The sequence below is a fragment of the Ictalurus furcatus genome, chromosome 2, assembly GCF_023375685.1.
Source record: "Ictalurus furcatus strain D&B chromosome 2, Billie_1.0, whole genome shotgun sequence".
Classification (NCBI taxonomy): Eukaryota; Metazoa; Chordata; class Actinopteri; order Siluriformes; family Ictaluridae; genus Ictalurus; species Ictalurus furcatus.
In genome coordinates, this window is record NC_071256.1 from 33923230 (window position 1) to 34030729 (window position 107500).

Sequence of the window (107500 nt, forward strand, 5' to 3'; positions counted from 1 at the left end):
ATAGTGAATTGTGCACCCTTAGAGACACAGCTATAGTGTATAATATATAGCCTAATGAGTAGTACACCATTTTGTTCACAGCTATAGTGTATAGTATTTGAGTCACAGCTGTAGTGTATAGTATATCTTGAACCATTTGAGACACAGCTATAGTGTATAGTATTTGAGACACAGCTATAGTGTATAGTATATCGTGAACCATTTGAGACACAGCTATAGTGTATAGTATTTGAGTCACAGCTATAGTGTATAGTATATCGTGAACCATTTGAGACACAGCTATAGTGTATAGTATTTGAGTCATAGCTATAGTGTATAGTATTTGAGACACAGCTATAATGTATAGTATATCGTGAACCATGTGAGACACAGCTATAGTGTATAGTATTTGAGACACAGCTATAGCGTATAGTATATCGTGAACCATTTGAGACACAGCTATAGTGTATAGTATTTGAGTCACAGCTATAGTGTATAGTATTTGAGTCACAGCTATAGTGTATAGTATTTGAGTCACAGCTATAGTGTATAGTATTTGAGACACAGCTATAGTGTATAGTATTTGAGACACAGCTATAGTGTATAGTATTTGAGTCACAGCTATAGTGTATAGTATATCTTGAACCATTTGAGACACAGCTATAGTGTATCGTATTTGAGACACAGCTATAGTGTATAGTATTTGAGACACAGCTATAATGTATAGTATATCGTGAACCATTTGAGACACAGCTATAGTGTATAGTATTTGAGTCACAGCTATAGTGTATAGTATATCTTGAACCATTTGAGACACAGCTATAGTGTATAGTATTTGAGTCACAGCTATAGTGTATAGTATTTGAGTCACAGCTATAGCGTATAGTATATAGTGAATAGTGCACCATTAGAAATGCAGCTGTGGTATTTTATTTCACTTCTACTATTTCACCTCTATTCATTATTAAACCTCTTGTTTCCCTGAAGGTGATTATGAAGTATTTTGTGTAAATCTCTGATTCTAAGCTGTTGTACTTTAATTGCTTATTCATTCCTACTCACTGCTTATGTTCAGGTTCTGACCCCTGGCTGCATGTCTGATTATAAATGATATCAGTGATAACCCAGTCAACATGTTCTCTGCACCTGGTCAGTAATTTTGACTTTGCTTCTGAAGTTAACCTCCAAATATGGAGGCACATTTGTCCTGCTTCCTCCCTGTTGTTTCACCTCTTCTCAGTCTTTATGGATTTTTGTTTTATTAAACTGAAGTTATACCTGCCAACTGGTAAACATATCTGACTGCTTTCATTTCCGTTCGTGCCCTCGGAGGCTTTTCTGAATTATGGGCAAATCACATAAATAAAATGAAGTATCTTTATGGTTGAAGGAGCTTTCTGTATAGTCGGGAGCCGTTTTAAGTTAAATTGCATGCATCCATCAGCACAATCGGCCGTTAGCGATTATTGAAATGATAAAATGTTGAGCAGTGAGGGATTCTTGTAGTTGCTTTATATGTGTGTGTAATGAAACTGAGATGAAAACCAATAGAGGGACTTTAAAGAAATTAAAGCCTTATGTGATGTTTGATTATCATCCTTTATTTTGCATATGTGAAGATTTGCAGGTGGTTGAATAATTATTAAGGTATGGAAAATGGAAAATCTTAACCGTTTTCCTTGGCTTTTTTAATTAATTCTGGGTCATTTTGCTTCCTGCTTTAAGTTCTTATAAGTGGTGTGTCTATAACTGGCGTGATGAAATTCTCCACTTAACACGGCTATGCAGTTCAAATTAAAGCAGTATGTGATGACAGTGAGGGAGGGGGATATCACTCTGACCAGAAAGGATGTACAAAGTTTTGTTGCTACGTTATTTAAAAAATAGTTCAGCATCTGCCTTGCTACTAGGGAATTGTAATTAAAGGGATAGTTCACCCAAAAATGAAAATTCTGTCATTAATTACTCACCCTAATGTCGTTCCAAACCCATAAGACTTTTGTTGATCTTCGGAATACAAATACAAACTTCGGAAGACATTTTTAATGAAACCTGGGAGATTTCTGTCACTCCGTTTATAGTCCATTAACGAGAATTTTCAAGCTCCAAAAAGTTAATAAAGGCATTGTAAAAGTACTCCATTTGACTTCAGTGGTTTAAGCCCAATTTTATGAAGCCATACGAATGCTTTGTGTGTAAGTTTGCGGCTTCAGTCCTGTATGCTTGGCTATGTTCAGAATAACACTCAACAGAATTATTGGCACATTTGCATAATTTGCATAAAATAAATGTTACACACACAAAAATATCACTGCCACAAGAACCTGTTTAAAATGATTGACTGTATTATTAATCACTGATTTAAAATAAATGAAAACAAATGGCGGAGGCATGGTAGCTTAGTGGTTAGCACATTTGCCTCACACCTCCAGGATCGAGGGTTCGATTCCCACCGTAGCCCTGTGTGTGTGGAGTTTGCATGTTCTCCCCGTGCTGCGGTTTCCTCCCTCAGTCCAAAGACATGCATGGTAGGCTGATTGGCATGTCCAAAGTGTCCATAGTGTGTATGAATGGGTGTGTGAATGTGTATGTGATTGTGCCCTGCGATGGATTGGCACCCTGTCCAGGGTGTACCCTGCCTTGTGCCCCATGCTCCCTGGGATAGGCTCCAGGTTCCCTGTGACCCTGAAGGAAGGATAAGCGGTATAGAAGATGGATGGAAAACAAATGGCGGAGGCACGGTAGCTTATTGGTTAGCACATTTGCCTCACACCTCCAGAGTTGAGGGATCCTGTGTGTGCGGAGTTTGCCTGTTCTCCCCATGCTTTGGGGATTTCTTCTGGATACTCCGGTTTCCTCTCCCAGTCCAAAGACATGCATTGTAGGCTGATTGGCATGTCCAAAAGTGTCCATAGTGTATGAATGGATGTGTGAATGTGTGTGTCATTGTGCCCTATGATGGATTGGCACCCGTCCAGGGTGTCCCCCGCCTTGTGCCCCATGCCCCCTGGCACAGGCTCCAGGTTCCCCATGACCCAGTAAGGATAAGTGGTGCAGAAAATGAATGGATGGATGGATGCATGGAAAACAAATGGGCATCCATATAAAACGATTGCTAATTTTTCAATATCGTTTTATTTTATTCATTCGAATGTAAGTTTTTTATTAAATGTTTTCAGCCTTAGTGAGACAAAAAAGGATAATCTGTCTTAAGGTGACAAACTTAGTCTCATTTAGAAAAGAAAAATGGCAGTGAGCCATTTTTAGAGCTGAAGTAGTCAGCTCTTATTGCCTCTATTGCTTCCTTTGACCAAATTATATGTGAAAAATAAGTGCAAATTCCTTCTGTCGACTTTCATCATAGAGAAAAACTAAACCACAAAAATGTTACCACAGAACAGATAGGAGATCTTGACCTGTCCAAGTCTAGCCATAAGCAAAAATAACTAGTAAACACAGTCTGGGTTCATAAAAAATATTTCAGTGGCAAGGACACAGGAAGTGGTGGTGCTGAGGGAAATAATAATAAATGATAGATAAACAAATAAAGAAAGAAACAGACTAAACAGACGGTATGATGGAGATTTTCACAAAATCACAAGTTCTCTACCTTCACGGCACAACACTATAAACATTAGTGTTTCGTGAATTAAGCTACAATACTAACAGAGCTCCTGTCATAGTCGTATTAGTTTATTATAAACTGATACACAAAATGAGCAGTGTATTTCTTACTCTGAATTTTCACCAAGCTGTTAATCTTTTTCTCACAGTGGAGGGATAAAAAAAATGACGGCATGATAGACCCCCCAGATTGACTCATCCATAAAAGAATCTAAATTTAAAGTATCATTCGGTCATTCTCTTTCTCTGTTTTCTCACAGCATGAACACCAGCATCCACAAATACACACCATGGGTCCTGATAATCACTGAAATTTGTTCACGACAGCCTCGGCAACCGTTGTCAGGGCGGTGGATTTGATGAAGATGATCCTAATCCATATTAAAGCACTCCGTCTGTGGGAGCGATTGGAAGGACGTGACTGTTGGGTGTGTGTGAACGTGTTCTTCCTGCTGCTGGGGGAAAAAAAAGGGGAGACTGGTGCTCGCAAAAAAAAAAAAAAAAAAATCAACACAGAAAGGAGAGCAGTGAAGATCAAAACCCAATTCACCCTGCATGCCCAACAGGCATCCCATGATTAAAACCTGCTTCTACAAGTCTTTTCACATCCTCTTTAGCCTGAATTAATTGGGTCATTAGTCGGGCAATTAAGAAAAGCCAACCACATCTGAAAAACTGGCGTGTATCTTTTTAGAGTAGATCTACAAAGGAAGCCTGAAATTCACAATGTATCCATAACAGACATTTGAAACTGCTGGAATCCAAATGCTCCCAGCACTTTACTGTCATATTCCTGGTTTTCAGGGGTCGCTATTAATGAAAAAATTTACACAAGTTTTGCTCTCCGATATATTCTAGGGAATAGTGTGTATATACGGTTTGTGAAAAGTTTTTCTAATGGGGTTCTACTTCCATATTTTCCAGACTTGTAGGCGATTTCCTCTGGAACTTCTGGAGTATTACCATGCTTGCTATGTCACACTTGTTCAAATTTTGCTTTTATTGCATTTACACCTCCAAATGCATGTGCACTGATACGACTTATTACTACTCTTGCTCTACTATGGCTAATCATGTCCTTTGAATAGAATGTTGGTCATTGCTTTGCCTTGCCAGAGATTGAACTGGTGTCCCATTCATGGTGACTCACACCTCACGCCCATTGTTCCTGAGACATATTCTGCAATTACCACATGCAGTTTTGCACTCAGGTCTCCTTTAGTGAACAGTGGACTAGTTCAACAAATAGACTTCATGTAAAAAACCATAATGAACTTTCTTTTACTTTCACACTATCTGTTGTTACTCAGATGAGGACGGGTTCCTTTCTGAGTCTGGTTCCTCTCAAGGTTTCTCTCTCATATCATCTTAAGGAGTTTTTCCTCACCACCGTCACCACCGGCTCGCTCAGTAGGCATAAATTCACACGCTTAAAATCTGGATCCTGTGTTTATACGTTTCTGTAAAGCTGCTTTGAGAAAACGTCCATTGTTAAAAGCGCTATACAAATCAAATTGAATTGAATTGAACTGAATATTCCAGACCCACCACAACACTGTATAGGATAGTGTGGTTACTGAAGACAAATTAATGCTGGTGAAATCTGAAATGTTAGCAAAGTTAATTTTTGTGTAGCTTGGCTTGCTTGCCATGGAGCTTGCTAGATTCTGACTTTAATGGATTATTTCCAGTCTAGTTTATGATTATTTGTCTAGGTAAGAGTCTAAGCTAAAGCTAATTTGTTAGCTAAAGTGCTATCCAGAAGTATCCTGCTCTGTTTTCACAAATACTTCCAAGTGGCTACCAAGATAGCAGACCAACAATGAATCAGTGTTAATGCATCCACCAAGCTATCATTAAATCCATGTTGAAGTTTAAAATTTAACCCTGAAATAATGTTATTTCAATGATGAAAAATAGATCAAAATGGACATGAAATCAATATTTGTTCAACTAGAGGGAAGGGTCATGAGGTCACAAAATTAACGAGATTCATCCTCTGAGAAGCATGAAAAGGCTCAGTAAATTTCACGGAAATTCACTCAATTGATTTGCGTTGTGTTGAATGAGGGGACGGATGGATGGACATGAAATCTAAGCCCCACCAGTGGGGAAATGACGTTGACCAAAAATCATCATTGATTCACTGTTTGTCTTTTCAACACTGAAAAGCAATGAATTATCAACAGTGATTCAATATCATTTAGCATTGAACATTCAACCTCAACCAAAATGATGATTCTGATGACACCTTGCTATCTGGGTAATCCACAACAAACCGTATATCCTCATGTATCAGACTCATGTATCAGACTCATGTATCAGACTCATGTATCAGACTCATTCAACCTCAACCAAAATGATGATTCTGATGTCACCTTGCTGTCTGAGTAATCCACAACAAACCGTATATCCTCATGTATCAGACTTATAGCTTGAATCTGGTGCTTTTGGTATGGGAAGAAAACTAGACACCGATGTCTCTGGTATGAGAAATCTCACGATGTTAGTCAAAAACTTGTCAATACTGTCAAAAAGAGAGAGGAAAAAAAACCCATATACTTAATACAACTGATGTCATTTGCTACTGTTCATGCAACCTGGAGGTGTGAGGTGAACGTGCTAGCCACTAAGCCACCATGCGCCGACCCACCCACCCACCCACACACACACACACACACACACACACAAACACACACACACACACAAAACACTAACTAGGGGCAATTTAGTGAAGCTTATCTACCTAGTGACAGGTTTTTGGGAGATTGGAGGAAACCAGAGAATGTGGAGGAAACGTATAAGGACACAGAGAGAATATTCAAAACTCCACCTTTAGTTTTAACATAATGGCAATGAACAATGGTAAGGGGAAAATCTATCTATCTATCTATCTATCTAAATACATACATACAAACACACACACACACACACACACACTCAAGAATTGTGTCTGGATGTGAATGAACAATTAATTGTAAGTTTCTGAGAGACTCCAATAAAAAAATACACTTTTTAAATTTTAATTAATGTGTAATTACAGCACATTAGGTTGATCAAGTACGCTTTACAATCACAACAACAGGACGGTACCCGCCGTGCCTCAGCTCTCACTATGGCAACGCGCGTGCCTGCCGTGCGCGTGTCTGTCTCCTCGCGGGACCCGTCCAACCTTTTTTTTTTTTTTTTTACCCACAGTGCTCCGCGCCGAGTCAAGATGGAGGAGCGCAGCGGCCGCGGGAGAACAATGTTTAGACGCTGAAGACAGAAACAAACGACGGAGCTGGGAGGTGAAACAGGCACGGCCAGAGCGAGCGGTGGTCATGAACTGGTAAGCGAAAGGAAAGAAAAGCGAGCCTCGTGTGGGAGTTGTTTTTATTTATTTAATACAATACAATACAAAATAAATAAATAATAAAAAAAAGAAAAGGCAGGAGGAGCGAAGAAGCGGTCCGGGGGTCAGACAACAAAGCGCAAGCGGGTCTGGCTACGCTAGGTTAGCATTAGCAGCTTAGCATGCGCGCGGAGCATCAATTGTTCGTCGTGAGAGAGAGAAAGAGAGAGAGAGAAAGAAAGGAAAAAAAGAGAAAAGGGCAGAGAGAGGCAGGCGCGCGCGTGGGCCGGTTTATTATGAGCAGCTTAAATAATACAAGGTTTGGATTATTTAAAAACTGTTTTTTTTTTGGTACGTGAACGCGCATTGTTTACGTGTGTGTTGTTTACAGACAGTGAGATCTGTTTGTTTATTTCGGCGTGAGAGTTGAACTCACATTACGCCGTTATGGTGAGATATTAATATCAAGCAGAGGCTCTATTAGGGCCTATTAAAGGCCTTTGCTTTTTTTAGCTTCGTTCGTAATGCTTTTGGAGTTAAACTGACTTTGCTGTGTGACTTTGTCTGTGATTGATGTTCGCCATGTTCCCATCCACATTACCGTTTCCCATCCTCATCATCCTCATGCTACTGACGTTAGTATAAGCTTCCATGAAGACCTTCATCACCTTTAAATCCTCTAAAATTCTGTGTGGTTTTAAATAGCTTTCTTTTAGAGCTATACATTCGTTTCTAGCTCTCTGAAAAATCTACCTTTCCTTGTTGTTATCCTTTGTAGCATTTTTCCAAAGTGTACCCTTTTTTATTAAAAAAAAAAAAAAGGTACATAATTGGACTGTGATTCTTTATTAGGGACACTACATGCACCTGAGTTAAAGGATGCACACTTTTATGAGCATTACACCAATAACAAAGATAAGTACAGTTTATACCTCACAGGGGTGCCAAAAGATATATCACGGCCGTGATATAATGCATGATGACGTTCGGGAAGTTCAGATGGTCGATATGTACCCACAGAGGACCTGTAAGGCTGTTAAAAGTCTACAGAAATAAGTTTCGGGGAGAAGATGAACTATAGAATGAAAACAAAACAAAGAATCCTGGTATTGTGTATCGAGTTAAAAATGTCAGTGTTGTGTATTATTAAGTTAATATCATTTTGGTGTAGTTATCCTGTCTACTATTAATAGTTGTTTTTTATTAATTGCTCGTTAGTAATATGTTCATCTTGTAGCACTTTCCTTTCTTCACACGTCGTCGTTATTAGTCACTTGGCATCACAAAGCACAAGCGAATGATTGAGGTTATTACGTGTGGCTTATTGAACGAGGAACATGTGGCAGATTGTGGTCATTAATGCAGATCCTTTCAGTCCACTTTTATGCTGCTTTGAATCTTATTTGTACCGTATTTCTTGACCCTGCGCCTGTGGTTCAGTCCGAGTCTGGGTTATTTTTTTAAGAGGCCGTTAAGACGAAGTGTTTTTAAAAAAAAAAAAAAAAAATGTGAAATGCGTGGGATATGTCTTTGTAAACTCCTTTTGAGTTTGCTGTTAATAAAAGACCCGATTCCCAGACGGACTGTAGGTCAGATCAGACAGCTGAGCTCCCAGACGTGCGCCTGGTTAAATTTGCATAGGTGAAAGTACCGTGCCCAGCCGCTGTAGTAAACAAAGCATGCCGAGCCTGCGTGCAGCCGCATGAATAATTAAAGCAGCGTTGAGAAAAGCCCAATCCTGCGCACATTAAGCCACCATTCATCTCACTGATGCATGTGAATCCGTTTCTCACACGTCACGTTGGCTCGTACTGTCAGTTTGCCAGAGCAGTAGCTTTTTACGTAGCCCAGGCTGGATAGTAGCATATTCGAAGCGGGATAAACTTTTTGTCTTTGTTTGTTTGTTCAATCGTTTTCGCTCAAATATAGAGTCTGTGAGAGGAAATAACGAACAATTTTTCCATCACACTTTAGTCCGTGGGATTTCTGCGTTCAGTTTTTTGACGTGACCACGTGTGACGTTTAAACCAGTTCGGCTTAAGCGATTTGGAATTGCCAATTGTGATCGCTCAGATGGTGTTGATTAATTTTCTATAACAGCGGCTCTGACGGTATCGCCGGTGTTAATTAATGCACTCGCTCTTATACATTATCGTTTTGGTAGTAATACAGTTGAGGTCATAAGTTACCTTCATACACATTGCAGTGTCTTGCACAATGCTTTGTGATACTGTTTCACAAGTTGTCCCTTGTTTGTCCTGAGCAGTTAAACTGCCCACTGTTCTTCAGAAAAATCCTCCAGGTACTGCACATTATTTGCTTTTCCAGCATCTTCTGCATATTTGACTCTTTCCAACAGTGGCTATATGATGTCGAGATTCATCTTTTCACACCGAGGACGACTGAGGGACTCGTACACGACTATTACAAAAGGTGCAAGCATTCACTGATGCTCAAAAAGGCAACACGATATGTTTAGAGCCAGGGTGGGTGTAAACTTTTGAACAGGATTATCAGTGTAAATTGTTAGGGTGAATCTTTTCTGTAGTTCTTTGTAACAGTGAGTATGTTTTCCTCCGTGGGGAATTCTTCAGTGTGCAGGACTTTGTGCTTTCCAGTTGCTGATTTTTGTATCATTAACTTCTGAACACTGGAGCAACGAGCTTTGGACGAGCAGATGTAGTCACTGGATGGGGAAAAGTTCATGGTATCACTTCTTTAAAAGTTATTCGAGAGTTTTAACAGATGCAGTGTTGGTGAAATGGAAATAATTGGTTCAGTGACGGTGCAAGAGAAGTCTGGCTCCTGAGATCGTTGGTTTTTCTTCAGTAACTGCTTTATTCTGAGGTAGGTACTGGGTTCTTGCAGTAGTAAGATGTGAGCTGATGGCTGGTCGTTGCTTGTTTGGACGATGAAAGGTCACTCTCCACAAAGTGTGCGTGCACACAATGTAGTTTTGGGTTCAGACGCTATTACATTGCATCGGGTCGATCTATAAGCATCCAGAATTATTGTTAAAGATGGCCGACCTCTCGTTTGTCAGCATCGCAGCACCGAGTCTTCTCCTGTACAGGAGTTTTAAGACGTCTCCTCAATACAGGAGCTCTCCAGGCTCCTATGTCCTCTCTTATTGACCCTCTTCATGTCAGACCAGGTCAGGTCACAGGACTTGGATGACCATGTCAGAAACTTCGTTTTGTGTTTTTTTTTTTTTTTTTGGATCGTCGTCCTGCTGGAAGATCTGACCACGATCCGGTTGTAACCTCTTGGCAGAGGCAGACAGGTTTTCATTTAAAATCCATGATGCCGTGTATCACAACTATGTTCCCAGGGCTTTAGGAGGCCAAACAGCTGCACAACATCACAGATCTTACACCATCCTTGCATAATAATGGGAATTTTCTCATTTTTACAGAAAAACCCATCTTTCCTGTTTGTTTCTGAAAAAGTCCTGGAGCGTCTTGCATATTCAAGGCGCTGACATGTGGTTGGATGAAAGAAACACCTTTCCGCCAGTCTTCCCGATAGTTTGTTGGCATGGACGTGGCGTGTAGTTGTAGATTTACTTGAGAGAGACTTGGGACCCACAAAGTGCTTCAATGTTCTGCAGATTTCAGCGATCTTTAGATAAGTGTTTGCCTCTTTAACCACCTCTTCACTGTACGTAGGGGCAAAATATGCCAAATGGTAAATGGGCTGCACTTATTTAGCGCTTTTTAACTTTAGCGCTTAACGCTGTTTCTCATTCACCCGTTCACACGCACCAGTGACAGCAGAGATACCATGCAAGGTGCTAACTTGCCATCTGGGGCAACTTGGGGTTCAGCGTCTTGCCCAAAGATACTTCGCCATGTGGAGTCATGTGGTCTGGGAATCGAACCTCCAACCCTACGATTAGTGTGGATCGACAACACTGGATATAGACATTTTCAGTTGTGGGTGTGTTTGTTTTTATAGCCTCGTTTATGAAAGTCAAAATACAGTTTCACATTTTATTTTAGTATTCATTAATCTTCCCCATGTTGGTGAATGACACAGGGAGTTTGGCCTCGGTCGTGTCGTATTTATACACCACTCAGATGAACTTGCATTAGGTGAGATTAGTTTTTTTTTTTTTTTTATGTGATCAAGATTACATCTCTAATAGTTATGTAGATAGGTTTGAATGCCTGAATGTTTTTTGTTTTTTATGTCTGTCTTTCTTAAGCCTACCCCTCTATTCCTGCTCATGTTCACAGATCTCCACCAGGATCTACGCTGGCTTGTAGAGCATCTCTAAAATGACTGACAGGAGGCCCACAAATTTCAAATGTGTTTTTTCAGCCAATTAGTACACTTATTATACACCAATAACTTGTTCTATCATGTTCTAAATATCTTTCAGGTTATTATTATTTTTTACAAATAAGACATTGAAAAAAATTGATGTTTCAGTGGCATTTTGATTGTTTTCTATATCTGTGACGTAATTCTGTTCAAATATCTGCTATGATTGAAGTTTTCATTTGTTTTTTCATTTTTAGTATTAAAATGCTTCCGATTTGATCTTTTTATAAAAAATTCAGTATGAGATTAAGCAAATCAACCATAACGGAATTCTTCCATAACGTTTTCTTTACCCGTAAGGGTGCTAATAATTCTGGCGCTGGCTGTATCATTCAGCTTTTTGCTCCGAATACATTTAAATGCAATTAAAGGCTAGATTTCACTTGTATTTTCCTAATTAATGACAGAGTTTTCTCATAAATTCTCTACCTGTTATTTTTGACCCAGGGCACCAATAATAATTCTGTAGCTGACAATATATTCAGTGAGCCAATGCTGGACTAACCGGTTTGTGCACTTCCGAGAGCAAGACATTAGCATATTTCCCTTAAAGACTTGCTTGCAAAGTAAGGTTCTGCTTGTTTTCTAATCTCTGCTGTGTTGCATTAATGATCTGAATGCTTTTGTATATTTACTTTAATTGTATATCAGTTAGTTCAGGCTGTAAGTGTGTGTTATTGTGTTTCTCCCAAGTTCACACGATAGCGTTGTAAAGCAGAAGTGCAGATGTAGAGCGCGAGAGCTTGTGAACAGACTCCCTCTTTCTCTGGCCGACCCATCAGATGGTCTGATTAATGCAGCTAAGTACTTAATAGCTGGATCAAAGAGTTCACGCCTGTCGTTTCTAAGGAGCAGCACGGCCCTGTGTCACGCAATCTGTTCTCAAACGCGGACACACACTCACACCACTTCTAATATTCATTATAATTATTCAGGTCCATTATTAAAAGTTCATGGGTCCTGAAACCTTTAAAAGCCCAATTACAGTAGCGAGTACTTCAATTGATGAATGTTTGCCATATTATTATTTTTTTTTAAAAATATTATATATTAACGTATCGTCATGTTAAATAGGGATAGGAGTTTGCAAATGCTTTCTGGTTCGATATAAAGTATATATGATTCAATTTTATTTTATATCACAATAATATAAAATGCTGCACTGCATTTCAATAGAATCCAAATTGCTGTGATTTTATTAAAGGTGCAATAATCATAATTTTAAAAAAATAAAAAAAATTCTTAATTGTCCAAATAACCTGGAAGATATTGTCTAATAGAAAGGGTTTGATCCTTTACCTCAGCACATGTGCATTAAGTATCAGAAAACCCTGTTCGGAAAACTGGCTTCTGGTTTGGAGCGCTTGTTTTTGTTTACAGACTGGTGTAGATAATGGGGGCGGAGTTCTGTTGACGCTCAAATAAAAGATCACAAACAAGGTGAAAACATTTTATCGACATGTGTGTTCTTGAATTCGGGCAAAAAATGGGGTGAGACTTAAAGCGCAGGTGTTTATTATGGTATTGAAACGTGCCTCATACGATAAATTTACATGCATCCGAGGTAAAATAAAAACAAAACAAAACACTTTAACGTGCTCATAATTTAAACTGCAGCATAACCTTTTTTCACCCCCAGTGTCACAAACGACTCGTTCAATGATCCGTTCTAAAGGATTCATTCTAAACTCCTCCTTTCAGAGAGCATACTCTGCTCTGATTGGTCAGATGTCCCGGTCTGTTGTGATTGGTCTATCGTGGTCAGCATGTGTCAAAGGAAAGGCCCACTACCATAACGAGAGAGGTGGGACTTTTTGTTGTAAACCAACGTAGGTTTGTACAGGAAGTAAGTCTGGAATTACTAATGATTCGTTTCAGCTGTTCTGAAGCGGTTCCTTCTTTCGGGAGTCAATTACCCCGTTTGTTGTGCGCTTTGATTTTTGAAACTTTGCAGACTTTTTACCTTCACAAACAGTTCTATAACTACACTATATGAAAGGTAATATTTGAACAACCATAATGGATGCACTTTAATGACCTACAACTACTATGCATGGTGTATATTTTGACCAGGGTTGTAACAATACATAAACTTTCGATACAGTGGTGTCTTGGTACAATAAATGGAGAGGGAAAAAAAAAAACCACTGAATGAATATATCCCTCAGTATTCCATTTTAAACTAGTTAAAACATTCATCGTTATTATAAAAGTTCAATCATTTTTGAATAACTTAATAATGATAGTGTTTGTGATCCATTCCCTCCAATCATTATGAAAATGTAATGAAACAACAGTTAGTTGCATTTGAACATGTGAAATGATGCGTCTAAACAAGGCATGTGACTCATTAGGGGGCGTGTCTTATTCAGCTATTGGCTAGTTGTTCTGTTTGTTTTTCAGCTCCGTTACAGGGATAATCTTATCCTGAGTGCAGATAATGGTCAGGTGTTCAGCACCCACGTCAGCAGTCTGTTATAAAATAGGAGAACATTTTAGAAAACATTTTCCCAGCATTTAGTGTTGCTGGAAAAATCAATGCGAATTAGCTGTAATATCATGATGTGACCATCATATTTTTCCAGGCTTTTCTTTTAGTTCCTTCTTGTGCTGGGTTTCTATGCACTTCATTCTAGAAGTGTCTCGACGCCAATAAATGACCGTTAAACCAATCTTATAATATTATGGGATCTTATTACATATTTATAAATTGTATAGCAGTGGTCACTATTCATAGATTATGAGGAGCTCGTGTACGTCTGGCATAAAAGGAGAAGAGCATTTTCTGACATTCTTTTTCTTTTAAAAAAAACAAAAAACTTTTTATTCTTTTAGGATGAGAGCGGTGGCCCTCTTTTGAAGACCCCATTGTTTCAGCGTCACTCCGCTCTATCCAAGCGCCTCCACCATGAGCCTCATCCAGGACAAGCTGGGAAGCGAGTTCCTGCGGCCGGGCGGGGGCATGGAGGCCGGCTTCGGTTCGAGCATGCTGATGTTCAGCCACCTGCCACCTGTCACCAGCTTCACCCGCCTCACCGGACAGAGCGTCATGGCCGAGCTGCAGCCACACCCACACGAGCTCGTCCTGAAAAAGGAGCGCCACTCGCCCGACTGCAACGCCTCTGGAGGAGGACTGGTGTCGGGGGTAGGGATGATGCCAGGGATGGGCGACCACATGCCTGCTATGGGGATTAAGCAAGAGAAGGTGTCGGAGCTGGACTACAGGCAAGCTATGTATCCGAGCGACGGGGGTCGTGGTGGCACCGAGATGCTCGAGATGACCCTCAGTAACCATCAGAACCTGCCTGTACACGACCTCAGCGTGGGGAACGTAAGTGTGTACACCTACATGCATCATGGCTCGTAGAGGGCTAAATGATTATCTGTCTTGCGACGCTTTATTTTTTTTTGTTGTGATTTTTAGAAAACGTCAGGAAAAGAAACAAAACAACAGGAAGTGTGTGAGTTGAAGCTGTCAGCGATTAGCTGTGTAACACTCATCAGGGTGCACAAACATAAGTGTTAACACCATGTCAGCTCTATTGGGTAAATAGATGGCACTCCTTCCTGTTAATCAGGCAAGAGATGGCCCTAATCAGCCTGATGGTGGCGCTATAGCACAACATTGTATGTTTTATCCCACATCTCGAGTCACGGTGCTTGGAGACGATAGTTTTTTTCCCTCCTCCGATTCCCTGGCTAGTTTCAAACCGTTCTGCAATTTGGTGCGTTAAGCTCCACCTACTTATTTGCATAAGTTGAAATGATGGCATACTTTTTATAACTAGTCCGAGGATATTTGCCGACTTTTCACAAAGATGTGTCAAACGACTCTGAAAACGATTGCGGTTCGGACGCTGCAAACATGTTTTGACCTTTCGTGAAGAATACGGCTGCAACATGCCAATCGATTCTAGTGGGGCGGAGCCTAATTTACTCAGACAGCTGTAACTCATGATTGATTTGCTTGAGCCTTCAGGAGCAGATACAGGACAAGAACATCTGCAAAGTTTTAGGCGTGGTCATATGTGGGGGTGGAGCTAACTGGTACTCACGAACCCTATGTCCAATAAGGCTGAAGTTAGGTATAGCACACAGAACAAGTAATCTGTAAATGGATTTTTGGTGATAACCCAACTACTCAAGAATCAACCGGCCAATCAGCTTTCACTTCACAGGGTTAACAAGGTGTACAGTGAGGTTTGTTTTGTGCCTGTGGGAAGGTGGGGTGATATTGCTGTTTGGACCCCTCAGATTGTTTTACCGAGTTATTTGCTCGTTTCATTTCATATTTCCTTTTTAAATAGTGTGTATGTTGTATTTTGGGGCTGGAGATGCTAATCTGATACACGTGGCAGGTGGACGGTGCTAACAGGAACACACCTTGAAAACAGGAGCCTCGGTTATTAAAGAGAAATGAATAACCAGTGTACGCTAGGCTTTAGCGCTCCATTGTCTTTCATTCAAACACACGCTCATGCGTAGAATTTTCCTACTATGCTGCGTGATGAAAGTTCAAATATGTTGAACTCTGACCTGAAGACACGTGACCAATAGATGACCGCGACGTCACTGCGTGACCTTTTTCGTTAAAAAGAAATTCGAAAACGGAAGAGCTCATTTTTAGCTGTGTCGCTGTCGTGTATGTTTATGTACATCATGGCTTTATAAGATTATAAAAGCAACGTATGTGTGAAGCAGCGAAAGTTTTGATGGATGAAGTCGTGTCCTGTTCCCGCCCATACTCGTAGCGGCGTTCGAGAAGAATACGCACGCGTAAAGCCTAGTGTGACCGCGGGCTGAAACTGTAATAAACTGACGAGTTTTCATGTTCCCTCTGATTCCCTTCATTACTCAGAAGGTGATGATGAGTTTTCTTGAACAGCAGCTCTTGACTAAATGTAGTGCAAACTACAACTCTGTATTAATGCACTCTTTCTAACGCCTTACTGTTTCCATAGTAACAGCTCATTCACAGAAGGCACACCCTACATTACTGTCTTGCGCTTTCTTTCTTTTGCTGTTTTGCTCTGTCTTTCATTTTTTTCTTTCTTTCATTACCTCTTATTTCTTTTGCAGCTTTTCCATACCTCTTTCTTTTTTCACCTTTCTTTCTTTTCACCTCTTTTTTTCTTTCTTTCTTTTTCACCTTTCTTTCTTCGTCACCTTTCTTTCTTTTTTCACCTTTTTCTTTTTCCACCTTTCTTTTTCACCTCTTTTTTCTTTTTCTTTTTCACCTTTCTTTCTTTTTTCACCTTTCTTTCTTTTTCACCTTTCTTTCTTTTCACCTCTTTTTTTCTTTTTCTTTTTCACCTTTCTTTCTTTTTTCACCTTTCTTTCTTTTCACCTCTTTTTTCTTTTTCACCTTTCTTTCTTTTTTCACCTTTCTTTTCACCTCTTTTTTCTTTTTCTTTTTCACCTTTCTTTCTTTTTTTACCTTTCTTTCTTTTTTCACCTTTCTTTCTTTTTCATCTTTCTTTCTTTTCACCTCTTTTTTCTTTCTTTCTTTGCCACCTTTCTTTCTTTCTTTCTTTCTTTCTTTCTTTCTTTCTTTCTTTGTCACCTTTCTTTCATTCTTTGCCACCTTTCATTCTTTGCCACCCTTCTTTCTTTCGTTCTTTCTTTCTTTATCACCTTTCTTTCTTTCACACTTTCAGTCGCTCTTTTGCACTTTTCATTTCTTTCTTTATTTTTCCTTTCACCTTTTTCTTTCTTTTGCTATTCACTCTTTTGCTCTTTCACACTTGCTTTCTTTTTCTTTCTTTTGCTCTTTCTTTTCCTTTTGCTCTCTTTTTACATGTGCTCTTCACTTTATCGTTTTCATTTATTTATTGTTTATTCTGTTGTATTTCTTTCACACTTTTCTTTCACGCTCTTTTGCGTTTTTGTTTTGTTGACTCTTTCAGCCTTTTGTTCCGTCGCTCTTTTGCTCTTTTATTTGCTGCTTCTTTTGCGCTTTTGCCTTTTCTTTCTTTTGCAATGCAACCTTTTTGTGTGTTCCCTGCAACATGGAAAGCTGCGTTATCGTGGTGTTAAGTTTGAGAGGGATGAAGGCTGCAGACACGACACCTGTTTACAGCTGTTCCACAACACTGCCTGCTCTCACAACGTCCCGCCGTTGATTATTTTCCTCTAACGGCATGGCAGAGAGATGTTCTTACTTTTCTACACCTCCGTCTACAGTGTGTAAGAGCTTGCAGTTGCAGGCAGTAGTTCATATTTCTAACTCGAGTAATATCTCCGTAGGTGAAAAATGCGATTATATTTCTGAGCCGTGGTTGGGGTGTTGTGATGTCACAGAGCTCCAACGCTCACATGGAGAAAAGGGAAGAGCTGGAAGCAAAAGAAAAAGGAAGAGCTGAATTAGCTCCACAGCTCAGCGCTTAACAAAGCAATAAATCCATAGAGAGTATCCGGAGCTGTTAAATATAAACCTCTTTCTCCGGGAATAGTGATGTCACCCAGCTTCCGTTAGCATCAATGAGGAGGTTTGGCCAAACCGGCAGTGACATGTAGAGGCATGCACACACACACACACACACACACACACACACACACACACAGGGGGAGATTAAAGCTCTTGGCAAGCTCATGAGAGAACAAATTGGCCGGTTACGTGTTGAGTGCTGAGAGACGCGAGTCGTCTGCAGACGGCTGTGGGAGAACGAGTGTGAGGCGTCGAGTCTCAGCATCTGCTGCTTTGTTCTGCAGCCGCTGGCAGCTGACTAATTTCATGTTCACCAAAAAATCCCCGAATAAAAAAGCTAGACGTTTGTGCTGCACACTCATCGTTCAGTCCCGCTGCACAGATCTACAGCGAGAGGAGGAGGACGAGCTGCTGTCTGCGGCAAAAACCCTAATCATCCTCAAGGTTCTCATCTGGTTTAGGAGTGAGAGTGTGCGAGTGAGAGTGTGCGAGTGAGAGTGTGCGAGTGAGAGTGTGCGAGTGAGAGTGTGCGAGTGAGAGTGTGCGAGTGAGAGGTTATTTTTCCTCGTGGTGTTCAGGCTGTAGTTGAGGAGGATGAAATGTATGAATCTGGGATTGTTTCTGTTGCTCTGTACTTAATTTAATCCAGAAATCTTCTGCAGTTTCCTCCAACTTCCTCTCGCTCCTCCCCTTTCTCTTTGTTTTCTTTCTCTCACACTCTTCCTTTACTTCTTTCTTTCGCTCTTTCCCTCTCATTTTTCACTCGTCCTTTTGCTCTTTTCTTTCGTGTTATTTTTTCAGTTTTTCTGTCGGTCTCGCTTTCTTTTGCTCTGTTACGCCGGATCTTTCCCCTTTTTTCTTTTTTTTTCTTTTCCTTTTTCTTTTTTGCTCTCTTGCTCATTTGTGTATTCTTCTTACTTTACCTCTTTCATTTATTTTCAGTCTCACTCACTTTTTTTTTCCATTCTCACACTCTTCACTGTTGAGCTTTTTCTCTGTTTTACTTTTCTCCCTCCCTCTTTTTTTTTTTTTTTTTACTCATAGCTGTTTTCTTTCTTTCTGCCTAATTTCTTTTTCTCTGATGCTCTTTCTCAGTCTCACTCACTCCTCATTCCCTTGCTCTCTAGTTCCGGTTTCCTGTTTCTCAGTTTCTTTTCTCTTGTTGTTTCTTTTTTTCACTTTTTAGCTTGCTTTTAATTTTATGTACGTATTTTCCCCCCATGCTGTCCCTCCTTGTCGTGTGTGTGTGTTGCCCGAGGCGTAGGTTAAGCCTGTGAGTGAGAGTATATTACAGACGAGTGTTGTGAAACACAGACTGAGATGAGCATCATTAAGTTGTGCGGCTCTTTGTTATCGGTGACGAGCGGTTTGATTATTCAGGGCTGGAGATGGAAACCTGCTCCGTCTGCTCGCAGCTGCTGAATAATCCAAACGCTCTTTTCCATACACGGTAGCCCGGCTCAGGGAAGTCGCATGTGTTCTCAGGGGAAAGATTCAGGGGCTGTAAATAAAAGTTTATTACCCTGCCTTCTGCCACACACACGCACACAGAGTAATAATCTTGATGCCAATTAGGTCCTCGGCTAATCTTTATGTGGTGTGACGAACAGAAGCAATATTTCCGATTGAGTTGAGTGTGCGGATTTCCTTTTTTTCTTTCTTTCTTATTATTTTTATATATATATATATATATATATATATATATATATATATATATATATATATATATAAACGAACTGCTCCACTTCACATGTTGTACGGCTGTAAACAGACGTCCCTCCATCATGATGTATGTTAATCTTTTCTGTCAGGGAGCTGTCAGGGAGCTGTCAGGGAGGCTGGGAAAGGACTCCTCCGGGAGGAAAGGTCGAAGGTCAAATGGTGACGGACAGGAAGGCAAGACGCGGCGGAAACGAGGAGAATCGAAGGTTCATGTGCACTAGAGCCGCCAACGCATTTCACTCCATACCGTCTGTTTTGCCTTAATATTTAGAAATCCCAAGGAAAACTATTCATGTTGGAATGATCTCATTTTCTGCTTTTTAAATTCTTTTTATAGTATTTGGTTTTACTTTGATTTTATACATATTATTCAAACAGTTAATCTGTTAAATAGGCCCTGCGAATAACAAAGGCGAGGAATATTTAATGAAGTGTCTCATCTCGACTGTTACCCCACCCCAAACACATACACACACACACACCCTCTCTCACGCATCTGTCAGTCCACCTGTCTCACTGGCCACACAAGTTTATTTGCATTTCTTCTCAGTATTGATTGCAGTTGAAGTTTCACCTTAGATTAACATTTAAATAATACAGCTTGGGGTTTCTATTCGAGATTGCGCAATATCACTTTTTCCGTTTTCTGTTATATACTGATTCTTTATCATTGATGCTGATACTGAAACACTGAATATCAGCCAGTATCGATACACGTCCGGTATTTTTATTTTCTTTGAAAACTGAATCTACATTGTAAATATAAACATTTATAGCTCCAAAAACATCTTTTCACAAATCACGAGCTAGCTTATAGAATATTAACGTATATCTAGTGCAAGTAAAATTCTAAATGTGTGTGGTTTTCTCATGCCCCATGGAAGAAATCCTGAGTCTAGTGCACGAGGAACACTGATGGAATCAAAACTGCACATTTATCAGGGTTTTCAGCTCAGAGTTCTGTGCCATAGTCGCATTACATTTTAATGCGACAAATTGGAATGGTTTTGGGGAAAAAAAAAACAATTCTGCAGGTGGCTTTTTTTTTGGGGTATACACTAGTATATGGAGGCCAAGTTCTTGATTAGAAGCAAATAATCAGAATGAAATCCAGTCGGTTTCCACAAACTTGGGCGATGGTAAACAGAGGGAGAGTGTAAATGCAGGCAGGGTATCTATGATGTACAGAAGCGAGTTGGGCGGTACCTGCTGATAACCGATAGTTTTTGAAATGGATTCTGTGTGAAAACATAACACTCAAAGTAAAATATTGCTGGACTTAATTACAGAAATGAAGTGTTTACTGTACCATGGAAATATACTGTACTATTTTGAATGAAATATACATTTCAATATTTATCACCTTTTAATCAGTCTATGCAGGATTTCGCAGATTGATTGATTTATTTATTTTTTGTGATTGTTGTGGCCCAAAATGCTTGATTTTTGCTGCGGCTTTTTTCAAAATTTGCACTGCAACTTGCAGTTTTTTGTAAGCGATATTTTTTTATTTCGCCTCTAGAGGCCGCTCTCGTACTGTATAATGACAGCGGATCCTTCTCAGCCACCTCCCGCAAGATTTTTTGCCAATAACCACTAGTTCCAGTTATTGGTAATCCGTGCTGATTATTCGGCAAAACCAATCAGTCGGTCGACCTCTAGTACAGGATAATTTCTGGTGTAAGATGTGCTGCAAAAATTGGAAGGGGATTCTGGAATGCACGATGTAGGTGCTAAAATGGTATTATGCTGTTCCTTTATATATAATGGACAGGGAGCCATTTAGGATTCCAATATAAATGGAGTTTTCTAAATGAAATTAGAGCTGCAACTAACAATTATTTTGATAATCGATTAGTTGGCCGATTATTGTTCTGATTAATCTGGGGGGGCAAACTTTCAGTACCACTTTCTCTTTTTTTATTTATTTAAAATAAAATCCACAAACTGAATGTTACAAATATAAACTTCAGACTAAAACTTTACACAACTGTTTGTACAATTATGTAAGAACTCAATACACACACACCAGAATATATATTATTCATTTAGACTGTAGTTTAATTCAGTGGTTTTTTTTTTTTGTGCATCCATAAAAATAATGCAAAATACATGTGTGTGTGTATATATAATATAAACTAATATAGAAGTTTATATTATATAACCATATTTATGCATTACTTTTTCTAAAAGATAACGTTGATATAAACAGTAAAGTGAAGAAAGACGTTGTCGGTGACTCTGGGTATCTGCTAAAGCTAGCGGCGTCACATTAAATGCGTATGACGTCACGTGCCTTCGACTAGGAAACGGCTTATACTTCCGGGTAGTAAAAAATACGCTTGTGTTCCTTATGAGACAATACTACCTTTCTAAAATTTATACACTAGACGGTAGAGTACACAGTGCATAGCGTAAGTGTATAGTAGGTCAATTGGGACACAACTTTAGTATTTACTCTCCAATGTGTGTGTTCGAAACAGAAGTAACGTAGTGAGTAAACATGCCCCGTGCCGCTCTCAGACCAACTAATCGATAATGAGATTCGTTGACGACGATTTTCATCATTGATTATTATCAATTTTATCGATTAGTTTGTTGCAGCTCTAAATTAAATAAAGCCTTAATAAGGGTCTTCCTCCAATAACCGGTATCTCTTTGTACCACAGGTTTTTTGTTTGCTGTGTGTGCTATGAGCTATGTTGCTGATTAACCCTCTCTTACCATCTCTAGTCTATGATGCTGGATCCTGATGGAGGGATGGTGTCTCCCAGCTCCAAACCACACATCTGCGAGCACTGCAGCGCAGCCTTTCGCAGCTCCTACCATCTCCGCAGACATGTTCTCATACACACGGGTTAGTGCGCCCTGCGTTAGTTACTGTTCAACTTGACGGTAGTGACCTGGTGTGTTGTGTGTTCTTGAAATAGCCTGTTATAGTGAAGAGTCTCCGTTTTAAGATTTGTCCCTAATTAAAATAACGAGGAAATACGTAAGTAAGAAGGAAAAAAAACTCAAGCGGGGTGTGCTGTTGTAGGAAATGTATCACGTGAAGGTGGTGTGATGCTCTGAGGTTTATGTCTTTTTATTGTTTTCCTGTAACAGCATGTCCCATAGTGTTTTATTCCTCTTATACAACAGCATTTTGCCAATGGCAGCATTTTTTTTATATATTAAAGAATGACAAAGTGCATGTTATTGCTTATGTTCTAGCAGCTATATGGTCCCTCACCAGCTTCTTTTCTCACTCTCTTGAAGTATAACTCAGGAAAACTTAAGCAACTATGAGTAATAAAAAAACCCCTAATATTTCATACATAAAATCTGCTTGTTCCCAGCCCCTGAGCTGCTGATTTGTCCGTGAATGTTTGAACTCTCAACCTGAATACTAGCCAGAACTATAACCACTGATTCTTCAGACATTGTTTTTTTTTTTTTTTTTTTTTTTAATTCCCAGTATGATTTTTAAAAAAATGCTGTAATTGTATGTGATGTTCCCTGACACATTTTCTTATTTTTATGCAAAGTAGCTTAGTTAAGATCATTATTTACACTCATAAACGCTTCATTAGCTGGAAGAAAATAACCGCAAATGGGCCGTCCTCATGGCCTCCCCCCTCCCCCATCTTAATTTCATTTAAGAAATTAGCTGGAAATCTCATTAGAAAATTATTAAACATGCGGTGAGCGACCGTGAGTGAGTGAGTCATATCCTTAGAGACTGTTATGTTGTGCAAGCCATTGGTTTAACAGGAGATAAGAGTTTTAGAGACATTTCCAATTTGCATATTCAAAAAAATTGTTTTTTTTAAAAATTTTTTTTAATGTATGTATTTATTTATTTATTTTTAAGTGTAAAGGTGTAGGTGCTTCTGTGCCTTTTCGCTGTCTGATGACCCTGGGCCTCATTTATCAAGCTGGATACATAAATCATTTTTGGTTCATTTACGCAAGAAATTTAGTATTCTTGAAAATAAGTCACTTTAGAAGGGGAAAAAAACTAAACTTTATCTTACTCGTGCTCCTAACTGTGTGGTGATATTTACACATAAGAAGACTAACAAATACAAATGATTGATTTTGCTTCAAGTTGGGGTTACGGGTTGTGTCGTCACGTTCAAAACGTTCAAATAGCTTAGAGTCCGCTCTAACTGACTGCAGCTCGAGACGTACCAGATCGGTCACTCCTCAGTGTGCTGCATACTCGCCAGTCGTTTGCTTCCCACCTACACGTGCCCTTCTGCTTTTCTAACATGGCTTCAGGGAGTCGCTGAGACACTATGCTTCAAATAAATAAATAATAAACACTTAAACATGGTCATTTCTGATTGGTGGTCAATGATACAGTAGATATGTGTTTTCTCAATTTTCATACCATTTTCTTTTCACCTCACTAAATTCACTCTGGATTCCCATTTTTCTGTAATCTGACTTCAGATTTTGTCTTTTCAGGTGTAGGTATGCTGTCAATGTGTATTTTATTGTTTTATTAGCGAATATGTGCGTGAAAATAACTTGTACTTCCACCTCTTTTGTTGTCATTTGCTGGTCATTTCAGCCGTGTGGGCGTTGCCTTTTGTGGAGTTTACGTACCGGTAATTTACAGGCGAAATTTACAAAACAAATTGATAAATGAGACCCTTTTGTGTTTTCTTTTCTTTTCATTTTTTTTTGTGTAACTGCCATATCAAGCAATTTATAATTAGACCATCTATAATGCGTTATTTTTTAAAAAAATTTTTATGGAGCGCCATTCTCAAACACAAGGTCACGTCTAGTGTTACCTTTCAGTGATACTTGATGATCGATACTGTACATTTAATGAATGATATACGTTTATGATTGATTAGTGGGTGTTGGTTTGGAGCTTGACTCGTTTTTAGTAGTATATAAGAAGACACGATTAACACTGACTAAGTCTGTGCTGTTCGCTCCAGGTGAAAGGCCATTCCGGTGTAATCAGTGTAACATGAGCTTCATTCAGAAATACCTCCTGCAGAGACACGAGAAAATACACAGCGGTAAATACTTTACATTCTCTCTCACTCTTACTTCCAACTGACTACAGCTCTCCCGTTTAAAAAAAACAAAAAAAAACAAACAAAAACAATCTGGTCCTAATCATCTCCTTTCTGATTTTATGTGCAGGAGAGAAGCCTTTTAGCTGTGACCAGTGCAACATGCGCTTCATTCAGAAATACCACATGGAGAGACATAAACGAACACACAGTGGAGAAAAGCCATACAAGTGTGACACCTGCCAACAGGTAACCCACAGTTCCAGCCAGCCATGCTCCGACTGATAAAGAGCCAAACACACATCTCTTTCCATTTCAAACCACACTACATGAGTTAAGTGTGCACAAACTTTTAAGCTTTGTTATAGCACAACATTGTTGAGTTCTTGATCCTGACTGGTCAGAAGGTGGCAGACATGCACAAAATGTGTAGTTGTTGATATGGCAAAGTTTTCTTCATTTTTTTTTTTCTTTTTTCTTTTCTTCTCTACAAGGAGACCTTTATGTAGCATTTCCAGAATTATGTGATGGTGTCAGTGCTTTGTATCAGACAGAGGTCATGGGAAAGTCGTTCCCACTGTGCAGTTTCTCGAACAGAACAGAACAGAACAAGAAAGTAAAAAAGTGAGGCTTGTGAGGGCACGACTGCTTATAGCTTCTATAATGTAAGTGACAACAGGAACTCCCGGGTTTTTGTGGATGTTCCATGACACAAACGTAACTATAAATGGATAAGTGTTCGTGTGACTTGTCATTTTATAATTGATAAAGAAGTGTTAGGTTTGAGAAATTTCTGTGGCATAATAAAAAATTTTCAGGATGTGATCTTGTAGGAAAATAATTAACAATTGCCATTTGTTGCCATCTGTTAGTGATTAATACCTGATTTTTATATATTTATATATGTGTGTTTTATATATAAAATATATATACTGTATCTCACAAAAGTGAGTACACCCCTCACATTTTTGTAAATATTTGATTATATATATATGTATATGAAAGAATAACTACACTTGATATATTAAAAGTCTTTGTCCCCCCCCCCAGTATTTTTCAAGGACTGACCGGTTGTTGAAGCACAAGCGGACATGTGGAGACGGCATTAAGAAGGATTTGGATGGGGTAGAGATTGAGCTGGGCAGGGAGGCCCACGGCGGGCATGGCAGCTACGCAATCACTCAGGGAAACGTGACCACACCAGGCCGCAAACGAGGCAAGTCCAAAACTGGTGGCGAGGGTGGCAAACGCAAGAGGACGTCAGCGCCCACACATAGTCAAGGGACAGAACAGTATGGCCTGCACGATTTTAACACTGTGGACAACCATGGACTCTCACTATCATCATCAGCAGCAGCATCCCATCCAGGGCCCAGCATGCACGCAGAACCTGTTCCAGCACCTAAAATGGCATTTAAAAAGGGCCACAGGAGAGGCCTTGAGAAAAATGCCCAATCCAAGCCTGGCAGCATGGAGCTGACTGGCGATGCTGGCATGGATGACATGGGCCTTCTCCAGAGCCACAAAGCATGCCAAAGTAGCAGCAACAACAGCGCCAATTATGACGATGCCATGCAGTTCCTGAAGAAGCGCCGCTATCTGCATGCAGCCATCAACGGCGGGGTAGGGGGTGGAGCTTCTAGCTATGACGTAGGTGTCGGTCACTTGCAGCCCCAGCCAGTGGTTGTTCAGGGCATCGTGTCTGGAGTAATGGATGGAGACCCCTCGTTGGGACTCCTTGACTCGTCGCCTCTGGCTGACATCAAACCGGACAAGTCGGTAATCCCAGATGAAGTGCTACAAAGCCTGCTGGAGCACTATGGCCACAAGCCCGATGTGACCTTTGACTTATCCGACCCACATCCTGTGGAACTGGAGCAAGGCACGATCGAGGGTGTTGACCCAATGGGTGCCGAGAGCAACCCAGGGGGTGGGGACAAGACGTCCTTAATGCACGAGTACTCTCGCTTCCTCCTGCAGGCTCTCGAGAGGACGAGTCACAGTGGTAGCTTTGTACTCGGGCCAACACCTTCCTCCTCTTCCTCATCCAGTGCTGTTGCTTCTTTCCCCACGTACACTACCTCCCCTCTGGAGTTCTCCTTCGGCCTCCCAGCCTCCTCCTCCTCCTCCTCCTCTCCAACACTCAATTCCTCTGTGCCAAAGCCACACTTTGGCTTGTTGGGGAGCTCGTCGCCTTCGCAGGGCTTCCATCTGAGTGGCCTGGAGCCCACGGCACACTCCCAGCATTCCCAGCAGCCTCAACCTCAGCAGCAGCTCACCCCATCCCAGGAGCTGACAGAACAGCTGGAGAAACAACACACCAACTCTCCTCCTGCCCCTCCACACACCCCCAACTCAAGCGCCTACCAGCTCCCGGCTCCAACCACTGACCTCACCGGCCAGAAAGATGGCCAAGGCCCCAAAAATGGCGCCACTGGCTTCTCGATGGTCCCGGCCAAAGGCTTGTATCAGATTGAGAACTTTGCTCAGGCGTTTGGGCAGTTTAAAAGCGGGCGTAGACCTTTGGTGTTCGGTACAGACTCGGGCGCAGATGTGGAGCAATTCTCAGGGTACAGCAGCCTTCTGGCCAGCGTGAGCGACACCAAAAGCCCACAAAGCCAAAGCTACAACTGATCTGGCTGTAGAGCTTCTGCTTATTCATTTGGTCTTTTGTATCGTTGTTGTTGTTATTATTGTTATTATTATTATTATTATTATTATTATTATTAATTATTATTATTTCTATTTTATTATTATTTTTGTAATGCTTTTTTTTTTGGGTGTGTTTTCTGTAATTATCTTGTTGCCATTTATGAAAATATGAAATTTCATCCCAGCTGGCATGCAAAGCCAAAATGAAATGCAAATTTTTTAAAGTATTTTCGTTTCATTTCCTTTTTTGGAAGGAAAGACGTATTTAGTTATTATATTTCCTCTTTTTCGTAGTGTCCTAGAGACTGCTCTGTTCATCGATAGAACATCATCATGAAAAATAGAGTAGCGGTGAACTTTCTGAAGTTTTTTTTTTCTTTGTTTTTGTTTTTGTTTTCCCCTCTCTCTACCCAACGATGCTCATGTTTTAACAATGTAAGATAACTTTGATGTAGAAATGGCAGGGAGTAGCCTGGGGAAAAAAGAGAAGAGGGGTGGGAAACCCCCCCAAAAACATTGTCTGTTACAAGATTTTAAGTATTACTCAGGTAAAATGTGTAAAGGTGTACAGGAGAATTTTATCAGAGGGGCAGCAATAATGCATTGAAGAGGTGGACACTTTGCAAATACAGAGAAGCTTTCTTTTATTCTCCTTTTTTTTTTTTTTTGCGCCTTTTTTTTTTTTTTTTTTTTTTTTAGTGCGATTCAAAAAGAGACTAAACTGCTGCCCGCTCTGTTTCACTGACAACACTTTCCACTTGGCTGTATAGAGATTATGGTACTTTTATGTCAATGTGAAATGCTCACATTCTCTTTCAATAAGGGCCATATATATTTATAAGAATATCTATATATACAATACCGTATATAACCTTTCTGGGAAATGGCGGGTGACATCGGGGTAAGCAGTAGGGTGGAAAAGGGGATGTGTCCGAGCATGCTCTTTCCTCTTTTTCCTACGCCAAATCCCCCACCCCAGTTTTTCCTCTCTTTTTTTTTTTTTTTTTTTTTTTTTTTTTTTTTTTTCTTCTTTTTTTTTTATTTCTTTTTTTTTCACCCTTGGAGAGCAGAGCCAAGGGTTGCTCGGAAGAGGGCGCCATGTGTACATGCGCGAGTGCCTCTTAGCACACACCAGCTCATAGGACTATGCTGTGCCTCTTTCACCTCTGTCTTTTCCCCCCTCTTCTTCATCTCGAAAAAGAGACCAGTCGAGCACTTTTGAACCTGTTCCTTTTTCATACAGGATGAAACGACCCAGTCTGATCAAGCAGGATGTCCATTCTGTTACAGTGGACATGCTATTAATTTAAAAAAATATAATTTTTTTTAAAAATCTAAAGTTTGAAAGACAGGCAAGGGAAAAAAGATCAGGAAGGGGTTTTTTTTTTTTTAGTCACTTGGGGTGGGTGGGGTAGTTTAGTTGGGGCTTGCGGGTGGGGAGGGGTATATGGATATGACGAGGTCTTACGTTTCTAGCATGGTTTAGCGGGTAAAATGGAGGGTGGGGTTATTTTGTGTGTTCATGTTTGGAAGGTTTTTTTTTTTTTTTGGACTTCTGGATGTATGTAGGACAGGCCTACAGAGTAGAGTCGGAGGGAATTTAAAATTTCTTTGGTAGTATTGAATCTGTGGAAACTGTCGAGTCTAAACGGCCCCTCTTAAAGATGCTGTGATTTTATTTTTTTCACTGGGCAGGCGATCCAAAAAAAAAAACCAACAGTGCAAAACGTAAGCGTTTCACAGTGCTGAAACTGTGTGAGCATGCAGGGTGAAGTGTTATCTTCAACTACATTTCTACTTTTTGCTTTGTACTGAATAATTTAAGTTTTTTTTTCTTTTAAGTCATCGTCTTCCGCCACCGCAGATGGCTGCTCTGTCTGTTCTTCAATCTGTTCCTTTTTGCTTTTTTTTTTCTCTTCCCCCTTCTTTCAGTATAGCTCTTTCATACTCACCTACTGACTTCTTCAGTCGGAACCTTCTGGAGGCAGATATCACGGGGAACAAAAAGTGACCACTAGAACCAAGTACTGTGTTTGTAGCAACCTAGTGTACTCGTATGGCTGTTATCAGTAATGATCCTCAGAGCTGATCACTTTATACCTCATATCACTGATGACACAAGCAGGGATACAGGACAGAATGAGGCGTGCATGTAGCAGGGACGATTTGGCTTTACTAGAGAAAATCCTCATGGTTTTTTTTCCTTCCTTCCCTTCTATTTTTTCTGTTTGTTAGGGTTTACTCAGTCTGTCTAGAGATGGCCTTCTAGAGAGCATGACCTCTCGAGTCTTGAAGTGGATTTGGACTTCTAGGGAAAAAAAAAAATCCATCCTGAACAACTTGCATATCAATAGTCTCGAAGATTATTTTATAATGAAATTCAAAGTTTTTTTCTTTTTTGGTTTGTTTAAACTTTGTAACCGTTTCCTACATTACCCACAATGCTGTTCGACTACGTGCTGATAGTGGTGCAGTGGGATTTAGCTCTCGCTTTATGTCTACTTAAAGAGAGTGATGCAGCAGAGCTTCAGTCCACTCTGCCTACACCGTCAGCAATGCCGTAGCGCTGGTCATCTTGTTGGTCACTCACTAACCGTATCTCCTTCGTCACATATCGCTGCATTGCATTCTGGGGCCAGCATTTGCTTCTGCGCTGGATTTCTTCATTAATACGACACTGAAAGTTGCTGGAAAATGGTGAATGAGAAAAGAAGCTGTTGCTCTTTTTTAAAAATTTTTTACGAGCGAACATCAAATCCTGACCGTTATCCATTATGTTTGCGATCTGTGAATTTTTTTATTTTTTTATTTCCCTGCTCATATTTAAACCCTGTTGTAACTGCGCTAGAAACGCCTACGTGTGACGACTGCGCTCCACGCACCTGCTAACTTCTCACAGAAATACCGAAAATACAGCACCAGCCAACAGATTAGCACCAGAAGCATTAAAGTAATGCTAAACATTAAATAAACATATTTAATCTGTTTCATGGTGGATTTTTCCTTGAACTATGGCACTGAAAGTAGAGCAGCTTTGCAAAACTCTGCTCTTTTAACAATAGTGGAGATTTGATCCACTTATTTTTATTTTTATTATTTTAATTTTTTTTTTTACACTAATCTTAAAAAATTGTATTTTGTGGATTTCCAAAAATTTTCCCCAGTTTTATGTTTCTCAGGTGGAAATGTGGTGCATCAATAAAGAGAGGAAATGATGTGTAAATGATGCATCAAGTGAAAATCTGTTCACCTTTAAATATATGATGGTAAACCAAATCTGTAGTCTTTTTGGTGAAGTTTTCTTAAACTGTTTCTGAAAATTTGGGTACAAACTTGCCTTATAACAAGTCATTTGTAATGATTTTAAAGGCATGTACACGCACTGATAGTTGAGAGTCTCTCTCTCGTAGCAGTGAGTTTTACTGACTGGACTTGTACTTTAATCTTCACGACATTTTGCCAGTTATCTTTTGGAAATCTATCAGTTCTGGTGTTGAAATTGAAAAGTCCACTCACCTATGTCGTGGATGACCTGAAAACATTCACAGGTACTTCAGTTTGTCCACATTTTAGCCAAAAGCCTTTATTATAAATACAGGGAAAGTGTTGGCCTCTCATTCAGACTGATAAACACCCGTAGTGTTCATTTTTATGCTAAAACGAATCGCACGTTCTCCTCAATGTGACTTCTATCTCATCACCAAACCAAAATGATGTATTCTTATTGTTTACATACAACGTACAAGAACACTAAGATGTTTCTCTCTTTTGTCATGTGGTTTTTTTTTTTTTATTTGTTTTTTTTTAATTCCCCCTTTCTGCCCATTTTGTCCCCACACAAATTTGTAGCTAACCTTCCTTCTGTCTTATTTTCTTACAGATTCTTGTGATCTGACTCACAGGGCTATACCTGTCCCTTTGAATTTATTATCGATTAGGGGTTACAAAATAAAATGCTGTTATCAGTCAGTGTGTTTCTGTGCTTCTGTTCATTATTGTTTTATGGCAATGGGAAGTGGTCACTTGAGCTCCGTTGTTGAGATACGATCTGAAATATGCGAGGCACTCCCCGCGTTCAATGCCATTTATTGCTTTTTATCACGCTTTGAGTAATTTATTGCACTTGAGAAACCACCTTTTGGAAATTGTGGAATTTTTTTTTTGTACATCTTGGTCGATTTTATTTCTTGCTTGTAAAATGACTAACAGGATCCACCGTGACATTGGAGATGGTGGCTTTGTTTGTTTTGTTTTGTTGTTTTTTAATCAGAGTATAACGAAAGGTAGGTGAGTATATGCACTGTTCAAGCCGATTCTCTTGGGTTTAACTCACCGTATCGCTCTCCAGTGCTTACCACAAAGCTCAGAGTCCTGCCCAGCCCTTTACACCTAGGTGTTTCATGGTGAAGGGCCTCTCCCATGGTTTCACAGTGCTTTCACGTCTGCTACTATATTCAGTTGAAGCTTTGCTATTCTTACTGTATGTTTTGTGTTTCAGTCTTAAAAAAAAAAAAAAAAAGTGTTTAGATTCCCATCCATCCTCCTGAAGCTGCAGTGATGACTACAACGTTAATCAGACTGTGAGAGTTTGTAATCTGACAGGTAAACCTGCCATTTTGGTCTTTTTTTTTTTTTTTTTTTTTTTATAGTATACAACTACTCCCTAAAGTTCATCTATTGCTATGCACAACCCCCATATAGAGATTAAGCGACAATAATTATAACAGTGTTTGCAGGATCTTGGAATACTTGGTGTGTGGTGGGACTCTGTTCTGAATGGGACAATGAGTCCAGTTCAGGCCACCATGTACACGTACACACAATCGCATACGTTCACATCAAGTTATTAGGAGGTGGGAGGAAATCACGGAACCTTGAGGAACCCACATTCATGCTTATAATCTCCTACCACATCCCAAAGGTGCTCCATTGGGTCCAGGTCTGGTGAGTTCATGTTCATGAAACCGGTTTTGGTTTGGAACGTGGTGCATTATCATGCTGATCGTAGCCGTTATACAGTAAGATGGGTAATCTGTGGCCAAGGGATGAACATGATCAGCATCAATGATAAGATTGCTAATAAGTTTGCGTTCAACATTGCTTGATTTGGTATTAAAGGCCCAATGTGTGCCAAGAAAACATTCCCCACACCATTCCACCACCAGCAGCCAGAACTGTTGACACAAGGCAGATTGGGATCCATGGATTCCTGCTCTTCATACCAAATGCTGACCCTGCCATTTGCAATTCATAGCAGAAATCTAAATTCATCCGACCAATTAAATTCAGTTTTATTTGTGTAGCGCTTTTAACATTGGACATTGTCCCAAAGCTTTTCAGAAATATATAAATTCAGGAAGTTAATTGTATGAATTTATCTCTAATGAGCAAACCAGACGCTGCGGACGGTAGCAAGGAAGAACTCTCTTAGACGATGTGAGGAAGAAACGTTTAGAGGAAACCGAAAGCGAACCCATCCTAATCTGGGTGACACCGGACCATGCAATTATAAATAATTACCTTATATATATATATATATATATATGTATGTGTGTGCTAATACTACATGGTCAAATTACATGGTGCAATTGTGTAACTAGGAAACTCATTGCCGTGAAACTGCAAAAAATGAAAACGGTAGCGCAAAATTATTTCTGGGAAAAAGAAAGTAACGGTATAGTTGAAAGTCCGACACAAGCAAGAAGCTCCCAGCAAACGATTCGAAAACGAGGCCAGGCAATGCTTTTCTAGACTGAGTGAGCTGACAGGAGTAGAGCTCAATGTGCTCTTTTATTGTTGTAGCCTCAGTGTTCTACATGGCATGCTTTCTGAGCTGCTTTTCTGCTCGCTACGTTTCTAAACAGTGGTTATTTCAGTTAAAGTTGCTTTCCAGCGAGTGTATATATAATTAAAAATGAGCTTTTATCCAACACCATCACCAGGCAGGTCACAATTCTAGCATTAGAAGCTCCGGGTTAAGGATTAAGGACTTTGCTCAGGGTTTAATTGCAACAGCAGTGTTCTGGGATTTGAACCAGCAACATTTTAGTGGCCCACACAGAACTTTTCCACTGATACACCACTGCTCAAACTATCCAGCATATTTCTGTAACCTGGTGGCAAGTGCTAGAATACTTAATACTTTTAAAAAAATAAAAAAAATAAAATAAAAAATAAAAGAAAATAGTAGCAGGCATCTTTATCTTTTATTTGAGATTTAAACTTAAAACTGAAAGTGTCACTTATGCTTCTCTGGTTCCTTTGGCATGCCACTTTGAAAAGCAAATACAAGACATGTGCTGAGACACATTTTAACTTTTGGATATGAGTCAGATTTCTTCTGAATGATGTGTGGAGTGATGCATGAGATGGTTTTGGCCTTATTCAGTGCCTACCAAGCCCCACGCACCTTTTGAGTAACCCTGCTAAACCGTTTTTTTTTTTTTTTTTTTTTTTCTGAAGCCAGTTAATGTGGCAAATGACGAACAATTTCTAGCGCGTATTAGTTATTCTACTCGATCATTTCTCATGACATTTTTGTCCCATTTGGAGTCAGTTATTTCAAATGTGATGATTATTATTGTTGGAGAACTCATTTCACTTCCCCACTATTACCCACATAGTACGGAACAGGACGGTTCCCCCGTGCATGTGTGTATGAGGAAGGGAGATGTATTTAATCAGTGAGCTGTTAAATATCAGTTTGTTTGAAGCTGTGTGTGTGTGCAGTCTCTTTCAGCACTCCTGCAGATAAATATTTGAAAGTGGTTTTGTTGTTTGCTTGACCTGGTTCATTTGCTGTTTTCCGGAAAAAGAAGTGGAACAAAACGTAGACTGAGGAAGTTTGATGACGATTATCAGCTTGTTGGCTCAACGCTTTATTCTCTGTATTTGAGAAGTGAAATGAAACTGCGCATTTAAAAAAAAAAAAAAGAAAGAAAAGAAAAGGTCATTGCTTCCATTGTGTTTGCTTTTGTTGCATGCTTTTTGTGGAAGATGAATTGCGACATGTGGTTCCTTAAGGATAAGTTCCTGCTCCATGCCTTGCTGTAATGTGGTACGCGTCAGCTGATGTTCTGTTTTTATTCAGTGCAAAGGTTTGTACACGTTTTAGTGTGTTGGGTTTCACAGACCTTTTATTCCCCATCATCAGTAAAAAGGAAAAAAAAGGGAAAGATGTTTGCATCTACCTTCCCAACTTTTTGCTGTTACAAGAACCTCCACTCTTCAGGGAAGGCTTTCCACTAGATTTTGGAGTGTGGCTGTGGGGATTTGTGCTCATCCAACCATAAGGACATTAGTGAGGTCAGGCACTGATGTTGGGCGAGGAGTCCTGGGGGTGCGGTCAGCGTTCCAGTTCATCTCAAAATTGTTCAGTGGGGTTGAGGTCAGGGTTCTGTGCAGGCCACTCGAGTTCTTCCACTCCAAACTTGGCAAATCATGTCTTCATGGAGCTCGCTGGTTTGTTTTTTTTTGTTTTTTTTTTTTTGTTTTTTTTTTTGTTTTTTTTGCCAGGGGCATTGTCATGCTGGAACAGGTTAGTTCCAGTGAAGAGATCTTACTACGTGCTACAGCATGCAGAAACAGTTGTGTGCTTCAAAATTTGTGGAACAGCTTGGGGAAGAGAGACGCAGGTGGGAACGTCAGGTGTCCACAAACTTTTAGCCATATAGTGTGAGTAAGGAATAAAACAGCTGTTCTAGGAAAATAGCCAATGAGTTAGTTACCACTCTACATTTACCTTTTACATTTACATACCACTCTACATCGAATTTTTTTTTTGTTGTTGTAAAACAACCCCCCCCCCCCCCCCCCAACTTCCTCACTAAAATGCTGCTTGACGTGTTCCTGGGAATCCGCAAAGGCATCAGTTCTGAAGATTTTCCCATATCTTAAAAACTTACTTCCAGCCTTTTTGTGACCAATCAGGTTCAAGAATTTTGTGTCCATTCCCACATGTTGGCTTCATATCTAATGATGTGTACATCTGGTCCAGGAGCTATTTTTGGTTGTCTTCTTGCCAGATTAATTTTTACCATTCCAGAATCTTTATTCATACATAAATGTTCATTTTTGCTTTTAAACGTTTACTTCAATGTTGTCGCAAAACAACAGGTTTCCAACTCATGATCATTTATGCGTTATTTGGCACCTCACGTACATTCATGTTCTTCCGTTACCACGAAGGTTGAAGTTCACATGCTCTGTTGACTGAACATAAGTATTTGTTTGTTTAGACTCGCCCATGCGTCCCATCAACTTCAAATGGCGTCATAAACCACTTGAAAATCATCTCACCTTCACCCAGCTTAATAATTATTTGACCACCACATTGTGCAGGAGTGTAGTTAACGTTCACCGGTTGTAGATTAGTAAAGAGGTTTTTACACTCGAGATTGACCTTTAGAGTTTTTCCTCTTTCCTTCTTTAGAGAGAATTGGAAAGTCATCAATATTAGTTAAAGCATATGAACACCTGGTCAGACACAGGCAGCTTTCATCACAGAATGGTGATGTGTAATGACCATGAAGGTATTTTCATGATTGGCTTTGTGGGTTTGGTCATAGCGTAGTTTCGCTTGTGAAACGGTTGGACTTTTGTCTGGGAATTTTCTCAGTTTGGGGTTGAAGTCAGGGAATTTTGTTTGTAAATTTTTCCAAATGTATTAGTTAAAATGTGATCTATTATTGTTTGCATTAGATGTGGTATAACGGAATAATTAAATGCAGAGTGGTAACTAACTCATTGGCTATTTTCCTAGAACAGCTGCTTTATTCCTTACTCACACTATATGGCCAAAGGTTTGTGGACACCTGACCTTCCCATCTGTGTCTCTCTTCCCCAAGCTGTTCCACAAAGTGTTTATATATGAAACCTGTGAAGCTCTGGTGAACTCCATGCCCAAGAGGGTTAAGGCAGTGCTGGAAAATAATGGTGGCCACACAAAATATTGATACTTTGGGCCCAATTTGGACATTTTCACTTAGGGGTGTACTCACTTTTGTTGCCAGCGGTTTAGACATTAATGGCTGTGTGTTGAGTTATTTTGAGCGGACAGCAAATTTACACTGTTCCACAAGCTGTACACTCACTACTTTACATTGTAGCAACGTGTCATTTCTTCAGTGTTGTCACATGAAAAGATGTAATCAAATATTTACAAAAATGTGAGGGGTGTACTCACTTTTGAGCTACTGTGTATATATAATATTAATGAGAGAGAGATAGATATGAGAGCGATTATAATCAGTCTCTTTTTTTACAGTGTGCTCATTTGCTGAATGTGAGGGTGTTTTGTAAAGGAATTGCTTTTATTTCCATTGAAGAAATAGATTTTGTTTTATTAGCTCCATTTTGTTTGAGCTGTGAAGACGAGTCATGAGAGAAGTGTGTGTTCTTTTTAAGCAATGAAAACTTAAAGTTTTGCGCTGAAAATGTCTGTTAACCAGGAAGTCGATCTTACAGATTTAATTGGTTAAAATATTTAGTTTTTTTTCTGCTCAGTACCCAGGCAATACATTGTACCATTCTTCATACAGTAGGTCATGGAAATTCAAGATTTTGGTCAGGGAATTTTACATTTGACTTGGAGTGTCAACCCTGATATTTGAAAACATCCAGCGGTAATGCTTGTTTGGAATCTCCATTACATATAGGAGATTTTTTATTTTTTTTTATTTTATCAGACATTCTTGATTTCTTTATTGTAATGTTTCTTTTTGTGTTCAGGAAATGCTACACATTTTGCTATGGAAAATGTGTATAGTACATTGTGTGGGGTTGAAAAGATTGTTTCCACTAATTTATTAACAGATGATCTTAAATCAGTGGAACTGTAGACAGTAACATCAGATGTTCTAATGTGTATTTACAATATCTTCGCTTTTGAATAAACCTCCATATCTGGAGTAAGTTAGTTAAGTAAGTAATAAAACATAATGGAACATGCTGTTATAGAACAATGATCAACAATGGGGATTTTTTTGTCCACTAACAACACATCCCATGTTGTTTTCATCCTCTTGTACCACAGCAGATTTCCAATGTTTTCAGCTATTTCTTAATTAAAGAGTGACTTGTTTCACAGGTCTGTGAAGCAAGTTAGTAACAGTTAGAACTCGCATTATAGTATAGCAGCAATGAACGGTGGTTCCGTCACCCGCCTGTTAAGAATATAAAACTGTTATGTCATTGTTAATGTCCTTATTACTAAATTCTAAAATAGTATAAATGAAAACCCTTCTATGAGCATGTGTCCCAACCTTTTACTTTGGCTAACATGTATATGTAATGCTTCAGTAACATATACATAGCATAATTTGGCCATAATAATAATAAATTCTGATTCTAGCCACCAATTTTAAGGTAGCTCACATTTTTTGAACCTTGTTCTAAATATATTTGCTTCCAGTGACCTTTTAATATGGCAACATTTCTTTACTGAACAGTGACTACGTTGACATGGACAGCAGTAGTCTAATTATTGACCTTACTCTGATTAAGATAGTAATGTGATTAAGGTGTTTACATGAGTCGCTTTTAGAATACTCCTGTCATGCTCCCGTTTTACATGTTATAGATCATAATTAGATTAACAGCCCGCGTCATTACGTCACCGCGCCACGCCGTCCGACGTCCCTCCAGAATTTCACGTATCGACATACAGTTGGTCTTCGTTATGGTACCGTATATACAGTTTTGCGTGTTTTTATTTATTTTTTTTGACGAACGCTTTAAGTGCAGTTAATTATTTGTCATGCTGTACGTGCTAATAGACAACTGCTTGAAGCGGTGGGTGTGTCCCAAATCACGTAGTTACCGTCTATATAGTAGCCGAGATGCATGTATTTTTCCCCACTACAGGCCTATAGTAGGAAAGTATGCGATTTGGGACACAGCCGAACTCTCTTGTTCACCGTAAAACGTAAAACTGCCGCGTGTGATCGTGTCCTGTCGCAAAATGCGGTGAAAACTCCCACACGACGTTCATAATGTGATTAAGGTGTTTACATGTCACTACTACACGTCCATAATGCGACTAAAACAGGAGTACTCCACCTGTCTTAATTAGATTATTGCTTACTTCGATTATGACCTTAATTAGATTAAGGTAAGTAAAAATTGCTGTTTACATGCTAGTTTCTTAATTAGAGTATGGTCTTAATCGGATTAAGAGTGGATTATTGTTGTCCATGTAAACGCAGCTAGTTTTACATAACGTTTAGAAACATTCCTGCAGCATTTTAATTTTAGAAACATTAGTTAGAAAACTTCATGGTTTGAATGTTTTCCGTTCGCTGGAATAGAACTTTTATAATTCATTCAAGGTCATCATTTTCTCCGTGGGTTGTATTTTCAGATCACTTCATCAAATCAACAACCTCTGCAGCTAAAAATGGTTTATCCCTGAAAATCCTGTCAATTTGGTCAAACATTTGTTTATCCGGTTCTTGTAATGCAATGTTGAGGTCTTTTTAACAGTTAGTGTGAATTTGATTGTGTTGAATGACTATAGAACTTGCTAGACTTCCCCTCTATTGCTCATGACATGACTGGACACTTCCCCAGTGTGCCTTTGCACAAACTGTATTGTGAAAGTCTCTGGTACTGTACTGGATGGGTGAATACTGCCAAAAGATATTCCCTCAGTTCGTGTTTTGGTGCTGATGGAGAGCGCTGTCTAACGTAACATCTGCAGAGTCTCCCACAGGTGTTCAACTGGGTTTAGATCAGGTGACTATCAAAGCTATAGCATATGATTTACATCATTTTCATCCTCTTAAATTCAGTGAGACCCTGTGCCATGTGGATGGGAGCAGGGTCATCCTGGAAGAGACCACTCCCATCAGGCTAGAAAGGTTTCATTATCGGATAAACGTGATCAGGCAGAGGAACTTTGGGCACTACAGGACCTTGACCATGCCAGCAACAATAAATGCCATCCTCTGCATTTCATCATTGAACCTCTCACTGTAGGGGTGCAGTCATTCCATTTTCCTGGAGTATGTCACACATGCATTCGCAAACTTGTCAAGAATATGATGAAGGTTGAAGATCACCCCCCCCCCCCCCCCATGCATTTTTTTAACCATTCAACTCTCAAAATTTGTCTTTGTAATGAGGGGGCCCATTCACTGCAACCCTACTATCACCTCTCTCTTCTCTCTCTCTCTCTCTCTCTCTCTCTCTCTCTCTCTCTCTCTCTCTCTATATCTATATATTATCTATCTCTCTCGCTCTCCATCTCGATAGATAGATATGAGCGAGAGCGACAAATATAGTCTTTGAATGCTTGCTTTCAAATGCGACTCCCGAGTTTATTTACTCGTGACTTTCCTACAGCTCTACATGCAGACACCATTTTATTCACTGTTCATATTGCGACATGAGACAGCTGAGCAGTCTTTGTCATGAGCTTCATGCGCAATAATGAACAGCGTGTCTCTTCTTGTTGAGTCACTTGGATCTTTTCCTCTTGCCGTTTTGATCAGGTCGACTGGTCCTGCTGGGCATTTTGACACATGCCACAAAACATGGTAGGATGCATATTGTATCATGCAGTACACTTCATTATGTGTCTCCACCCAGTTAATTAAGTTTTTTTTTTTTTTTTCTCCTTTAACTTGTCAACCATCTGTAGTTTTCTTCAAGCAATTTTACTGTATGTCCACAAGTTTGCCAAGCTGCTTCTTTTGCCATGTTTTGACTGAGACACCAGCTGGGTTAAACATTTGTGAACATTTTCTCTTTATGCCCTCACTAAACACTTTATTAAGAACACTGTGCGAATACTAGGTCGAGCCTCACTTTGCTCTCAAAACAGCCTCAATTGAGCATGGCATGAATTCCACAAGATGCTGGAAACATTCCTTTGAGATTCTGGTCCATGTTGACATGATTGCGTTGCTCGATTCCTGCAGATGTTTCAGGTGGACAGTCATGCTGCGAATCCCCCGTTCTACCACATCCCAAAGGTGTTCTATTGGATTCAGATCTGGTGACTGGGAAGGCCACTGAAGAACACTGATCTCATTGTCATGTTCCATGAAACCAGTTTGAGATGGCTTTTGCTTTGTGACATGGTGCATTATCATGCTGGAAGTAACTGTTAGAAGATGGATAAAGTGTGGCCATGAAGAGATGCACACGGTCAGCAACAGTACTCAAATAGGCCGTGGCATTCAAGTGATGATTGGTATTAACAGGCCTAAAGTGTGCCAAGAATTTACACCTCCACCAGCCTGCAAGTTGTTGCTATGGATTCATGATTTTAGCAACAAATCCTCTCCCTACCATTTGTGTGTCTCAGCTGAAATGGAGATTAATCAGACCAGGCTACATTTTTCCATCTTCAGCTGTCCAGTTTTAGTGAGCCTATACCCACTGCAGCCTCACCTTTCTGTCTTGACATCTGATGTACATTCGGAGATGCTTTTCTGCTCACCACAATGGTACAGAGTGTTTATCTGAGATATTGTAAGCTTTTTCAGCTCGAACCAGTCTGACCATTCTCTGTTGACCACTCTCATCAACAAGGTGTTTCCACCAGCTGAACTGGACGTTTGTTTACTCAGTATAGTGCAATAAAGAAAAAAAGTTCTGTGTGAAAATCCCAGGAGATCAGCAGTTTAGAAATACTCAAACCAGATCACATCCCCCCCCCCCCCCCTTTCTCGTGGTTAACGTGAACATTACCGGAAGCTGCTGTCCCTGTATCTGCATGTTTTATGCATTGCACTGCTGCCACTCGATTGGCTAATTTTAGATAATTCCATGAATGGGTAGGTGTATACACATTCCTAAAAAAGTGCATATACAAAACAAGCTGATATTTAAATGTTGGGTTGCTCGATTTAAAAAAAAAAAAAAAAAAAAAAACAAACAAATTAAAAAAACCCAGCTAGTTATGTTAACATAATTGAACACCATTGTTCGTTGACGTCTGGTATGTTTTCTTAATTAAGAGCTAGTTAAAATTTAAAAGATTAACTTTCCTTCATGGATTGTTATGAGTTGCTTATTCAGTCTTATCTTTTAATAGTAGTTTGAATTGCTACACGTCTACCACATATTTGGCATGTCTGTTTAAATTACGTGCAGTTCCAGTGATACTTTTTTATTTTTTTTATAAACATTTTTGGTTAAACAAGCAATGGGTTTATGTCCATACATATATTTTCTGTACCGCTTAACCTACACAGGTTCATGGGCAGCTTGGAGTCTATCCCAATGGTCTCTGTGCACAAGGCGGGGACACCCTGGACAGGGTGCCAATCCATCGCAGGGCACAATAGCATACATTCACACACCCAAGGCATATTAACATACTTAATTTGGGGGGTAGTTTGTGGCTTTTTACATTTTTACCTGCACGTATGGGCAACCATGTTTTTTGTTGTTGTTTCCTAATTTTAAACGACACTTGTTCGCATGTGTAGGTCAACTGGAATGTTTGCTTCTGGTTTTAATGCAACATAATGACTTGGGAAGTCATTGTTCCCATTTGCCCTGAAATGTGATGCTCACATGCTTCTGTGGTGAACATAATTTGGTCACACTCATTATCAGGTACACTTATTGTACAGGTTAAAACAAGTCTCCCTTTATCTTTATCTTCATTTTGGTTGTTTGGTCTATTCTTAATAGAGTTGTGCTTAAAACCCCAGCAACACTTCTGGACTAGATGCATGCACGCCAGTGCAACACTAGTGTACTGAGTAATATTAATGTAGCGATGCTAAATACCAGCATAAACCGATTTCTTTACCAAATTGATGTGTACTCATGCTAAAAGGTTGTTGTCTGATAAAATGAACTGCACCCGGACATGATGTATGGGTGTTGTACTTGGCTCTAGTTTTTAATAATAAAAACATCCTGGAACATCATGCCAATCCCAGTGGCAAATATACAAATTGCCTTTCATTCACGTTTATTCAGTACATACTGACTCACCGTGCTGGGAAAATCCACTAAGAATGCGAAACGATAAAATAGTCATCTAACACCCTTCAAGAAAGCACAATAAAAACTGAATCAATCTTAGGAATTTCTTACTTCATAGTCGGTTATTGATTAACATATAACTAGGGATCACATCTTTGAATAGTGCATGTGATGCTTTGCAGGAAGTCAGTTTATGGCCCATTATACAGTTATTGCTGAACATTCCTGCACATCTCGTCTACAATGCAGAATATTGTCGAGGTGCCTCAGCAGTCCTTAAAATGGACATCTACCTAAACATGGTGCCTCCGAATCCTGTCAGAAATATCATAACATGAACGGGACCAGAATGTCGTAATTTAATAAAAGCAGTTTTATTTTATTGTATTATTATTTTTTTTAAGTGAGCCCGGACGTTGTACTCTGGAACTTGTCAATAGTCAAGTCAAGTCAGGTGGTTTTGTTGTCATTTCAACCATATACAGCTGGTACAGTACATAGTGCTCAATAAAAAATTCCAATATATTTACCTATAGGGATGTATGTTGCATCCACAGAGATTTTATAATGTTGTTGTGTTACATGAACACTTGCAGGCTAAAATCTCTGGGCCAGTGCCATTTTTGCCCTTCATACCATGGGAAAAGCCAAGCAACTTAGCCAAGACCTCATGGAAAAAAAACAAAAACTGTGGACTCCCACAAGTCTGGTTTCTCCAAGCAGTTATTTCTATTTTTGTACTTGTATGCAAATCTAAAAATCTTGGGAGTACACAGACACTGCATTGTTCAGGAAACTGGCACAAATGTACTCCCAGGGATGAACTTAATTTGATCCGAAAGGTTCGCCAACAACCTAAGCCAGCGACAAAGGAATTGGTAATGGTGTTTGAGGCATCAAGTACCAATACACTATTAAATTTGCAGATGATCACCAGCCTTCTGAAGTAGTGTTCTCTGGTCACATGAAACAAAAAGTGATCTGGTTGGCGATTATCTTCAGTGCTACAGGTGGAGAGAAGAAAATTGTGAGGCTGTTAATCTGAAGAACACAGTCCTGATTGTGAAGCATGGGAGTGGCAGGATCATTTTATGGGGATGTTTTGCTGGGAAAGTGACTGGTGCACTTCAGAAAATGTTCCATGAGGAAGAAAGATTAACAAACTTTGCTAATCTTAAAACGGAACAAAACAAAAAAGGAACTACTACGGAAATTCTCACATGTAGGTGAGCTATTCGCTGAGTTACAGCTTTTTTTGTGGAACACATACTACATGGGTAATCTGAATATAGGAATGCACCCCAGTTTCAGCCTTGAAGGTGACCGTCACTGAGAAATGAAATGGTCAGTAAGAAGTGTAGGAGGTCAGAAAAGATTGTATATGAGAGAGTTTTTGTTTTTTTGCTTACCAGAAAGCTAGCTTTTCATTAGAGATCCAATAACTAGGATTGTTATCAGAGTGATACCAGAACAAAATAGTGGATCGAATAACAAAGAAAAGAAAAAAACCTGTAACAAATATAGCCTGAAATATCTGAGCAGTGCTTGTAGCGGAACAATGTGAAGCAGGTTCAAATACATCACACGATAAGAGCTGTAGCCACGTGCCCTAACATTAACATACACTATATGGATAAAGGTTTCTGTACACCTGACCATCACATCTGTATGTGCTTTTTGAACATCCGGTTCCAGATTTAGTCGCCTTTTGCTGTCATAATAACCTCCACGCTCTCTGGGAAGGCTTTTCGATAGATTTTGGAGCGTGGCTGTGGGGATTTTATTCACTCAGCCGCAAGAGCATCAGTGAGGTCTGGTACTGATGTTGGGTGAGGAGGTCTGGGGTACAGTCTCAAAGGTGTTCAGTGGGGTTGAGGTCAGGGCTCTGTGCAGGATACTTGAGTTCTTGCACTCCGACCTTGGGGAACCATGTTTTCATGAGTTCTCTTTGCACACAGGGGCATTGTCATGCTGGATGTTTGGATCTCTTAGTTTCTGTGAAGGGAAATTGTAATGCTATAGCATACAAAGACAATTGTGTGCTTGCAACAGTTTGAGGAAGATCCACATATGGATGTGATGGTCATAGCATATTGTTCGCTGAGTATTGTTTTCATATCATATAGTTGTGTGCTAACGAGTGCTATTCGGAGCCAAGGCGGATTTGAACAACTTACCCTCTCAGTCAGTCTGATCTATAACACTCAAATCGTCACATGGCTCATCATTTACTAAAGCCTTCTTTGGATAATCCAAGTTTTTTTTTCCAAAGTTTGCTTGGATTGCAGAGCACGGTTGTGTAATATTCTTATAACATCAGTAAAGCACATTCTCCAAACGAAAGTCTACTTTTTTTTTTATTTTATCCAAAGTAAAAAAAAAAAAAAAAAAATTAGCAAAATCCATTCTAAGCCTAGAGTGATGGTGTGTAATTCTAAATGCTTTATGTAATGTTTTATTTTATTACATTTTATTAACTTCCTTTGCTAGGAGTTTTCCAAAAATGTTTTGTTTTGTTTGTTTTCAAAATTCAAACAGCTTGGGGGGGAAAAAAAAAAAAAAAAAAAAAAAATCATGGCTTTGCTCAAAGGCTTAACAGTTGTTTTCGGGTACAAATGAGATTTGACCCCACAACGTTCCTGTCAAACTGCTAAAAATGAATCACTGACCTACTACTGCCCAATGAGCTTAACTGATGTAGCATTTTCTCAAACCTTAAAACCACAGACTAGTTACTAAGTACGCTCCATTCCAAGGATCTAAATGGTAAATGGTCTGCACTTATATAGCGCTTTTATCCAAAGTGCTTTATACAGTGTCTCATTCACCCACACACTCACACACACACACACTCACCAATGGTAGCAGAGCTGCCATGCAAGGCGCTAACTTGACATCAGGAGCAACTTGGGGTTCAGTGTCTCGCCCAAGGACACTTCAGCATGTGGAGTCACGTGGGTCGGGAATCAAACCGCCAACCCTACGGTAAGTGGAGAACCCGCTCTACCACCTGATCCACAGCCGCCCCATTCCAAGGGTCTGCTCTATCGAAGACTGTCCATCACATTCCTGCCAGACTCGCATTGCACCTGACCTTTTATCTTGCAGATGGTGGACCCACAAAATGATGAAATTTTTCAGCTCTGGCCAAGCTTTTTCATAAAGTAATGTACTTTCTGGAATTCATGATTGTGTTATTACTGTTATGCAATGAAAGTGGACTCACAGGTCTCGAGTCATTGCAAAAGGGAACTGAATGCCTCCTCCTACCTCAGCTTGAATTCGGCCATAACCTCAATACCGTGTCAGTCCCTGAGCAGAGTCTGTAAGCCGGAGCTGCTTTACATACTTTTGCAGATATGGAATAACTCGTATGGCATAACAATCCTCCACTATTTGCATCTAGCGAGCCGCTAATTACCACCGGTACGGTTCAGCGGACACGGGTGTAGCCGCAGGGCAGTGGCAGTCTGAATGCCAGTTTGTACTGCTTATGGAACGTATGCTAGTATGTGAATGGAGTGTAGAAAGGCTTAGCTTTATCAGATGTGAACAGAATCAAACAAGAGTGTAGTATCAAATGCATGGCGTGCCTGGAATAGCAGTATGTCTTTGATGTCTTCCTGATCAGTGATATTTATTAACGTATTGCGCATGCTATACATTCTGTAAAAGATGGTGTTAAAAAAAAAATGAACATAGAATCAGATGCAGCAAGGTAAAACAAGCACAGATTCAAATGTGGCACTAGAAAACCAACATGGAACTAGACCAGGCACTGCTAAACAAACCCAATAAGGAATCAGATCCAGCACTACATGAACATGCAATCAGATCACTGCAAACCACAGACCGTCTCAGCTCTAGTGCTACAAAACCAACATGGAATCCGATCTGGAGCTATCAGACAACTGCTTCAGACTCGGCACTACAAAGAGATCACAGAATCAAATCCAATGCTACGACATGAACAGGAAATCAGACCAAACGGACATGGAGCCAGATCTGGGGCTTCAAAACGAACACCGAATCAGATTCATTGGTACACAATGACACACAGATTCATATCCACACTACAAAATAAACACAGAATCAGATCTGGTACTACCACAACGAACTCTGATTCAGATCCAGACAAACAAAGATAGAATCAGATCGTGTGCTACAATCTTAAAAGGGGTTCCTCAAGGGTTCTTTCCTAAACGTATTCTTTATGCAACCCTCTCTGAAAAAGAAACTTTCTGATGTAGGTGGAAGAACAAACCAAAGAAGCCTTTACGCCAGTGGTCACCAACACTTCCTGGATATCGACTTTCCTGAAGACTTTAGCTCCAACCATAATCGTGCCCACTTGACCATCTGTTCATTACTTTAAGAAGTTCTTGATCATCTAAAACAGGCAGGAAGGTAAATCTCAAGGAAGAGGGTTGGTGACGACTGCTTTAGGTTGTAGAGGACTACCCACCGCTTGCAACATGAAGGTGGACCAAATCTTAAAACTGCAGAAGCTGGAGGAGAAGGAAGAGGGACTGGATGGATGGTTTATCCCTGGTGTGACGCCATATTTATTTAAGATAATGGACTTCGTGTTCATGTTATTTGCTAGGCTAGTTTGTGTGGATGTGAGTGTAAACCAACCAATGGAAACCAATGTACCTTTGGGAATTTTTGCCTCACTTGATGTGTTCATTTTCCCAGCCTGACAGTTTTGATATAGATATACTCAGGCACAAGCAATTGTCCATCATATGTCCGTGAGCTCAGCATTTCTGCCGGATGATGGGTGGATTTGAGGGCAGGTGAAAAATTAAAACAGATATGCATGATGACCAAAATGAGATTTAAAAGCAGGCAAAAGTATTTGGTCTTTTAGGTGATTGATCAGACCAGGCACGTGAACCAACAAGGTTAAAAGGTCCATTTCTTTCCTATCTAGTATTTATCTAATAGAAGAATTTATAATTCCTGATAAATGAGTGCTCAAAGAAAAGCATTCCAGTCATGAGAAACTCATGGGTTCACAACTGTAACCCGAAATCTCACAGACACCAAACATCTTAAGCAATGAGTCCAACTCTCTGAACATGATCTACTCATGTTTACTGTCCTCTTATCAGTCATGTTGAAACAAGAGGCTTGTTTTGCCCAGCCGTCCTTGGAAATCCACACATTTCTCCCCGGCGATATGGAAGAATAAAAGGGCTTAGAGCGGTTGGCTGATACAATGAGGAACTTTCTGGAATGCAAACCATTTCATACAGAAATGAGGTCCGAACTGCTGAAGTGAACCTTGACAATATGAACAACTTTGCACCATCTTGCACTTGTTGCTAAACCAGGCACAGGCAGTCTTATCCAGTCTGATTAGTTCTATCAGTTGTTTGAAGACTGACACATTCTGATTGATTGTACAGGTGACATTGGGTGTGACCGAAAATCTGCAGCCCTGCCAGGCTTTTGAGGATAAGATCGTCTAATTCCAAGTTCAGCATCAACAACTCACAGATCATGTGTGTACTTGCTACATCACTGTAGATCCAACTGCCACAAAAACAAGCATGCCATTTTATTTTATTTTTTATTATGGTGCTTGTTTTTATGTTTTTCAAGTCACTGTTATTTAAACAGAAAAAGAAATGATAGATTGATAAAAGGCTAATGCTGCCATATTTTTTTTTTTTTAGCAGGTAAAATTATTAATATATTTTATATTTAAAAAACAAACAAACTTGGGCATGCTTTTGTAGTAAATCAACTAATGAAGGGGTGGTGTGATATGGCACAACACAAAGCAGTGTTACTGGGACCACTTCGAAGTTGATAAATGACCAATAACAGCATGTCCCAAAGTAGCCGGAATGAATGTCAGAGCTGCTGTTAGAATATTAATCAACACCTTCTGACCAATCAGGTTTGAGAATTCAACAGTGCTAAGCTAAAAGTTTTGAATTTTCTTTTTAGCACAGACCTCCTGATCTGAAAGGAACATGATCAAAATAAGTTTGATCATGAGGCAAGTTTCTTCTGGGTTTCTCGAAACGTCACATAAATTCACCTCCCGTCATTACTGGAAACCTACAGCGAAGACGATGCATCTCTATTGTGTCGAATGGGCTTTTGATCACCAGCCGCTGACGCTGTTGGAATCATGTTGGAAGCGATGTCGTGGGACAGATCACGTTACTGATCACGTTTCCAAAAGATTGGAAAGCATTTACTTAGGATAGGCCCACCCCATGCAAATAAGCACACTGTTTAATATGTCTACTGACTTTTACTAGCATTCATAAGCTATCCACTCTTAATTATAGTAAGGGTTAAAGCTTTAAAGCCACAATTTGTCATTTTAGAGGCGAGTTGTTTTAAGCATAGTTATTCTTGAAAACAAGTTTTAAAAATGCTTCTAATTTAAAAAAACAAAAACAAACTAACAAAAAAAACTCAACAGCCAATATGTCTTAAATTTTGTAATATATCCCAACAGCCAATGTTTTAATAATAATAAGTTGTTATTGGTCACATATACAGTAGAGCACAGTGAAATTCTTTTCTTCACATACCCCAGCCTGTCTGGAAGCTGGGGTCAGAGCACAGGGTCAGCCATGATACAGCACCCCTGGAGCAGAGAAGGTTAAGGGCCTTGCTCAAGGCAGCAACAGTGGCAGCTTGGCAGTGCTGGGGCTTGAACCCCCAACCTTCCAATCAGTAACCCAGAGCCATAACCGCTAAGCCACCACTGTCCCCATGTTCCCAAACATTTGGGGACCCATAGAAAAGTTATAGCATTGATTGTGAATACCTAACATTATTGTGTGTGTGTGTGTGTGCATGTGTACTATAGTTATATACTGAAGTTAGTTGTGTGTTGGGGTCAGAAAGTCTTCAAAACTACAATGAAGACTAAATGAAAACCTGACTGCGTCTGCCAGAAAACTTAAAATGGGCCGTGGTTGGATCTTCCAGCAGGACAATGATCTCATCAGGTATTATAGGAGAAGACTCAGAGCTGTTATGTTTGCAAAGGGAGGTGGCACAAAGTATTGACCAAAAGCGTGCCCACCTATATTTAACAAAGTTATGTTTAGATAAACCTGTGTTGTGTTTGCAATTGTTTGATATCCAATTGTTTGAGCAGAGTATTTTTGCAAACATTTTTTAAACAAAAGATCAAAAGGTTAAACAATAAAGACAATTCTTCACAGCCTCCTTTGGTATTATTTACCAAGGGTGCCAATATTAGTATAGGGCACTGTATGACAGGAGTATTAATAAGACAGGTTCTACCTGCACTCCCCAAGCAAGTCCTAATCTCTGGCATCAAGTCTTGAACACCTGATTCTAATTTAAGTTTATGGTGTGATAAAAACGTACTTCCTTTTTTCCATGTGACTGATCTGTTTTCTGTTCATTTAAATTGTGATAATGTGTGTATATATATACACGTGTGTGTGTGTGTATATATATATATATGTATATGTATATATATATGTATATGTTTGTGTGTCTGTTTGTGTATGTATATATATATCTTCAGGGTCCTTGCTGTTAAATCTTATAATTAAAAAGTATATTCATTTCCAGTAGCAACATGTCCTCTATGTTTTTTTCCTCTTCTACCCCAGAAGTTTAAAGGTACAGCTTTACCGCTGACTTCTAGAAAGTGCTGACACCGGAGACGCCTTCTAATAATGCTAAACTTCTAATAATGCTAAACAAATAGCTCCCTATAGAAACCATCACCTTATCAACAATTACAGATTTATAAAATCCATTTATGCGGAGCGTCCACAATATACGTCCCCGTGTAAGTCATTGATATAGAAACAATAATGTATTAGAAGATATACACTAATATAAACCTGTCAGAGCTACTTTTCTAGAAAATGAATAAAAAATCTTAGAATTAATCAGATTTATGACTTCAGTAGTGGTGTGGTATGAGCAACAACTCATCGGAACATGTCAAAATGTGTGTGACTGTGTGACTTAATCATGCCATTAAATAACTTCTTTTATTCGCCGACTGAAACTTGAGCACTTGATTAACGGGTTTATTGTTATGAAAGTGATGGACTTTGCAGTTTTTAGAGCTGGGCAGGTGGGAACTTGCTGAGTTTGAGCTCAAGTCTATTTACTGCAGCCTCTTCAACTTTACGTTAGGCTGTAATTATTCTGCAATTAGGCTAAAAGATTAAATCAGTAATTTTATCCTATGCTGGGAAATTTGAAGGCCCAGACCAGAAATATAATGCATATGGTAGCAGTAGTGTACTGGAAGCCATGCGACACTGCCTTTCCCATGAGTATGAGCAGCACACAGGAGCTTTGTAAAGGGTGGATATGACACAAACAAGTAGGAGAACGGACTTCGCACCGGCTGGCTCATTAAATGGAATCAATACAAAACGTTTTCAAATTAGAAGATGCCGTTATTTGTCACATATACTTCACAGCACAGGGAAATTTTTCATTTTTTCCACATACAGTGTCCCAGCTTATTTAGAAGTTAGAGTCACAGTACAGGGTCAGCCATGACACTCATTGAAATGCAGTCAGTTAGCAGTTAGCATGCTATCATTTACATCAGTTCTTTGTTTTTATTTATTGTAAGCAACACTGTCATTCTTGACTGAATGCTAACTACCAGCAGAAATGAGCAAACTAATATATGAGCCTTGTACTTTACTTTACTTGTGTACTTTTTTGGCAGGTGTTTCCAAAGGGCTGGAAAATATTATCTAGCTGCATACACAAAAGAGTCGAGATGATTTGTTTCAATGTTTTCAACAATGCTAATTAATTTTAGGAACAGAAATCCAGAGACACACAGGGGGTTGTTTACTTGTCTGGATGGAATTTCCATGTGGATTACGTGTGAGAGGGAGGAGACGGATTCAGACAGTGTTGACACCATGGCACAGTGACTGGTTGAAAAGAATCCTGTATTTGGATAAACAGAAAGAATTTTATCTAGGAACATGCCCAACATGAAGAAACCACCTTCTACAAAGGTGGTTTATAAACAAATGACTATAAACAAATAGTCTATAAACAAATGACCAAACACCACAGGCGAAACTGGGAATGTCAACTCCTTGCTGTTTTTACACTTCACCTGACTGAACTCCTTTTGTACACAAATCATTCAGGCATCCATATTTACTCTGGACACGAGATGTTTGTTTATTTAATAATCAAAAAAACAAACCTACACAATATTTCCATCACCTCAAATGTAGTCCACGAGACATTGTTTAGTGTGGCACATTTCCTTCCTTAGACCTATGAGGCTAATGTAGCTAACAAACAGCGGAACTATGTGGCACTGAAAATCAAAATGGCCGCCGCACAACATTAGGCTTTTTTTTTTTCAGAGTTAACTGAAATCATACAGTAAGCTTAATTTCCTCAATCAAATCATCAGGGCTGTGTGATATCCCTGAAGAAAATGATGATGTCCATTACAAATAATTAGCAACTCTAGGCAAAGCAGATTTTATGTGAGATTGACCCCCCATTACGTGTTAGCCTTATCCATTAGCATTGTAGCACCAGTGCAAAACTAAAGAATCAAAACATCAGACACTGATCATACATCAGATTATTGACTACATGTTCTGTTTATGTAAAAGTATGAATTGTAGATTACATTTTTTCTCCCAACTGGAGGTGTTTTTAGTTCTTATGATAGGTCTGTCATTGTTTATTGGTGCCCATGGATTTGGGTTGAACATTTGAAAAAAAATACTGAACATTTCTATATACTGTACTATGGAAGGGATCTTCATATAGATAAGTTATATTAAGATAATAATAATTCAAAATTTATTCACTACATACACAACCATACACAGTATGTGTTCAGTGAAACGCTTTTTTTTGACTGTCTGTGACATAAGAATTGATTTACATTAACCAGAATTTACTTCTATACAGGCAGGAAAGGAAAACCATAGAAATAGGATGTAAGTGAGACAAAGATCGGAGGCTGAAACAGTACGACTGTATTTTGAATAAGGTGCAGATATGTGCAGTTGTTTGTGCAATATATGCAGTGCAAAATCAGGTAGAGGTTGCACTGCTGATTGTTGTGCATGGTTGTGTGTTGTGCAAACAAGTGCAAGCTCTAATCCCATTTGTTGTCCTGGTTGAGGGCCAGAATGGCCTGTGGGAAGAAGCTCCTCATTCTCTGTGCTGGCCTTCAGGGAGTGGAAGCACTTTCCTGACTTCCACAGAGAGAAGAGGCCATTGTTCTGATGGCTGATGTCCGTCACTATCTTCCTGGCTTTAGTGCAGCATTGCTTGCTGTAGATAGACTGCAGGTCAGGGAGCTCAGTGCGAATGATTCGCTCAGCTGATTGCACTACTTTACCACCCTATCCTGTGGTCAAGACGCTGACAGGCCTTCTTCACCAGAGCATTGAGGGGACAGGATCATGACAGGTCCTGCGTGATGTGAACCCCAAGGTATCAGAAACTGTCCACTCTCTCCACTAGAGCCCTGTTGATTTCAAGGGGGTGGTAGCTCCTCTCCTGCTTTGTGCTGAAGTCCACTATCAACTCCTTTGTCTTGCTGACATTCAGGAGGAGGTTGTTCTCCTGGCACCAATTCTCCCAGTTTTTATCTCCTCCATGTAGGCCTTCTCATTATTATCAGAGATCAGGCTCACCACAACAGTGTCATCAGCAAACTTGACAATGGTGGTAGAGTTGGGATTGGCCACAGTCATAAGTGTACAATGAGTACAGCGGGGGCTCAGGACACAACCCTGGAGGGCTCCAGTGCTGGGGGGGGGGGGGGGGTTGGGCAGTGACACAGGGGCAGGCTAAGTCCCAGGTCCTCCAAATTGGTGGGGAGTTTGGAAGGAATTATACTGTTAAATGCTTAACTGTAGTCAACAAACAGCATCGACATAATTTCCCTTCCTGATGTCCATATGGTTCAGGGCTGTGTGTAGGAGGTGTGCGATTGCGTCCTCATTAGAGCGATTGGGACGGTATGCGAATTGTAATATGTCCATGGTGTTAGGTAATGAAGTGGTGATGAAGTCTCTGACCAGCCTTTCAAAGCACTTAATCACAACTGAGGTCAGGGTTACTGGGTGATAGTCACTGAAGCAGGCAGGCTGGGGTTTCTTTGGGATAGGAATAATAATGGACCGTTTAAAGCATGTGGGGATTGCTGACTGTTCCAGGGAGAGGTTGAATACCTCAGTGAATACAGGTGCTAGCTGATCAGGCTCTAAGGACCCGACCTGAGATACTGTCTCGTCCTGCTGCCTTCCTGGTGTTCCCTCTCTTCAAAGCCTTCCTCACGTCATGCTCTGAGATGAGGAAAAATAAAAAGTGACTGGCAGAGGAGCGTCCACGTTCACCATTCTGAAGGATGGAGTTTTATAGCCTGTGTTTGTTCTCAGTCCCTGCCAGAAGCTGCCAGAAGCTGCCAGATCCACCCTGTCGGAACTGTGACTCTGTGACTCTTGTCGTCATCCATGTTCCAGGTCACAAGCCACACCTTTATAGGCAGTGGTGTGAGATCTCCCATGGCCTCTGGTTAGGAACGTTCTAATGATGGTTTTGTGGACTATATTTTCATCCACCGTATCCCTGATAAATCCCACAAACATTTCTGTAAACACACTGATGTCAACAGAGCTGTTCCTGAACACGTCCCAGTCTAATCACTAAATCTACATACAGTGCTGTTAAACAGTATTTGCTTGACTTCTTCTTTTTTGTGTATATATCGTAGTAAATTGTTTCAGAAATATTCCATTCAATTCAATTCAATTTTATTTGTATAGTGCTTTTTACAATGGAGATTGCCTCAAAACAGCTTTACAGAAACATGTAAACACAGGATACAGATTGTAAGTGTGTGAATTTTCCCTATTGAGCAAGTCGGTGGTAACGGTGGTGAGGAAAAACTCCCTCAGATGATATGAGGGAGAAACCTTGAGAGGAACCAGACTCAGAAGGGAACCCATCGTCATCTGGGTAACAACGGATAGTGTGAAAGTAAAGGAAGGTTCAGTATGGATTTAATATGAAGTCTGTTTGTTGAACTAGTCCACTGTTCACTAAAGGAGACCTGAGTGCAAAACTGCATGTGGTAATTGCAGTCCCAAGGCCATCGCAGCAACCGTAGTCCCAGCAGCACAGTGAGAATGTCCATGTGGAATTGAGGTCCAAAACTATTTCATGGTACTTCAAGCGGTACCATCCTAATCAATCTCCAGGCTGTAGCCTCCAGTTGATGAGAGCTCCATCCAGAGATAGATCAGGCAAGTCCGGAGTGCAGAAAGGGTCAGGATCACTGGCATCTCCATAAAATCATGTGTGTCTCGACAGAAGGAGCGAGGGAGAGGAAGGTAAAGAGAGGGAGAGATTGTTAGATAAGACGGTGTACTTTGCATAAAAGAAAGTCTACTCATGATAAGCTTGAGTAAGCCTTTTCAGCCTAGACTTAAACACTGAGACTGTGTCTGAGTCCCGAACACTAATCGGAAGACTGTTCCATAACTGTGGGGCTCTGTAAGAGAAATCTCTCCCTTCACTATTCGAGGTACCGACGAATAGCCTGCATCTTTTGATCTAAGTAGGCGTGGCGGATCATAGAAAACCAAAAGTTCGCTTAGGTACTGTGGCGCGAGACCGTTTAGTGCTTTATAGGTCAATAGTAGTATTTTATATTCAATACGAAATTTCACTGGGAGCCAATGCAGTGTGGATAAGATCGGGGTGATGTGGTCATACTTTCTGGTTCTAGTTAGGACTCTAGCAGCTGCATTCTGGACTAACTGGAACATCCAGACATCCAGGCATTACAATAATCCAACCTAGAGGTGAAAAAGCATGAACTAATTTTTCTGCATTATGTAGTGACATCATATTTCTTATCTTAGCAATATTTCTGAGATGAAAGAAGGCTATCCTAGTAATATTATCTACATAAGTGTCAAATAAAAAACTGGAGACAATAATCACACCAAGGTCTTTTACTGCTGCACATGATGAAATGGAAAGTCCATCCAGAGTTACTGTTAGCTTACTTCTAGCTACATGTGGTCCTAGTACAAATACTTCTGTCTTATCAGAATTAAGTGAGAGGAAGTTAATAATCATCCAACATCTAATGTCTTTTACACAATCCTCAACTTTATTAAGCTGCTGTCTGTCCTCTGGCTTCGCTGAAACATACAGTTGTGTATCATCAGCATAACAGCGGAAGATAATTCCATGTTTACGAATAATTTGACCTAGAAATATCATATATAAAGTAAAAAGCAGTGGGCCTAAAACAGAACCTTGTGGAACTCCAAATTTAACCTCGGTATGCATGGAGAAGTCACCATTTACATCTACAAACTGATAACGATCGGTCAAATAAGACCTGAGCCAGGAGAGGACCGTTCCCTTAACGCCAACAACGTTTTCTAGTCTATCAAGGAGAATAGCATGATCTCTACATAGGAGATCATGGGAGTAAGTCTTAGTTCTAAAAGTAAGTGAAAGACTGAACTCCAGTTATCAGAAGCGTTTGGTTTCAGTTATTGCTGCTAAAGGTGGCACAACCAGATTTTAAGTTTAAGGGGGCAATTAGTTTTTCATATGGGTTCTGTTTGAACCTTTTCTGAAAGGGAAACACTGTTGTAGGGTAAGAAAGAAAGATATTTTATATCATTGTGAGTGTAGGAGTGGTACTGTGATAAAGGTTACCACTGAATAAAAATTGTGCAGATAATAATGAACTTTCCAATAGTTCTTTATTTTATAATTAATCGTAAATTTATCAGAGAATGTATTCATACTAGTAAGAAACTCACTCACTCTGCTTTATCCTGGTCAGGGTGGAGCCAGAGACTTTTCTCGGAACACTGGGCGTGAGTTGGGAATACACCGGGATGTGACACCAGGGTGACATACACGTACACATTCACACAGTTTCACACCTAGGGGCAATTTATCTAACCTAATCCACCTACTGTGTGTTTGCCGGGAGGTGGCAGGAAACCGAAGAAGAAACACTCAAGGACACGGGCAGAACATTTGAAACCACACACAGTAACCAGAGCTCAGGACTGAACCGGGGACCCTGGAGCTGTGAGGTGGCAATGTTACCCAGTGTGCCGCCACACTGTAAAACCGAATAAGTTCATTTAACTCAAAAAATTTGAAGAAACTAATTACCTCAAAATTTTTAAGTTGATAAATCAATTTCTTTAAGTCAAATACACTTAAATATAAATAAGATTTTATTTTAAATTACAAAGTTTGAGTTACAATTTTGTTGTATTTAAGTGTATTTGGCTTAAAGAAATTGATTTATCAACTTAAAAATTTTGAGGTAATTAGTTTCTTCAAATTTTTTGAGTTAAATGAACTTATTCGGTTTTACAGTGCATATAAGAAGCTAATTAGTAAAATAAGTAAAGTTGGGCTTTAATAAATTAAGCTTAGAACACAAAAAATATGCTTTTAAAAGGGAAAAGAAGTAACTCCGGGGTGCACAGTGGCTTAGTGGTTAGCACATTTGCTTCACACCTCCAGGGTTGGGGGTTTGATTCCCACTGTAGCCGTGTGTGCGGAGTTTGCATGTTCTCCCTGTGCTGTGGGGGTTTCCTCCCCCAGTCCAAAGACATGCATGGTAGGCTAATTGGCATGTCCAAAGTGTCTGTAGTGTATGAATGGGTGTGTGAGTGTGTGTGTGATTGTGCCCTGCAATAGATTGGCACCCTGTCCAGGGTGTACCCCGCCTTGTGCCTGATGCTCCCTGGGACAGGTTTCCCCGTGACCCTGAAGAAAGGATAAGCGGTATAGAAGATGGATGGAAGAAGTAACTCTTATGACATATAAACCAGAATTGACTTCCAATTGGAACATTTTCTTCAATCTTTCTTCGAAATACACATTCTCCATTCACTTAACAGTAGGCCTTTTATTATTATTATTATTATTATTTTAATTCAACATAAATCTCAAAATAAAGCCATGCACCTCTAGTGGTTGGGGGGTTCAGTGGTTGTGTGTGGAGTTTGCATGTTCTCCCCGTGCTTTAGAGGTTTCCTCCAGCTACACCGGTTTCGACCACCCCCCCCCTCCCCAGTCCAAATACATGTAGGCTGATTGGTATTTCCAAATGATCCGTAGTGTGTGAGTATGTGTGCGATTGTGCCCTGCGATGGGTTGGCACATTGTGTCCCAAGTTCCCTAGAACAGGGGTTTTCAAAGTGGGGGCCGCCAGGGGGCGCCCGGGGGACCTCAACAATTTGGTGTGAAAAAATAAATTCTCACTCTCAGACAACCACACACACACACAATCAATTCCTAATGTAATGTAATTTAAAGATGTAAGATGTAATTATTAATAATAAAAAAGGGGGATATATTCAGAAGTCTGTATATTTAATGTGTTTTAAAGACATCTTACAAAAGGGGAGCCTCGGTCAAATGTTAATGCCATTTGGGGGGGCCTTGCCCTGGAAAAGTTTGGGAACCCCTGCCCTAGAATACTCTCCAGGCTCCCCTGCGACCCTGTGTAGGATAAACGGTATGGAAAATAGATGGATGCCAGCTCCAAGTACTGAAACAGGAAATGGCACATGACAGAGATCAATCTATATAGATTTATTTGAAGAAATGATGTGACATTCATAACGCATCATACATTTGAACAGCCTTTAGTTCCTTTTCTTGTTTCTTGTCTAAAAGTTCGTATTTGTGTGGCAAAATGTAAAAACAACAACAACAACAACAAAAAAAAAACAAAAACATTTGGATCACTGTGAGCAATCTAAACAGTCCAAATTAACTGCAGGAAGAATCACGCGCGTCTCGGTGGCTCCGTCCCAATCCGCACACAAGCGCACTCAATCGAAGGCGACTTAGGATACGGTTTCAGGTAACATTTCAGCATGCACTTTAGAGTGACATTCACGGGGTGGTGTGCGGTTTGGGGCGTAACCGCAGTGACCGTTCTGCGCGCTGAGAAGGGGCGAGGACTTTAACGCGCTCTGGAAAAGGCACCTGTAGCGGAACTGCTCAGTCATCACTGTCCTTCCACAGGATCACAAGCTCACACGGCTTTCATCTTCAAATCTACTTGTGATTTCTTTATAAGTTGTTTCTTTCTCCATTTTCCAAGCTGAGACTTTGCGCAATGGCGCGACTTGAGCGGCGTACCCAGGCTTTCCTGCGCCAACTTGTCCTGGCGCTGTGCGTGACATCAGGTAACGGGATTTTATTTATTTTTAGGCCTACTGGTAGACTGAGGGGTGGAAAAAAAAAAACATTTGACACGTTGACATGGGGTTTTAAGGACCATGGACAGTCTCAGAGAGTCTCTTCTTGTAGATTCTAACCCTGATTAATTCCAGTGCGCAAAACAGAAGAACCTTTATAGGTCCTAGTTTGAACTTTTGTCTAAAAGTGAAGCTGATAGTCCTCCTTCATGACCTCTGCTTTTGAGTAGTGCCTTTATTTATTGATTTTTTTTTTCTCTCATTATATGTGCAGGTAGTAATGAACTTCCATGTGGCCCTGAATAAATCTCATGCTTTTCTATGATTTCAGTGGCCATTTGTTTTCTTTTTCTATACCGCTTATCCTTACTGGGTCGCGGGGAACCTGGAGCCTATCTCAGGAGGCATGGGGCACAAGATAGGGGACACCCTGGACAGGGATGATTTCAGTAGCACCTTATATAGGCTATTTAATGGGGGGAAAAATGGCTGAAAATAATTCTCTTAACCAAAAATTCCAAAAATCTTTCCTTCTTTTAGTTGATCTGGCAATACTTCATAGTACATTTATCAAACAAGATATTAATTATAGTAAATAGCTAAGTATGATAATTATACTAATTTCCCCCAGACCTGAAAGAAATCTTATAGCATTGATCAGACACTTTGTTCAATCCTTTACATCAGTCCTTGTGTTATATTCTCTTACAATACATCAATTCTTCTATCACTTCTTTAGACAGGATTTTGTCTGTCTGTTTGTTTGTTTGTTTGTTTGTTTGTTTCTCCGGTCTAACACACCTGACTCAATTCAGTTAGAGTGAACCCACTGAAAATGTTCAGTGTGGGAGGAATTAAACGGGCAGTATTGAGAAATACAGGTTTAGGAGAAGGATTTGGACTTGAGAGTGGCCATGGTAATAATAATAATTAATCATGATCCTTTTTAATGATACAGTATTACTCAAATAAAGGTCATTATTACAGTGTTGTTGCAAAACATTTAGGGAAAGGAGTTTTTTTTTTTTAAAATAAGTGTTCTTTGGATAGCTAAAGGTCCTTAGCCTTTTTAAGTGGTTCTACATGGTTCTGATGAATTATTTCCTGAAACATGAACGTTGTTTGTTTATTCTAAACATGCTGGAGTTTGGAATCGTTCCTTGTAAAAGCATTTCATTCAGTAACTACTATGAATCATTCACTGAGTACAGTGAAAATAAAAGGAGAATGTGTGTAATTTACCTTGGTTTATAGGGTTAATATAGGTGTCAGTGTAATAAAAAGCAGAACTCATGCAAATTGTAATTTTACATGTACTACAAGCAGATTTCCTATTTTTTCTGACAGTCTTCTCCTCCGGAAAAATGGCATACGTTTCATATGATTATGCGGGCTATATGTGGAGGAAGAAGAGAGAAAAAAAAATCACGTGAAAGTTCGTTTCAAAACGTTATAGCTTGAAATTGCAGATTTGGACACAAGTGAACATGTGACGTCTGAATGACGGGATAAATAAAACCGCACGTCCTACAAAAATATCACGTCGTGAAAATAAACCGCTTGTGTAAAAAAAAAAAAAAATCACGAACTAAGCGAATCAAAATGAATCATGTGATTCATTTACATGTAAATGAATCCTACGAATCTGAAAAATCACATGAAAATAATTGACCCGTGTCAAAAAATACAAACGTACACTACATGTGATGGTACACTAAATGTATGGAAAATGTAATGTGTAAAATTCACGTCATGTGATTTATGAATCATGTGATTATTCCCTTGTGGAAGGTTTTGGTGCACAGTTGGATGTCAATGAAAAGCTTTGTTTAGTGAAACATTTCTTAGCAAACGTGATTCAGATGTTGCTTGTACTTCTGCATAACTCTAAATATCATGCTTGGTGCTTAGTCCTTCCTGAGTCATAGTGTCACCCTTAAGGCACTGAGATGTTCAGTGAGGCATTGATGTATGACTCAGTGCTTTGTTGATGAAACTCTCTGGTTTGTTTTGGATTCTTGGAAATTCACCAGTGTAAACATTGATGGTGCAGCTCTGCTGCTCCTGGACTGCTGGTGGCAAAGTGTATACAGGTGACTGCATGACAAAACTGCAGTCTCATGAGCAGATTCATTGTTTCTTCAGGATATAATGAACTGGTTATTGTTATTTCAGAGAAACTGGATGACCTATTCTGGTTAAGCAGATTTTTAAGGAAGTAGTCGACCCAAAAATGTAGACAATTACACATTTACACAATTTTCCACTCAATGTACATGACAAATCAAGACTTGTTTAGCGTCCAGAGTTTGCTTGTTTCATTTTGCACCGTTATTTCTAACAACAGTGGACGTCTATAGTACTCATTAGGATGGGGTATATCTGTTAAGTAATGTTGCTGGACGTTTGTAGTAATTAGTAATAAATCACAGAGATGGGAGTGTGTTCAAGATGTATGCAGTGTCATGATGGCGAAAGTTCTACATACATGACCATAACACATACAGTCCCATCTGAAACTATTGGAACGGCAAGGCCAATTTGTTTGTTTGTTTTTGTTGTTGTTGTTTTTTTGCTGTAGACTGAAAACATTTGGGTTTGAGATCAAAAGATGAATATGAGAAGAGAGTTTAGAATTTCAGCTTTTATTTCCTGGTATTTAAATATATGTAGACATGTTAAACAGCTTAGGAACATAGCACATTTTGAATCAGACCACCCAATTTGTAGGCGAGCAAAAATAATGGAACACGGTTTTCTGGTTCTGATTGAACTCATGATGGGAGCAGCAGAATTAATTCAGCAGTTTACAGGAACAATTTTGTCTGCCGATTTACAGAGAAGTGCATCCAAATGAATTTGGGGGGGGGAAAGTGGAAAGTTTTAGACTGGCCAAGTCAATCGCCAGACCTTAACCCAGGTGAGCAGTATTTCAGCTCTTCAAGAGGAGACTGAAGGGAGAAACGCCCTGAAACAAACAACAACTGAAAGAGTCTGTGGTAAAGGCCTGAAAAATATCACAAAAGAAGAAACCAGCAATTTGGTGATGTCAGTTATGTCACAATATGGTGTGATCTTTCCAGACACGTGCGTGATCGGTCTATAATCAGGTTCATGTTACCTAAAAGTGGGTCAAGTTCCCTTTTTTGCAAAACTCTTCCTTTAATAGATCAGACCTGCTTTATACACCAGGTGTAACACATATATCTTGTGTGTGTGTGTGTGCGTGCATATGTGTGTGTATGTACATGCGTGTGTGTATATATATACACAGCTGTCATGAGTTGAATGTTCCAAGGCATTTTTGACATTGAGTCACCCTCTAACAGGAAATTTTGACTTCTCATACAGTGGTGGCTTAGCGGTTAAGGCTCTGGGTTACTGATCAGGGTCAGGGGTTTGAGCCCCAGCACTGCCAAGCTGCCACTGTTAAGAGCAAGGCCCTTAACCCTCTCTGCTCCAGGGGTGCTGTATCACGGCTGACCCTGCGCTCTGACCACAACCTCCTGACATGCTGGGGTATGCGAAGAAAAGAAGTTCACTATGCTGTAATGTATACATGACCAATAAAGACTCATTATACAGGATGGTGACCCAGTCAAGACAGGTTAACGTGGCATATACTGGTCTTGCTTGCCTCAGTGGGTGATTTTGCTTCTAATAAAGTGTTCTATAAGGGATGGTATGAGGAAAAGAGGAAAAAGTAGCAGTCATAAACTTGAAAGAAAGAACAATGGAACAGCCCTGAGGCTGAAACAGACTTCTGTCTGGCACCACACATTCCTCCTGTTGAGGATACGAGGAGAGCCATGGACAGAAGAGTGAGGGATGAGAGGAGAGTCTCAGGGGGTTAAAAGGGAGGACGTGTGAGACATTGAGCGTGAGAGGGAAGACAGAGATATGAGTGTGAGCAGGACAGGAGGTATGCGAGGGAGGAGTGAGGGAGCAACTGCAAACTGGAGAGATTGTGAGAAACAATATTACAACATTTTTGTTAGCCAAGGTGTCTTATTTGCTGATGAAGGAGCATGAGGATGTGCCATATAGGAGGAAGAGATAACACAAGAACTACTGGACTCACTCGCTCATTCACTCATCCACAACAGAAATAAATGTGCCAGATGTGCCTCATGCCCAAAATTCCCAAGATTTTTGAGTAATGAATCAATGTTATCAGACAAAATGGTTTATTGGTTATAATCTATGTAAAATATTGGAAAATTATTAACTGGTAGCTAACAATAATAATCTATCCATCCATGCATTTTCCATGCTGCTTATCCTACACGGTAGTAAGGAGCCTGGAGCCTATCCCAGGGAACTTGGGGCACAAGGCAGGGGACACCCTGGACCGGGTGCCAACCCACCGCAGAGCACAATCGCACACTATGGAAAATTTTGGAAATGTCAATCATCCTAAAATGCATGTCTTTGGACTTGGAGAGGAAACTGGAGTACCCGGAGGAAACCCCCGAAGCATGGGGAGAACATGCGAGCTCTTCACACGCAGGGGCAGGGAGGAGGCGGGATTCAAACCCCCAAACCTGAAGGTGCAAAGCAAAAGCGCTAACCATTAAGCCACTGTGCCCCCCTACAATCATAATATTATATCATTTTTCTAATTAAAACGCATGACTTGCAGAGCTTAAAACAACCTTTGCGACCCGACAAACCACAATCCTGACCAATCAAGGAACGTCCAGGTGTACAGACAGTTTGGAGAACTCGAAACCAAGTGACCCAACCAAATGAAACCCAAATGTAACTAAAGGGCACAATGTCATAAGAGTCAAACTCCAGAGCAGCAAATAAACTAATCGTGAAAACTGTCTCAGACTCAGAGGAGACGAAGATGTGCACACGTGTGTGTGTGTGTGTGTGTGTGTGTTGTGTAGAGAGATTTTGTGCTAAGAGGATTGTTGGTGTGTGTTGGTGTGTTAACACTAATCTGTGTTCCTGTAGGTTAATGGTGCTTTGTTTCCGTAAAGCTCTTTCCATCCACTGCCTTTTTCTTTCACTCACGTATAAATATCAACCGAAACTGGCAATTAACCAAGTAGCGGACAGTGACGTGTTTTATTTGTTTAATCAGTTTCATTTCTCTCTCTTAGTGGTTAGGTGTTTATTAATAAGGCGTATTGTTGGTGTATTTCTTCATCGTTTGTTTCTGGTCCTCAATGCTTCCCCCCCCCTTCTCTCTCTCTCTCTCTCTCTCTTTCTCTGTAGGTCTCTTAGAGTTATTCCCTTTCTAGCTCCCTTTTCTGTTCTATTGGATTACTGACAGTAAATCCGCCTCCCTAATTGCTAGCCATGTGCTGGCCATGCTTTAATAGGATATGACAGTGTGTGTGTGTGGGTGTGTGTGTGTATGTCTGTCTTCCGGGTCCCACTGAACAAGTGCTCTTCCTGGGGGCCATCTGTTAGATGAAATATGAAGCAAATAAAGAGACCTATTAGGATGAACTGAGGGAGAAAGAGACATAAATAGCTATTAAACGTCACGATAATTCAGCTAATTTAGAAAACTTTTAAGTTAAAATCTTATATTCTGTTGCGTGCATATCCGAATCAATAACCAAATCACTCTCAGTGTAAAAGAACCAATATAATATAGACCATATCATCTGGAAATACAATTATACCCTTAATAAACAGTAGGAATTTGTGGTCGAATGCACCGTGTCAAATGATATTCACTGTTAATTGATATGAATTGGTCTGTCTTGTATAGCATACGTATTTAAGTAGACATCAATGCATACAGTAAATCAGAGAAATTTCGGACTTTGATAGCACCCTTATAAACTCCCAGTCCCTGTCAGCGGGTCCAGATTTATATTCCTCACTTTTATAACTTATAGTTACTAAATAATAGGCTTGATGAATATATTTACATTAAGGGAGTAACAGTGCCACAGTCTGTATTCGTGGCTGTGTTTGTTTAGTAATCCAAATATTTGTATCTGTATTCATATTTGGATTTAAACTGGTCATGGGCATGGGCTAGACCGGACCTTGTCCTAGAAACACAAAAAGAAAAGAAAATAAACAACATGACACCTGGAAAAAAAAAAGAGTAATTTTCTTTCGTAAATTATAACAACAAATAGCGATTTGCAAAAGACCGCTTTATTCACCTCCTGATCAAGACGGACTGTGGAACTTTCTGGCAAATCTTCCATCTAATGTGACTGAGTAAGCAAGCTTACAAAACAACAACGTGTTTCCAAAATCTTGGAACTGTTGTTTACGGCTGACAATAATAGCCATCTTTGGCAGGTTAGCTTTAGGTTTTGGCTTTGATACAGTTCAGTAGTGCTGCTGTGAGTCAACATGGGGTCCTTTAAGCAGCATTTCATTATAATGCCTATAATACACACAATTCAGTGTGAACAGCATGTGGTCCATGTGTGCAGTGGTAGAGAACTATGGTAGATATGGTTTATTTTGAAGCTTAGTAAAGCAGTGTTTAGGTCGGGATACTGGAGCAAACAACTACAGCCACATTATACTTTGTTTTGGGAACAAACTTGCTGGTGAACAAAGTTGCAAATCCGCTTTCCAAAAACATTGGCTATGGCAAACACAGGGAAAATATAAGTGCAGACAGTGTAACTACAATATCCAGAACAGTTTCTGTTTTAAGATATATTGCAATCACTGGAAGAGGGAAAAGGCGTTTCTGGAGTGGATAACATCCGCGTATCGCACATGCTGCAAATCAGAAATGCTGTGTTTATTTTTTTTGAGATGTAATTCGGGGGGATTTTGACCTGGCAACCTGGCCAGATTCATTCTTGTGTCCTTCAAGCTCCGCATTAAAGTACAAACTGTGTGGTCGTAGTCCTGATGCACACCTCTAGTCTCAACCTGAAGCTTTCTGGCAGCTTTCTGAAAAAAAAAAACCCTATAAAAACAAATAGTGTGCTATGTATACATCCATCCATCCATTTTCCCCTACACAAGGTCATAGGGGAGCCTGGAGTCTATCCCAGGGAACTCGGGGTGCAGGTGGGGGACATCCTGGACAGGGTTGCCAACACTTCACAGACACATTCACATACTATGGACAATTTAGAAACGCATGTTGTAGGCACAGGGGAAAACATGCAAACTCCACACACGGGGGAGAGGCAGGATTCAAACCCCCTTCCCAGAGGTGCGAGGCAAGCGTGCTAACCACTAAGAGCCACCATGCTCCCTATATGTATTTGTTTAGAACATTACACACAACAGTATCTCTTCAATCCGAATAATATAGTCGTATTTGGTTACATCCCTAGTTTACATGCTGTTAAAGAAATTGTAAAAGCTAGGGTATAACACTGACATGTATTATTATTGGCCTGCTTGGTTTGTCCCTGTTGCATCTGCTTAACATTATTTGGTGTAAAATACCCTGAAATGCTTGTGGTTCCTTTCATTATGTTTATTGGGGTCAAACTGCCTAGAGCTTGGGCTTATGGTGTCAAACCTGAGCATCCTGGCTGTAATGACCAAGGCATATGGCAGTTGAAAAAAACACCCCAGCTCCCTGAGGGTTTACACCCATATCCCCTCCTTGCCCAATAGTCCAAAGTCCAGTGCAGGATGATGATGTCATCAGGCTGTAACAGGCCCTGCCACCTGCAGCCATTGGCGTTCATTGCTGGTTGTCTCTTACTCGATATCTTGGGATGTATTATGTAACTGGATGTGTCGGGGATACTAACTTTATTTAGAAAAGCAATGGTGAGACTTGTGGACATACAAAGGCCTAACTCATGATTTTCCTCATCACTTGTTGAAAATCTAGTCTGTTAGCTTCACCCTATGCTTTTCTTTGTTAAATAACAACACATTTTAATCAGTTTATTGTTAGTCTTAAATGATGTCTGAGCATCTGCCATACAAGTCCCTATACAAGTGAATGAGCTGTTACTGTAGAAACAGTATCGCATTAGAACACCACCTTCTGACCAATCAAATTTGAGAATGCCCCAGTGCTGTGGTGTAAGATCACATTATCGTATCGCGACCTGACGCTCCATGGCTTATGGGGGCTGAGATGTATGGAGTGGGTGTGCTTCTGTCAGGAAAGAATGAAGCAGAGATAGCATGTGTGCACGAGAGAGTCGGATAAAAAGCCAGGCCTGTCAGAGGTGGGAGTGAAAGCTGTTCATGACCATCAGATACCTGCACTGGCGTCAGACTCGCTCCTTTGATGTTGCGGCCCTTGAATGCAGAAACCAACACCCTCAGGGCTCCTCTTTTTCATACGCATAGATCCCTTCTCTCTTCATAATGTTCTTAGGAACTCAAATCTGAGGATATGTCTGGTATGAGAGTGACTTATGAGGAGGGATTGTTTGTCTGCATTCCTCTTTAATACTCAGATTCAGATGACAAGATGGAGGGATGTAGAGGGCAGGAAGGAGGAGAATCCTGCGCACTAACTCTAAGCTTCTGAGACGATAAACCGCAGTGTCTCCTTAGCTTACCACATTAGAACAAAAATTACACGCCGATTAGTTTCCCAGAGGAAACATATTTCCAAAGACACGCCAGGCGTTTTACTCTTTACGTCATAACACACCAAAGCAGCTTATGGATGAGTCTCCACCAACAAATTCTAACATAACCTATTGCATCAGTGAAGCATGTTGAAAGTACCTAGCTAGCTAAGAAATGGATTAGCATGTCTTGCAATTTTTTTGTGATTATTTTAGCCAACTGTAATATTTAAAAGAAGAAAAACACTCTGGAAATGAAAACTCAGTAACAAAAAGTTAAACAAATAAACAGCATTCTTTGTTAACAGTTTTCTAAGCTTCCTTTTTGCTAATCATGGTTTATGCATGCGTTGCCAGAGATTTCATTTATGCTTCACAAGTTTACGTTCGCCATTCTGGCACAAATCTCATGTGTGGGCGGGGCTTAACAGCGATTTACTCTCATCGGCTAGTGAGATTTGGATCAACAGCTCGAGTGTCCTGCTGAGGAGGATGATGACGAGGATGATAATGATAGTGACGATGACGACGCTTCGTGTAGCTCCTGAGAGCTCGTCTCGAAAAAAAATTGTCGTATGAGAATACCCAAACCTCAAATATTAATTACAAACTAATACACTGACTTAGTAAGTAAGCAATTTCCACTACGAAGTACAAACACTATAACTATACAGAGAACCGCATCCAGAACGCTGTCCAAAATTCACAACACTGACGTCTCTACTTCGTGGTCAGGGAGCTGTCGGTCCAAATCTCACTAGCCAATGAACGTAAACCGCTGTTAAGCCCCGCCCACATGTGAGATTTGTGCCAGAATGGCGACTGTAAACTTGTGGCACAAGTTCATAAACCATAAACCATTCATAAACCACATTTAAAGACCATGTTAAATGTTTGCAGCTGAGTTCAGTTTTCTTCTTTCTCACTGTATATGTTTGTTTGTTTCCTGAAAAGTTATGTTCAATAATTTTGGAACAAGTTTCATTCCGTAATGCTGAAGCTCCTTACAGGAGCTTTGTGAGAGCTCAGATCTTTTTTTATTTTATTTCAACTTGTCTTGAGTTTTATTATTATTATTATTATATTTTCTTAATAAATTATTAGAGAGAAAAAAAAAAATCAGAAGCTGGTGAGTGAACAACAGTTGATAGTTTTCATAATAGAAGTGAGAACATGACCTGTTTTGTTTCACCGTTGTTCCATAACATTAAATCTAACTATAAATAAGTAAAATGTACAACAGGTCATTGTTTAATTAATTTAAAAAAAAAAATTGCTTTGTGGCATAAAAGGAATAAAACGCTTCAGGACATGCTGTTATTGCATATATATCCTCATTATAGTATGTATTCTCAACATCGCATCACACCACTCTATCACTGATCATTTTCCTATAACAAACAGCATTATGTTTTATTCAGTACTTTTCTACACTGACACTCCAGGTCAGTGTATGTGTTAGAGGGAAGTGTTGGTGTTTGCTAAGTGGGTGTGTTTGGGTACAGTTCTATTGTACAATATCAATCTGTTATTCCAGTCCATTTTTCTTACCTGTGATATGAAAACATGAAACAGGTCATGTAGGATAGTGTTTTCTCCAAGCTGTGCGTGCATGTGTGTGTGTGTGCGTGTGGGTGGGTGGATGCGGGAGATGAGAAGTGATCTGCAAGGTCAGTCTGTCCCATCCCAACACACACACACACACACACATTCACACGCTCATTCATTCATAAGCAGAAGTTCTGGTTCACACACAGATATGATAAGAACAGAGAACAAGGCCCAGTGCCATCTTTAGTTTTTTTCTCTCACTCGCTGACTCACGCTGTCAGCAAAAGATGGGCTGTATCTATGACAACGCTGTATCATGTGGCCACGTGGAGTTTATCCAAGCGATATGGATTATCGACTATGGTACATTCACAGGAGCGAGGCTCGAGTCACTACTACTGCGCACTTAAAAACAAACTGCAATTAAAACGGACCAGTTTTTTTTTTCACCTTCAGTCCCTTTTCCTACTCATCAGAGTAAAAAGACCATCACGTAAAAATACAGTATTCTTGTTTTCCATAATCTTCAATCAAAATGCAGTGACTTTTGCCCACCTCGAAACTTATAATAAAAATAAAATATTAACCAATACTTTTTACTTTGTTAATGTACAAGTCTAAATGAATAAATAAAATTATATATATATAATTATATTACACACACACACACACACAGTGGGCGAAATAAGTATTGGACACATCAACATTTTTTTCATTAAATATATTGTAATTGCTTTTTTCCCGTGTCATTCCACTTTATTATACGTAACTTTATTTATGGACTTTAATGTTGTGAATTCTTTATATTTCCAGATTTCTTGAGTTAATACTGATGTCTGGTGAAAATTTCATGTGAATAACGTCATTGGAAATTTATTTACTGGAATTTTTTTTAAAAATGTGTTCAATACTTATTTCCCCCACTGTGTATATATATATATATATATATATATATATATATATATATATATATATATATATATATAAACTCCCTTTTTCAGGTGACTGTGTATTAAAGATCATTTTGTAAAATCCAAATAAGCTTTACAGATCTTTATTGGGAAGGGTTTAAACGATGTTTTTCATGCTTGCTCAATGAATCATGAACAATTATTGCACATACACTTGTGTAACAGTCCTTAAGACACGAACAGTTTACAGGCTGTAGGAGATTAAGGTCACAGTTATAATAAGTTAGGACACTAAAGAGACCTTTCTACTGAAAAACACCAGAATAAAGATGCCTAGGGTTCCTGCTCACCTGCGTGAACATGCCATAGACCTGCTGCAGGGAGGCATGAGGACTGCAGATGTGTCCAGAGCAATAAACTGCAATGTCTGTAATGTAAGACGCCTAAGACAGGGCTACAGGGAGACAGGAACGACAGCGGATCGTCCTTGTAGTGGCAAACCACGTGTAACCGTGTGTGTGTGTCCCTCCCAGATGTGATCGAGAACTTTCAAATGCCTTGTTGGAAGAGTGGAGGAACATCTCACAGCAAGAACTCATAAATCTGGTGCAGTCCATGAGGATGAGATGCACTGTAGTATTTAAAGCAGCTGGTGGCCACCAGATACTTACTGTTACTTTTGATATTGACCCTCACCCCTTCACTCAGGGACTCATTATTCCATCTCTGTTCGTCAATTGTCTGTTAAACTTGTTCAGTTGTTGAGTCTTTTTATGTTAATACAAATATTTACACATTATTGCACATTATTATTTGCTGGAAATAAAAACAGTTGATGTTTTTTTATTGAGTTTATATATATATATATATATATATATATATATATATATATATATATATATATATATATATATATATATATATATATATGTATGTATGTATGTATATATATATCTAGTAACTGCATTTTCAAACTATACATCATTTCTCTATAATCATATATTTGTACAGACATAAGGTGACTTTTTAGCCACAGACAGCTTCAGTATTCTGTGACCTACAGAATGTAATCTGATGCTGTGTACACTTTGTATGCATCAAGGCAGCTTGTATTGTGAAAGCTAGCTTTTAACATTCAGCTATTTAGTGTGGTCGGAGTCAATATTCCAAGTCACAGTTAAAGATCAGAAAAACCTCCCCTGGCCTTTTTCCCTTCTTGAACTGTGCAGTTTAGGTGAATGTCCAGTGTAGCTTCAGAGTCCTGTTCTTGAAAGACAGGAGTGGAACTCGACGTGGTCGTCTGCCGTTGTAGCTGATCCGCCTCATGGTTATCCTGAAGCGTTATGTTATATATATCTGAGACGCCTTTCTGCTCTCCACACTTGTAAAGGGTGTTATTTGAGTTAACGTAGCCTTCCTGTCTACTTAAACCAGTCTGGCCATTCTTTCTAACCTCTCTCGTCAAATCCACAGAACTGTCACGGGATGAACTGGATGTTTTTTTGTTGTTGTTGTTGTTTTTCACCATTCGATGTAATCTCTAAAGACTTCTTCGCTGAAAATCCCAGCAGCCAAACCATGTTCAGTGTCACTGAGGTTACATTGTTTTTCCCAATTCTGATGTTTGATGTAAACATTAACTGAAGCTCTTGACCTATATATGTGTTACATGGGGCAGTGGTGGCTCAGTGGTTAAAGGCGCTGGGCCAGAAGGTCAGGTGTTCAAGCCCCAGCACTGCCAAGCTACCACCGTTGGGCCCTTGGACAAGGCCCTTAACCCTCAATTGCTCAGTTGTATAAATGAGGTAAATGTTTATTTTGCTCTGGATAATGGCGTCTGTCAAAATGCCATAAATGTAATGTAATGTACATGATTAGCTGATTGGATATTTGCATCAGTGTACAGGTGTTCCTAATAAAGTGGACAGTGAGTGTATGTACTTTAACTTGAGTGAAGAATTTGGAGGTGGACCTCAGGATTTATTCAGATTAGTAATTACACTTGTACTAGAGAGAAGAATGTAGGTACTTGCTTACTAGCCATTTTTCACAATCCAGTCAAATCCTGAATATCTGGTTTCACTCAGAAAATATGACACATTATGGACGAAAAATTCCTTATTGTTTTCATTCCGTGTTGTACACTCAGCCATTTTGCTGGCAATTATCTGAAGCTAGATGTTTTGGAACTCAAAACCCAAACAAATACAGCCCCTCCCTTCAATGTTCCCACCAAAGCCACGCCCACCAAAATACATCCTTGGAACGTATAGTTTTAGAAGAACAGATCCTCAAGGGTTTTTACCTGGAACCCTGTCTGAAATGGAAACACACTGTTGTAGGTTCTAAGCCTTCAGGGTTCCTACAGAGGAACAAGCCCTTGACCTATTATTCTTCTTGATTTAAGCATATTCTAAAACACCATGTTCAAGAGGCGGAGCTTTCTGAATAGACAAGATTGACAGGCGATTAGAGATGCCTTCTCGTACTGATTGGTTGAATGTTGGTGGTCCACGTTATTTGTTTTTGTTTCTCCCGTTTCAGCCTGGAACACCGGAGAGGTGCATATTTAAAAACTCTAAGGCTCTACACACTTAAACACTGCAGCTGTGTTTCAGGTTCCTGTCTGACTTTGGTTGAATGTGTTTTTTTTTCTTTCTTTCCATATCAAGTTTCATGTTTTTGTAACCACCACCATGTATGCAACAGTGTCTGCTACCATCACACACAGATACTGGCAAGGATTACACTGACGGTCATGCTGTGGGAAAACAAGAAAGCTCTCACAAGTGTTGAATCCACCATGCCGTTCAAACTATTGTTACAGTAAGCAGGCTAATACACAATCTAGCATTGTAGTGAACAAGCTAACACACAGACTTGTGTTATAGCGAACAGGCTAATAGACAATCTAGCATTGTAGCGAACAAGCTAACACACAGACTGTGTTATAGCGTACAGGCTAATACATAATCTAGCATTGTAGCGAACAAACTATCATACAGGCTTGTGTTATAGCGAACAGGCTAATAGACAATCTAGCATTGTAGCGAACAAGCTAACACACAGACTGTGTTATAGCGTACAGGCTAATACATAATCTAGCATTGTAGCGAACAAGCTATCATACAGGCTTGTGTTATAGCGTACAGGCTAATACACAATCTAGCATTGTAGCGAACAAGCTAACACACAGGCTTGTGTTATAGCGAACAGGCTAATACATAATCTAGCATTGTAGCGAACAAGCTATCATACAGGCTTGTGTTATAGCGAACAGGCTAATACACAATCTTGCATTGTAGCGAACAAGCTACCATACAGGCTTGTGTTATAGTGAACAGGCTAATACACAATCTAGCATTGTAGTGAACAAGCTACCATACAGGCTTGTGTTATAGCGAACAGGCTAATACACAATCTAGCATTGTAGCGAACAAGCTAACACACAGGCTTGTGTTATAGCGAACAGGCTAATACACAATCTAGCATTGTAGCGAACAAGCTATCATACAGGCTTGTGTTATAGCGAACAGGCTAATACACAATCTAGCATTATAGAAAATAGACTAGCACAGACAAGCTTTATGGTGAACAGGCTATCACACAAATTAGTGAACAGGCTCACATAAACTAGTGCTATAGTGAAAATAATAACATACAAAACACCATTATAGTGAACATGTAAACCCATAAATTAGAATTATAGTAAGCAGACTAACATGCAAACTAGCATTACAGTGAACGTATTCACACTAGTGATATAGTATACAAGCTAACATACACACTAGTGTTATAGTAAACAGGCTAACATGGAAACTAGCTTAATTTTGAAGACTAACATTCAAAACAGTGTATTGAATAGCCTAACACATATACTTGGATTATAGTGAACAGGCTAACAAACAAATTATTCTTGTAGTAGTTAGGCTAACACACTAAAGTAGAGTTATACTAAGCATAAAACAGACAAGCTAGCATAGTAGTGAACAAGTTATCACACAAACCTGGGTTATAGTGAACAGGCTAACACAACATCTAGCATTATAGTAAATTATTAGAAAAACACATAAACTAACGTTAGATAGATTAGCATTTCTAGCATTGTTTTGAAGACTAACACACAAAAGAGTCTTATAGTGAACAAATTTGATGTGTGTGTGTGTGTGTGTGTTTGTAGCAAATAATGTAGAATGAATAGAGTTAAACAATGTATTTCCACTACAATGCAGCATGTCAGATGAAATGATTGTATTATTTTACTCCGTCACATTTCTCGAAACTGTGTTAGGGACTTTAAAAATAGATGCAGGTAGATTGTGGCTCATATCACACAGATGTTGGGTTTCACTGTGCCAAAAGATGGAAATGTTGATAGAGACAACTTGGGAGTCACTGTTTGCTTCACAGGAATTGCACGAATTCCAAAAGGAGCAAAAGGACTCCGATGTACGTAACATATGAGCGTGTGATGTGTTGTACATGACTAATATCAGCAAACACTCAGAGAGACAGTGGGAACTGAGTCACTCCTCACAATCACTAAAATATTGCTGTCTCTCTGCATCACTGTCCATGTTTAAAATGTCATATTCTTCAACTTGTTTCATCTTCTTCCTTATTACATAAACATAGAAAGCTATATATATATATTTATATGGTTGTAAGCAGGATCACCAGCCAACTTCTTACAGCTTTGTTCCAGTGAAATGTAATGGAATGTGAAAGTTCAGATGCTGTGTGTTGGGGTGTGTTGGTGGCAGTATGATTACTGTGTAAATACAGTGTAGACCTACTGTATACATATCTGGAGTTTAGGACAACACGACTTCACCTTCTGCCTAGGACGTGTGTGCTTTTGACATTTGAACTTGATGCTTCATTTTTGTTGAACATGATATTTATTGCTATTTCTTTTCAGAAGTCAGTAAAGCACCACCACATCCACTCGGTTCGGTATTGGGTAATTCTGAGTGAATTACACCATGTGCGATGGTTCAGGTCACACACGGTGTAAATTACTCAGAAAAACACATGCTGGCCCGAGAACTAGAATTATATTCAACAGACTACCACGAACACTAGTTCAGCAGGTGCAACCTAGTTCCTTTTCCGAGTTCTTAACTTTCATAAATGTCAAGCGTGGATGAAGGAACTAATGTATGTTGTTATCCATTTAAATGTGTTAAAAGTTCAAAGGTAATAAAGTTTATAGGGCCCTGGGAAAATGAGTCCTGACTACATAAAACCTTTGGAAAAGTTTACTTAGTGTGTGTTAACAGAATATTGATCTGGGGAACATAGGACCCTGGGGACAATTGAATGACCCTCCATAAAAACTAGCATTGTAGCAAACAGGTTACCCCATTTTAGCAAACATGCTAAAACGTGAATGTATATTATTGTAAACAGACCACCATAGGGTTTACTTTTATGGTAAACAAGCTACAAGCAGATTTAAAAACCCGCCTGTGTTTCCCCGTCTTTAATTAATGAGACTAATGAAATATCCAGTTAATTAATCATCTTATATTAATTGAAAATTTTTTCAAACCAAAGGTTTATACTCCAGTAAATATATGGAAAAGAAAGAAACATATTTACATATGTTTCAAACTCCAAGAGTGTGCTATAAAAATGTGCAGCCAGCCAATATTCCCTTCAGTTTACAGGGATAATGTGGTGTTATAAAGAACAGCCAGTTTGTCATCTGAATTAGCATGAAAACTTAGAAAAGGTGTGGTAGAAGGTGATATCCAAGGTAGGGTGTGGAGATACAGTGTGTTATTCATATTATTCAAAATTGTCAGATCTTTCTTGAGTAGAAGTGTCTGAGATGTTTTTTTTTTTTCTTGAGTAGTCCACTGTCTATAAACACAAGCACTTATCTTTAAGTCTGAAAAAAAAAAAAATCAGATATAGAAAATGTGGACTGAAGAAGGAAATGTAATGATGTAATGATGTAATATAAAAGCAAATGTGTGTCTCAATCAGCTCCCTGGCTCTCTAGGAGGTGAACCAGTATATCATGTACACAAGTTGGGGCACTGGTAAAGACCCTGGCTCACTACACATTGGGACACTGATGACTCTGATGATTTCTGATGACATGACTGTCAGTGCGTTTGCATGGACAACAGTAATCCACTATTAACCCGATTAAGACGATACTCTGATTAAGAAACTACCATGTAAACAGCAATTTTTAATTACCTTAATCCGATTAAGGTCATACTTGAAGTAAACACAAATCGAATTAAGACGTGCGGAGTACTCCTGTTTTAGTCGCATTATCGACATGTATTACAGACATGTACACACCTTAATCACACTATTAACGTCGTGGGAGAGTTTTCACCGCATTTTGCGACAGGACACGATCACACACGCCAGCGCTCAACCGTTTTACGGCAAACAAGAGAGTACAGCTGCGTCCCAAACCGCATACTTGCCTACTATAGGGCTGTATTAGGAGAAATACATGTATCTCAGCTACTATATAGTGGGTAAGTACGCGGTTTGGGACGCAGCCCACGGCTTCAAGCAGTTGTCTATTAGCACGTACAGCATGACAAATAATTAACCGCACTTGAAGCGTTCGTAAAAAAATTTTATAAAAACACCCAAAACTGTATACAGTACCATAACGAAGACCAACTGTATGTCGATACGTGAAATTCTGGAGGGAACGTCGGACGGCGTGGCGCGGTGATGTCATGACGTTTAATTATGTTCTATAACATGTAAAACGGGAACATGAAAGGAGTATTCTAAATGTGACTCATGTAAACACCTTAATCAGAATATTGTCTTGTTCAGAATAAGGTCAATAATTAGATTACTGCTGTCCATGTAAACGTACTATATGTACTCGTGTTGTAGAACGTCACCATTTATCAACAACAGGCAGGACTGATATCTTTCTGACATTATAGGTCATATAAATTTGTTAGCTCGTGTTTCTGTCATGGTACTTCAAGCAGGAACGTAGTCGAGGTAGAGGATTTTTAAAAAAAATCATTAAACAATTAAAAGTTATTAGATTCAAACAAACCGTATATCGAACGTCAAATATAGTTAAAAATCACTAACGTAAACAACAACAATAGCAAGCTGCTTACATTTGTAGACGAAGTTGGCTGAGAGTTCGTCCGCCTATTTCTTTTTTCAAGCTGAGAGGCTTCAGAAAATATGACGTCATTTCTAGTAAGGGAACTAAAGTCCTATTCGGACCGGACTAGTTTTATAAATCAACTGATGTCTGTGATTCCATGTACCGATTCGGACGGGACTAACATTTATTTACAGAGTTTATTACAGAGGTGGGCGTGTCTGTTTTGCACATCTGGGCCCAATTGTTCAAACAGTTTAATCTGGGTCAGAATGATCCGGATTTGAAAATCCCATGTTTTTGTATCCAGGATCAAGTAATCTATCTTTACTTTTGTGTCGGTTTTTCCAAGCAACATTGGATTAGATCACCCTGATCCAGATACAAACCTTTCAAGATGACCAAATCCGGATTACTAGTGCTGTAAATCATATCACTTACATATCACACTGTAGGCTACTAGCTACAGGTAGATTAACAACAGGTAGGAGAGCATTTTATTTGAAGAGACAGAAAACAGCACACGTTTTTAATCATAAAAACTCTAAACGTCCATAAGAATGTTCAGAGGTCATGTGTGGAGAGCAATAAGGGACGCACTTGTTAGAAACTACTTTTGACTGGATCGTCTCTGATGATAGTTTCATTGTAATTAATATACAGTGATAAATGACAGTTAAAATTAATATATATTATTTTCGTTTAATAATGACACCTGTTTTGGGGGATTATTTATTCTTTTTTACTTTACTGTACTGAAAGGATTAACTGGTAGCCTGTTTTATCCTGATTCACTTTATCCACTTTATCACTGTAACGGGTAAACAAATCAATGCAAAATATAAATAAATGTATACAATACATGATAGAAATGTTGTATTATTTGATCAGTTTTAAAGTTTTATTACATTTTGTTCTGTTCCCTGAATCCACCCTCCTGCTGGGATCAGGATAATCCTGATTTTTTGTATAATAGGTTTCCCAATCATACTAAAAGGTTTTGAACAACACATACTGAAGATTTGATCCAGATCAAAAGCAAGATTGGATTATATCCAGATCTAATCTGATTTCAGAATCCTTTTTTTCTTTTGAACAACCCATTTTCGAGATTAGAACCGATCGATATCTGAAAACCGATCAGATTACATCTGAACAACTGGGCCCTGGGCGTTACAGAAGATCACGTGCTCTGGATGTGTGCGTTGTGTACTAATATTACAGTGCCTAGTCTTAACAGTTTACATGATTTGGCTCTTCTTGTTGATTTTATATTTTTTTAATCTGAATTGCATGCAGCAAGCAGAAAAAATAATAATAATAATAATAATTAATAAATATATATATATATATATATATATATATATATCCAGTCACAGACATTCGGATTCGGACGGGATTAGATTTCTCAGAGGATCCCTGAGTTAGCCGGAAAACAGTTGGTCCTTTTTATAGCGTTTGTGTGAGAAAAAAACAGACTTGGCAGATTCGGACAGGATTAAAATTGCAAAGTACAACACAAATTTCTCTAACGTCCCCCTGGGAAACTAGTCCCGTCCGAATAGGACTATAGTGAACATCGATGCTCCCTGGTTTTTGAGGTGCATCATGGGATTTTTTTAGGGAGCGAACGTTCCAGTGCACTGGAAGGATTTTGCGATTGAGACAGCCGTTGAGATGAATATGGCTTTCTCTCATTATTCAGCAGCTTATAAAATAGCACTTGATCCAGCACATCCTATTATTTTGCATTTAATTATTTTTTTATATATCGCACACTGACAGGTAATTGTGCACACAAATGAATGAAGTCAGGAGATACTAAATTGAGGTTATGAAATTGGAATTTGTGCATGGGATGTAGGTGATTTTATCACACTGTTTTCATTTTATTTACTATTTTGATACATATACTTAACACAAAACTGCAGATGTTTTGATTAATTTGATGTGCTCTTCTGTAAGGAAATAGCGTCCACGTTTTGAAGGATAAGGTGACTGAGCACTCTTCTGCTACACTTAGACGCGTATATCATTTTATCCATTATACAAATTCTGTCCTGGAGATAAGTAATGTCTCAGATTGAGTCTCCTACTGCTGTGTCTGTGCAAAAAAAAAAAAGTTTTTACATAATATAGCTCCTTGCTCGGGTTTTCGCCCAGACTGGTGCACGCAATTCCTGTGCAACTGTCTGAATGGCGCTTAAGTCCTCATTTACATCTGAATAACCAATTCCTCACAGCAGTCAAGCGCTACTTCTTGTTGGTGGCACTGGTGTGTGTGTGTGTGTGTGTGTGTGTGTGTGTGTGTATATACATGTGCATTTTGATTATCAAAGGAAAATTTCCGGACACACGGAAAACCTTTTTCCAAAACATTACACACCACAACAATATCCCTGCATGTCCTGTCAGAGCCTGCCTCTTATATTAAAGCTTAAAAATGTTTTATATATATCCCAATGCGCACGAACCCACGCCTACGCACTTGAATAGGAGTGTCTGTATTTAAGTAAACATTAACTTCTGAATATCGATATCTATATTTTGCTGTGGGTGTGTGTCCACTCAGTGAGCAACAAATTGCTATATAAAACAAGCCTTGACAAGGCGGGTGTGTTCCCCAGCTCATTTTTTTTCTCCAGTTTTTAATCTGTCACTGTATTTTGGTTACTAGGCAATAAACCATGACACATTCTATCACTGTATGTTCCTGGAAAATAATCAAATTAACCACAGTGACCGGGATCTGATGCCTGTCTGGTGGGTGGAGGAATGGAGGGAGGAAGGGGGGAGAGAGAGAGAGAGAGAAAGAAATCCTATAAAAAAGAGATTTTTGTCTTACCAGGCTTACCGGCTGAGAACAAATTCTTAGAACAATGCTGGCCTTGCATGCTCATGCTATGTATTAACTAATTAGGCCTGAAGGTAGGGTGTACGATTACACACACACACACACACACACACACACACACACACACAATGCCACAACAAACAACCTCACAGTCCATCTCACTTGATCTGGTAATAACAGCATCAGCCCCTCTACTGATGGAAAACAGAAAGACAGCAGTATTGACATTGTTTCCTCAGATAAATAAAGATTTATTTGAGCTCTGAATAAAATCAAAAAGGTTATTACTGTAGCCTTTGTATCTGAACAGAACTGAGTGATTCTGCCTTCACATTTGTCGAAAACAGGGAACCTCACTAAGATGCAGCCTCCTTCTGAATGAAACACAGGGATAGTAATTATAATATGAAATGTCAACAGTGTTCATCATAGCAGTACAGAATATAGGAATATACTGTGGGATTCCTTGTATGCAGAGCCTTCTGTATCCCTTAAGAAAACCATGTCATATGACCTGTAAGGCCTATTTTTAAACTTTGTACATGTACAGTACTTGCGCACACACACACACACTATATATATATATATATATATATATATATATATATATATATATATATATATATAAAACAACTTGTTAGCATGTTTGCCTCACACCTCCGGGGTTCAATTCCATCCTCTGCCCTCTGTGTGGAGTTTGCATGTTCTTCCCTGTTTCCTCCGGGTACTCTGGTTTCCTCCCCCAGTCCAAAGACATGTTGTAGGCTGATTGGCATCTCTAAATTATCTGTAGTGTGAGTGTATGTGCGATTGTGCCCCGCGATGGATTGACACCCTGTCCTGTGTGTCCCCTACCTTGTGCCCTGAGTTCCTTGGTATAGGCCCCAGGCTCCCTGCGACCCTGTGTAGGATAAGCGGTACAGAAAATGGTTTAATTAGCACAATCTGCAACTTCTTTGAGGAATTCTTATTTTTGAAAAAAATATTTTTCATATTTCATGTTTGTCTGTCCCCAGTATTCCTTTCCACCCTGTACAATGTAGTAATTGTGCCTAAACAAACAAACAAACAAACAAACAAACAAAACAGCCTACCTATTATATCACTTTTTTAAATAGATAGTACATTTGGTGACCAATTCAATTTACTCTTCTTAATTTTTTGTAATCTTATATCAGACTACGTTTTCTACTCATACACGTTCCACCTTATTAGGGAAATTAATTACATTTCATAATATTTGATAAATATGTGAGGTATACTGTAGTTATTAAAAAAATGTTCAAACTCAACCATTACTCAACCAGAATTTGTAATTGTGCTAATGCCAGTGCTAATTTTGCCTCCATATTTGCACCCTTTTTGCTCTGCGATTCCTTTGTGGAATATATACATAACAAGTAAATGTTCTTGCTTCTGGGTGTACATGAATATGTGATATGTGTGAGCGTGATGCCTAGAGACCCACTCACCTTTTATTCCTGCCTTATACCCTGAGATAGACTGCAACTTTGACCAGGATGATGCAATTATTGAAGACAAATGAATGTAAATGTTCTTAGAGTATGAGTAATATATTTTGAGGAATGACTAATGCTTGCACCAAAAAGGAAGTAAGTTTTGTAAAAGTCTTGACGTCTAAAAGGCACTGCATACGAGGATTGACCTGGTGTCTGAGACACCAGAAAGAAAAATTTTGAATCTATTGAAAGCCTTCAGTAACTGGGCCAGGTGAGTTATATTAGAATGAAGACTAAACTTTGAATGATTTTTCCATTCCCATGATTTCAATGATAAAGTTAAGCATTTATAATACATGAAGGATATTGTGTCTTCTGCTCTTTGTTTTTCTTCTTTGTGGGTTTTATGTATTTTACGTCCCACTTATGGAGGGTTGTACATGTATCCATGGTGCTATGATTAAGTGGAGAGCGGTATTCTTCAGAACCAGTAGAGTTTGCTCTTTTTCTTGACATCTACTAAGAGGAGGACTGTGACCATGACTGTGTCCTTTCATGTGGAGCCTATGAAAGGACCTTGCTATATTAAGCTCATCCTCTGGCCATTCTTGCCCACCTGAGTGTCCATGGTGTACCTGGTGGTCCAGAACAACAGGAAGTAGAATGGAAGATCATGCAGTTAACTGTTGTTCTACAACTAAGTAGAGGACTACCAGGTCCATCGGGCTAACCGTGTCTTAAGAATGGGAACGGGAATGGGTGTGATGTAGTGGGGGCCTTTTATAGGATATACACAAGGTCAGTCAGGTGATGGCTATGCTATTAGTACTTGGTAAGGAAGCAAACAAATTTCAAAGCAAAAGTCCATTAGTTTTGAAGAAAACCACCCCTGTGTTCCGGAATGAAGAAGAAGTAGAACTACCATATATATTTGTGCTTACAGCTATCTTGGATGCAGATCCAAGCTTGTATTCCAGCACAACCATGCCCACACTCTCTACAGAAACACCAGTCACCTCAACCATGACCTCTCAGGGTACAATGGAAACTACAGAACTTTCTTCTTCCATAGTGACAGTCAACACAGACATGGGAAGAAGCAGTACTGAAACAACTTCTCTTATGACAGAAACAGCTTCTCCAACTACAAACCGCAGTGAACTGACTTCTCCAGAGAGCAGCATGGTCTCCACTACAGCAATAAATCCAACACAAATGCCTACATCCAGTGTAACAACAGATCCCAGAATGGTATCTCTCCCTTCCACAAGGTCACAGGAAACTGAAATCACAGCAACTGTGGAACTGACCACAGAAATAGAAGATGATATGTCTGACAGGACCACACCAGAACCTTCATCTCCTCACAGTCTAACAACCTTCAGCGATGTGACCTTCAGCTCTCTAGCTTCCACAAGGTCACAGCAAACTGGAATCCCAGCAACTGTGGAACTGACCACAGAAATAGAAGATATGTCTGACAGAACCACACCAGAACCTTCATCTCCTCACAGTCTAACAACCTTCAGCGATGTGACCTTCAGCTCTCTAGCTTCCACAAGGTCACAGCAAACTGGAATCCCAGCAACTGTGGAACTGACCACAGAAATAGAAGATATGTCTGACAGAACCACACCAGAACCTTCATCTCCTCACAGCCTAACAACCTTCAGCGATGTGACCTTCAGCAGCCACGCTGAAACAGAAAAAGAAGATGATACGTCTGACAGAACCACACCAGAACCTTCATCTCCTCACAGCCTAACAACCTTCAGCGATGTGACCTTCAGCAGCCACGCTGAAACAGAAATAGAAGATGATACGTCTGACAGAACCACACCAGAACCTTCATCTCCTCACAGCCTAACAACCTTCAGCAATGTGACCTTCAGCTATGTAGCTTCCACAGGGTCACAGCAAACTGGAATCCCAGCAACTGTGGAACTGACCACAGAAATAGAAGATGATATGTCTGACAGAACCACACCAGAACCTTCATCTCCTCACAGCCTAACAACCTTCAGCGATGTGACCTTCAGCAGCCACGCTGAAACAGAAATAGAAGATGATACGTCTGACAGAACCACACCAGAACCTTCATCTCCTCACAGCCTAACAACCTTCAGCGATGTGACCTTCAGCTATTTAGCTTCCACAAGGTCACAGCAAACTGGAATCCCAGCAACTGTGGAACTGACCACAGAAACAGAAATAGAAGATGATATATCTGACAGAACCACACCAGAACCTTCATCTCCTCACAGCCTAACAACCTTCAGCGATGTGACCTTCAGCAGCCACGCTGAAACAGAAATAGAAGATGATACGTCTGACAGAACCACACCAGAACCTTCATCTCCTCACAGCCTAACAACCTTCAGCAATGTGACCTTCAGCTATTTAGCTTCCACAGGGTCACAGCAAACTGGAATCCCAGCAACTGTGGAACTGACCACAGAAACAGAAATAGAAGATGATATATCTGACAGAACCACACCAGAACCTTCATCTCCTCACAGCCTAACAACCTTCAGCGATGTGACCTTCAGCAGCCACGCTGAAACAGAAATAGAAGATGATACGTCTGACAGAACCACACCAGAACCTTCATCTCCTCACAGCCTAACAACCTTCAGCGATGTGACCTTCAGCTATTTAGCTTCCACAGGGTCACAGCAAACTGGAATCCCAGCAACTGTGGAACTGACCACAGAAACAGAAATAGAAGATGATATATCTGACAGAACCACACCAGAACCTTCATCTCCTCACAGCCTAACAACCTTCAGCGATGTGGCCCATGTTACAGCTACAGACAATGAATCTACACATACTTCTAATCATACTGCTGACTTAACTCCAACCATTACTGATTCTTCAGACAGCACAATCAGCACCATCATGTCCAGTCATGCTACTGTCATATCTTCATCCAGCTATAGCACCATTCCATATACACCAGCTCCATTAACTGAAGGTATGAAATCATTAAGGTAGAAAAGCTTATAGACTATAAAAAATACTGTATCACATGTACAATTATTTACTTCTCATACCCCAGCTTGTTAGGAAGCTTGTTAGGAAGCTGGGGCCAGAAATTATACAGGGCCCCTGTAGCAGAGAGGTTTAAACACCTTGCTCGAGTGTCCAACAGTGACATCTTGAGCTCACAACCTTCTGATCAATAGCCCAGAGCCTTACCAGGTGTGCCAACACTGCAGGCCTCTTAAACGTCACAGCAGGGTCTATAAGATCTCAATCATAGAGGCTAATTTGAGTGTGCAGTCTGATCAATTGGGTAGTGCAGCAGCCTCACAACTACAGGGTCCCTGGTTAGATCCTGAGCTCAGCTTACTGCTTGTGTGGAGTTTTGTATGTTCTCATAGTGTTCCCATAGATTTCCTTCAAGCTCTCCTGTTTCCTCTCCGCTCCAAAACATGCCAGTGGGCATAATAATATCCCAGGTGAATTCCCCTTAACCCAGTGTTCCTGTAATGCACAGCAATCTTGAACAGGATAAAGCAGTTACTGAAGATGTGTGTGCAGTGAGTTTCAGAGTTGTTCAGTGGCCATGGGCACTGAAGCCAACATCTGTTTTTATTTTCTGAATCAATAATGGGATTGGGGTTTTGCAACCATGATGAGCCAAACACCATACAGTAAGAAGAAGATGGAACTAGGATGGAGAATGGAACATCTCCTCATCATGTGTTGCCCCTACCATGATTTGTATGGACTAGTGTAATGGTTCATAGAACCCTCCTCACTGGGTCAACCATTGGTAGCAAGAACTAAGATGGGGCAGTATAATGGGTGGATTTGTGGTTTAAGTTGTTTCACCAAGTTGCTGGCTGTAATGTTTACTCCTGACCCAGAGTCTAGAAGGGCCTTAAAGCATAGTATGTGGTCACAGAGCTGAATCATTGCTTGTACAAAATTTGACGTCTTGAAAGTGATAGTAGAGGAAGACTTACCCCAACATGTTTGGCATAGTCTTTTTGGGAAGAGGAATGTTTAGGACAGGGTATTCCAGGACAACCCTGGTACTGGAGTACCCAGTGCCTTTCACAATTTAGTGTTTTCCCTGCTTCCAACACACCAGATTCAACTAATTACACAACAGCCCCTTATGAGGTGAAGTGGTTGTTAGAGCAGGGAAAACATTAAAATGTGCATGACAGGAGCTACTCCCAGCCCTGGGTTGGGAACAAGCATTGGCTCATGTGGTAAAGTGGGTTGTCCACTAACTGTAGGATTAGCGATTCGATTCCTAGCCCATATCCCTCTGCATGCCGAAGTGACCTTGGGCAAGACACTGAACCCCAAGTTGCTCCCAATGGCCATTGGTGTGTGTGTGTGAATGGGTGAATGAGAAACAGTGTAAAGTGCTTTGTAGAACCGCTACGGATCAAAAGTACTATATAAGAGCAGACCATTTACATGATGGTGTGAAATATGGGTGATTAAGAGCAAGAAAATTCTGGCCTGGTGATATCTTGTGATATCTTGTGGAATCCAGTGAAAGACTCCCTCCACCAACATGCCAAACTGAACTATAAGGCCTTGCTAACTGGATCAGGTGTGTTAGATTAAGATTAATACTAAGCTTTGCAGGGATCTCCATGATTGAAACAAATGTGAAGCCCTTATTTTCTCTTTTCTGTCTGTTTAACTGTTTTATTTTCCACTTGCTCTCTGTTACATTTGTGCTTATAGCTAACGTGGGCACAGAAGCAAACTCAAATTCTAGCCCTACCACTACAGAAACACCAACCATTTGTTAAGCATTTATAATACATGAAGGATATTGTGTCTTATGCTCTTTGTTTTTCTTCTTTGTGGGTTTTGTGTATTTTACGTCCCACTTATGGAGAGTTGTACATTTATCCATGGTTCTATGATTAAGTGGAGAGCGGTATTCTTCAGAACCAGTAGAGTTTTCCTGTTTGCTCTTTTCCTTGACATCTACTAAGAGGAGGACTGTGACCATGACTGTGTCCTTTCATGTGGAGCCTATGAAAGGACCCTGCTGTATTAAGCTCATCCTCTGGCCATTCTTGCTCACCTGAGTGTCCATGGTGTACCTGGTGGTGAAAAACACTAAAATGTGTAGGACAGGAGCTACTCCCAGCCCTGGGTTGGGAGCAAGTGTTGGATCAGGTGGTAGAGTGGGTTGTCCACTTATTGTTAGATTCCCGGCACCCATATGCCGAAGTGTCCTTGGGCAAGACACTGAACCTCAAGTTGCTCCCAATGGAAAGCTAGCACCTTGCATGGTAGCTCTGCTGCCATTGGTGTGTGTGTGTGTGTGTGTGTGTGTGTGTGTGAGAATGGCTGAATGAGTGCAGACCATTTAAATACATAATACATATTCAGTTTTGCTATTTTGTTCATGTTTAATCATGACAGTCTGCATGGTGTTATACACAATACACAAACAAAATAGGCAAAATTGCACAGGATATCAGCTAAATGTTATAACTGATATCTTGTGGAATCCAGTGAAAGACTCATCATCCCTTCACCAACATGCCAAACTGAAATATAAGGCCTTGCTAACTGGATCAGGTGTGTTAGATTAAGATTAATACTAAGCTTTGCAGGGATCTCCATGATTTAAACAAATGTGAAGCCTTTAGTTTCTCTTACCTGTCTGTTTTACTGTTTTACTTTCCACTTGCTTACTGTTATATTTGTGCTTACAGCTATCATGGGCACAGAAGCAAACTCAAACTCTAGCGTTACTGCTACAGAAACACCAACCATGGCAAAATCAGAATATTCTTCTACCACAATACCAGGCCATACAGGAGCTTCTGTTGAGACAGAAACAGCTTCTCCAATTTCCCCAACAAGCAGCATGGCCTCCACCACAAAAACAGTAACTGGGACGTCTAACACGAGTACCATCATGTCAAGCACTCATATTACTGATCCACCTCTGCCCGACAACAGCACCACCCACTACACGTCAAGTCCACCCAGTCAAGGTATTGTGCTCCATGCAAATTTTTTAGAAGAGTATATTTTAGACCCTCACAAACCCTAGTAAGGTTTGATAAAGTGAAAAGTATAGGTTCATAGTGGGCATGTTGTGTATAGGTACCAACCAAGAGGTACCAACAAAAAAGGTACAATACGGTCCATGTGCAAATTGTATCAGACGTATAGAAGGTGAGGAAAACAATATGCAAGTACAATTGTTCCATGTGCTATTTCTTCCCCAAGGCCCAGTTGTTCAAACAGTTTAATCTGAATCAGAATGATCCGGATTTGAAAATCTCATGTTTTGCTATCCAGGATCAAGTAATCACCCTGATTCAGATTCAAACCTTTCAAGATTACCAAATCCGGATTACTAGTGTTGTAAATCAGACTGCATATCACACTGTAGGCTACTAGCTATGTAAAGAACAACAGGTAGACTAGCCAGCATGGGGTCACTTTATGTGTTTTTATTTGAAGAGACAGAAAACACAATAAAACAATACAATTAGTAAAACTGAATCTTACCAAACGTGTGTAATTGTGCGTGTTGAAAAAAAATCTAGAGTCTAGACATGAGTCTAGACAGGAATGCGTGTTCTGGTTATAAACTATATGTCAAGACTCTCTTTGAATGCCATCGGATTGATAAACATGTAGCTACTACAATATTGAATATAAAAAAAACACCTTTGTCACATTAATTATAAATTAATAAAGTAATCACCTCTTTAATGTTTATTACACCCACTATGTTTCATGTGTGCCGCCTCAATCACTATTGGTGACATGTTATAGCTGTGTCAGTGAACCAGGTTTAAATAATTTAGCCCCAATAGACACCAAATATAGGGGGAGATTCACTCGTAATCGTAATGGTGTGGGCTGGAAAGAAATCAACCCTAGTCTTTAAGTGTTTATCTTACTACCATTGGTGGCGCCGGTGTTCTTAAGAATAAAGAGTACTATGGGAGGGCTTAGTCCGTCTAGTCCAGTTATAGTCCGTCTAGTCCAGCCAGCACTGTTTTCAACATTTTAAGTGTAATCAGTTGTGTGCTATTTAGGTGTGACAGGTTTTTTCAAATTGTCTGCCATGTAATAATTTAATAATGTGAATTAGATGCACTCTTTATTAAATTTTGAGCAATTATTAACTGAAGAACAGAGTGAATTTCCAAAGCACATTTTACTTTGAGCTCCATTTATGATTCCCTGTTGTTGTTTTTTTTTTTTTTTTTTTTACAACTTTCAGTGTCCAACCAGTCCAGCATAACATCAACTAATGACCCAGATTCGACTTTAGTCACAAGTACAACAGTGACGGACAACACAAACAACACAATCACTCCTGCAACTACAACACATGTCAGTGCTACAACATCTCATTTTGAAACCACTGTAAATGTCTCAACAGAAACACCACCAATCACTACAACACTTGATTTGAGAACAACTGAAAGTGTTACATCAAGTAATATTACATTTACACCTGTAACAACAGTCCATACCTCAACAGACACTGAGACATCACATTATTTAAATACAACTGAACATTTTACAACGCCAGATATCACTAATACACCTACACACAACATCACCACTACACCCATACCAAGCGCAGACATCACCACTGTGCAGTCAAATGACACCACCACACCCTCAAATGTCACTGCTACACCCACACACAACTTCACCACTACACCCACAAATGTCACTACTGTGCTCTCAGACCTCACCACTACGGACTCACATGTCACCACCACACCCACAAATGTCACTGCTACACCCACACACAACTTCACCACTACACCCTCAAATGTCACCACTATGCCCACAGAATTCCCCACTACGGACTCAAATGTCACCGCTACACCCGCACACAACTTCACCACTACACCCTCAAATGTCACCACTATGCCCACAGAATTCCCCACTATGGACTCAAATGTCACCGCTACACCCACACACAACTTCACCACTACACCCTCAAATGTCACCACTATGCCCACAGAATTCCCCACTACGGACTCAAATGTCACCGCTACACCCGCACACAACTTCACCACTACACACTCAAATGTCACCACTATGCCCACAGAATTCCCCACTACGGACTCAAATGTCACCGCTACACCCACACACAACTTCACCACTACACCCTCAAATGTCACCACTATGCCCACAGAATTCCCCACTACGGACTCAAATGTCACCGCTACACCCGCACACAACTTCACCACTACACCCTCAAATGTCACCACTATGCCCACAGAATTCCCCACTACGGACTCAAATGTCACCGCTACACCCGCACACAACTTCACCACTACACCCTCAAATGTCACCACTATGCCCACAGAATTCCCCACTACGGACTCAAATGTCACCACCACACCCACAAATGTCACCGCTACACCCACACACAACTTCACCACTACACCCTCAAATGTCACCACTATGCCCACAGAATTCCCCACTACACACTCAAACATCACGGCCACACCCACAAATGTCACTGCTACACCCACACACAACTTCACCACTACACCCTCAAATGTCACCACTATGCCCACAGAATTCCCCACTACACACTCAAACATCACCACTATGCCCACAGAATTCCCCACTACACACTCAAACATCACCACTATGCCCACAGAATTCCCCACTACACACTCAAACGTCACCACTATGCCCACAGAATTCCCCACTACACACTCAAACGTCACCACTATGCCCACAGAATTCCCCACTACACACTCAAACGTCACCACTATGCCCACAGAATTCCCCACTACACACTCAAACATCACTATCACACCCACATCAAACATCACCACAACTACACAATCCAGCAACATCACTACACCAAAGAGCAATGTCACAGCTGCGACTTCGCTTCCATCTACTACTCTACCTACTAACACAACCACCACACCAGGTGTGTAAGCTTGCTTCTTTATTCATTACAAAAATATTAGAAAAGGCCTTTTTTGACTCTCTCTCTCTCTCTCTCTCTCTCTCTCTCTCTCTCTTTCTCTCTCTCTGTAATGTAGCTACCTGTCCAGCCACGCCCTGTCCACCTCTCAGCACGTGTATAAACTCCATATGTCAATGTCTGGCTGGAATGTACATGTCAAAAGGCCAATGTCTTGAAGGTAGGGGTCAGAGGTCAAGCTTGGGAAAATAAGAATCATTAACACTCCAAATTTTGATGTAATCATATCTCTGTCTCTGTGTCTTCTTATTCTTTATTTGTAGGAAAAGTGTTTCCAGGAAATTTGCATTTTGCACTGACGTTTAATCCTGAAATGAGTGATCCTAACTCTGCTATATTTCACAAAACAGCTAACGATATCATTACAAAGGTGAGGCACATTCCCCTCCCAAACCTTTATTCTACATGTCTAATTAGTTCATCTGTGAAACACATTGGGATTTATAAACCATTATAAGCTGCAGTATATACGATCTGGGATTCTGTTTGGTTGAAATATGTTATTTGGGAAGTTTTTGTAAAGTGGCTTGTTCTGAGCCAGTACATATTCATAGAATTTAAGGCAGTGTGCTGTTGATTTCCCAAAACTAAATAAATGAACTCAAAAAGAGACTTGGGAATAGACTTGATTTTTAATTTATACTTCAGGGCAATATATTTGTACTTTAATGGTGTTATGTAACATTGCATTGCCACTACATTGTTGTAGCATTGACATCTACCCTCTCTCTTTCTCTCTCTCTTTCTTGCTCCCCCCCCCCCCCCCACTTTTCCAGCTGAATGCCATTTTCAATAAATCAGAAGGCTACGTAGCCTCTACAGTTCTGAAACTAAGGTGAATATCCTCCCACTTCTCTCCACACTCTCACCATGTTCTCTGACAAGCATGATAGCACTTTAACCACACTTCATGGCGCTAACCAGTCATCTGTGTGCGTGTGTGTGTGTGTGTGTGTGTGTTTGTGTGTGTCTGTTTGCAGTGAAGGCAGTGTGGTGGCTACAGTGAACAATGTGTTTATGGCCAGCTCTCCTGCTACACAGCAGTCCACACAGCAGACCATAACGGCTGCCATAAAAGATGGCACTATCAATGCTAATTTTACCCGTAAGTTCAGCTCCAGCACTGCGGAGTTGAATAAAACTCATGTTTACATTATGGAAAGCCATTAGGTTCAATTCAATGTAACTCAGTAAACTCTGTCAGGTTGTTTGTGTATGTGTGTCATACTGTGTTAGTGTATACTGTCTCATTCACTATTAAGTTCTACCCCATGACAACAAAATGCATTCGATTGTTATTATAAATGATAAAGCCAGTTCCAGTACTCAGTAATTCTTACTTAGTTACTGAAATCAATTTCGATCATATTTGAATTACATAAAATATTTTTCTGAAAAAAATAATAAAAAAAAACCTATAGGTTTTTGTAATGTTTTCCAGTGTATTCCTGAGGAATTCCAGTTTAGGCCATGCCCATTTCTGAATGAAATCCAAATACAGATATAGACTATATGGGCAAAAGTATGTGGACACCTGACCAATCACACCCATATTTGCATTCTAGATTTAGTTCCCCTTTGCTGTTAAAATAGCCTCCACTCTTCTGGGAAATCTTTCCTCTAGATTTTTTCGACTGTGTCTGTAGGGATTTGTCCATTCAGCCACAAAAGCATTAGTGAGGTCTGGGACTGATGTCAGATGAGGACGCCTGGTGCATTATGTTGTTCCAGTTCATCCCAAAAGTGTTCAGTGGGGTTGAGGTCAGGGCTCTGTGCACGAAGACATGGTTTGCCAAGGTTGGAGTTCTTCCGGTCCAAATTTGGCAAACCATGTCTCCGTGCAGCTCGCTTTGTGCACAGGGGCATTGTCATGCTGGAACAGGTTTTGGCCCTCTTAGTTCCACTGAAGGAAAATTGTAATGCTACAGCATAGGAAGACATTCAATTCATAGACAATTCCATACTTCCATAACTTTGTGGCAACAGCTTAGAGAAAAAAGATAGCTATATAGATAAGCACATATCTTTAATGGAACACTGCATTATTTGAAAACTGTTTCTTTCTTCACCTCCTCACTCTTTCTTTCCTTGTGTCTGTTTGTGTGTAGCTACAAGTCTTTGTGATCAGAATCCATGTGACACCAGAACCACAGAGTGTAATAGTACAGACGGCTCTCCTATTTGCTCCTGCATACCAGGCTACGTACGATCTGGATTTTCTTCAAGAAGCTGTATAGGTGTGTGAGCGTGTGTGTGTGTGTGTGTGTGTGTGTTTGAATGTGTGCTCACAGAGGCATTCAAGTTCCTTTAAAGTAACCATGAAATGGCTTGAAGTGAGCCGTGATGTGATTCTGTATGTTGACAACACTTGGCCAGTAGTGCTTGAGATACACCACAACCCTGCTATATCTTAGTGAATTAGCTAGATTAAGAGTGGAATAGGTTTTATAATTAGGGACCAGGTCAACGCAGCTCGGGACATCATTAAAACGGACCAGTGACGGAATCTTTTCACGGGGTCAGTTCATGGACGTCTCAGTGTAAAACATACACTCACTGACCCCTTTAATAGGAACACCTGTACACCTGCCCTGTCATGCAATTATCCAGACAGCCAATCATGTGGCAGCAGTGCCATGCATAAAATCATGTCGATACACACCAAGAGCTTCAGTTGATGTTCACTTCGAACATCAGAATGGGGAAAAATTGTGATCTCAGTGACTTTGACCGTAGAAGTCTACATTAATTCAAGCGACCACTCTTTTCATCTGCGGTGAGCAGAAAAGCATCTCAGAATGCAGAACAGAACAGGGGTCCTCAAACTTTATGCATCCCAGGACCACTTGAACTGTCAAATAAATGCCATAGACCTCTTCAGTACAGATATATTTAATGGCCCACACAGAAATGCAAAACAAACTAAAAGTTTCAAAAGATCTTTTTTTGGTTACTGATGTGTCGATTTGGATTAGATGTAGTTGAAGATGCAATCAATAGGAATTCAACATAATCAAATTAGAAACATGCTTAAGTTTGTGTGTTTAGTTTGCTGATCTGTTTATGTGGTTCGAGGTGACATAGTCTGCATTTACTGAGGTTTTTATGACAAAAAAAAGATGCAACTTATCCAGTTTAACACACTCATACAGACTCTAACTGTAATCTGCTTGTTTGTTCCTCAGCCTGTCCCAGTGGCCAGAAAGCAGAGGGCCAAAATTGTGTGCCGTGAGTAACCTGCTCTTAAACATATCTACCTTAAGTAAAACTCAAGGCTGGCTTTGTTATGATGGCTTCACGTGGTTGTAACTACTGCCCCCTGGTGCTGTAGTGATATATCAGCAGGATAAAGAGATGGATGTGCTCATAATGTTGCGGTCACTGTTACTTTTCAACAGTTTTAATTGTGTCATTTATTTTCCAGGTGTGCGTTTGGTTATTCTGGCTTCAACTGTAATGACTGTAAGTTACAATCATTTTATTCAGGATGGGATTCTAAAGTGACCTCATATAATAGCTCATATAATACGGTGCCCTCCACTAATATTGGCACTCATGGTAAATATGTGAAAAATTGTCTTTCTTGTTGAACCTTTTGATCTTTTGTTCAGAAAAATCACAAAAATACTCTGCTCTTATGGATATCAAACAATTGCAATCACAGGTTTATAAAAAAATATCTTTGTTAAATATTTGTGCAAAAATTATTGGCACCCCTATGAATTCATTATGAGAAAAATATATAGCTGTGATGTGCGGCAAAAGGTTGTTGAGCTTCACAAAATGGGAAGTGGCTATAAGAAAATAGCAGAAGCGCTGAAAATGCCCGTTTCCACCATCAGGACAATAAGTAAGAAGTTCCAGTCAACTGGAGATGTTATGAATCAACCTGGAATTGGACGCGTGTCTATATCGTCTCAACGCACTGTGAAGAGGACGGTTCGAGTGGCCAAAAAATCTCCAAGGATCACAGCTGGAGAATTGCAGAAGTTAGTTGCGTCTTGGGGTCAGAAAGTCTCCAAAACTACAATCTGAAGTCACCTACATCACCACAAGTTGTTTGGAAGGGTTTCAAGAAAAAAGCCTCTACTCTCATCCAAAAACAAACTCGAGCGTCTTCAGTTTGCCAGACACTACTGGAACTTCAAATGGGATCGGGTTCTATGGTCAGATGAAACCAAAATAGAGCTTTTCGGCAATAAACACCAGAGGTGGTTTTGGCGCACACAGAGAGGTAGCTATATGGAAAAGTACCTCATGCCCAAGGTTAAATATGTTGGTGGCTCTTTAATGTTTTGGGGCTGTTTTTCTGCCAGAGGACCTGGACATTTTGTTAGGATACATGGCATCATGGACTCTATCAAATATCAACAGATATTAAATGAAAACTTGACTGCCTCTGCCAGAAAGCTTAAAATGGGCCGTGGTTGGATCTTCCAGCAGGACAATGATCCAAAACTACATCAAAATCAACACAAAAATGGTTTACTGACCACAAAATCAAGGTCCTGCCATGAACATCCCAGTCCCCTGACTTGAACCCCATAGAAAACCTGTGAGAAAACCCCATAGAAAAGCTGAAGAGGAGAGTCCACCAGCATGGACCTCGAAATGTGAAGGATCTGGAGAGATTCTATATGGAGGAATGGTCTCAGATCCCTTGCCATGTATTCTCCAACCTCATCAGGCATTACAGCAGAAGACTCAGAGCTGTTATCTTGCCAAAGGGAGGTAGCACAAAGTACTGACTAAAAGGGTGCCAATAATTGTGGCACACATATATTTAACAAAGATTCTTTTTGATAAATCTGTGGTTTGTTTGCAATTGTTTGATATCCATGAGAGCAGAGTATTTTTGTGATTTTTTTGTAACAAAAGATCAAACGGTTAAACAATAAAGTCAATGAAATTTTTCACAGCCTTCTTTGCTCATGTTTACCAAGGGTGCCAATATTAGTGGAGGACACTGTATATGCAGTTTCAACAAGGAAACTTTTGCTATCTTTTGCAAAATAAAAGGATTGTGAAATTACAAACTGCTCCTCTCATTTTTAACTCAAGAGATCACCCTGACTTATTAAAAGCAGGTACACTGTATGAACATAGGTATATGTGTGTATATACGTACCAACACTGTGTTTCTCTGTGGTAGCGGCGTTGTTGGCACTGGTAGTGGTCGCCGTCGTTTTAGGTGCGATTTTGCTCATCCTGGTTTTGGCCCTGATCATCTTCTTTGTGTTCTGCAGGTGCGTATATCAATATATAAAAATAAATAAACAAATCTCTTGTAATTAAATAGTTCTAGCTGACTTTTACTTAAGCAAAATGTATTCAGGTTATGAATACTTTACTTCTGATTTTCATTAAAATATATATATATATATATATATATAATGTTGAAACATTTTATCTGCTTTGGCTTTATTGAGAGTCAAAACATAATAGCTTAATATTTAAAAATTACAGAACTGTCAGGGAGACACAGAGTGTAAAATAAAATATAGGGAAAATAGTCACCTATTCAAAGCAAATAGCATACACATATGTTTAAAATGTTTCTGTTTTTTTTATTTTTTTTTTATTTTTATTTTTTTATAAACATTTTAAAATAGTCAGTGAATTCATGCCACTAAAATTGTGTGCTAGTGAATTGTATAGTTTTGTCAGACTCCCTATACGTTAGCTTGGTTCCGGAAATGACCGGCAGGTTGACGTCAGATGAACTAAGTGGTCTATGTGGAACATATCAGGTTATATTGTATTATATTATATTATATTATTATTGTAGATGGTAATAGGATACTGAAGACATTTGAAAACTAGGATGTTAAATCAGCTATCAATATCCTGTGGAGAGAACTGAGAAAAGGTGTAATGTGTGTTAATTCTGAGCAGGTTTAACACCAGGGCTCTAGAGTAAAACAGATAACGGTGTATTACAGTAATCTGTTCCCCTTGTCACGAAATGTGAAGTGTGATTGGCTTCAATAGTGGTCCCCCAACTTCCTGGTACTACTTTCTGCTCTTTCAAACATGTAGGTGTCCATTTTGGCTGTTATTACCAATAAATATACGGGGGGGAGGGGGGGGGGATAAGTATTGGACGTATCAACATTTGTTTCAGTAAATACATTTCCAGTGAGGCTATTCACATGAAATTGTCACCAGACATCAGTGTTAACTCAAGAAATCTGGAAATGTAAAGAATTCACAACATTAAAGTCTATAAATAAAGTTACGTATAATAGAAAACTATATTGAATTAATTAAAGCAAAAATGCAGGGACAGTAACTTGTTTTGTGGACGTTCTACAACATTAAATGTAACTAAAAATGGATAAAACACATGGTGTGTTGTTCGTTAATCAATAAAATTGGGTTGCACTGGCAAATTGCTGTGGATCAAAAGGACTAAAAACATATTATGACATATTGTTATTGGAAAATAACCAATTTCTGGCTGGTAACTGTAACCCAGCTTTGCATCGGTTTGCATCACACCACCCTGTTGTTGATTATTTCCTATAACAGCATGACACCAAGTGTGTGTTTTATTCCTTACATAGCCTTTAAATTGATTCTTGAAGCTATCTAACTTCCCTGAAAAAAATAAAAGTCAGAAAATATATATATTTTTTTCACTTCAACTGCACGCTTTGTGATCCTGATCTCTCCGAAGTCTCCGATATTCAGCTTTACCTTTCAATCATTAACCCTTTCTTGCAGTACACTGCGGTTCCATTCTGAGTACTGAACGGACGTTGACTTATTGGACATTTTCAATCAGTATGAATAAACGAATAATTTTATTGCCACGCGTCTTTTATAAGTTTAGTCAAGACACGGTTGAGTTTCTGTGTGTAGAGTATCGTGACTCTGTGTTTAGCTGCTGGTGAGCAGGGCGATGAGAAAGGGGAGGGGTGGGAGCCCTCTCGACAATACCACTGGTACAGAGATAAAACAGACAGCACAGCTAAAGCTTTATCGATAGTAAAACACTGTATACAACTGCCACAATAAAATTCTGACATTTAAACCTAGTAAGCTAGGTAAAAAAAGAAATACTTATGAAAACCTGCAAATTCTTAAAGCTCGGAGTGTGTACTTTCATACGAACCATTAACCACTACTGTGGACTATGACATCAGAAATAAATTCAATTCTGAACATGGACAGCCACAAAAAAAGGTGGGATTGATATCGTATATTGTGTATGTATTGTGCATGATGACATTAGAGAGTGTTTTGTCTACATTGTGTGAGACCCTGTATGGACGCTCAGTATATTTATCCATAGAAGACATAGAAAGTCTAATGAGTGTGAAATTCAATAATATACATGTTCCTTCTATGTATATGTCCACAGGACAAAGCATGTCTCCCACACCAGTAGTCCTTACTCCCCAGACAAGTTCCAGACTTGGCCCGCCCAGCCCGTCACTCCCATCCCTCGTGCATCTCTCGCCCGCGACGCTAAGTCTGAACCCTATGGTACGGAGATGCCCTTGCCAGACAGTAGAAAACCCAGCAACGGTTTGGTAAGTTCCCAGCAGTCCTTGTCTACTTCGCATCGAAACATTTTCAAAATCCCGCCAGTTATATCTCAGCTCACAGTGGACTTCCATTGCCTCAATTAAATAGTCATTTATTTATAATCCGATCTATCTGGTTGTTATGTAATGCATCACCCACTGTGAGTATGAGGATAACTGATGCACACTTGCTTATATCTCACCTGCCTGAAAATGATAATTAAAATGATGAGAGCACTGCTGCCACCACCAATGCACATGATGATGACACAAATCACAAATGAGCTCTATCTTTTGCCTCTCTGTTAATAGAGAACAGACCTTATACCCAGTGAGACGTTAGTGATTTCAGTGACTTTTAGTGAAGACGTCATGATACAGTCTGGTCTGATCACCTCTCTTCTTCATTTAAAAAAAAAAAAAAAAAAAATATAATATATATATATATATATATATATATATATATATATATATATATATATATATATATACTTGGTTCCACAAAAATCCCAAATAATCCGCGTTAAGACATTCGTTAAGAACAGATAATCTAATGTGAAAGCCGAAAATTATATATATATTTATTTCTTTTTAGCTTTGAAAGATAAAAGTAGGCCTGCTAGTTCATTTGTACTAGCCACCCATAGTTGCCTGTGGTGTAATATATCAAAAATGAAACCAGCACTAGCAATTTTTGAGTTTGTCCTCGTTAGATTTTTTCAGTGAATACATTTTAAAGTCCCCATGTAATCAAAATTAAGGTTTTGTGTCTTTTAGTATGAGTATGTTAGCCTTAAGGTTATCTATACGCTATTGTGCTCCAAAACAATGACAAAATTCACGTTCAGAAGATATATGCATTCAAAATGTACAGTCTGTTTTTACCACCAATACGGATCAACAATTTTGATGACATCATTCTGCACTTCAGGTTCTCATAGATTTTCTGTCCGATCAAATGCTCACTAGAATCTGAAGTGTCCCACCCCCAACATTATAAAAATCCACGGTACTAACTGGGCAGTGGTGGCATGGCGTTTAAGGCTCTGGGTTACTGATCGGAAGGTCAGGGGTTCAAGCTCCAGCACTGCCAAGCTGCCACTGTCGGGCCCTTGAGCAAGGCCCTTAACCCTCTCTGCTCCAGGGGTGCTGTATCATGTCTGACCCTGCGCTCTGACCCCAACTTCTTAACAAAGAAGTTGACCCCAACTTCTTAACGAAGAAGAGAATTTCACTGTGCTGTAATGTATATGTGATCAATAAAGACTCACTAAGTACGGCTTAGCCCGGGCTGTGAGGTAGGCTAAACGCTGTTGGCTATTTAAAAAGTGGGAGGAGCCACTCCATATGTGCTGTCCTGACTTCCTGTTACAGTGGAAACAGTGTGTCAACACATCAAATAACGCTGTGTGTTTCAAGGCACTTCACGGGGACTTTATAGCATTGTGAAGACATTTTCTCAGCATTGATTCGTACGGCACAAATCAGCACAAGTGAATGGGATGATTTTAGGCACCATTTAAATCAAAGCTAACCTCATAATGGACATCCATAGACATCTCTTGTCAGTCAATGCTTACTGGGTACTCCCAAATGGACTTCAGGGAAGATAACAGAATTGATAGAGAACATACTTTTGAATGTTTGATGTATTTCTCTGCATAGACCCACATAATAAATTAACCCCTTTTTAAATCACTGGGTGTTTGTGTGTGTGTGTTGTTGTTGTTGTTGTTGTTGTTGATATGCATGTGATAACATGTGATGCATGTCCATTCCGCTTTGCCTGCATGTCCCTCAATCCCTCCATTATGATGCTTTAGAAGTTAAGAGGAAAGGTAAGATATGACATGACCTTATCTGCTCATCTCCTCTCTTATTGGGCCCAATCAAATCGTTTTGGGTGTGCATGTGTGCATGCTGCTGGTGGTGGTGGACTCCTTGTTTTCTAATCAGATGAATTTACTACTCTGCTCACGATGAAATCACTGTATAGTGCAAAACAGGTTTTTCCGAAATAAAGGCGGTTGCTACGTCCAAATGGGGTTGTGTCTGTTGTGTTTACAAAAGGATTAATCATTTTTTGACAGCTCTGATTGTGTTTACATGTTGTAGTGCCAATGATAAGTTTTTTCCCTCATTTTCGCCCCAATGTGGTCACCTGTCAAATCCCGCCCACTAGCCAGCTCTCCACTATCACATGACAGCTACCAAACAGTGAGGCTAAGGGCTAAGTGCCTGCTCTGAGACATGTGAAGCATCATAGGGCAGCATAACACACTTGGAGGCAAACGCTGTCTGCCCTCTTCCGCATACATGAGCTCACAGATGTCTTTGTTCTCAGGTCTTTTAAGTCAGTTACAAACAGTTGAGGTAAATGTTGATATTCTGAACAGTTTGGTCCCATTTCCACTGTCAGTCTCTTTGCCTTTAGACTTAACAACTGCGTGCAGTCCCCTCCAAAAGTATTGGAATGGCAAGGCCGTCTCTGGGTTTCGTGTGTGAAGACTGCATTTGTTGTAAAAAAAAAAAAAAAAAAAGGATAAACCAATATGAAGGCCAGATAGCTGTCTTTGGCTATAAAGCAAGCAATTTTGAAGAAAAGAGGGAAAATTGAACAGAGCCACTGCACAAGTGTTAGTTATAGCCAATACAACAATTTGTAATGTCCTGAAAAACAAAAAAAAACAACTGGCGTACCAACAACCAGACATTGAGCAGGTTGGCGAAGGAAAACAACAGCAGTTGATGTAAATAGTCTGCGCCTTTATGGCGCATCATATGGCGCGCTTGGAGGCAAACGCTGTCTGGCGCCTTTAGTTAAATGTGGCGCCTTTATGGCGCCTTTAATCTTAGCAGTTCTACAAAGCGCTTTACACTGTTTCTCATTCACCCATTCACACCCACACCAATGGAAGCAGAGCTGCCAAGCAAGGCTGTAGCCAGACATCGAGAGCAACTTGGGGTTCAGTTACTTGCCAAAGGATTCTTTGGCATGTGGGGACAGGGGCCAGGGATTGAACCGACAACTCGCTCTACCAACTGAGCCACAGCCGCTATGTTAATGACAGAAACATTGTGAAAGCTGTGATGAAAAACCCAAAAACAAAAGTCAGTGTTACCAACAACAACTCATATAGGGCAGGGGTGAAGGTACCACAATCCACCGTTCAAAGAGCAGAACTTCAAGAGCAGAAATATAGAGGCCATACCACAAGATGCACACTACTCATCAGCATTAAGATTCAGAAAGCCAGATTGGAATTGACAAAGAAATACAGGGATGAGCCACAAAAGTTCTGGAACCAAGATTAACCTCAACTAAAGTGATGGAAAGGCCAAAGTGTGGAAAAAGAATGAATCTACTTGGAGGCAAATGCTGTCTGCCCTCTAAAGCAAAACATACAAGCTCATCCATGACACATGGTGGAGGTAGTGTCATGGCTTGGGCTTGCATGGCTCCTTCTGGAACAGGCTCACTAATCTTTATTGATAATGGAACTCATGATGGTAGCAACAGAATGACTTCAGAAGATTACAGGAACATTTTGTTTGCCAATTTACATAGAAATACATCCAAAATTAATCGGGAGGAACTTTATCATGCAGCAATGATCCAAAGGACACTAACTCAACAAAGGACTTTATCAGGGGGAAAAGTGTAATATTTTAGACTGACAAAGTCAATCACCAGACTTTAACCCAACTGTGCAGCATTTCGTCTCCTGAAGAGCCTATTGAAGGGGGAAACCACCCATAACAAACAACAACAACTGAAAGAGGCTGTAGTAAAAGCCTGGAAAAGCATCACAAATGAAGAATGCAACTGTTCTGTGATGTCAGTCTGTCACCTGCTTGATGCAGTTATTGCAAGCAAGGGAGACGCAGCCAAATATTAAGTGTTATTTATGTTAAGACTATCTGTTCCTATACTTTTGCTCATCTAGAAATTGTTTAACACATCTAGATGTAAATACCAGGGAATTATATTCTAAAATTCTAGTCATATTCATTTTTTGATCGCAAACCCAAATGTCTTCAGTGTATAGCACAACTTTACATTCTAATACTTTTGGAGTGGACTGTACAGTATATGTCAGCGAGCTATATTGTTAGCTCATGAAAGAAACAGCTGTACAATTGCTGCAGAAGTCATTTAAAAAATTTATGACAGCTCTGACTGAGCTCATGAGTCGTGATGCAATATTGGCATTATTTAATATGGTGGAAACCGTGAATGTTCACTTAGTGGTCAAATTTTAGTTGTTCAAAAGTCATTTCATAGTGATTTACCGAGACATCTGAAGTAAATGTAATATTCCAAATGGTTTTGTTTCCACTGTCACTCTTCTTTTACTTTATATTGTTATTGTTTTACTTTATATTGTTTTACTTCTACATTGTTAGCTATATATATTATATATTGTTAGAAGTGCTAAAGCTACCTCAGAACTGGTGTTTATTGTGTTTACAAGATGAGTCCATATGAATAGCCCAGTTAAAACTTTCAGTGACAGTTCTCACCAAGTTCACGATTTGTTGACATTTCTCAACAATAGACATTCGATTAGTGCTCAGTGCTAAGTGTAATTGCAGTGGAATTTGACTTGTTTGAAGGCTTTTATTAACAATTTACCATCACACTTGAGAGAAATGTTGATATTCCAGACAGTTTTGTCACCTTTCCACTGTCACTCTGACTTTACATTGTCAGTATAAAAGACTTAATAGATATGTGCGAGCTAAATAATTAGCTGTAGTCCACATTTCCCAGTTGCCAGGCAAGAGATCGGATGAAAGCACAAATTTATGACTTCCATTTATATATATATATATCCAACCTGTTTTGCATGGGTTTTCCTTAATTAATTACTAAATCAATTGACTAACTCTCTTTTATTGTGTCATTCCGGAAATTTAGTAATCCTATTGCATGATGGGTGATATAAGGGATGAAAGACAGAGATTTATAGTTTCAAGTTTTATGGTGATCAGTGTTTGTCTAATATTCCCTGCTGCTTCTCTTTCAGATGGGCTCCTACGACCTCATGCAATTAGATGACATGAAAACGTTTAAGGGCAAAAACGCTGCTCGCTATTCTTACTTGGTTGAGGGCCATGAAAACCCTTACTTCAGTTCAGCAGACGAGCAACCATCGTCATCCTGAGGGGAGAGAAGAGGAAACGAGAAGAGACTGGTTAATAAGTAGGACACTTGTGAAATGTAGGAGATGATGAAGAGGGGTGTAGTTTTTATTTCATTTTTTTTTTTTTTTTTTAAACAAATCCAAATGAGACTTTTTCCGGAGTCTTTCATACTCCAGTTTGTTCTCTGTTGAGGAAAATTTTGTTCATTTTTTTTTTTTTTTTTTTTATGTATATCAGTTCCTCCTTACAATCTGTTTTAATGCAAACCTATAAAATGCCTTTAACATATTGCTAGCATTGAGCTTACAGCTGCTTTCCGAAAGCCTCGACCCTCATATCATGTTCCCTACTTTAGTAATTAATATCTCTTTGACCCAGACCTTGATCTTTAGATTCCAGTATACATTATGCTCTATGTGTCCATACGTGCTTGTTGGAGTTGGTCCCCACTTTGCTCTTATAATAACGTCCATTCTACTGGGAAGGCTTTCCACTAGATTCTGGAGGCATGTGGGGACTTGTATTCATCCAGCCTCGGCCTCAAGAGTTTTAGTGAGGTCGAGCACTGATGTCAAGTGAGGAGGTCTGGTGTGTTCCAGTTCATCTCTAAGCTCTTCTGTGGGGTTGAGGTTAGGGCTCTGTTCAGGGCTCACTTGAATTCTTCCACATCAACCTTTAACATGCCTTTATGTACCTCGCTTTGTGCATTGTCATGTTGGAACAAGCTAGTGCTCAACCCATTTGTTCTGCTGAAGGAAAATCTTGATGTTAGAGCAAATAAAGACTATACAATTTTGTGCTTCCAACTATAGTAACAAACTATAGTTTGGAGACGGTCCACATATGGGTGTGATGCTCAGGTGATGTATTGAATCTTGATTATAATAACTAGCTTTTATTGGTGGTGCACCATTGGTGGTGCTGTTCTTGCTTCCACAAAAATAAAAAATAAACAGTTTTAATTGTTTTTTTTTTTTTTTTTTAACAGAACATGAGATGATATAGATGCCAAAAAACATAACCTTATTTTTGTGAATTTTTTTCTTGAAAGAGAGGGATAGCTTAGCCTTGATAGTGCATTTACTGTATACCAACCAGTCTTGAATCAGAGAAATCTTTTTGTTGTTATTAATCACTTTTATTTCACCTTTATATTCTCAGGTGAATATGATCAGGGCTCATGTCCCCCCCCCCCCCCCAAATACTGTAAAGATAATATAATCGTAACTGGTAGAGATTGTGCTCATTGTGATGCTTGCTCTACCATTGAATGATGATGTTTGTACAGTGCATTGCAAAAGTATTCACTCCCTTTCAACATTTCCACCTTTTGTAGTGTTACAACCTGGAAAAATGGATTTAATTGTGATATATTGCATGAATCTACACAAAATATCCCATAACATTGAACTGGGAGAAAAATCAATGTAGTTGGTGAACAGAAAAGTAAAATAAAAATGGAAAAGATGTGATTGCATAAGTAAATGATGTGAAACCCCTAAATTCGTTCTGGTGCAAGCAGTTGCAATAAGACGTCACATAATTAGCTGAGAGTTTGTTCTGGGAAAGTTCTGGGTATCAGGTTGAATAAAAAAAAAGAAAAAGAAAACATTAAATCCACTATTAAAACACGGAAAGAAAAACTACGAGGAGACCATCCACCAAAAGTCTTTGATTTTTTTTTTTGGTTTGTCAGCCCTGAACATTTACATTATAAACTTTATTTTGAAAAAAAAAAAAAAAAAAAAAAGATTTGTAATGGTTTTAATGGTTGTAATGGTGGCTTGAATTATTACTGTTTGGTTGGATATACATTTGAATAATTGTTTGCACAGCACATTACTGTGTGTTTGATTTAATTTATTTCATGTTTTTTTTGTTACGTTGTTGCGATTGCGACTCTGAAGCACCTCATCGGTGTCATCGTTACCATTTACCAATTTTAATATTGTCTTGAACAACAGCAAGACGTGTCCAATGTGTAGAACAAACTGCTTTAGAAATAGCGTACCACTTTACAATAACACTACATGAATAATCATGCGCTAATACCTGAATTTATACTTACTTCAAATATGAACTAATGATGAGTTAAGGCATGTACTAATCACAAACTAATGAAGCGCGAACCTTAACTAAGACATTAATCTTATGAATTCATGCGTGAATAACGACCACCTTAAGTACATCTTTGTTAAACCTTAAGTACAGGTTTGTTAGTTAATGTATTAATTAACATGTAGAGGTAAACTAAATCAAACATGCTCTATAGGAAAGAATATGATGATATTTTGAGGGGCATTGACCCAAAACATGAGCGAGAACCAAAGAGACAAATGGGTGACTGTTCATAACGATTTAAAGCAGGGAGACCTGATTGACCTAGACATAGTAAAGCAGTCAGAATAAACACGGACTAAAACACCGGAAAATAAACTTATAGCACACTGGTTTTAAATGTTAATAGATAATAGCGACTGCTAAATGAATACAGTTTACTGTTCTAATTTCACCCTTGTGGGCAAAGGAGCAGTGCCCCGGCCCGATCCACCCAGAGCACGTACTAGTACTTCAATGGGATTTGAAGAAAAATGGATGGATATTGATGCAAAATGGGTTGAGATGAACTGATTGGTGTTTATTATTAGTGCGTCTTTCTACGTTCGATAATGAGGAACACTGTCGATTATCGAAGTGATCCAGTGCCGTCTAATGATGTTTGTGTACGCAGCTGCATACGGTAAATTATATAAACAATTTGAAATGATGCACGTTTAATTCATGTTCTTTCTCATAGAGCGTGTTTGATTTAGTTTACCCCTACGTGTTAGTTTATACATTAACTAGCAAACACATCGTAGTTAAGGTTCACTCTTCATCAGTTCGTGATGAGTACATGCCTTAGCTCATCATTAGTTCCTATTCAAGTTAGTATTAATTCAGGTATTATTAAAGTGCTAGAAGAAATAGTAAAAACATCAAGGTGGCTAAAGAGAGCCAATTATTTTCAGCATCTTCTGAATGTTATCATCGCCACTATTACTGAATCAGGACCAGATTTAATCACTGTTGTACTGTTTTATTGTTTTCATTTCGTCTTTATGTCTACTTTTGCACTTTTTTTTTTTTGCACAAATTTTAGGACGCTATAAATAGGGCTTCACGATATGGACAGAGTATTATATCGCAATAATTATTACTTATGAAAAGTTGTGGTTTAAAACTATTAAATGATATATTGTGTAGCCTTAGTTATAAGTGAATGTTTAAGAAGGGCTGGAGCTCGTTGTTCAAGGGCTCGTGATTCGTTTCTCCAAAGGGACTTGTTTATGTGCACACTCTGGTATGAATTTCTGGTATTTGTTTCTGTACGCCTCTCAGTGCTCCTTTACACGTAGGAACTTTATGCACAGATAAGCATTTCATTTATTGCAGTAGCAGTGCCAATAATGAAAACTTTATTTAGACATTCATATTAATATCAGTTTCTTTTATTCAGATGTCTACAAATGTGTTGTTTTCTAAATGTAAATCTTTTTTTTTTTTTTTTTTTTGTAAATCATTTTTGTAAATTGATGTTCCAAATTAAAATATGCAAAAGAAATAAATTTATTTAGATAACCGAGTTGTACATTCTTAATCATTGTATATAACGCTCAGATGTTCCAAAACACGAGCTATAAGAATTTATAGAGAATTTCTTTCTTTCTTTATTTTGAAACAACAGCACAATCGAAGTGATTTTTTTTTTTTTTTCAGAAGAGGCATAAATGTATTTTTCTTCATTTCTCCCCTTAATATTTTTAAACAGGAGGTATCTGTCAGTCCTGTGGTCAGGTATTGAGTTCCTCTCTTAGTTATGTAATAGTGTCCAGTAGGCTGTGCATTTTCCCTTTTTGCTTTCATCTTAAAAATAGGACATTGCGTTGGGTTTCCCCAAAGATCTAACAAGTTCAAGATATACAGTATATATCCCACTGTCACGTTACAAAGTAGAATTTCGGAAGCAAGTGCAGATTGTGAAACATTTAATAACCAGTAAACACAAACAAAGGACTCTACCACAAACATACAAAACACTGTGGCAAAAACCAAATACGGTAGCATAGACAAAAGCATGGATAGACGATAACGTGAGACAAGGAAAACAGTGCAAACAGTGGCATATATACTAGTGTGCTCATTAACTGAAACGAAAATCAGGTGCAGGTGGTCATGTGACACTGATGAATATGGTGCAGTGGCTGCTGGGAAATGAAGTCCAGAGTTCCCTCGTTGATACATGACACCCACGAAACCTTATCTCAAGTTAGGAAATTTTTTACCTAGCCAAAAATCAGTTGTAATGTCTTGTTACGATTGTCAGACTTAAATTGAACACCTCATTAAATAATATAACACCTAAATGCACATTTAAGTTATAGCTAATTAGCTAGGGTTATAAAATGGAAAATTAAAAAAAAAATCTGTAAAATTTAGAAATAAAAGACAAAAAGGCATGCTGGTACAGGATAATAATCAACGACAGAGTGATGTGTTGTGGTCCGGCATGAAGAGGACTTACTGTTTACTGTTTTTTTTTTACGTTTATTGTTACATTTAATGTTGTGGAACGTTGTGTTATCACTTACTATAGACAGTCCCTTCTCTCACTAGTGTCTAGTATTTTTCAACGTTCTGAAGAAACTTTGAAACTGGTCAGATAATTAAGTATAAACGTGATAGTATTGTAAAGGTTTGCTGCAGTTGTTTACAGTGTACATAAAACGTACATTACGTAGGAAAACAGAATAAACGTTATGCTACTTCCCAGTTTCCGGTTCAGCTAAACACTACGAAATGAGCAGGATTTAAATAAATAAATAAATAAATAAATAAATAAATAAATAAATAAGTAGGTTCATTTGTCAAATGAGGCTTTTAGGCGCTCTAATCCAGGCATGGAATTATAACAAAAACTCCTGCGCACACACACACACACACACACACACACACTCCGTCAGGCCCTATATCTTCCGCTGCAGTAAATCATCCAGGCGGTTTGGAGACGTGATTTCAGTCTTGGTCTTGGCGTCCAGCCGAGTAATAACTGCACTCATATACAGCATAAGAAGCGCTCCTTTAAATTGACAGTGTATGTGGTTTTTGCTGCAAAACAGGAATATTAAATTCAGATCATGAGTCTCTGA

At 39.6% G+C, this 107500-nt stretch overlaps 2 protein-coding genes across 4 annotated transcripts; both read left to right on the forward strand.

The window, feature by feature from the left end:
• Nucleotides 1-6363: 6363 nt before the first annotated feature.
• On the forward strand, nt 6364-31051 carry znf281a (zinc finger protein 281a). 3 transcript variants are annotated; one of them, XM_053616227.1, is made up of 7 exons: nt 6364-6934; nt 14099-14594; nt 19517-19618; nt 22146-22269; nt 24350-24433; nt 24561-24679; nt 25481-31051. In XM_053616227.1, exons 2-7 carry the CDS (start codon nt 14172-14174, stop codon nt 27062-27064), a joined length of 2436 nt encoding a protein of 811 aa, XP_053472202.1. In that variant the 5' UTR covers nt 6364-6934; nt 14099-14171; the 3' UTR covers nt 27065-31051. The 3 variants fall into 3 exon arrangements, with proteins under 3 accessions (XP_053472202.1, XP_053472211.1, XP_053472218.1); XM_053616236.1 differs by lacking the exon at nt 6364-6934 and adding an exon at nt 6959-7256; XM_053616243.1 differs by lacking the exon at nt 6364-6934 and adding an exon at nt 7749-11031.
• A 26748-nt stretch (nt 31052-57799) lies between these two features.
• si:ch211-198m17.1 (mucin-17) lies at nt 57800-102536 on the forward strand. The gene is made up of 15 exons (XM_053640804.1): nt 57800-58257; nt 81592-83625; nt 86354-86638; nt 87886-89574; nt 89690-89791; nt 89895-90001; nt 90408-90466; nt 90612-90736; nt 91740-91868; nt 92817-92859; nt 93056-93093; nt 94784-94877; nt 96998-97169; nt 98987-99001; nt 102194-102536. The coding sequence occupies exons 1-15, from the start codon at nt 58188-58190 to the stop codon at nt 102329-102331; spliced, it is 5100 nt and encodes a 1699-aa protein (XP_053496779.1). The 5' UTR covers nt 57800-58187; the 3' UTR covers nt 102332-102536.
• The last annotated feature ends 4964 nt before the right edge of the window (nt 102537-107500 follow it).

What these genes read in the sequence shown, in the direction of transcription:
- znf281a (XM_053616227.1), top strand. Translation starts at nt 14,172, where the DNA reads ATGAGCCTCATCCAGGACAAGCTGGGAAGCGAGTTCCTGCGGCCGGGC. An exon ending in ACATGTTCTCATACACACGG is followed by an intron (nt 22,270 to 24,349) that starts GTTAGTGCGCCC and finishes TGTTCGCTCCAG; the next exon opens with GTGAAAGGCCATTCCGGTGT. An exon ending in ACACGAGAAAATACACAGCG is followed by an intron (nt 24,434 to 24,560) that starts GTAAATACTTTA and finishes TTTTATGTGCAG; the next exon opens with GAGAGAAGCCTTTTAGCTGT.
- si:ch211-198m17.1 (XM_053640804.1), top strand. Translation starts at nt 58,188, where the DNA reads ATGGCGCGACTTGAGCGGCGTACCCAGGCTTTCCTGCGCCAACTTGTC. An exon ending in CTAACGATATCATTACAAAG is followed by an intron (nt 90,002 to 90,407) that starts GTGAGGCACATT and finishes CCACTTTTCCAG; the next exon opens with CTGAATGCCATTTTCAATAA. An exon ending in GAGGGCCAAAATTGTGTGCC is followed by an intron (nt 92,860 to 93,055) that starts GTGAGTAACCTG and finishes TTTATTTTCCAG; the next exon opens with GTGTGCGTTTGGTTATTCTG.